This window comes from Falco punctatus (genome assembly GCF_963210335.1).
Source record: "Falco punctatus genome assembly, chromosome: 12".
Classification (NCBI taxonomy): domain Eukaryota; kingdom Metazoa; phylum Chordata; class Aves; order Falconiformes; family Falconidae; genus Falco; species Falco punctatus.
Genome location: NC_137592.1, coordinates 8,168,853 through 8,285,237, shown reverse-complemented (window position 1 = coordinate 8,285,237; position 116,385 = coordinate 8,168,853). Strand labels below are relative to the sequence as shown.

General features: G+C 39.0%; 1 protein-coding gene across 1 annotated transcript; it reads right to left on the bottom strand.

The window, feature by feature from the left end:
* Nucleotides 1-7,501: 7,501 nt before the first annotated feature.
* On the bottom strand, nucleotides 7,502-96,995 carry SPTLC3 (serine palmitoyltransferase long chain base subunit 3). The gene is made up of 12 exons (XM_080408511.1): nucleotides 93,403-96,995; nucleotides 59,666-59,857; nucleotides 57,910-58,064; nucleotides 56,828-56,976; nucleotides 45,980-46,104; nucleotides 43,725-43,818; nucleotides 33,730-33,835; nucleotides 26,225-26,444; nucleotides 23,949-24,075; nucleotides 11,129-11,264; nucleotides 10,001-10,130; nucleotides 7,502-7,622 (listed from the first exon to the last, which is right to left on the bottom strand). Exons 1-12 carry the CDS (start codon nucleotides 93,511-93,513, stop codon nucleotides 7,509-7,511), a joined length of 1,659 nt encoding a protein of 552 aa, XP_080264637.1. The 5' UTR covers nucleotides 93,514-96,995; the 3' UTR covers nucleotides 7,502-7,508.
* Between the last annotated feature and the right edge of the window lie 19,390 nt (nucleotides 96,996-116,385).

Genomic DNA, 116,385 nt, shown 5'->3' with positions numbered 1-116,385 from the left:
GTTTCCATCAGCTTTCCTTATTTCTTTGCCACTGATCCACATCTAGTTATGGAAGAACAAGGCATCTCTCTACTCTTTGGCTCCACATTGTTCCTCTCTTGTTCTAAACAATCAAGGGACCTGTCTGGTGTCATGGACACCCGTCTCATACTGGTGTGGTGGGATCTCCTCTTCTCTCCAGCTTGTCTGAAAATCAGCCTGTCTTTTCATTCCCCTTCATTCTACCCTGTGGAGTCTTAGTCCTGGCGGTCTCCACTGTCTTGTCATTTTGTCTCTGGGGGGTAGTTTCCCTTCCTTTCTTCTTTGCCTCTGAATTGTTTTCCTTCTCCAGTTGAACAAATTCATTGCTCAGCTTCATCTCTCCTGCACTAGCTAATTTCATCCTTTCTTTTGCACTTGGGTAGGGTTCTCCCATGGACATCCCTTCTCACCTTTCTGTCCTCCAGGCCTTCTTCTTCTGAAGGTGTTGTGCTCTAGTGTTGCTTCGGCTGTCTCCTCAGGATATTCATCAATCACGTATTTGAATTCCTGTCTGAATTTCAAATTACCTCCACTTGTCTCTTCAGCCACTTGCATTGTTTCCTCCATGACTGTGGTCAAATTACATTTCATACTTGTGTACCTTCCATCATGTGCCACACCACACTGATGTGCAGCTGGGAGATTCTGTAACCATCCATCATCTTTGTGAACCCTTTCTTCTTTTGTCCATTCAAAATTATTCTTAAAAAAAGCCTAGCAGAGTTAGGTACCAAAATTCCACTGACACTTACTAGGTGCTAGGTGTGTTGGTTTATGTTAGAGAAATAAGAGACTATCATAAGCTGTTAAGCAATAAAAATCCCTGCAACATGATCTGTTGTGGTTGGACATTTTATTGAAATCCTGGATAGTCATTTGCAAAAAAGCTGACACGCAGGGTTTGGATTTAATCTTCACATTTCCACTCAAACTGTGGCATTGTTTGAATGCAACAGCTTTGGGATCCTGGCAAAAGAGTAAAACTGTCCGAGCTGTTCCACTCTGGTTTGAATTATCTCTTTTTATTTATTTATTTTTAGCTTTGAAGTCTGTGTACTTTAAAAATCAATGAACATCATATTAACAAGCAGACACTAATTACATTTTAACAAACTGGAAAGGCTTGGCTACAAATCTTTGAAAAGATAAATTCACATTTTAAAAAGCTTCCTAACCCAACTGGCATCATTGTAGTAAGACACTGACAAAGTCTGCACAGAATGGAAATGTTAAAAGAATCTGTTAAAAATTTCCAGAAGTTTTTTCTATGATTTGTAATTAGTCTTCATCATCATACTGTCTCATACATTAGGTCTGGTGAACAGGGTACTCGTGACTTGTACAGGATTAATGGAGAAGTTTTGAGATGTAGAAATTAAAAGATCACTCGGATAATAACAACACTTAGCTCTTTTGTATCTCTTCTCATCAGTTCAACTTAGTGTTTTACAAATAAATCAGGATCACTATCACAGTTTGACAGAGGGATAAAAATAAGGCAAGGAATGCTAATGTGTCTCATCTGCAATTACTTAGCAGAGCACAGACAGATCAGAACTGGGTCTCTTGCTTCCAATTTAGAGCTCTCGTCCATAGGTTACAGTGGTTTGCTGAGCAATTTTTAAAATATGGGTATTGGAGTGTGCGGTGAGAGTCAGAGAGTTTGTATCAGGATGTTCTGCACACTGGGAAATGCCAAAAGTGTAATAGATGGTCCAGAAACTATGAAAAATATCATGCCTCTTCTGACCACTCTGGCTGAGAGAAGCTGCATCCTTGGTGTTAGGGTTTTTGGAAAAGCATCTCCCACATGAAAGTAGGATCCCCAGCAATGCACAAAACTGTTTCTGTACAGTGCAGAGAGCCAAGTCATCACGAGGTTTGTGTGGTAACAACAAGGGGAGAGAGTAGGACACACACAGGATACTTGTGTCAGAGCAAGCTCCAGGAAACACACAGGGGAAGCTATGCTTTTGAAATGTCCCCACTGATTTCATCACTTCTGTGCTATTCCAAAACAGCTGCTGGAGAGGTTAACAGATGAGGAACCTGCTTCAGACAAGAGGCTATCTGCTGCACAGCAAGAAGACAGGCACTATCTGCAGATTGTGTCAAGAAATACTTGCTGCAGTGTCATGGACCGTATAAGTTTTGCACTCCTATTGCACTCCAACAGGCTTAGCTGTCCAGTTTATGCTGTGCTCTGAAACAGTAAGATAGACCTGCTGCTTGCTGTGCTGGGGGTGAAAATGGAGCTACTGAAGATAAGGGCAACAAATATAATGGTACTTCGTACTTTATGGCATGAGAGATCAGTTCTGTGCTCCAGGAACTGGAGGGTACATAAACCTTGGCCCATTCACAGGGTACTAGACAGCTCATGTTCATAGCAAATTCTCTGAGACAATTTTAACAAAGGTGATAGAAAAACAAGCTTCACCCATAACATCTGGCACTCACTTCATGTCACACACATCAAAATTTCTCTGTCTATTACTGCAAGTACTTGACTTGAGAATCGATTTCTGATTCTCTAGACTTCCTAGTGTCCTGCTTTCATGGCTACACCTTATGGTTGAGCTGATTTACCAGAAACAAACTTATCTGCTGGAATGACCTACAGGCCATGTCCTTCTGCAAAAAAGGTGACAGGCTGTCATGCCTCTCCTGGAGCCACATCATTTATACCTGGCAGAGCAGCACAGGTAATTGTCACCATAGCACAGCCACTTCCAGCAGTGGCATCCCACCAACAATGCCCAGCAAGGGCATCGCAATCATCAGTGATGCTGTGCATGGTTGTCACTAGAATGACCTCTGAACAATTTTCAGCATCACCACTGTTTACAGATGGTGACTCAAGCATTACTGCAAACCTGGTTACCCCTGCATCACAAGCTGTTGAACTCGGGTATATTGATAATGATTGATACATGTTGGCCTTGGCACAGCACCTGGCAAAAGTGACTCTCCAAAAAGTATCTATGAAATGTCATCTCAGAGTACTAAGTATCAGGAACATCTGCTATGGCACCCTACCTACCTTGTCTTCTCTTTGTAAACAAACTGGAGTAACACACGGGGTGCAGTATCTCTGCCCGCCTGCTTTGCAGTCACTATTTTGGTATTAAAGACCAAGTTTTCCACCTAGCTGGTTAAAAAGATTTAACAACTCCTTTAACAGTTACACAAAAAAATTCTTCGCACACAACTGCATCTAGTCTAAGACTCCAGGTCCACGGTGTCTCTCCAGATACTGTGCCTCTACATTACCTTTTTCATTTGATTAGCATGTGATATAAATGGATTTATCATTGCTCCCTTATGTCACTTGCCAGTGACATACTACATTCACCTCTTAGGTTACTGCTGAGCAACCAGTCTGATTCAGACCCCAGACTCCTATTCTGATGGTGCTGAATTATTACTTTGTGTGGTCTCTTGGGTGGTGGTTTTGGAACCAGCTTGACAGGTCTGAAACTCTGTCTCACTAATGGATAGAGCAAGAGTCTCATTATCTTGTGACTGGTCTGCAGTGAGCACGAACAACACTGAATGTGTGAGTAAATGAGGGAAATACCTAGATACTTTTTCTCAAGGCATCTGGAGGCTCGAATGTTCAGCTGCCAATATTGGAATGACATCTGCCATTTCTCAGCTGGTGGTGTGGTTTCTTTAAAATTTGCTCTCGATCTGTGTTTTAATTTGAAGAACAATTAAACTTTATGCACAAATAAAAAGCAGATCATATATCAGAGATTCTCTATTGGATTCTAAGCAGGCTAGAAAGTACATAAACACCTGTGTAGATTGCTTTTCGTACATCATTATTTTGTTCCCTGTCTCACAGGGAAACATGTGATTTACCTTCAACCAAACACATTTTTGGACAAAAAGAAAGAAAAAAAAAAAAAAAAAAGAAAGATTGCAATCCTACCTTTAAATAAATCCACTCCCATATCTTGGTCCCCTGTGAAGAGCGGTGGCTGTGAAATAGTCCAGAGATGTCAGTATTCAAACTCCTCTGAAATAAACACAGGCAGCTTACCTTACACTGACAGGTTGCTTTCATGGTTGCACTAGTTTTAAACCAACAATACTGACTTCAAAGCACGGTTTAACCTGATCTCCACTTGCATGAGTGACAGATCAAGCCCATTCTTGGTTCAACAGCTTGGGCAGTTCAGATTCAGTTCAGCTTACAAATTTAGCACCATCAGAGGGAAACTTATATTTGAAAAGGAAAGATTAAAGTCTGCAGGAGCTGATGAGGATACCAGGAAAAGCAAGCAGAGTGAGGCAATGCCCAAAAAGACAACTATAACGCTTCAGGCCCTCTGCAGCTGCCAGCGTGCTTTCCCCTAGACCCAGAGGACAGAAACCAGCAGCACAGAGAGAACAGTATGAAGAGGCAGGAGAAGTGGATGGGGCAACAACCTTGACAAGTTCGGTAAGCTCAGGAAACGGAGGCTTTCTAAAAGGTGAGGTAAAGGAAGGGCTAAACAATTCAGATAACTCTGTCAAACAGACAAGTCTTGAGTCTTCCCATAGCATGAAGGTCAATCAAGATTTTATGTAAGACAACAAGACGCTGGAATTGCAGCTTGCCCAAAAAAAAAGTTAGTATATACATACGTAGATTTCCATTGGATTAAAATATGACAACTTGAACAGTTTTTGTTTATTGAAGGCAGTTCTTTTTCAAAACCTTCGAAAACAATTACAGAGAACTATATCTCCTGAGAACACGCATGCCTGAAGATGGAGTATATTCTAGGAAATATGTGATCCCTAAGCTAGATGTGCTAATTCCCTAATAAGTACTCCATCGGTTTTTTTCTTATGCCAGTTAAAATAGAGTCTCCAAGTGCTGATCAACTCTAAAACTGTTAAGATTGATGTAAATCTGGAAAAAATCCACTGAAATTACACCAGCGGAAAAGCCAGTGCCAGACCATAACCAAGCCTCATGGGGAAAATCTAAAAGTCTGAGGTTCCTAGGAGTTTTATTATTGCACCAATGGAGCAGGGATTGCTCCCTAACTGCTCCCCAAGCCCAGGGATAGTCACCCTGTGCTTTCTCTAATGTGTAAGGGATGGAAGAAATCAGAAGAGAGCATATAATAAATCAGCTGACAGTCTCTGAAAAATAGCTGTCCTGTCTCCTTAATATGAGAGAGAGTAATGTTCTGAGGGCAGGAAGAATTCGGCTTTAGACAGAAAACATTCCCCTATAGGGGGACAAAAAGCGATCATTCTGTAGTTTAATCAATCTCAGGCCTCTCTTTGAGGGAAATAGTGTGTTGCCTGCAACAGCACGTGTAAGAACGTTTGCTGAAATATAAACTATGGCTGTATACCCCAAGATAGAAGGTCAGAAGTCAACCGAGGATCTGGCCACAGAAGTTCAGCAACAGATCAAAACACGATGTATCAAACTCAGTACTTTTCCTTGAGGAACAGGTTGCAGTAATTTCTCAACCCATCCCCTTCACAGTAAGTGCACTCACCCGACACAGAAGGAAACTGTACATCCCAAATTGCCAGGTTACTCAAAGACAAAGTTCAAGTTTCTTAATTTCTCCTCATCCCGTGCTTGAGTATTTTAATATTTATACAGTGAGTTTGCTTTTATCCACAAACACAGCTTCCTTGAACCTCTGCAGTGTTTTTCAGGTCCGCCTACCAAAGTGAAGGATCATACGGCACCATTTAGTCCTCCCCCAGCCCTTGATATATGTTTCCTAAAGCCGACATTTGATATTATGGAATGTGTTGTAATCAATTCTTAAAGTTATAGCACCACTGGATTTTTATTAACTTGCACAACAACAACAAAAATCCAACAAAAAATGGGCCCTCATAACCAATCAGCCTTGTTATATCCTGAAAGCTGCTTTAACAAGCAGGGAGTAATATAGTGTAATTGGTACTCCACAATTTAATTGTTCTGTTCTTAAATCTAATATTGCAGCTGCGGGTTAAGTTTACACCACAGCTTTCAAGAGAACATGAAAGTGTGGTACATCTGTGCAACAGAAAGCTAAACATCTCTCATCTGATGTGTTTACAATGACATTTGATAGCGTGGAATTGTTTGGAGTTCATTCTTAAAGCTGCAGAACCACTTTTCAACACCGAAAAAAAGGGAAAAAGCCTCCAAATCTCCTTCAAGCAGCTCAGCCCACATAAGCCTGACAATAATGCTGCTGCAGGCGTTGCGGGGAAACTGCCAGCTGTAACAATTCTTCCAAGTATCTTTGAGCATTTGTCACCCTGACAGTGGAAAAGGGGAGAAGGACATCTTCCTCCTCAGATGACATAATCAGTTATTTGAAAAACAAACCCCTCAAAAAAACCTGCAACTAGACAAGTAAACCAACCCCTGACATTCATAAAACAGACAAACATATTTCAAGAAATGTTATTAGGTGGATGACTTTAGCACATTTAGAAATGGCAGAGTTTTCAATTTAACAGGTGGCAGAACTGCTTATGGTATCCTGAACTTCACATTCTGTATAACTAACAACTTCAGCATTATGTACTTGTTAGTGAATTTATTAAGCCCATAAGGAGTTCAAGAAACTTAGGAATGGGCCCATAAATGTCATCTGTAGTTTGTGAACTGCAAGTATCTGACTGTTTTGATCAAGATTTTTACGGGAATGTTAAATGGTTATTAAAATTATTTACTACTGCTGCACAAAAAGGGAGCAAGCCTGCTGAAGAACTTACGTTGTGGTAAGATGTGCTAGGCTGTAGGTCAAACGCATTAGCAGAAAAGCATTTCTGTTTATGTCTAAGCCCAAATTTTTGTACATTACAAAGCTTATAGTGTATTTAAGTAGCAGAGAAAGAGCCTGTGGGTTGGAGGAGGCATTTTCCCTTTCCATAATCTACTGTCAGAAATACATGATCTGGTCAGCCTACTTTTCTTGTTCTCAGCATTAGCCAATTTTTAACATTTTCTGTCCTTGGAGAAATGCGTGGTAGGGCAACTCAGAGAAGCTACTTTCTGCTCATTCCTCTGTAGCAGTCCACGCCGATGTCTTGATGTATGCTTTTCAACAGATAAAAGTCCATCTCACTGATGAAGCTCAGCTATATCACCATACTGCACTGGAATCCATTCCATTTTTAAACTTTATTATTTCAGTCACAATTAAGACTATCTGTAGCCTTTTCATAAAAAGGGGCCATAACAAAAGCTGTATGTTAGCAACTTGATCAATGGATGCATTCATTCTGCATCAAAAATACCCTAAGAAGGACAGATCTCCTGGGAGGCAAATCTGTATCAATATTTCAGTCTCTTGAATACAGAAATCTGATACAATAAAATGCAACACCCGAGCTTCCCCTCCTTTCAATTAACCAAGAAACAAAAATTGTCCTTAGAAGGAAAGAAATGCATTCATATTTTTTAGTTTTCAGGTTTTCCCCCCTTTCATAGCATCATAATGTTCTCTTCATGGGTGGAAAACTTAATCTTCAAGTTCAAGCCTAGTTTCTTCATACAGTTCGGGATGAGATGACTTGGAATACCGTGAATATTTCAGCTGTAGAAAATCACCCAATTCATCCAGAGCATTCAAAACCTGTAAGACCATCATACTGTGTCAGTTCTCTGGGAAGAGAAATGAAGTTCTAGTAAACTCTACTTTACAGCAGAACAGGAAGATTATAAAAGCATCGATTAAAGAAAATGTAAAGGGCAAATGGGCAAATTTTGTTTTCATTCTCCTGTAGTGAATGTTAATGGAGTCATAGATGTACAAAGCATCTACAAGAATAGAGTTCACTCTTTCAGTAGGTTAGAGCTTATTAGTAAGTATATTAAATGAGCACAGATGAAAAAGAAATGACCTTTTTCTAAAAGCACAGGGAGATAGTAGTCCAGATAAAGTCATCTTTGCTTGTACAAAAAGGATGTGTAAGGCAACACTTCAATATTTCCCTGTAGAACCCAAAGGTTGGAGTTGCCACTGCATATTCTTAGATGAACTCAGCCCACAGTGCTGATCCAAGTCATCATAGTCTGAATAATGTAAGATATTTTTAGTGCATTCAATTATCTTCCTGTATTAATATCACAAGCATAATTAATAATGCATTAATATTGTAATGCAATTTGCTGAGCTGTGTCCCCATCTTTCAGTAGATTCAAAAAGTAGCCAGGGAACTCTATACCGTAAAGAAGCAGCTCGGTGTTTTGCATCAACTGATCCACATTCAAGAGCAGCCAACCTTTTGGCATCAAAGAAGGAAACAGCAATTTTGATTTTGAGCCTGTTTCTGTTAAGCCAATAAAACAAGCTCAAAACCAAAAAGAAGTAATTTAGTAATGGTTTATGCAGAGAGATAGCTTCAAGGTCATTAAGGAAGTTATTCTTGGGAGCTTGCCCTTTCATGGATCTTTCCTCTTTTTAGTTCCAGGCTGAGATTCAAATCAAGTTTTGCCAAAGGGAAAAGTTTTCGTTGTGCTTGTTACCTGTTGTTACCATGGGTTTAGGCATAGTCACAAAGTGTTTGTCCTAAAACACTTTCCACCTGCAAGTAATTAAACTCAGGGCATTTCCATTCCCCCATACTGTAAGGACACATAAAGAATGCCACAAGTGCCACAGCAATGATCCCACTTTCAAAGGCACGTTCAAGAATGATGCCTGGGGAGTGTTTCAGACCTTCACTGCTACCAGGAAGCAGCACTGAGGAGGTAGCAGGGAGTGAATATGCAATGATAGCCCAAAACTGTGATGGGCTTGATATTTGGGGGTGGGGGAAGAGGAAGAAAATTAAAGCAGCAACCTCAAGAGATTAGTCATCAGATCAACTTCACCACCTATTGCTAGTTACATAAGCCAAAATCTACACAGTCAAACCGCAGAAGCTGACAATGACCAACACAAGTACGTAGCTATGCCGTCTTCTATGCAATATATCATCATGGTATTATACTTTGTTAATAAGTATTGCATCTTTAAGAGCAGCAGGAATTTTACAGTGCACACATGCAAGGCAGATTTTTTGATGTTTGGAGAGTGTCTACACAGGCATGGGAGCTGGTCAGCTGGGCACAGCTCTGGCCTCAAGCTTCACATGAATCTCAGAATGCAAAGAGCGAGCCAGGGGCTCTCTGCAAGCACAGGTGCCTGCCCGCATGAAGGAGTGGCATCTTTAACTCAAATGCCTTCCATATTCATGATGCTTTGCTTTGCCCATCATACGTGTGCAAAGAGGAAAAAGAAAGCCTGAAATTTACTGTTAAGCCTCTGTGTTTCATGCCTCTAAGTCAGCTTATTCTGAGAATGAAAGAACGTATATCAAGCCAGGCCAAAACCACCTTTGGCAAGAAAGGGAGATGGAAAATTTCAAAGAATTTATTTTAAACACATTTCTGACTGCATTGGAATGGAGGTTTATGATGGAAGTCTCAACATACTCTGAACAGTATTTCTGATATCAGAGAAAGATACGGAACTTGAGACAGGCCAGACAGCACCAATTAAACTTCATTAGGTTCAAACAGTTCCAAATACTGTTTGCAATTTCCACCTGTACCCCCAAGGCTGTCCCATATACTTCTGCAGTTCAAGAAACACGTGGAAATATGGAATGAAAATAAGGGTAAGGGAATCTTGATTTTCAATTATTTTCATATCGTTTCAGGTTTCCTACTCTGATAGTTTTGACCTAGCATTTAACTTTTGTCTTGCTGTGCTCTTCATGTAGGTCTTTATTAGTGATGACGGATTTGTTCACTATTAGAAATAGAAGAACATAACAAGTTAACTGTCCTGTAATCTATTTTAAAAAATAAAATATATAAGGCTAAATTGCCTTTAAAGATCAAGTGACAAGGCCAGAAAAACAAATGTAAAAATGAATTATTGAGATTCAAAGTAACACACAGAGAGCTTCTCCTAACCTCCTTTGCATCTGAAGTTAATTTCAGCGGGACATCTGCTGTGCTTACCGTGTTTAACATCTCCCGTGTATGTGCAGCTGATACACAAAACCGAGCCCTGGATTCTGTGATAGGAGTAGCTGGAAACCCAACCACAACCACCCCGATATTTTTTTCTAACATGCGTCTTGCAAAAGCCCTAAGGAGAGAAGAAGAAGAAAAAAAACAAAAGCAAATTATCTTCAATAAACTGACCACAGAGAGAAAACATTCAAGTATAATAAAACAATGGGTAAAATCCTGTCTTCAATTGAAGTGGATAGTAATATTCCCATTGAATTCAATAACAGCCAGAATTTTACCAGTAGGACTGAGATTCTTTGCTGCTTAACAGCTCGTGAAGCCAAGTGTGTGTCAAATACTAGAAGTGTGATGGCAGAGAGCACTGTAGAACAGACAGGATTCATTGATGTCAGTGAAAGGCTCTGTGTGCAAATCAAATCGTGTGGGCATTCGCAGTCCCTAAGCATGAAGAGGTTGGGCTTTTGGAAGGTGTAAGAGCTGAGTTCCTGCACAACAACAGGAATAAAACAATCTACGTGATGGTGTCTTTGTGCTCACAATTACTCTGCCAGTTTAAGAACCTTTTGTGTGGTATGTACTAGACCTAGAGCACATCGACAGCCTAAGCCACTTGCAAATATTCCCTTACAGCACAACCCTTACATTATGCTGTTACCGACTTTTGGTCTGCATGTCCGAGTCAGTGCACAAGTGCTGCTTGATAGGTACCGAATGGTAGAAAATGCAAAGACTGTTCAAAGGTCAGATGGGGGAAAATAACATCCATCCAAAAAAATTCATACATCAAAGGCAATATATCTCTTGTAATGATTACAAATTAAAAAAAAACCCAAACAATCCAACAAATTCAAAATGGTGTCAAAAAAGTATTATTCCAGAGCAAATTAAAAAGGATAAGAGAAATTTTAAAACTTCTGAATACTGAAACAGCTCAAAATCAATCCTAGGGCCAAATCTAAAACAGAACATAATTAAGTAATGAATTCACCTAACAGCATATGTTTCTCCCAAGAAGCATCTAACACACATAACTAGATTTTTCACAGTGTATACCAAACAACCTATGAACTTGACCAGTGTTTGTTTTGACAACAAGTTTTTTTTGGTACTTACCCTATCTTACCAGGCATATAAAGGAGTAAAGGAACAACAGGAGAATCATCATTGCCATAAATGATGAAACCCATTTCATGCAGTCTTCGTCTGAAGTATCTTGTGTTTTTCCCCAGCTGGCGCACTCTTTGGAGTCCTGAAATGAGTCAGTCAGGAGAACAGTCAGTGCAAAGATCATAACTGGAATCTAGTAACAGGCAAGAAACAGCTGTGGGTAACAGTTAAAAAGTTTAGCTGAAACGTGTATGTTGCTGTCTGAATCAGAAAAAAACCATGGAAAGAGCTAAATGCAACAGCATTGATTATTATGGCATTGTAGGAGACGTAACTGCTATTGCTGTACTTGTGAGGTGCTTCCCCACCGGCAGAAACAGTATGCCTGCAGGGGATAGGCAGGTGACCAATTCCCTTTGCTGTATTGCATTGAATAAAGCCTACTGAATGACACACACTATAGAGAAGTAGTTATATGCTTCTGTGGATACAATACATGTAGCGTGTGTTCTTTCTCAACATAATTCACTATAAAGGGAAACAATCAATGTCTACAGATGTTGATACAGATGTCAGTATATGCATATCTTTTCTAATTTACAGTATTACATAGGGGTCCTCATATTTTAGTTGGTTCTGTGCATACACTTTTTTTTTTTTTTAATTCTGTGACTGTAATAAAGCTTAAAGGAGAAAATACTGAATTTTGGGTCAGCTCATACTGATGCTTTTGCTGCAACTTTTTAGACAGAGGAAAAGCATCCAATGGTTACCAACATTCAGCATAACTCCAGTTACTCTAATACGTATCTACAGATGTAATCCCTTGCTGAGTTCTGCTCAGTTTCTCTGTACTCTTATCTTGCTATTATTATCTCAATATCATCATCTGACAAGAGACTAGACATTCAAGACTTTCAGACACAAGTTTTGTTCTCTGCATTGTCCCTGGCCTCATTCAGTCATGAATCCACTGATGTGTCCCCCAGCAAAACTGACAGGAGGGTTGAAAACAATTATATTTAATGAAGGAAAAAGGCAAAAACCAGCAGAGAAAAGATGTGCTTGAAAAGTCATCTCAGTCTTTTCTTTTGCAGTGTCACCAAGGAGGTGGTTTCTGACAAGTGCAGATTCTTCCCCACCCATTGCATACAAAAGGGAAGAGCCATACTCAGCATTACTGTAGGCAGGAGATAGAGTATGTCCTTTCCCTACTCCACCTGCATTGTATTTCATCAGAGAGCTGATATATGCACTGCTCTTCCAATGCTGGAAGGTGCTGACAGGGATGGTGCCACCTACCCCATACCCACATGCTGCTCTTTCCCACCAGTACCAGTCCTAGGTTCACCTAGCCACACAATGAATCAAGTCAGGTCTGTCATCTGCCTGACCCCGCCAGAAAGAAAACTGCCAAACCAATGTCAAACAGATGGATTCTCTAAACCTAATCGCTGTGCAGCTGCTTGTGCCTGCCCAGCAGAGGTGGTGGGAACATGTGGTAAAGCTGGGATTTAGCAGGACACATCTCAGCTACGCTCTTAACTTTCATTTTCCTGCCGTTCATCAGCCCATACTTTCAATATCACTTACATTATGTCACCAGACATGAACACTGAAGCCTTCAGTACAACTCATTTCCTCTTTTTCCCTTTGCTTTTAAGGTGCCTTTGCACAGATGTATTACGTTTTCACTCTCCATTTATTTTTTCATTTTACTTTACTTTTCGTTCGCTTCATTCTTCATTTACTGCTTTCTGCTGTCACCCTCCTCTGACTGGATGCCTGTTTCCTAATTTCCCATCTTCCTCCTTGTAACCACAGTGGTCAGTTAGGCAGTTGTAGCTGCTACCTACCACCTTCAGCAGATTTGTCCTCAAACCGCATTCTGCCCCACCACCTGCTGTGGCTTTTCTTCCTATTCCCTCTTGACTAAGATGGGGATTACCACACCTACACAAACCTCTTTTCCATTAATCATTTCTGAGTCCACGTAGGTTTGAACAAGATCTACGGCTTCATCTGTTCTGTATCTTCCCAAATCAAGGTTCTGTCAATGTTCTGACTGGGAAATTTATAGGGAAACTGGGACTTGCTTCACAGTGATCAGTGTTTTGCTGAACAAATTAAAAGATCTCATAAAACCAGTGTATTTGTAACTTCATGCACAAAACTGCCCACACAGACAACCTGTTAGTTACAGTTTCGGTCATTCAGTTTAAAGCATTCAGTGGAAGAGATCTGCTGGGTTAGAAAGGGCCACAAATAGTTTAACCATCTCTCCAATGCTGCTAAAACAAAAACAGCTGTGCCAGAGCAAGGAAAACAAATGAAACACAAAAGCATCCTACTACAAAGCTTTCCAGTCACTAATAAAAACAATAGTCTGTGGTATTTCCAAAAATATTTTTGGTGTAGTAGATCTCAAAGAACCAGGAGGAAATACTGAGGAGGAGGAGAAATGGGGGCAGGGGACATGGCAAGGAAAGGGAGTTAGAGAAGAACTGCAGGATAATGTGTCTGAAGTCTAAGAGAGTTTTTCCCTTGTTAGAATTTGTCAAGATGTTATTAGCACCTCCTGAATGCCCAATTACAAGGAGGGTGGAGGAATAACCTGAACTGGGGTCTCAAAACCACTGCTGCTTCTTGCTATCTCAGCAGCCTCTGAACTACTTTCCGAACTCTCAGTCTACAGCATTTGAAACTACTAGATTTTCAATTAGGGAAAGTTTTCACAAATGCAGATGTTCTTGGCGAGTGCAGTCTAAGACTCACTGCCTTCTCCTTTCTATTCAGCAGTTTACCACAAAGCTGGAAACAAAGTGTCAGCCATGCAGGATTCCAGGCCCTTTGCTGTTTATCAAACCATATGCGCATGGCCCCGGTTGATCAGTTTGTCCCTACTTATTTTAGGTACTGGAAATTTAGACTTCAAAGCAAGAGGGGAATCCAGTGAAGGAAACATCAGAGCTGAAAGGGAGTTTCAGGCAACCCCCGAAAAGTCAAACACCTCTTCCTTTTCCAATTTTCCCTCACTAAATCTATATCCTCAACCAGTTTGTGATGGGATGGATCCCCTTTGGAGACTCCTTATGGGGCTCATTTCAAGCCAGCCAGTGCTGATGCAAAAGAGCCACTTTAATGTTTTAGCAACAACCCAGAATAGTAATTTCATTTGCAGGGTTGTATTAAAGAGCCAAATAAAAGATCAGAGCTCTCACATATATCTGGAGGGAAAAAAAGCACATTAGGAGACAATTGCTACACACACTGCATTTGTGGGTGGGTGCCTGGGAGGAACCTTTTTCTTTACCAAATGTCAACACTTTCCTTTCTCATGTTAAGTTTTGTGGTCAAAGACTACTTGCACACATCATATACACACCCATCTTATATGCTGTCCTGATAAAAGCAATAAAAAAACCTTGAAGTTTGTAACTGTATTTCAATGCTTTTTTGTTCCTTTATGGGACCCTCCAATGTCAGATAAGGAGGCAGTTCTGAGCAAAATGTTTATTTTGGTCTTATTGGCCCAGTTTTCCCCCCATGCTGTAGATTAAATCAGTATAAGAGTGATGAGTTCAATTTAGAATTAGGTCTTAGTCTAAATTCACTAGGGTATGTTTAACTAAAGGCACTGCATTTAAAACTATTTTCTTTGATTCTTGAAGCTGTGATCTTGCATCCTTTATTTTTATGGGGTCAAAATCTGCCGAGTCAGACCCTTGAGCTAAAATGATATAGCTGCTTATATTTGACTGTAAGAATTTACCTGTAGGCAGTAATTAGAGAATCAGGTCCTTAAACATTAAATATATTTGTTCAAAAATTCTTAATTTGCAAAACTTTTGAGGATTTACAGTCTATGCAAATAGCTTACAGCACACATGCAGGATATCCAGTTATATTCTATAAAACATGTGAACCACAACATAGCATATGTTCAGAGAAAACAGCCTGGACAGGGAAAACTGACCTTTAGCTAATTAAAACTAAGCCCACTAATGCTCCGGAGTTTTCAGCTAAGGTTAAGCATGACCTCATATTAAGAGCTGTACATGTTTTTATGAGCTGAATTAAGAAGGAATAGAAAGAGGCAAGACCAAATGAATGATCAAGGATTCTAAATTTTGCAAGTTATTTTCACACTGCTTGGAGCATAGCCCATGATTATTCCAGCCTATACCCAAATTTTGTTGAAATACAGTATTAATTACCTGAATGGTACAACAAAAACAGATTTACTGCATCTGCAGTCCACCTACTGCTGGCAAATTTAGCATTTACATTCATTGCACTGCTTTAAAAGTATTCGGTTTAATGCAAAGTTCTAAGGTGTTTGCAAGTCTGGGGAAAATGCTGATTATATTTTTATTTCACATGCATTATTGCATATTGCCGTTTTTAGCTCCTTAATTTCTGCAGCCTTTTAGAAGGCTTTATAGCTCTAAATTAGTATGGTTTAGTGTAAGGAAAAATACAAAGAGAAGGCAAGAGAGGGAGAAATGATAAAAGATAGTGGCTTGCTCATAATTTCTTTGAAGCAACAAGCTTTTTAAGGGAGCCACTTGGAGTAAAATTTGGTAGATACTTTGTCACGTGCCAGACTGTGGCTTGAGACCTGCTTTCAGAGAGGAGCTGCTCTGGAGTTGGACAGCAGGAAGGCATCCTGACTACACATCTGAGGGCCTGATCTCAGGGCGGTGCTACCTGGCACAGCTCCACGCACTTCAATAGAGCTCTGCTATTTATGCCAGCTGGGGACCTTATCCTGGCAGTGAAAGAGGTAGTAAACCTATCAGCTCTCTGAAACAAAAGTTTGTTTTCCTCTTCCAGAGATGTCTGCTTTTCACTCCTGCAAGATTTTAATAAGCAGAGAAGCTGGCCGTGTTCAATTCCTGCACAAACATTCTACCTTTGAACTCTTCCTGTAGGCTTGTACCCTTGGAAATTCTGACTCAGTATATTGAAAACAGGAATAAGCAACCTGTAGCCTTTCATAATCAAGATCTCAGGTGTATTTTAATTGAAGGAGAGCTATTTTTCCTGAACCCATTCCAGGAAAGATAATTCCACGCCATACTTTTTTTTGGCATGCTGTGGACTCTTCAAGGCACAAATCCACCTGCTTTAATCTTCTCCAGCTGTTGTTTCATGGGGTCTTTCTAGATAACTAGTTACACAATCAAACTTTTACATACTGGTGTCAGTGTGTCTCTTCAATCTGTGTCCCTTGGATGGAGAACTCCCTGCCCTGCCCTGCTCTACTAACTAGATAGTAAAAAGCAAACTTTCATAGGCTGAAAAAAATTTGGAAAACAATAGCTCTTCCCCTCTAAACTGTTGCAGATGGACAGATTTTCTTTTTTTTCTCTGGTTCCATTGTAAGAGTAACACACATGTACCTCCATGTGCATTAAATCACAAATAGAATGCTATAAAACTGGGGTGCCTAAAGGAAATATGTTCTCAGATAAAAAATCTTTATAGAAAAATAACTTTGCTATGAATTGGGGAGAAGTGAAGACATTTTCTTCTACAATCTAATGCCAACTAGAAACCTAGTAATTTCAACTTAATTCGGCTGCTAAATAAGCCCTTAAGGACTTCTTTAGTCAGTCCAATTTTAACTGTGAACTGCTGAAACGCTTTCCAGAGCAGATTAAGGGAAGAAAAAGTCACAATTTCAGCTGAAGCAGAAAGGAGAAAGATTGTACAGCTTCTGTCATTTTTACCTTATTTCTCAAATGAGTCAGCTGTGCCTACCCAGCACCTTATCTATATTCAGATATATAATGTAAGCATTCAGTGTCCTGCACAAAAGTGGGGACAGGGCAGCCAGCCTTGGCTGAGCCTTATTTACTCCCAGCACAGGTGATTAATCACAAAGCACGTCAGTCCCCCTGCTGAAAGCCAGCCAGTGCACAACATGCTCCATCTGTATCACATTAGGTGTTTCTGAAATGCCAGTGATCTAAACACTGTTAGAAAAGGCACTTCTCTCCTTTGTGCTTCTCAGGCTGATAACAGTGCTGGATTCCTTGGGCATGGGCAAGCAGCATCTGGAGCAGAGGAGGGATCCTCACGCTCTGTCCCAGCAACAAAGGCACCCTTAAAAGGCCACTGTGCCATGGAGCTGTGTGTTGCTGTCCCTGGGGCTACGAGTCACATCCAAGTATGATCACATCCCTCCTCTGCCTGCAGTTAATACTGATTTGAGAATACAGGGGACACCTATCCATGGGTGGAGTCTGCTGGAGGACTGCAGCACTGATTTAAATTTGAATATGGAGAAAGTGACTTCAAACGAGGTAGAATTTGCTCAAGCCTCAGAGCTCTTGCAAATCACTGTGAACACTACTACTCCAAAGCCCCTGCTCGTTCAGATCAACTGACCCTTCATGGGTACATTTGGCTTCTTTTAGGAGGTGGACCATGTAGCAGGTGGCTCCACTGGACAGTGCTGCTCACTCATTTTGGGTAAAGATAGCAGAATTTAGCTCTGTTTCATCATCCACTGCTAAGAGAGCATCTGCGGTGTTCAGCTTAGACAAGTAATAATCACAAGGACATAGTGTCATCATTAGCATCTTCACTGTCATAGTGACTCGGAGCCCTGGTCATGGAGCCAATGCTTGCAAAGAGGAATAAATTTGCTTATGTGCTTTAAATGTAAGTGCACGGTTATAGGGAATATTAACTTAAAATTAAGCCAGGGTTCAAGCATTCTACTTGATGAGGACCCAAGAGAAGCAAACATCTCAGAATGAAGCAGCAAACTGAGAATTTGAGAGGTAACAGTAAAAAGATATATTTTAGTATTACTGATTCTGCAAGCTGTTTTGAGCAGGTTCAAGGGCTTTGTCACCAAGTAGCTTGAGGTATTAAAGCTTACAGCTGCACTTTCATGATCAGTTCAGTGTGGCACAGATTTTCTTTGCTGCAAAAGGGATTGTTCCTTTCAGCTCCAGCTGCGCAAGTGCTGGCACTGTAGCCATATGGTAGATTGGCTCAGCAAACCGGTTTGGCTGTAGGCTAACCATTTGTGGGAGGGCTGGTTATTTTTCAGCTGGATCAGTTCTCTGATTCAGTTCATTGCATGACTGCACGAACACTAATGCTGGTGTTAGGAAAAGGGGCATGAATAAGGGGATAGGCATGGGGGAAAGGAAAAAAGGACAGCAAGACTGCCCTTCCTTGCGCCAGCACTGGTTTATGGCAGGTTGTAGTGATGTTAAACTAAGGTTTTTGAACTTACAGAGGACCCTGACAGGCAAAGCTAATATTTTCAAAGGATTGCTGAGCACAGATAACAGTGGAAAATGCTGGAAACTGAGCATTTTAAGAAGCTGGTCGTCCAGTTATACAAAAATCTAAGGCAGACAGAAATGTTTTTAAAAGGAACCTTTAAAAACAGATCTTTTTAATGCCAAGCCCAAACAGAAAGTGTTCTGTCGCTTCTCACAATCTGAATGAGCTCAAACGCAAGAACTCAGTCTGCCTAAAACAAAGATGAAAACTAGTAGTTGCAAAAAGACAATCAGTAAAAATGACAGCATAAATTAACATTTTAAAGAAACATTTTCTATCTAAACAGCCTTAGGAATTATCTTTTAACATAACAATGGCAGTAGATTCCTGAGGATAGGGTTTTAAATTTTTCAGCATCCCATAAAAACTTATGAAAAATACCTATTGCTGTTGGTGAATTATTGTTTGCCATGCATTAAACAGAAAAAAATTATGCCTTTGCAATGCTGTGATTTGTTTTTTACACCACTATATTATTAGTTATCAAGAAAATTACTTTAGATTTTTTAGCAGTCTTAACTCTGTCTGCCTAGTAGTTCTATTTTTTACCTGTCGTATTTAAGTGTAAAAATATGCTTTTAGCATTGTCAGGCAGAAAAGGAAAAAGAAAGGTCCGAGGTCACAGCTGGAGGGGCTGTGTTGCATGCAAGTATGTGTACTTGAAAATCTGTGCAGGGTCCAAACACTGAGTCAACTACAGTCTTATCATGGGGATAAAACCACTAAGGCAGCTGCTGAGTTTCCTGAGGTATCTCCAGTGGTGTAATGAGAAGCTATGAGGAGAACATATAAAGAATATCTATATTATGAATTATAAAGAGTAAAGGCCATGGGAACTTCTGCTTCTCCTATCTCCTAATAAATGAGGAAAGACACATTTGAGATGAAAAGGCCACAAAGGCTTAAGAGGGATAAAATGATATATTTTTTTAATAGAGTCTATGAACCGAACCGTGGAACTTGCTGCCTTATGACATTACTAAAGGAAATACAGCTGCCAGAAGTTCATACACTTTTGAACAACTCTATTATAGGCACTATGATAGTATCTATGACATTATGGTACCAAGAATGAATGTGCCTTGTTCTACAAGCCATCAATTTTCAGAGTTGTGTGAAACATGGCATTGAAAAACATCAAGCCTTGAACTCAACTAAAAACCTGATTTCACATAAAAATGGAAATACATTTGCAATTTTGGTTGTCAATTTCTGACTCTTCCGTCAGTCCCTCAAGAAACAAAGGACTCTGTCACAGTGACCCCAACGTACTCCTCCTTCCCAGGCAGGAACAACTGTGCATATCAGTTTTGAGGGAACTACTACTATCTTCTCCTAATTCAGCATTTCTTGTGCTTCATTTTATCAAGTCACTGTGGGCTGAGGGTTGGCTGCAGGCTCTGCAGTATCCTCCCAGTCACATTGTCATGACATTAGTGTCTCACAGCTATCACAAATATTAATATGGGACATACCCATCCATTTATAGATGGTTTCTCTGGGAGTTACTATGTCTTCTCTGTATCTTTTCACTTATGTCGGTGCAAGGCTTTTAAAATGAGAACTTGCCCATCCAAACTGGAGTCTCCTACTGCAAAGGAAGGTAAACAGACATCTTGCTAGCCTACCTCCACAACAGTTTGTTGGCCAGACAAGGCAAAGGAGTGTTTGAGGTACCAGCACCAGTTTGGAGGGTTCTGTGTTTGCTATAGTTTTGTGCAGACACATTTGTCCCTCCTCCTCTCCTTTCCCATACTAGGCCCTTTTTGTTCACTGCCTTTCCAGCCCATCTCCTCAGCACCTCATTTTATCCTGGTCTCCATCCTTATCCCTACGTGCTATCTGTTCCATGTTGTGCCTCCTTTGCTTGTCAGTCTCTCCTCTCTTTAATCTTCCTGCTTCACCTCCCTAAGTGCCTCACAGTGCAGGATGGATGCAGGTGCTCAGGCCCATCCCAGTCTTCTGTTCAGGCTTCAGATGAGGCAAATTCTTTTCAAGCCCCCCCAGCTGAGCTGGAAGTTGCTTCCTCACTCAGTGGATCTTGGCATTTGTCTGTGTTCTAAGTAGAGATTTTTTAGAGATTTGCAACATCCCAAAATTCAGATGGTATTCCACAGACATGGCAAAATTTATAAACTTGGCTATCAAAATCAAAATCTTCATCCCAAAGCCTGGAGAAACTGAAGTTCTTCAGGACAAAAAGGATTTTCTAAAATTTGGGGTTTTCCCCCTTTTTTGTTTTTCCTAGATTATCAAATCCCCATATGTATGTCTAGCCTTCTCCTGAGGAAGGACTGAACCTTTTTGTTGATATGAAAAAATTGTGGCCTGAAACAGACACCTGCTGTAGAATATTTCCAGCTAAACAGTTTACGTTTCATAGAATTATTTTTAAAGTGCTAACCTGTTCCTTCCTTGTAATGAAGCTGCTGTGCCCCCTATGTCCATAAACATCTATTCATATCCTGCAGTCATGTGTCCGGTATACCAACCCTGTCCTGGAAATGCACACACTGACTTCCTTTCCAAACGATCATATTCTTACTAATTGAAAAGAAGGGAAGAAAATGTGGGAGATCAATCGGCTGGATACACACCAGGATAAATGCAAGCAGTATTGCTGCCTTTTGGGCCTCTGGCAGCACCACTATATAATTCCACCTACGTTACTCTTTTCTAGATCAGCTGCTTAACAAATTAGTGGAGAATAGCAAGAAATTGAAGGGAATGTAAAAGCTTGATAGCTGGGAAAAAACAGAAGATGGCTTGAAGTGCTAAAAAATATAAAGAGTTTTCAGAGCAGCAATTTAAATTATCAAATCAGCCTTCTTTCTCTTAGGTTTCTATTAATCTACCGAGGCATCAGTCATGAAGTTCAGATGTAAGAACATGCTGGATTAACACATTTGTCATCCCATTATTTCATACTCTTTTCAAGAAGTACCCTCCAGTTAACATGGAACTTTCTAGCAAACTCTAATTACACTCTTTCCCAAAACTTTCCCAGTATTTTTTGCAAGGCTCCCTCCCCCACAGAAATGCTCGCCAGAGGACAAACCATCAGTGGACGTCTCCTTATAAAGGATTCCCCAAATCATCCTGTGGGAAGAGAATGCCATTTGAAATAAATTACAAAATAAACTCCTTTTATAGATTCAACAGGTTTCCAGAGAACAAAGGTTCCATACCACCCTGTGGCAACTCTGGCTCACTTAAAACTTCTCTGCCAGGTATCTCTGCTACACAGTGGCTCATGCTCTCACAAGGACGGCTCACATGCAGGATTCACCATTTTCTATGATAGCAGACCAAAAAAAAAAAACCTCAACCAAAGCCGCTGTTGCACTTAGAAACAAAAATATCTAAGAAAAGACAGTGCTTTCTCCCTTCTGTTCCCCCCTCTTTTCTGAGCCACCACCTTCCTTTCTCTGATGCCAAAGCAGCATTGTAGTATAGTCCAGCATAACATTTTTTCCTGTGTTTTGGGTTGTGGGTTTTTTTGTAGTCCACAAGACAGCCTAATGAAGGGAGGCCCACATGAAAGAAAAACCAATAGACTAAAATAATGAGTCTGGCTCAGAAGGACAAGAAGCATTTTTACACATCATAGCCAGTTTGCTAGCCTTTGTGCAATACTTTAAGTTGAGATATATGATTTATTTATTTGTTTTTCTATTCTTTTGCATTTCAGATTACAAGACACATTTGAAAAAAAATGACACAATTTAATTTATTTCATAAAGGATTTACAGAAGACTTAATAAGCACTTATTTTGTGCAGAAGTACAAACATTGTGTCATTAAGCAACCACTGCTTCTGGAAGAGAAAATACTGCAAACTCTTAGCCCTAAGACAGTCAGACATACGCATCTTAAAAGACCGTCTTGAACCAAATTCTCCTATTAGCCGGCACTGAACTGCGTGCAGAATCACGCTAGCTGAAGAGCATTTTTAAAAGGCTTTGAAGGTTTGGAAACGCTCTGCATGTTTAATATTTTACACGCGGCATCTAGGGGAGCCTGGCAGGCAGCCCTGGGGACGCTCGGTGTAAGGCCGCCCTCTGACGGCAAGCGCTTCCCCCGGCCCGCGCAGGGAGCCCCGGCAGCGCGAGCGGCACCTGGTCCCCAACGTAGGGGAAACGTCACAGCTGGTCCCTTCCACGGAACAGCACACGTAGGCATCTGCACACGCAACCTCGACCTTTCGAATTTCAAGCTGGAAACAGTTGTTACGCTCTGACTTCTCTGCCAAAATGACAAAAGCATCGTTTCCTCACTGTCTACACGTCGCACTGGAGTTCTGCTGCGCGTTGTTACTGCACTCAGCAGTTTGGCGTTAGGACCGGATTCTCTGTCCCTCCTTTTGTACACTGGGGTCTTGTAAATTCTGGCCTCATTGGAGGGCTGCAATAAACGTCTTAACAGCCTCGTGCCTATCACGGTTTGAAACTGCCCTCTAGGGCACTGCAAAGAATAGTGCAGAGCACTATCTTACCTGCTCTCATACGTTCTTTTTCTTTTCCATTACCACCTAACCCTGGTCCTATCTATCAGGGAGGACTAGTAAAGAATTGCTCCATTAGTTCTACACAAGGTAAGAGAAAACAGCACAGCACAGTGCTGCTGGACCAGTATAAAAGAGATTGCAATTCAGAGCAGAGCCTGTATCTTTAGGTTCATGTTGCAAAATAATGTGATTCTCAGGCATTCCTGACAAAAAATATACAAATTCAAACCCCACCAGCTTTTCTCTGAGTTTAGATTTAAGACCTAGAACACTGAATACATATCAGTACTACTTTGAGACAGTAACAGATAGATAGGTCACATGATTGTTTTGTTGCTTGCTGCATAGAAAGCATGTTAAATGGAGGATTGGATGGTAGCTGCATCTGAAACTTGAGGAATTTATATTCCTAATATACATAAATAAACTTATTTTTTTCATACAGATACCCAGTAGTCAATTCTTTTGGCAAAAGTGTACTTCAAAACTAGCTTCAGGACAGCATAATCAATGCCTGAGAAAGATAGGAATTATCACAATCATCTTCTCACACCATTATTTAACATACAATATCTGTTTTGAAATTCTGCACCATGCTTGAGTTGCTTGCCATTTTGAAGGTTCACACTTACAAAGAAGTTAAACTGTCAGCATCTAGCCCATAAACAAAGGCATGTTATTACGAATCCCTCCTACAAAATCAGAAAATCTACTCAAGGGCAATTCACATACTCCTATTTGTTGCTGTAAATCAGATTGGGCTGGCAACTATAGATCCAGAATTCCAGAATGTTTCCATCCCCGCTGCACGGGAATGAGTGTGGAAAAATAAATAGAGTTGATAGGACTTATAAGCATGATTATTTTTGTATTAATTTTACAGTAAGAATTATTTCCTTTGCGTTACTTTACCATACTATTTTGCTGCTGGATGACATTTTGCATGTGCCTGTAAACAGTAGATGGTCTGGTAGTAATTGAAATAAGTGGTTAAAGAAGGTGGCTTACCTTGTGTTGTCCCGTCTAGTCCCATAAGACATTTCATTGCCCTGATGATTTGCTCTGCTACAGGTGGACACATAGATGTGGCGTACACAGCACTGTGAGAATGAGTTCGTAAAAAGTCCACAAGGTCCTTACACAAGCAAAACAAAGCATGAATGAGCTTTGAGCTTGCCAAACAGCAGATTTCCCTCTTAACTACTGCAGGAGTGAGAACACGCAAAAGGAAGATGATGTTGCACCAGTTATTGGTTTGCTTTCTTGGCTGCTACTGTTAATACATGGCCTGAAGAAACATCAGGCAGGTGCAAACACTTTACCTTTTAAGTGGGGCAATTACAGCTGAAACAGAAGTCTGGAACAGAATAATATTTAGTTCTGCGCTAAGATCTATTATAAAGGAGCCAAAATAATTTAAAGACCAATGAACAGCTGAACTTAAAATACTGTCAGTTCCTCTCTGTGAATGAAACAAAGCCTACATGACATCAGTGTAGTTTCTCTGCCACAAGACCTAATGCAGGAAAAGCAAGCTTATTGCAATCTGTTTTTGGCTATTTAGCGTATAAGTTTCTTCCATCTGATACTTTCCATCAGTGTGGCAGGGGCAGTCATGTTAGAGCTGGTATAGTTGCTTTAACATTTCCTTGTGTAACTAAGAGCACAATCTGCATTGATGCACTGTTGGCACGTGTAAAGCACCAGTAACTCTCCTGAATCCAAGGATACTGTTGGAATTTGGCCCTTGATTGAGAACATCATTGTTATGACAGCTGATACCTCCCACTGCAAAATATCAGAGTAACAGTTACCAACTAAAAGCTAAGCGCATGTTAGTGAGAAAGGGATGCGGCCTGCTTGAAAACTGGCTTTGATAAAAAATACCACCAGAAAAAAAAGCCAAAAAGAGTAACACAAATTATTGCCAAAAAAGCTGTATGAGTCTATGCTCCAGTGTTCTAGTCTAGTAACTTCAACGCTAACGATAAAGATTACCTAACCTTATACAGGTTATGCATTGCTATAATGCAATTGTAATCCTAAGGGTTTGATTGAATAGCTGAGAAGGCTTCTGTGCTCTAACTGACACAGAATAAAAATGCCATGGTGAACTTTTGGCTACAGAAATGAATGTAGGTATGCTAGGTGTGTTGGGTGGGCAGCTGCCACCAAGGCCCTGAGGCAAAAATTAGTGGTACATGCAGCAAGGAAAAGAGTGACCCACTTTCATTTCAGAAGACTTCCAAGGATTAGGTAATGAATTAGTTCAGAGTGCTTTTCACAGGTCTAGGCTTACTATAATTTCTAGTACATTAGCCACATTGTCTTTGATAAGAGTTAAACCTTCAGATACAAATTCAGGAAGCAAAGGAAACAAAAAAAAATGATTCTTGATGTATTATGATAGCCTGCTTTAAGATCTCCAGGGGCAAAACCAAAAAAGACAGTAAGAAATATACACTTTATACTTTCTTATAGCCCTTTTATTCTACTCAAGTGCTACCCTTATTAATGTTATCCTGACAGCAACCATATGGGCTGTCTAACCAGACTTCCTACTCATTCAACAAACTACTTCAGAAATACGTTCAGCAGGATATGAAAAGGGTAAATAAACAGCAACCACTTGATATCTCTGTCAAGCAGCAAAACGGATGACATTTCACAATGGAGCTGATTATGCTTTCTCTTCTTCTACACCCCCAGTTAAAGCAAGCTCAGCTCTACTTTTTGTTGACATCTGCTGTTGGCAAGAGGTTGTTTTGTTAATAGACATAGAGCAACCAAGGACATGGATTTTACTATTGCAAAAGGCCCTGAGTAACCCTCTTTCTTCATCCTCCTAAAAATGCAACTATGAAAATTCACAGCTGCTTAGGAATTTTATTATCAGTGGACGAAACTGTGGCTTTAATCTCTCAATATTGCTCCACACACTGATTACAAATGTGAAATAAAGTAATGAGCAATCTGCATGCAAATTAATGTAGTGAAGTATGTTTAGCCAACCACAATGTGTCTAAACATTTCCAAGACAAACAACAATCATCAGGGTGGCACAGAAATACCCCAAACAAGCAAATTACATAATATGAACATGAGACAAAAATAAGAAAGTCTGACTGTTTGATGTGCATTTGGGATCCAGACATAAATGGTACTAACTTTGGAATAGTACTCCTGTGAAGCAGTCAATGCAATAAGATAATTAAATATATAACATATTAACATAATAGGAAGGTACTCCCCACCATGTTAAAACATTTGTGTTTTTCTTTTACCTTTCTGCCAGCTATGTATCCTCCAGCTGCGCCAAAGCTCTTTGTGAATGTTCCCATTAACACATCAACATCATCAGGACTCATACCGAAGTACTCCACAACTCCTCGGCCCGTTGCTCCCACTGCACCAATGCTGTGAGCTTCATCCAAGTAGAGGTAGGCTTTGTATTTCTTTTTCAAGGAGACTATCTCTGGCAGACGCACAATGGATCCTTCCATGCTGCAGATAGAGAGAATCATGGATGAACAGCAAATCCTGTACTCTCTTTAAGATACTGCCAGAAAACATAGTCATTAATTGCTTTATTCCATGAAAGGTCTTCTGGAACCTCGATTTGTATTTACAGTTCAAAGAAAAATTGCAACCCTTTCCCACCTGTAGGTGAATATAAAACAGTCAAACCGTTCTAGCCTTCAAACAATCCAAACCAGTCAAAAGTCTTTGAACATTTACAAATTTTCAACGCGCCAGAAAAGGAAGGAAAGGTATAAAGCAAGACGGAGATACCCAAAGCAGCACATTACAATTTACTACAAAACGAATATTGTAATGAATTCTAAGGAATTTCTATAATTCAGTCTGGTCCCTGCTTACTTTGTTGTCAGCTACTGTGGCAACAATTGGAAGTAACAGCTCTACAGTTACGGGCGCAGAGGAGCTCGGTCTGACATGCACAGGAGATGGGCCCCATGAAACTCACAGATGGTGCTGTGCATAACTCTAAGCAGCCCCAGTCTTCAGAGTGGGCAGAATTGGTGATTAGAAAAGGGAGCTTAGATCCACTCTTGCCAATAGTTGCTCCTAACATGTACTTCTTGGGAAACGTAGCCTGCTACCTAGTACTCAAAAGGGGAAAAAAAATAAAAATCCACTTTTTCTTTTTAATTTCTTACAGCCATGCAGGAAAAAGAAATATTCTGAACTTGCACTAATGGTGTACTGAGATTTGTAGAAATGAGAAAAGATGATAAATCTTTTGTATTGTTGGTAATCACATCAGTATGTTAGAAGGCACAGAGGAGTTGTATAGCAAAATGAAAGCCCAGGGAGATGAATAAGAAATGCACTCTAATCCCATTAAGATGAAGTATCAATAATATTGCTGTGAAGACTATTATGTCTTGAAAGCCTTTGTGAGATGACTATAGCTATGCTTAGATGTGCTCTGATGCACTCAGTATCTGTTTCATAATGAGTTAAACCTATTCTTTTCCGCTAGCTGTAGTGAGCAGGACCTGAAATGCTAACCCACTTCCTATCAAACACAAAGGGAGTACGCTGTGTGCCAGGAAAACCAGCGCTCCCTGGCTAAGGTGTGCAGCTAAGGGGTATCCCCTTGCAAGTGCTACAAGAGTTTCAGGTAAGCAGAAACATTGTTCGCAAATAGCATGTACAAAAGGGCACTACAATCACCACAACTTCTTAGCAAGTTTTAGGTCCTGGATCACTGGCTTTCACAGAGTTTTTTATTGCCACTCTAGCTGCACTATGCAGCTGGCAGTTTGGTAACACAAAAGGAGCAGGATGTGCTTTTAGAACTTGGGAAATTTCTGACAATTTTAGTCCTTCTTCATCCTTTGGTCTCCTGACTAAGCTTGGAAACATCTTGGTCTCCAGCTTTGAAGGAGACCTGCCCATAGGCAAGTCTCCATTAGTTTGAATGAACAGCATGGGGGAGCAGCCCTGGACAAGGGTTGCCTGGGCTGTTTGTACTGGGAGGTTCAGAAAGCCTGACTGTATGTGCCTGGAGGCATATTTTTGGCTGTCAGGTGACTGCTGGCAAATCTTGCCCTTCTCTCTTGCTCAGACATAGAAGAGGCAGCTGTGGGTCTGTATATCGGCACCATGGCTGCAGCAGCAAAAAAGAGTGGGTTTGTACTGCAAGCTCCTGAAGACTGGGCTTTCTCACTTTTCCCAAATGTCACTTGGCAGCTTGGGGAGTTGCAACTTGAACTACCACAGCTATTTTCCTAAGGAATACAAGGGCAGAGCCCACAGTCCTCACATAGCCCAGAGTCAAAGCATTAGTCAGCTAAAAATTATACCGAGCCACTGTGTGCGCTTGGGCATGCAGCACCATACGTGCTGGGGGTGGCAGCTTTGGGCTGCACCTGGTCAGCCTCCAGGTTGGCTATATGGTCAGCCCGCTATATGGCTATATCAGGTCCCTCTGCAGAGGGAGGTAAATAGACACCCCACCCTCTACCTTCCAGCAATACGTGGGCAGACCAGCTAGGCAGAGAAGGACAATAATACTTTTTCCCACATTTACGTGGATGTCATTAGGTTTAGTGGCTCATGGCAATTCAGATGGGAGAGACAGCATTTATCTTCAAAAAGAGAAGAGTAAGAATGTTAAATTAAAAATACAGAGCTTGATTAGCTGCTTATTTATGGAATGGAAGCAAGTTGTTGCTGAACCCCAGAACACATAGAGCTGGTACACGGCTGTTGTCAGATTTAATCATTAAAAGCATTCATGAAAACTTTTCTTACTTGTATGAGTAGATTTCTCTCTGAACCCTAAGCTGTTTAGCAAAACGAGGCACTTGTATTCAGTTCCAGTGTTGATTTACTGCTCTTGAAAGATGCTGTCTGACATAAACATTACAATAGTTAACAGCGATCCTAACATGGCCTTGAAGTGTCCATGAAGTAGATAAAGTGCTGCTGGTTTCGTGTACATTTTCTGTGCTGCCTTTCAAACAGGCCTCAGCCCTCCTGATGGCAGAGATGAGAGTTGTTTTGCTGCCTACTCTGTTCTTGGTCTCTCTTTTGACCCTGGGAGATGGTTTGTGATATGAACACATAAGCTCTGTTTAGAATTGCTCCAAGATAAAGCTCACTTCACATAACCCCTTGGGTAGCCCAGATGGAAAGTTTACAGGATCCTTCAGTAAATATTGATGTCAACTGAGTTTAAGCCAGAGAGCCAGAAGTTCTGTCTCAGTCTGGTTGTGTCACTTTTACAAAGCTATTGATCTGTTTCCAGATCTGCTCAAGCGCGCAGGGCACATTGAAAAAGCTGTATGCAGATGAATATAAACCAACTCTGCCCAGGCCAGACGTTCTCATTACATGGTATTACATCCTGTCTTGTAGCAAAAATTATTAGCTTGGTGACAGGGATGTAAAGCTGCTAGATTTCAGCTGATCCTCATCTCCCTTGTTCAGTGGGCAGGCACAAAAGCTTGCCTCAGTACACGCTCAGTTTAAATCTGCTTCCAGATGTGAGGAAATAATCCAAAATTTTGGGATCACTGAATTCTGAAGCTTGATTTAATCCCTACCAAATCACCGATATTCCTCCTGATGCAGCTAATGAATTGTGGAGCCAGGTGCTTTGAGAGGCAGGAGGTGTGCAGTTGTGCTGGTCACTTCACTTGGAACACAGGCTTGCGCTTGGTAAGATACTGACAGTTTTTGTCCAGTTTATTTCAAAACTTCTCAGGAAAAGGGTTTTCTACATCCTACTATGGCACCACAGCTTCAATTTAATTTTTCTGTCAGGAAAGTTAATTTACCAATATTGAACCTGTTATCTTCTTCATAATTGTACCACTCAATGTCTTTAAACATGTCCTATAGTAGCACTATCCTTTCAATGTTTGCAAACTTTATCTGTTCCTCTTTCAGGCTAGTTTGTAATTGGGAATATCGCTCCTTTCCTGACCTGTTACTCCCAAGACTTATTCATTCCACTTTAATGTTTACTTTAGTTACTGTTTTCTTACATAAGCCTTGCACATTCATACAACAATCTGTTTTGCAGTTTAGAGCAATAGTTTTAAGGAAACTTTCTGACCCTGCTCTCAAACACAACCCCATACGCTGAAATGATAGAAATGTTAACCTTTAATGCTGGTCCCCAGCCAAAGACATTAAACGTTACCTGATTCTTTTCTGGAAGTCCAGTCACTTAATCCCAGGAAATAAAAAATAACCCTGATAAATTTCCTAAGGTATTGGCACTGAATCCCAAGGAACTTCTAATGCACATGAAAAGGCACTAGACAGTATCTAACTGATCAGAGAGCTATTTTCTTAGCTGGAAGGGAAAATACCCAAATTAAATTAGAAGCAGGGAAAAAACAAATGAAAAACAATCTGTTTTGAACAGTTTCTGGTGCCCCATAATTCCTGCCCTGGGCTTTGGCCTATCTGACTCCTAGGTAAGCATGTGTGCAAGACAGCAGAAGCCTACCACAAATCATGCAAGAACACAGTAACTGATTAATCCTGAACTGGAAATGGTAGAAGCCAAGGAAAACATTATCTGGAATTTAAATAATAGAAATATGATTTAGCAAGTCTGTTTAACCTGTGTCCTGGACACTGCCAAAACTTGTTCATGCTTTTTATACTGAAGATCAATGGTTAGATGGTCTCAGTTTGGAACACAAATGGAATATATTTGCTCCTAGGCTACCCAAGTTAAGAACCAGCTTTCACTGGTAGTTACATTTACTTCTGATTTTTTTTCTTTTAAAGATAATAGAGACATTAAAAAGCAAAGAAACATATACTTATTGCTATTTATTTGACATGTTGCTTGAGTGCTTCCCAAGTCGAGGGGCCAATTCTGCTTTCAGTTGTAACCAAGAAAAATCTGCGGCTTATGGTTTCAAACACAACTCTGATTTCCAGAAATGCTCATGTTGGCTAACAATGACCCTTTTTAAATTCTGCCAACTGGTAAGTCCGGGCTCATGCACAGTGTAAACACTTTAACATACTCCTAATGGAAACAGAAAGCACATTTTTTTCCATACCATCAACTTGACCATACTAAGACTATGGTGTCCCATATAACAAGTTTTTTTAAAGAAGGAAAGCTTAGTGTTTCTTTTGCATCTCTGGAAAAAGCATTTCTGCAAAAATTTGCCAAGCCAAACTTGCAATTCAAGATATTTTAACATGAAGAAAGGCTCTAAGTTATTTAAATTCTATATTAGTTGTCCCTGAAGCATAACTTAAGTCCTTTAAGGAGGAGTTAAAAAAAAAAAAAAAAAAAAAAAGGAAAAAAGGCAGTATTAACTATTGTAAGAAGAATACTCTAACAACACTCTACCTCCTCTTAAACCCTTTAGATGAATGTTAATTTGGCATCTGGCAAGTCTTCATAAAACCTAACATTAGCCAATATGGGGTCTGGAAAATTTTAGTCTCTCAAAAATCAAGGACCAAGAAAAGAACGAACATGCACACAAAAAAAAGTAAGAGTATTTCTAATATCTTTCTCCGGCTTTTCTTTTGCACATGAAATGTTATTAGCTACTTACTGGATTAGACTATATGGCCTGCAAATCTGTCCCCAGCTGTGCTGTTAAGGACAGATCAGCTGTGTGTGTCTCGGGCTGGCAGTGGTGGCAGGGATACAACACGGTGGGGCATGGTGGTATTTTGCCTCAAGTCAGAGACTTGCTTTGCAAGCAAACCGTAATCTTGTACTATCAAAAACAACTAATCAACCAAACTAGCTACTGCTAGGGCTAGTTTCCAGTGAGAGACTATTAGAGACCTGACTTTTGTTTTTCTTTAACATTATGCCTCGCACAACAATAGACACTGAGAGCACAAGTGGTGTCAGCGTTATTTAGCCCTTACGAGGCTGAAGGAACTTTACGGTTCCTTTTTTGTTGAAGTTCTCTGAGGTTTAACATGTTTTTAGTTTGCATTCCAACAGAAGGTTTTTTGAAGTTTTGAGAACAAAATCTCCTTTGACAATGAACTGCAAAACTAGAGGAAAACTATATCAAATACATATCTGGAAATATAAATTGCAAATATCTTACAATGGGTTTGTCCCACTGCTTGGACCAAGCTGTGCTTCTGTGTCACCAGTCTACCTTCTTGCTCCTCAGAGATCAATATCCAGGGTAAAGGATTTAAAAGTGAACAAAGCTCAGCAGCCAGAGCATTTTCTGCAGGCCATGTGACTCATGGGAATATTTGTCAGTAAAATGTTGGTGGTCTACTTAATTTCTGCATGATCAAAGTCCTTAAATCTGAACTTTCTTTTAGTAGTGCCAAGCTATGTTTATTTGCAGATTTGCTCTGTTTATTCTGGTTGAAAGGAGACATTCAGCCTGCTTTGGATCAGCTGATCTGCTGTCGACCCGTTTCAGCTCTGAGTAACAGGTGTTTAGATAAGGACTGATTCGTTCTCTATGCAGATGGAAAGTGTTAGGTAAAAAGAAAACACTGAAAGCTATGAAGTTGTGATGACATGAGACCGTAAAAGATTCCTTAGGAAAAAAGCTAATCAGCTCATCTGTGCTAGCATTTCTTGATAAAATGGCATAAATGACTGCCCATTCAGACTGTTTATATTTCAGCAACACATGATATGATCCCTACATATAAAGTTTAATGTTGCTTTCATAAACCATGTCACATCCTGTGAATGACTGGTTCTGGTTCCCTTCTCTCTGGTACAGGTGGTGCTACTCCCAAAACTATCCTTCTCTTACTCCCTTCCCTCTCTCATCATCACCACCGTAGCTTTGCCTAGATCCCTGCAAACCCTCTTACTGTCCAGATCCCTGCTTCTTCAGCCCTTCCCTCCTCCTCACGGTCTCAACCTCTCCCTGCTACAACTCCTTGCCCACCAGTGGCTCCCCCTTCCATGCCACCCACCAGCCCCATGGCTGCCTCCTCAGCAACCTTCTCCTGACTTGAGTGGTTGCCAGGATGATGCTTAGGACAGTGAGCGTGGCTGGTGCCTCTGCTTTGCTGCCAAATTCTAGTGAAGGTATGTCTTTCTGATTGGGTGTAAGATGTACCACACTAGTGAACTGTAGCTATCTGATTAGGATGCTGTATAATTACATGACATTATTGATGCTGAATTTGATGGATTATCAAAGGCACTTCTCTCATTCAGATTCCTACAGGGACTGGGGCTACATGAAAGACCACTATATAATTCTTTGAAAGCCAATCTTTTGGTGGTTTTTCCTGTTAAAATGTGAGTCCATTAGACCCACCACTGGTTACTAGAAAGGTGCTGATATCACTTGGCCTATATTTATATTTTTAGATTCCAACAGCCAGGTAAGAACTGGGTATGCAAAACTTAATTAGTTCTGCATAGTTAGTTGTCTTGTGATCTGTCCATGCACAGCAAACAACTCTAGAAAACTCAGCTTACTCCATAAGTAAAACTCCACCCCTACTATAGTTCCATGGATTTTATCACATCTGTGACAACATACAACAGCTGATAACCTGTCTTGCTCTTAAAGTACATTTCCCACTTCACTGTGATTTGCTACATCAACTTTCAGAACACCACAGAGGATCTAACTGGAGCAAGTTACACCAGGACTCAGATTGATGTAATGGAAATCAACACATTTATAAGATCACAGAATGTTAGTATAGCCTCCACTCTCATTAAGATTTCTCTCAGATACCTAGAGTCAATGTTCGCTTCACTCAATTTATAATTTTGTCCTCAGGAATGATAAAGGTTACTCACGTTTCTAGAACACAAACATACCTGTAAATGCCCTCCACAAGGATGATAATTTTCCTCCATGCTCTGCGGCTTCGAGGCTGCCCATATATTATTGCATCTCTCAGCAACTTCTCAAGGCTCTGCATATCTTTAGTTAAAAATAAGAAAAAGGAAGAATAAAAAACATTAACAATGATTTTTCTAAAGAACTTTCAATTTTCTCCTGACACTATTTTTCCTATACAGAAAAGAGAACATTAAAAAAAATGTGTCCTGAAGACAAACTCATTTTATTAGTAGGCAAGACCCAATGATTAATTTAATTTGCCTGCCTGCAATCTAGCGACAAGATGACTTACAAAACCCCTCCAGTTATGCACCTTATCTGGTAAACTTTTAGAAATTCTAAATGTAAATTTTTATTTAAAGACAAAAGGGAAGTGCTTTGCTTAAGTACTGAGGCTAAGTGCCAGCAGTTCTCTGTATGCGTTGCTGACATTCATAATGTCTCAGTGTTTCCGGATAATAAGTTTTTGGTTGCTTTCCAACATCACCATGGGCTCATGAATAACATCCATTCCTTCAGCAAAGGCTTAGATCAAGCTGCGTGAATCATGTCAGGATGGCAGCAAGAGAAATCTTGTCCTCAAGAAGGAAAATGAGTGAAAGATTGCTGATGAGAGAGGGAGAGACAACTGGATACAAGCACATGGCATAGATGCACTGATTTGGCACCAAAATGCTTGGCACTGGTGGGACTTTAATATAAGGAGGCCTGGAACAATGTTAGAAATTTAGCTTCTTTCTCAAGGGCTGAGTGTGGGTAACCTAACAAAATTCTAGAAGGAAAGTCACCAAAGTTTTGAAAAACATGGAAGAATAGAAGAAGCAAGAAAAAACATCACAGGAACAAGGGTCAGACTAAAGTGACTCTCAGGGCAGAGCTGAAATCTAACCAGCATTCTGGGTTTCTACGTGAGTGAACGCTCCAAATTGAATTATTCTGGTACTTTTCAGGAATCTAGATTGACATTTCAAAATGTTTCAAAGAACATCTTACAGAGACTTGTAATGCCCCAAGGAACCCTACAGATTAACTCAAACTGTGGGCTGGGAAAATCAGTGGCATTTTTTCACAATATAACCACACTGTTTCAGCAACACATTTTAATGTAGTTATTAGAACCTTTGAAAATAGTACAAAGCTAATCTGTAAAATCCAATTGTCCAAGTGAAGAAAATACACCTTAAATATATTTATACTGATGTATAGTTTGGTTTCTGCCTGACTGGAACCCATCCATTTGCATATGAATGTCCATCACGAATAACCCATGACCTGAGGGATGGCTGGGTTATGACCTGAACCCTTCCATCCTGATACCTCACCTCTTGCTCGTACCTTTTACTGATGTCGGTAAAAGATAAATTTCTCAGAAACACCTCTGCCACTCTGCACCTTAATGTGTAATCTCTTGACCTAACAAGACCTTGCTATAATTTCCAAAGCACAAAACATGCACGATAAGTTGCCCCTTATTTCAATGGTGCAATCATTTGCACAGCTCAAGGAACTCCGAGACGGAAATGCATTATGAATAATGCAATGCAGACAGCACAGTTTCCACTAGATGGCAATCAAAGAAATAAAAGTTCCTCGGTGCTTTAAAAGGGGAATTCATTAGCCAGCTGACCATTTACAGCATGTACATATTTCATGGAAAAGAGCTGCTCACCTTCTCTTTTGTTTTGAGTAGATAACGTTCAGAAATCCTTCTGAGTTCTGAGCAGTAAAGGACAGTCCAGGATGACAGAAAGCTCACTCAGACACTCAAAAGCAAAATTTTTGTGTCCCCCTTTTTTCCACTGATTTTTTTCTCTACCGATGTCATTGTCATCCACATTCTTTTGGGACCTTTGAAACCCTCTGTCTACACGTCAGTCCAGATCATATCCAGCCTTCAAGAAAGTCGGTTCGCCCAGCCCTCTGAACTAAAAGCATAGCTTTGAAGATTCGGGTGTTTCAACGTACTTCCACATGAAACAGAGAAAGAGGATAGGATAGAGAGAAGTGAAATGTATACAACTGTTTAATAGAGCTGCTGAAAAAATCCATGGATGTGAGGAGCTCCCCTGTCCAAACTAGTGTGGGACATGAGACCACAGATAGGGAAGAACTGCTCTGAGGGACGAGCTTGCCTGACTTTACACGTGACACAGCCCTGCTGGAGTACAGGCTAAGGACTTGTTTGTTTGCAGGATCAGGGTTATCTCACTTTGATTTTGCCGTCTCATTCTGAAAAATGTACGTGTGACCATTTCTTAGGCCTGTAACTGTCAATGCATGATTTGTTTAGGTGCAAATGAATTTTACTGACCTTTTTACTCTATGCTTGTAGTGCCTTATCTGGAAAGGGGAAACTGGGAGGAAGAGAAAATTTGTTACCTTTAATCTTCCCCCCAAAAGGCTGTTTCTGTTATTCCAAGTGAAGATGCAGTGCTCTCTCTGTGCTCGTGCTCAGACTTTCCAGAAAGTGGGATATACTGAACCTCAGGAAAAACAACAGTGCAACTCCAAGTGACTTTCAGATATCAAATTATTTTCCCATTAAATAGAGTTACACTGTGAAACACTGGAACACTGAGATGATGAGTTGCACAAGTCCATCTTGAATAACCAGTTATGGGGAAAATAACTGTCCTTCTTGTTTGACCATCACAAGCCCAGGCTTTTCAGCGGTAATGGCTAACAACTGTGCACCAGCCCAGGAGGTGGTAAGAATTTCACTTGATTAATTAGTCAAAGCACAACCAAATGTATCCTTGCCTTACTTCCCACCTTCTCCCTGTGGCATATTGTCTAGATGTGGAAGGTAAAGTTTCCTAAGCAGGGACAAGGAATCTCTTAGGGTTTTTAGAATTTAATACAGACTTGCATAATCCTTGTTTGGGATCCTTCAAAATTACTTCAACAGAAATACCAACAACACAAACTGCCAGTGGGTGTAAGCAAGCCTGGACCTGGGCAGGCAGCCGTGTGTCATGTTGCCTCCAGTGCAGGTGGGACTCCAGACTCCTGGAGGGGCACCTGCCCTCTCCCAGGCACACTTACTGCCTCCTCGCAGGGAGACACAGCGTCTCCACCCCTCATCCTTACACTGCAATGCTGGCGATGTCATCACCATTCCTCTGCATGGACTGGAAATCTCCTGTGTGATGTGAGCTAAAGCCTTTTTAATTAAAATAACAGGCTACTACTACCCTTATCACATTCTTCTTTCCTTTGCCTTGTGTTTGCCACTGTCGTTTTCAGTTTCTCCTCTTATGCAGACTCTGTGGCTACCTGGCCCTTCTCAGCCTCCCATGCAACCACCTCTCCCCTGCTACAGTGCATCTGCTGCAGCATCTGCCTCCTCCTCTCTTGCTTTCCCCCTGCTGGTACCTTTTCCTGGTCACTGTCCTTTCGCGAGTGACTTCAGTGGTTAGTTCCAATGCTGTCCCCTCTTGATCCCTAAAGCAACGAAGGGAAACCACCACAAGGGTTTTGTTGATGTAAACAGTAGCTATATGACAGTAGAAGGTGGTTTTCGTTCTAGTGAAAATTGGCCTTTGAAAAGTCCCTGAGTGCTGGCACAGCGCTGAACAGCAAAAACATTTTTAGGTCCATTTCCCTGAAATCACAGCTTTGAATATCTTTGTTTGGAATAGGGTGGTGGGAGTGGTGATTACTGCAGCCACAGTAACAGTCTGAGACTCCCCTCCCTGCCCCTCAGTGAATATATATCTCTGGGAAAGTAAAGGGCACTGGCTCAGGAAAGCTTCCTATTCACACTGGGCAATCAGACATGGCTTTCTCAAATCAGAGAGGGCAAATGCAGACACAGCATACTAGGAGCAGGATATACCAGTCTCCTCTCTGTGGCAGCGTCTGTATGTGTCACAGGGAAATACAAGCCAAACTGGATTAGGCTGTGGTCCACCTATCTGGTGCAGTAATCTTGTCTCTGAGAGTGGCCAGAGGCTTGAAGGAGGACAAAACCTAAGTGGGTAATGTGCCTCTCATCCTGCTCTGTAGTAGCTTAACACTGCCCTCCCTTCTGAAGTTCAAGGACCACATACACCTTTGGGGAAAAAAATAAATATTAAGAAACTGTTTTGTACCAAGCCACTGCAAGCTCTTTGGGTTTTTTTTGACTGACAAGGTTTTTCACTAGTTTTTACCTGCTTATTTATCTCTTTTGTTTCCCCCCTGTTTTATTTGCTTGTTCACTTAAAGGCATGCACTTATAGTTTTCCACTTATTTTTTCTCTCCTTTCCTTCTTTTTTGCTAGATAATATATTTGCACTGAAAGATGAGGACATTCTGCTGCCTAAAAGTTCTTTCACTGTTAATTACAACTCCTCCTGTGTTTTCCTCCTGTGTTGCTGTGTTTTCTCTTTAAGGCGTCCTCGTGGCACACATATCTGAACTCCAAAACATTAATCTGAGTGAGCAGACTCAGAAATGTCAGAGTTGGATTAACATAAATTCACAACTGTTGTCCAAGCAGGAAACTATATTTTGTATGGAAACCTGAACAGCTCACACCTGCATGACACACTTCTGTCATCAACCACCTGATTTGTGAGTACTTAAAAAAACCCGTACTACTTCCACGACACACTGGAAAGGTGCGTAAGGAGGAGCTAGGAATGTACTGCTGTGATTCCCATTTCAGATGTAGATTCAAGCGCCAGATTAGAGGCCAGGTTTTCACCTAACCAAGGTGCTTGGTTGTGCCTTGCAATTGCCCGCCTTCCTGGTAGCATTTGTTCTGATTCCATGTTGAAGTGTCCTTGCAATGAAGAGAATTAGATGATTTTTTTTTCCACATGGCCTGATTTCTGTGTGTAGTCAGGACATTCCCACACACTGCTCACACAATTGCAAATCTAAACCTGAAAATGTGACTGCAATTGATTTGCTTGATGTTATATGGGAGAAATATAGTAGAATTAGAAAGAATAAACAAATCCTAAGCCTTGTACAGCACCTTCTTATACAGGCTGATAGGAACAGAATTCACTTGGGTGTAGTTAGTCAGTGGCACACTCATCTGTCCACTGAATGAACAAAGACATTCTTTCACCTGACACCAGTACAAGACCCAGAACTGCTGCACCTGATACCAGTATAAAACCTGTAATTGCTGTGACACAAAATCCTTGATAAAATCACAAACCGATTAATGGCTAGCTATTTGGTTTTACTTTTTTAAGTTTTATTGGACAGGTCAAAGGATTTTGGCTAATATTTAACCAAGATCAAGATTAGAGGTTCTGAAAAAGAGCTTTAAAATATATGACATTAATGAAAGATTGTCTTAGAAATAGAAAAAGAACAGTTGATAAGTTAGTATCTCCTGGGACCAGGAAATAAAAAAATCCAAAAGTGTAGCACCCATATAGCTAAGGGACACCCATTCCAGTCCCTTGGGGAGGGTGGGAGAGGCTCCCTGGAGTCCAGGCCTGGTGAGGGTAATATCAGACGCCTTCTGACATAAAACTAACCAAGACCGGGCTACTACTGCCAAAGAGCCTCCCACCTTCCTCCCACTGCATACTAGTTGTTGGACGGTGCAAGTGTAGAAATGCAGCCTTTTTCTAGTGTCCTAAATGAAACACTGCCTGGGAAATGGCGACTTGAATGGTGCCCACACTACAGCAAGGGAGACAAAAGGCAGATGCTTTATGGGTGCAGGTCAGAACAATTCTAGCCCTAAAATCACTACTACATAAATTTAGGACTGCTCAGGTCTTAAAATAAAATGAAACCCCACCAATTAAAAATCCCCCTCCACCCATTCCTCAGAGCAGGGGCTCCAGGGAGCTGAGCTTTGCTGCTAACATCCACAAAAACTCACAATTACCTGAAACAGAAAAAGTCCAATACAGGCCAAATACCCTGTGGCATACTGGTGTGACCTTGGCAGGGGGGAGACTAGGAAATGAAAGCCCACAGGAAGGGAATTCCCTGTTCAGTAGTTTTTAGTTATAGGGCTGAAATATTCTCCTAAATTTCTCTCACATAGATCATCTGTAGGTGTGTGCCTGTGCATTCTCTCAGCCCAGACCTGTAAATTCCTATCTGATCACAAGGAATGAATTGTTCACTGGCAGGCAGGATGTAGGGCACATTCCTATGTTCAAATAAAAATGGACTTATAGGTCCACAGCACATTTTTGTTCTGTTACTCACCTTAAGGCTTGAAGACTTTCTCATACACCTGTGCAATATTTTTGTTAAAAAAGAGAAACACCCAGATGCCTTTTATTTTACTTAGGAGAAGCATAGAGGGCTAATAATTTTGTCTCTTCTAGAAAAACTGTTCAGATTTTGTGAAAACTGTAATGCCTAGAACAGCTACCCACTTATTGAATTAGAATTTTGTTAACTTTTGTAAGAATAAGTATTATACATAATTAAGGTAATAAGCAGAGATTACTTGTTAGCTTACTAATGAAATAAAAATAATAATTTGCTTTTGAGCAATGAGAAATAGATCCAGTATTACAGATTATATGCTTTGAAATGAAATGAGTTCTACAAAATTAGCTACAGCATAGCCTTTGAAAGATGAATGTGCTTCAGTAGCAAGTTTTAAATATCTGGGTTTAATTTGTTTTCTGTGAAATATTTTTCTCATAGGACAAAGTTTCCTGCATTTTTTTCTTGTAAAAATACTTTTTCCATAACAGGTGGGAAAAAGGGAGCGGGGAGAGATTTACAATGCCAAGCTTGTTAGAAAGAGAGGTTACTAGCACACACCTGTGTATGTTTTTAGTATAACATTCCGGAAGTAGCTGGTTGAGAAAATATATCACTACTTCACTAAATTGTTACTTGGTTATTCCTCCTCATTTTGATAGCCATTTATAGTAACTGCAAACATTCACACCTCACCTGTCTCCCAGTGTTTCTTCTACACATGTGCAACCAAGGAAGTTGGAGCTGAAGTAAATATGTTCTAGGCAGTTTTAACAGGGCATTTAACACAGCATTTTAAAAGAGGCTGATGTAAGCAACAAGGAACATGGAAAAAAGTCTGCTTTCTCAAGCTGCATTGTAATAGCAAGAAGCTAACTTTGAAATCTACTGCCTGATTTGAATTTATTTTGATTCTCCTGCACAAAAAGCCTGTCTCAGGCACTAGTGGTGATGCCGCCTGGCATCTCTTCCATTTTCTTTACTATAGGGCAATACTTGGTCAAACAGTATATGTGTGTAAGTTGGCAGAGCTCCAAAGGAGATAGGCCAACTCACGCCAGCACACAACTTGGCTTTGTACATACAAGTAAGAATGAAATGCACATTAAGCCCTAATCTGATTGGTGCCCAGGGCCAGGATCTTTAAAGGGTCATTGATTTCCTTCTATGAAATGACATACATCAATCCCCTGACCTTGGAAAGAAGAGGTGGAGGGTATTGCCTTTTTTGACTAGAATACAGAGGATTTTCAAAAGTAAGATGAAACACATTACTACCTGATGCTGAAATTAACGATCTTTAAAGATCTTCAAGTGGTAACTCAAGGTGCAAAGTTTTCTGTTCATCCACAGGGCCAATACAGCATAAGGAATCTTTCTTTTACATCAAGCAGTATGACATGGATAATGGCTTAATTCCCCTGTTCATAAGCATGACAATAACAGCACAAACATACTCTGACAATTCAGGCAAGAGTGTGCATGTCTGTATATATGTTATATATCCACATATTAGCAAGAAAGATAATCTGGAAGCATAAGCCACACAGCTCTGATCTAACAAAACAAACAAGCACCTGCCTTGCTGAAAAGAACCTTCCCAACACAAGTGGAAGTTTTGGTTATGTGCCCTTAATTAATTTGCTGTACTGTCTTTATCACACATCTCCCTGGCAAATCCATATAGAACAAGGCTGTCTAATTCATTTTGGGTGAAAGTATGCAAGTTACAAAGGCAGTTCTGCTGGATTATGCTTTTCACTGCTGTCCCCTCCCCATACACATCCTATTTTCTCCAAAGCAAAAAGCATATCCATACATTTCGGCACATGTGATTTTAAAAGCTGTTGGTGATGTGTAACTTACAGGTATGATGAAGGAAATATTTAAAAGAAATAACTTTCTAAACATGGAACAAAGGTACTGAGAGACAGTAGGCTAAGAGAGAGAACATGAACATGTGAAGTTTCTTCACATGAAATGCTCTCTAAATGCAACTTAGGTTAAAACTCAAGGCCTTTTTGTAATTTTATAAGATTGTGATGACAAAAGCTGGCATTTAGATTCCAAACAGCACTTGCATAAGCTCCCAGTTTCATTTTGAAAATAAGTTAGGATGATGTCTCAGAAACAGTATACAAGACTGACTTTGGCAAATCAGATCTCTAATCTAGAAGGCAATGAGTTTTTCAAAGCAATCTGAATAGGCTTCTACTGATGTTTGCTAAAGCCCTTGAAGGGACTGTCTAAGTTTTCAGGTGCTGCTTTAGTGCTTTTGGGACAGGCCACTATTATTTTTAGGTTCACACATTATTTGGAAGAACATCAGCTTTAATTTATCATGAGTGCAAGCAGAGGCTGGTTAGGTATCAGGTGCTTGGGAGCAGAATGAAATATTGGGAGGTGGTTAGAGACTGATTTCCTTAGAGAGAGAATGACAGCTCCCAGTGATGTCTTCACTGCTTCCCTAGCAGTTGAGACTAATACACTCCTCAAAGTGGAATGTTTGAAATGCTATGGGAAGCAACACAAGCCAGCTGGGCTGCACACAGCGTAGATGGGTGGAGAAGCTGAGAACACTTGAATTTGGGTAGCGAGAGGTCATCCTGCAAGATGTGATGCAAACCTAAGTTTGAATGGGATAAGGCACTGAACAAACTAAGGAAGAGTTGAGAAAAGCCTGGTGTAGCAACCATGATAAGCATATCCAGATTTGCGGAAGTGAATCAAACTGGGCTACACTACAGTCTAATCTATGAATAATTACTTCTGTAAAAACATTCAGGTTCAGATGAACTTTAATTCTTCTATGATCTTCAGAAATTGCTTCTTGCCCAAATTATGAATAGATATTAATTATAACAACACCTTATATTATAATTATAGTGTGCTTTTCATTCCAACAGATCCTTGGGCCTTTTACAGCATATGCATAAATCATTTTTGCTCACCTCAGGGCTGAACAGAACACTTAATAAAGAGAAGGGACTGTATTAGCTATTAACAGAAGTGATCAGACCTCTTTTCTCATTCCTTACCATTTCTCTAGCTTCATAACTTGTGTGGCAATCACTGCCTGGTGGCAGCAATGGGGATGGAAAAGGGAACTGCAATGGGGAATAAGGGAAAAGAACAAGCTCTTGTCATCAAAGCCAGTCACAATGTCTCTGACAGTAACCACAGCAGCATTAGCTAAAGAGAAGCTAAAAAGCATTTTAGAAGTATTTTAGAAGATAGTTATATGATTGCAAAGTTAATGTGTGATTTCTACACTAAAATTATACTTCAAAAAATACTGGGGATGATGCTTTTGATATAACGATCTGCATCTTTGGTATAGTCCCCTAGGAATTTGAGGTAACTGTTTTAAAGTAATGCCACATTAATGTAACTCTGGTTGCATTGAACCTGCTAGAAACAGGCAGGAAATACGGAGTATGTTTCCATAAGTATGTTTGTACTATTTTGGCTATAGTGACAATAACAATAAAAACTTTATCACAGCACACAGTCATTCAGCCTGTCAAAAAGACAGCAATGAAATTAAGACTCTGGATTTGGAAATTAAGATCCAACCTGATGACCCAAATCATGTGCAATAGCAATTACAGTATTACACTATTAATTTTTCCCCAACAAAAATCACTCATAATGTTTAATAGTTAATCCTTCTATCTGGACAAAAGTATTATCTGGGAATTGACAGCAAAGCAAGCATTGAAAGGAAGCATTCTTGCCTTTGAGGTGTGAACAACTCTGTCTCTAAATATTTCCAACTTCAATACTCACTATTATGCTTGAAGATTCTAATAGTAGCACCTGAAAGCCTCGCACCAAGAACGAGAGAAGTGTGGTTCAACTCATCACTTAAAATGAGGCAGCCCTGTGGAGAAGGAGTACAATAAGCATCTGCATGAGTTGGGAGGCTGTTGACATGTGCATGTGTGTGCCAGCATACATGTGTGTCTATGATATAGCATTGCACCAATGAAGCTGTAGGTATTACGCATGAACTGGATTTTCTGCCACTTTTCTGAAGGTGCCAAGGACTCACTGCAAAGGCAGGCAGAAAGTGGTGTATCAGATTCTCAGACATTCCCAGGTGGTGCAAAAGAGCCAAATATTTCCTGTAACTGGAAAGTAGTGAATAACCCTAGTAAAGATTGACTGCTTTAAAGTAAAACCAAGTGATGTTGCTTCCTCTACCATCTTTCTACAGTCTATTTGTGTTGCAGGGAAAATGCAGTCACCACCCCATTTATAAAGACCGCATGACAATAGTGGAAGGAGGCTGGAATGACATCAGCACTTTGGGTTGCAGAAACAAGATCAGAACAGATCAGTGTCTCATAAATCCCACCTCTATTAAAATGTGAGGTGGGGTCTAGGCACCAGACAGAGTTGTTCTCTCGTAAATGCATATACAGTTCACCTGTAGTATATTTTTCATCAATTAACTCTGTTGAAAATTAATTTTGCTTTTGGAAACTAAAATAGAAGTGCAGAATAAATAAATTTGTATATTATATTAACAGGAGCCAGGTTTCATGGTAGAAATTCACACTGGAACCCTAATTTAGCTCTGCTTTCTATTACACAATTACACATCTTGGCTGTGGTTTCATTACTCAAAGGGCGACACAACATTAAGTAATTTTTTATTTTGGAAACACAGATTATACCTGTGAGAGATACACATACCTGCCTAAAATCTGGTATGCAGAACTAACATACTGCAAGAGTATGTGCATCTTGACAAGGAAATGTAGCTGCTAGGCTTAATTATAGAGGAAAATTTAGGAATAAATTAATCTCCTCAACATAGGGCAATTATATAATATCTTTAATATATATATAATATATACTAAATTGTTATAGTTACAATGTATATAGTAATATCTTTATCTGTGCCACTTATACCTAAATATCCCACCTCTGACAGAGGCCTAAGTCTCCACATAAGGCCAGCTAAGTGGGGGGAAATTATTTTATAGGTAAGCAAGGGACAAGCATTTTATGCTGTTATGTATGTCTGCAATTTCATAAATTTATCTTTATTAATTCTCTGTATCTATTCCTTATGAAATTGTTGGACAACTTCTCCAGCACCATTGCAGACTGAAGTTCATGTTCTGGGCAGCTGAAGCAATTGTCCCTGCCCAACCCTTGTACACATGTAGTATTTTAGAAATTTCTTGCAAAAGCTGGATTCATCCTCAATAGTGAGTAAAGAAGTAGCTGCACCCCTATGCCGGTACTTCAGAAGAAATCTTAATTACACACCACACAGTGAGCTCTTTCTGTTTCCATCAAGAAGAAAATACTGTCTCCCACTTGCATGACACACTTCTGTTTCACACTTGCATGCACTAAAGAGGAGCTACGCACTTTCCCAGCTAACGGCACAGTTTATCTGCTTGTTATGTCAGGAGCTGTGACTGACAGGATGACGAATTTTTAGGCCTTTGTGTTAGGTACCTCAAATTGGAGATGAAGTCCCTTCAACACTAAATAAAACCCCAACTTTTGGTCACACGGTCACAACTTTAGACTTGCATTTGCTGCCTGCTTTCTTTGCAGGGCTGGCTGGAGATCTGTTCATCAGGAATGCTAAACACTGTGCTTTCTTTATTCTGAAAGTGTTGTAAAAAAATATTTTAATCATCACCTTTCATCACAGGCAACTGGACAATATCTCTGCAAGTAGCCTGAATACTTCATCCCACAACACCTGAGACATGGGATGCAACATTTGCTTGCTTTTTAAGGAGAAGCAACTTTGTTAAGAGAAGCTAAACAACCACATTGCTGATCCTTAAACAGACGTTAGGTATGTGTGAAAGCAACACCCAGAGCTAGAAAAAATGATGAAGGAGCATATAGTGAAGGTCATAACATCATCAGCCTTATGACTCATGCATTCCTGGTATCTAGCTTTGTTCCTTAATCAAGCCTTCGCACTTAACACATGCCCAGAATACTGGAAGAGTTCTTAAAACAGTTAACAAATGATTGTTCTGTATATTCCTTAAGGAAGTACTCACCTTTCCAACAAGGGCTGGAATATTCATCGAGTTAGTTGCAAAGCCCATACCAAACACCATAGCATCTTCCACACCAAGGAAATTGGCCACAAGTTTCTCTAGTTCTATATGTTTGTCTAGGGTGCCTGCAGAAATAAGCACAGGGAATCTTAAATCTCATTAAACTGTGGAAGTTATTTATTCTAAGGACATAAAACATACAAAAGGAACAGGCCAGAAATGTGTCATTAAGCTATATGACGTTAAGTTCTAATGAAGGTTTTCCATTTATATCTTCTGCATGTGGGATAAAGCAAGAAAAAGCAAGGATGCAAACCAACTATAACTAATGCTAACAAATACAAGTGCTGTTAAGGCAGCAAAACAGTTGCTTTGGGAAGAACTTTCCTTTTCCCATAACAACAACTTTGACATAGTTTATTCTGAAGAGTAATTTTTTGCCATTTCCTCCCCCTGCAACACCTCCTTTTCATAGGAAATGTGGGACAAACAATCTTGGGCATTCTTTGAGTTCTCTCTGGATGTGAAAATAAAAACCAATGACAACAAAATTCTTCCATTTTTTTCTTGAGTGCCTAGGTATGTGTATAAAATCCTTAATTATGATTTTGTATGGACAGAAAACCAAAAGTGTTCTTCATCTTTTTCTGTTTTAGAAGGTGAAAGCCACACCACTCTCCATAAGTGATGATAATTCTCCTTTTTCCTCCCTCTCAACAGTCAAACATAAATGATAAGGCAACACTGGAGAGCCTTCTTTATCACATGTTACTGATCCAATATTAGTGCCTGCAGACTCCAAACAAATGAGGTGTTCCCGCTATCCAACAAAAACTGTATCTTTCCCACCCAACTCACAATGAAGGGTGACAAAATAAAAAAGGCAACAAATGAAAGAGTGGTGTTAAGAGATTCAGATAACAAGTAACTTTGAACAGTAATGAATCATCTCAACTTGCCAGCTCTCTAGTCTTTGATTGCCTGGCTGTGCATTGCAGGTACCAAGGCAGAAGGAACTCTTACAGGACGATCTGTAGGGAAAAAAAGAAAGTGGCCTGTGGATTCTGACAGAGCATTTCCCCTATGAATAAGGCTGTAAGCAGGGAACAGAAGAAAAAATTAGGGAAGTGAATATCTCACCTCACTTGCGCTGCCTAAATTGATATCACGATAATATAAGGAAAGTGAATTACAACTGATGGAAATAAGAAATCTGTGTTCACTGTGATGGACCACGGGCAGAAGAATGGAGGAAAGCAGAAGTTTGGCTAGAGTGTCTTGACAAGAATGGTGAGTCACAAAGATAATCTTACCTTCACCATAGAGGAAAGCTCATAAAAAAACACCAACCAAATAAGAATGGCAGCACTACAGTTTCAGCAACAGCACTAACTCAGCTTGTTACAGTGAGGTAGTGTTTTTGTTATTTTTTCTTGTTAAATATCCAAAGTAAGACTGGCATTCACTTGGAAACAGAATGTGAAAAATATCATGCAGGCAGGTAACTCTCCCATACCCAGGGAGATAAGGAGCAAGGATCACGTGGCTTCTGGAAAAACCTGTATTACATGGACAACAAAGAACAGTGGCGCCATGATTTTGCACAGAGCCTGCCTGGGCTCTGCTAGACCTGAGCCAACTCTGGCAGAGCTTCAAGAGCACCTCTGCACTAGTATCACATTGGGTGTACATTGAGCTGGGTTGTCTCTGGCTTTGTGCTCTAATAAGTTAGGTAACATGACGCGGAAAATTTGGCTCTGCAGAACCTCCTTTAGATGTGAGCTGACTCAGCATAAAGTTTTTTGAGGATTTCTACTTTTTGAATTTGTAGATCCTAAGATATACAAGGATACGTGCTGGCTTTGCACACAGCCACTGCTTAGTAGCCAAACTCCTTTAGCCATACAAAACCACACAGTGTTTCATAGTTGAGCTGCTCACTAGAGACGTGTGTGAGAATCTACATCTTAACTTGTAAGCCCAGTAAGTCCCAGGGTGTATTTCCATGGTTAGTTCTGTATTTTTTGCATTTTGGGCCCAGTTAGGTTTCAACCTGGTTGCAGCACTCATTGACAACTGGAGGTTCCAGCATGATCACCTGCCCTAGTCTTCCCTGCAGATGTTATTTTGTCACTTGAGGGTTATTGGCACACAAAGAGAAGATGAAGTCTGAAATGGAAGCTTGAAGTCAACCACACTATGGTCACAGCTTGAATTAGGAGGAGGTTTGTGCAAGCATGAGAAACAAGTAGTATGTGCTTTGCAAGACAGGCATCTTAAGGCATGACAGAATTGTCGCTGACTCTTCCAGGGATAAATCCAACACTACCGGGGTGGAGTTAAATTGCTTTTTGGGGTTACATCATATGTTTTCTGTTTTTACAAACAAGAAAAGCCTGACTCACTACAGACTATTCTGGTCAAGCATATATTAGATGAACCAGAAAGGAACAGCCATTTTTGACCTATTTTTATTGATTTTGTGACGGTGAAGAATGAGACATTCTGAAATTGACTGATTCCTACTTATTACTTACTAATCCTAGCAGAGAATGCAGATGATATTGTGTATTGTTATTGCCTACAAATCCTGGAATACAAATTGGAATCAATGAGGGTTTGGTTTGCAAAACTAAAACCTGAATGACAACTATTTGCAAAATAAGTCCTTCTTTTGAATTACTTTAATTATAATGGCAATAATGTATGTGGTAGGTGAGGTGTGGTAGAAGCAATACAATACACATCAGTACTGACAGTGGGAGGTTTGTGACAGCAATATACATTGATAAAGCACACCAGCTTGCATTTTCCCAGGTTTAAAGTAAAAGGGGAATTTATTGAATAAATTATGCAATTATTTAACCATATCATAAGATTTCTCCAGTATTGGTCAGTCGCTGGACACCATGTAAACTGCACCAGTTATATCACTTCTCTCCAGTGGACCAATGGAGGAAACAAGGGGTCAAATATGCTCTGCTGGAACGAAGGTTATCTACTAGCATTCTCAGCTGGTTACAGCAACCACCCCAACAAGTAAAAACAGCACTACCAGACACCTGCAAATTTGATCCAAAGGAACTTCCACTGGCACAGGCTGCCAACATCTCAAGCTACATAAGAAAGGCAGGAATTACACTGGTCTTCATTGAATACAACCTTAGCAGCCTCAAGTCAGGTTATCATCGCCCTTAAAATATCTTGTTATTTCTCCCTGCTGAACAGCAGGTGTTACTGTGTTCTGAGATTGTACAGGTGTTATGGAGAGTAAAATTGAAGATCTTATAAAAAATGGACTTTTGCGATGTTAACCACCTCCACAAATTTCCACACTTTTCAAAGCAAATGGCCTCCTTTTCAAAATCTGGTGACCCAGTTCCCTCCATTAACTTGCCACTGCACTCTGGGGACAGGGAACATGAAATACACTGTGCTTTGGCAGGCTTTCATAGGCTTAACCATGCTTTTGGGTTGAAAGTCACTGTCATTCTACTAGACAGATAAAGCCTGAAAATGCACTTCCCATGATCTGTACAGTTCATTATTTAGATTTGACACTTTCAGCTTGGACAAGGTGGTTTATGCCACTGGTTAGTCTGCCCAATACAGTCTTTCAGGTTCTTATGTGCTAATGACATGTACTAGTTAAACGGCCAACACTGGCAACAGTATGTAATAGAATTTCTTGTTTGGAATTCTAAGACCCAAAGAAGACAGGAAAATACCTTTAAGTTAAACAAAAGCTGGAGAAGTAAGCTGATATAAGCAACAAGTCAACGAAAGAAAAATAACAGATCCCCATAAAAGCTACTTCCACATAAGGACAGTGACTGGAAACCCTACGGATCACTGATGTGACTTACTAAGATGAGTAAGTACCATTACTGTATGAAAATTATGGTTTGTCAGAGGTATTCTTAGGAGGGTGGGGAACAGAACAAAATACCTAAACCTTCCTGCCACATTTGAAACTTAAGGTCACAAACTCACTCTGGTAAGATATTTGTCAGAGATGAAAAATAACATTACTGAAACACCTACATACTTTTAAAAAAGCAAGATTGAGTGAGGTTTTATTAGAAGGATGAAGAAACAGAGATGCAGAAAATGTTTTATTTACACCATTCTACAAGAGTGGATGATGCCGATAGTACCACTACCATACAGAGCCCACTCCAAGAGCAAAGCCTAAACTTGTAGAATGATATATATTGGCAAGACAGAGGGAGGGAAGGACACAGGAATGTTATGTAGTTGCTCATTTAACACTGCATGTGCATAAAAGAGCCCCAAAAGAAATGGGTTTTGAGGAAGCATTTGAAAGAAATTAAGTGCTCAAGCTTTCTTAATGTTCTTACTAGTCAACAGGGCTTTCATACCACAAAGATGCTGCAGGTGCCATAGATATAATAATGTACCTGTGTAATTTACTGATTCTCAGAAAAGAAAAGGTTCATTTTAACAAAACTTATAATTTAATTTATATCTTCCTGTTTTGTTTCCTTTTTTTCCTTTATAAAAACCCAAGCTAAAAGTTACAATTTAAGTCCAGCCTCTTCATGACAAAGCCTGGATGGCAGTATCTTAAGTATCTAAATATTTGTATGTACATAAATAACATCATATATTGGAGACATTTGAACAGGTTTACACAACCCTTAGGTACTCCTGATGCCTTCAATTCCACCTGCCAGAAGACGGACTATCCAGAGCTTAATCATGTTTTGTAAGGCATACTTTTGCAATGGTGAAATACCAGGAACAAACTTGACTCTTTGATTATAAGTTGGACCAGTTATTTATGCAAGGGTAGGCGCAAAAAAGAGAATTATGTTAGCAGGAGATGACAAAGAAGGAAAATTCCTCTTGTGAACTGTCTCCTAATTTATACCATACCTTATCAGAAAGTAGCCAAGATGACAAAATACAGATATATATACACACACACACACACAAATTCTCATTAACATGTTTCTATTTCTCCTTAAGCTCCTCTTTGGAAACTGTAAATTATGGGAAGTTTAGTTCTTTATGTTTTTCTCCTAACTGGAAAATGGACCATTTATTTCTGTGCTTGTACAGAACTGAGTTTAAAATGAGCCCTGGTCCTAATTAATGCATTGAAGTGGTATAAAAAACCCAATGACTGAATAACTATTTTTACCATCTTGAAATGCTGCTAGAAATTCATATTAGGCCTTAAAACCTAATAGAAGGAAGTAGATGGAGCTACTTTTGTAGTTTTAATGTTGGCACAGGTTTTCAGATCCGCTTTTTAGAAATCAGATCACAATCAAGTATTAAAAAGTCTTCAAACAAAAAGCCCTACAGCTGAGTGCAAGCCAGGCGCTCAAAGGTGATCTCCTAACCATGCCCTCCACAATGAATCACCCCTGCAAGCCTTCTGTGCAGGCTCCGTCTTGTCTTTCGGTCCAAGGCATAATCACTGGAGAAGGATTTCAAAAGGCAGGAATCCTGCTGGGCTGCTTAAGCAGTGCTAATGATACATTTGCTCCTGTTACTCACGTATATAATCTCCATAAGGAATAATAGTGAGTTAGATAAACAGAGCATTTGAACTACCAGCTGCTCACGTGACCAGCCCCACCACCACCCTGGTGCTAAGCCTAGAAGTGTGTTCAGAGCATGATAATCTGCTTTATTTAAAAAATGTGTAAAGTTACTGATTTTATTATCACCTGCAATCAGCAAGCAGGAAACAGTGTTAAATAATAATTTGCATGTTTCTCCCTTAATAATTTTAGGTTACGTTGCTTAGGAAAGGCTCACTGTAAACATAAGAATGATACGATGGGCTCAGACAAAAGGCTCGTGAGCTTGCCTCCAATAGTAGCCAACTCTCACTCCATCCATTAAAATAAATTGATTTGCATGTGAAAGAAGGACTTCACATTCAAGTTGTCATTCTTTTCACTATATAGAAGGAATACATACTATTTCAAATTTATTTAGATACCCATTAATCAGCATTTTCATTAAGCTAAAAACAATACTTCTGATAGGAAGATTAAAATACATAAAATACCACCAAAACATAAATAAAACATAATATAGAGAATTTTTGGAAGTAGTTTACATGAAATACCCTAAAGTTCCAAATGCTCCCGTTACTTTAATAGCTGGTTTCCAGTTACATAAATCCTTTAATATTTAAGAACTATTGACAGACCCAGTATTTATCCCTGGAAAATGAAATTGCCTGCATTGTGATGCCCTGATTGGTTTCTTGGCTTATAATAAACTAGCCAAAGAAACAAAAAAAATTACTTTTTCTTCACCTGCAGGAGAGACTGCTGTTGGACAAAAGCTGTTTTAATTTAAATTACAGCCACGGTCAGTTTTGTTAGATATGGTAGGTGCAGATCTCTATCCTCTCTTGACATCTCACATTGTTTATGCAGCATCTTTTCCCCTGGCTTTGGTAAGTTTACCCTTGGTGTTCTCAGATGTGCTCAAAATACTCTTACCGTTCTAGGTGAACAGCTCTATCATTCCTCCCAGCCTGTCCCTCTGACCAAGAGGATCCTCATTCTACATATCCAGCTACTCTGAGATTTTCTGAAGGGTCTTACTTATGCCTACATTTTTGCTGCCAAGATCCTCTGGGGACTACTTCCATCCCATGTACCACACAGAACTGAAAAGTCTTTCCTCTCTAAGAGACCATGATATCAGCATTTTTTGCCTTTTGTCTACCATCTGCAAACAACCACTTTCCCACATTCATCCAAGCTACTGCTCTTAGAAGACATGCCCCAAGCATATGTGCATCTCTCTTGTTGCTCTTTGTGTTGATCTCTTACAAGTGTCTTCCCTTAATGTCTTTTTGATCTTAGTGTCCTCAGAAATACTGAAAACATCCATGTTACTGCTTTATTAGTTCCTTATATGCTACCTCTATAGTAAATACTGCTCAGCTTTACAGAAAATATGAGTATGTGCACGTTCCTGATTCAAGCCAAATTTGGACAATGATTTGCTAGTCCACAGGTCTGGTATTAATGATTGCACAGTAATGGCCATAGGCACATAAGTAATAATATAAATTAATACTAAACAACTAATTACAGAAAATAATGCTAAACAACTAGTATTAGATGCACTGTGCCACACAAAAGGTCCCTTTTGCCCATAATACTTCATCTGACAGTGGTCTTGTATTGATGAGTGGGGAATAATGAAAGCAGGACAAACATGTATATATAGTAGCATCAAAGCTTCTAACTAATTTCAGCATAATGATATCCTGAATCAGAAAACAGTTTTTTGGTATTTCTAGTAACTGTCAATGATCTGTCCTCTGTATGTGACCGGTGTCCCCTGGAATGCAATGGACTGTAAAGTTTTAGGATCTGCAGACTTCTTTGCAATGAGTTTCTTGGGTCTGCCAGCCTCCAGTGTGAAGAGCTGCCTCCTGTATTTAGATGGAAACCTTCTACCAACTTCATATGATGGCCTGTAGAATATTGTAGTGGAAGAGACAATGAACAGCCAACCCTGACCACTCTTCCAAGCCACACATAATTTTGAAGATTTCTGTGATGTCCTCCTTTGGGCTCTGATAGGCATTTCTGACAGCTGAAGACAGCTAGCTCAATAGCTTTTTACCCAAAGCTGTTTGAGGCCTTTGATGATCCTTGTTGCCCTTCTCTGACACTTCCCAGTTGTGCTAAATGTTTTTGACCAGAACTGCACAGAGTACTTGAGACGACAGCAAACCACAGCTTTATGCAGTAGCATACTGAGGTTCTGTGGTTGGCTTCTGTTCACTTCCTAATGATTTCTAGTATTTGATTTGCTTTCTGACCACTGAACAATAAGCTAATGCTTTCATGGAACTACCACTTATAACCCAAAGATCTTGCTCCTAAGGGACAGTAGTTAGCTTGGTCTTAAAAAAAAGGAAAATATCTTTTTTTCAGACTAAAAGTCCCACAAAAGCCCCAGGAATGTGTCTTAAATGTAACTGTGATGCTAAGAAAGTTGTTTATTATTATTTTAAAAGAGCATGGAATTAAAAATGGAGTGAAAAGCCTTATATCTTTTTACGGAGGACAAATCTCAGAAGAGCAGCCACTGTTTTTATCAGTTTCCTAGGCATCCCTGTTCAACCACAAAAGCATGTTCAAGTGGTGTGTGCATTATTATTTTACAGAAAGCATGAGCCAGGGCATCACGGTTCTCACTGAAGTTAGTTTCCAAACTGTGTTTACACACAGTCTTAAGTTACTGTTCTGGGAATGTAGAATAACTATTTTACATTTAGCAAGATTTAGCTTCACTAAGTTTCCTTACTGAAACACAGTTTTGCCAAAATATAAACTACCATGTTAAAATGTCCGTACTAACTTATTTTGAGAGCAGCAGCGTTCTCATATGACAGTATTTCATAGACACTCGATAGCCTGCATAGTTTTAAAAAGAGAAGTTTAGGCAGGAGACCACAAAAGACAGTTTACTATCATTTAGTCTTTCAAACATCACTTGCATTACTTTTATTTGTTTCTTCTTTGTCTTCCCCTCTCTGAAATCTTCCTAAAGTAGTGGAATGATCCTTCTCAAGAGAGACCTATCACAGCTTTGAGAGAGATCTTGGTAAGCCCCCAAACATGCCAGACACTTAAATGCACGTAAGCAGAACAGTACTTTCAAAATCAATTAGCTTGAAATTATAAATACATACAAGTGCTCTCTTGGATTGAGACTTCACAGGCAATTTATAGCCTTGCCTCCTACAGCTCACTTCATTTTTACTTCAAATCGCTTTAGCTCAGCCACACAATAATGACAGAAGTTTTGAAATGTTATCTGCCCAGGAACAAAACCATTCGGTTCTATTTTTCTAAGATGAAGATAGCAAATGATAATTACAAAACATAAGACATTTCATATAGATCCTTCCTTACCTATCTTTTGAAAGTATATATGTATATATAGATTTAACTCCGATAGGATTTCTCAAATCTGCTCAACTGTGAACCAGAATAGAGCTGAAGCAGCACAAGAGGGTAAAGCAAAAAGAAAAGAGGGTACCCACACTACTAATAAGAAGGTAATTTCCTTAGGTTGTTTATACAGCTTTTGGTGGTAGACAGGCTCCAACACAGCCAGGGCCAGTGAAGTAAGAATTGCTCGGAATTGCTCTGTGGAGCAACCTCTCTCCACTGACTACACAAGCACAGGGTCTCTGCTAGCTGCCTAGGACAAAATGCTATGATTGCGCATCTACACCATCTAACCCAGGTCTTAACACCCTGCTTCCCTATTTTAATGTCTTGTTGTCCAAGCTGCTCTCTGAAATTCACTCCCTAAAAGACTGATACTGACAAGACTTATACAGTGTTCTTTATCTGTAGCGCATTCTTGCATTGTGAATAGCCTGAGTGGGATTATTTGTTGTGAAAGCAATTAGAATTAATCTAAAGCTTTGCTCAATCTATCAAGATAACTTTAAGTACTGCACAGGAGTTCAGATGAAGAGAAGGTCCTAGAAATCCATATACATTGGCTGTCAACAGACCAAATGAAGTTAACTAATAAGATTTTTAACATTTGAAGACAGAATCAAATCTTTGCATAAGGTTTTTGAGAACAAGTCACACCAGGCATATTCTTTGACATACTGAAAACAACTTGCAATGTTCTCAGACAAAACAGAATCCAAGAGAAAAAGACAGAGAAAAATGTTCCTTTAATACCTTAGATGACTAGTAATGGTTACCACTGTCAAGCATATAATCAGGTTAAACAATATATTGCAGTCCCCAGATAGGTTGCCTACAAAAGGAAAGTAGGGTCAACCTGTAAACCCTCTCTGAATGGAATGGTGACACTGACATATTTGTTACTGGAAATCAAACCATGATGACGAGAAGCAGATGACAAGGTTTGCATTATGGTTTTGTCTGGAAATGAGACTTTAAATAAAAACCTAAATGAAATACAATACTTTTTCCATGAGATATCTGGAGGAAAATAGTTTGCTTTGAGAGATACAAAGTGACATTTTTTCAGGTTCCTAGATTGGGGTGGCATGAAGTATATAAAAGACTTCTCCATGCTGAGAAGCCTACCTTTTTCTTTTACTTTTTTTTTTTCCTTTTCTTTTTTTTTTCTCTTTTGATAGCTCCCAAGAAAGACAAAGACTAAAGAATAATCTCCCCTTGCATTTCTACAGCTCAAAACAGTTTTCTCTGAAATGCAGGCTGATTGCATCATTAGGAATGCACAGCTTTGTGTAAAAATATACAACTGTAGATAATACTACACACAGCCTACAAACCAAAAAAACAAATCATAAAGGATATATAAACCTAAAACATCAGATGGAGCCTTCCTGAATTTATTCATTGGAGGCACACTAGAAATGTCTACATTGTGTCCATTAATGTCACACAAAACTTTACAATATGGTCTTAGAACATTAAAAAAAAAATATGTAAAAGCTCATTTTAGTAATCAAAACACTCTGTATGTGTTAACTGATATAAATCTGTGATGCAATTAAATTTGCCCTAGGATAATTCTTGAAGTCTCAATCTTTATTTTACTTTTTTTAAAAAGCAAGCCTGCTATTTCTATCATTAAAAGTCCCAGGCCATTAGATGACAAATTTGCTTTTGCTTTTCTAAAACCCAGTAACATTTTTTTCTTTTTAAAAAAATCCTCATGTGATAACAAATAAAACACAGCATCATCTTTAATAGTGAAATAAGTAATTGTTGAAGTGACTAAAACTCTCTAAGTATCCAATTTCTTCAAGATATCTGTAATAAAAAGCATGTAGTTACAGAAACATTGGTAGCCATCTAGCTGTTTACTCACCCATTTCCTGTCTGGTACTGCAGATTCCTGTCCCATACTTTTGTAACTCTATGGTCACAGTTTTCAAAGCGTTAACATCCGTTTCTGCAAAGCCGAGGTAGTTATAAGAACCCATATTGATTACATTCTTGATAGTCCTTCCTGTAAACCTATAATTAAAGAAAATCTTAAATAGTGCAACTTTCCCTCCAACCCCAAACTAAAAGAAAAAAACCCAAAATTTTCCCACCAAATTTTATTCCACTGCCTAATTCCTATTTGGGAATTCACAATCTTCATACTTTAATGTTCCAAATGTTTTTCTAGCCTTTCTGTTTTCCTGACTAAATACCGCTTCTTGATCAGAATGTTTTCCAGATTCCAAGCTGTAAATGGCAATATACTGGTATTAGGTGAAAGGGTGCTTCTATGGATTTAAATAAATAAATGAACCTAGGACTGTATTTCAGGAACAACTTACAGACCTATTTTTTCAAGCAAATTGTCAACAGCTTCCACAAAGTCATCAGTGTTCATGTACACACAGAAATTAAACATGAGGAAAATATTGCAGGAAACACTATGATACATTCTCAATAAGCTGAAATATAGTCAACCTACACATTGTCTATGTGGTGAATTTCCATATTTATTTAATTCAGTAACAGTTGCGATACACTGCAATCAATCTTCAAAGCTGTGAACTGCTTAAAACTCACTGCCAAACCCTCACTACGTAAGTAGGAAGCCACATTTATGCAATGCAAGAAATTATGATTTAAATCGTAATCAATGGATACAATTTTGTGTTGTAATATTGACTAAATGTCTGCTGTTCTAAATGAAGCGTACATAGTCTTACTTGTGCTGACACACCAAATATCCATATTGATAGCATTCAGTCCCTTCCATACTGCATTTCCAAACAATATTCAGAAGAAAGGGAGAGATTACCAGCACAGTACTGATTTCAGAAAAGCATATGCTGATGTATATTAGTTGGGCATCTAGGTATGAGGGGCTAGGTGCAACTTTCTGTGCTTTGCAGATGTATTGGAAGTACTCTTACGAAGCTGACAGCTGGAGAGTGTAAGCTGACTCACCTAAATGTCCAGTTGTAATCATCTGTAACTCGTTCCATGAGGTCAAACTGTGGCCCTGGGACACTGCAAATTGGACGATTCCAGTTATCCCGTATTCTCATATAGAGGTTTCTGGTGTAAAAGTTCTCAAAATCTTGATAAAGTGGCACAAAGTCCTGGTTTGAAAACATGCACAGGGTTATGTTGCTAGGGAAATGTCTGCTTTGTACCCAAGTCAGTCCCATTAAAAAGGAAAAACTGATTCATTAGCAACCAGAGAGCTCTAACAGCCACGTGTTCCTATGTTACAAACAACTCCAACAAATATCTTACTTCAATTCCCTGGAAGTACAGTGTTGGCTTTTTTAGGAGGTGGAGTTTTGTTGTTGTGAGTTTTTTGTTTCTCTTTAACAAACAACAAGTTGGCCTAATTCTCCAGTCTAATATTTGGAAAGTTGGAAACGACTCATGATTCTTTCACTCGGAGAAACAAAATATTTCAGCTTGGGCATTTTGCTATGTGTGAAGCAGATTGCAGAACTAGGATAAACAACTCGTTAGATTTCATGAAATGCTGGATACATAAGATTAAACATAGTCCAATGTATCTGATCTGGGCATTATTCACCTAGACTGGACATGCAAACAGCCAGTGAAGACAACTAGTTTGGTTGACAACTGATTTCTATCTATGGATTTTGCTTGGAAATTAAATTAAAAGAATGGTGTAGAATCTCAACAAAGTTTTATGTGAAAAACCAATATAGCCATATTAGACATTGGTTACAATAAAATGAAAAAAATAACATGGCATGTAGTTACATATGTGGGAGACCGGAGAATTAAATGAGCTTGTAACCCATGGTGGATGGCAAAAAGATTTAACTGGCATGTCTGCAATCAAAATAGCTCAACAAATGGCCAAATCATGAAGCAAATTGAAAAGGGTATTCCATGAGAACACTTATAGAAAGACTATACTATGATATTTCACTAAGTTGTGCCTGCACCTTTGAAAAGCAAAAACAAGAAAAAAATTGGGGAATTTTATTTGTAAGTGGAACAGTAACACTATTGGCATTTTCCCTCCATTATGTCAGGTGCTACTTACTGTAAATGATGGCTCAGACTGCACAGAGAAAGAGGAGCAAAAAAAAAAATAAATTAAAAAAAATATTCTAAACAAAGTTGGAAGGCAATTGAGCTTGCCGAGGTGCAAGTTTCACTTAGAAGAATGCGGGATGAAAAAATTTCCAAGTTAGGACTCAAAAGAATTCAGGCTACATTAACTTTGTGCTGGTACAATGATTCCTGAATACTCTGTGTCCAGTAGTTCAGCAACTTAAGTCAGCAGTTACAAAGATGTTAGCTTTGCCTTTAGCTATGGACAAAGCAAGACTGCCGGATGGGACAAAGAAAAATTTGAGTTTAAGAGATCTGGAGAGATAATATGTTTAACAATAAGGCATTTCTGAGTTTTCTTTTTCTGTGGATTGACCTAGTACACTGAGATTCTATTTTGCTTAGGGTATTCTGACACACTTAGAACAAGGTGAACATCTCTTTGGCTGAAAATTACGATTTTACATATGTATAGGTACATATTCACACACACAAGTTTAACTATACTGCAGTGTGTGTCATTCCTCTCATCCCTATGGAATGTTCTTCGCTAAGGTGAAAGTTGTCTGCCTTGTTACTTTGGCAGGTTATTCTACACAACTTGAAAGGAGGGGAAAACTCAGCTGTGGATACATAATGTCTTTTTCATACATACTTTTTGTTGTTCTCTCTCTGTAGCAACGTTACGTTTTTCTAGTCCCCAGGCTCTCATAAAATCTCGCAGGTAGCCAAATACTGTTCCCACTCCAAAACCCAGGAAAGTAAGAACAGCAACATACATTGGTGCCTGTTCAAAGTGCTCAATAAATGTTTTTTTGTAGAGAGTTCCATTTGATATGCCATTCTTCTGAAAATATAGAATAGAAACTTGTGATTAATACATTTAATCTCATCAAAGATTACATCTTAGATCTTGAGGCAAATATTTTTCTGCAATATGCTACAGATTAGGAGAGACATTTAGAACTGACACTGTATCAGGTGGTTCAACCTATACCTTAAGAGCATAAATTGAACATATATATATATACACACCTTCAAGTTTCAATGCTGCGGTTGTTACTGACCACTACAAGTATCTTCCATTTTCTTTCCTCTCCACCAATGTTCTCAATTGCATCTGTCTTCAACACCACTCCCTTGTCTATTTTGAAATGTGAAACTTATAAAAGATTGGCAACATATTATTGTGTAATTGGACAATTATTTCAGAGGTGATTAAATAGAAACCACAATACTCTGTTCTTGCAAGACAGAGCTATAAAAAGGGAAGGGCAGCATTAAAAACTCACCTACACTGCACCTGACTCTGCTTCTGGAAGTCTTGTGTAATACATTGCAGCAACTAACCGATACACAACAAATCCCATCTGAAATAGTGCAGCTTTACCACGGTACTCCTCAGATCTGAGGAAGTATCCAAAACACCTATGATCTTGGCCTTCTATTTCTGTTCTGCTTTTACAAATGCTTTTAATCATATTTTCTGTGACCTTTTCCATACTTCTAAGGGAACTTAAAAAAAAAGGGGGGGGGGGAAGGGAGTGGGGGTAAGGAAAAAACAAAGAACATAAGAGAGACACAGACATCCTGCTTGGTGGAATTAGTGAACCTGTTGTGAGGAGCTTCTAGAAATTTACAACCATGTGGGGACAAAATGTTTTGTCTTGAAGATAGTCTAAAATTTCCATTTTAAAATTAAAGTTTTTTAGTTTCAATCTTCTCAAACCAACTTTTATTCAGTAGGCTTATCAGATTATTCTTTGGAAGAGAGGTAATTCCTTTATTTCTGCAAAATATGATGGCATTTAGAGATACTGTCTAGTAATAACCAACCTGCCAATTCAAATATAACAAAATTTAATCCAGAAAAAAAGTGTCCTTTGTTAAAAAAAAAAAAAAAAAGACACACAAGACATTTTTGCACACATTATAAAGCAAGACTTCCAACATATAAATCCCATTAATACATTGCTGCCTATGGGATGGATGAACTACAAAAAGTAGATTATCTATTTATATAATGCAGCAAGCTGAAATAGAATAATTATATTAAGAACAACTGCAAGTTCATGGTACTTGTCAGACCTAAAGTATTACTGATCTTCATACTGCATTAAAACACCTTTATCCTTAAAACATTTTGAGTTCAGTAGCAACTGGCTGTTCAATCCTGGATTCACAAAGTTTTCTGTGTGTGTGTGTGTGTGTGTGTGATGTGAAGACAAAAAGGTTTTGCCCACAAGACAGAATATAAAGATTTTGAAGGAAACCAAAAAAAAAAAAAGGAGAAAATTGTTAGCAGGGTTGAACAGAAACCATTTAAGCTTTAGAAAGACTTATTGCCCTGTGAGGGAGAAGGAATGCAGGGCTGGCTCTCAACATGTGAGTGTAGGCAGGCCTTGGGAAAAATGCTATACATGCACTCCTACCTCAAGCTAATTGCTCTTTTAGGGTAAACTATTTACCATGAAAAACATTTTATGAGCATGAGTTAAATACATGGTCAAGTCATATTTCACATGAGTCACAACAGCTGTGTGCATACAGCGTGAAGATAAATTCAAGGATTAAGCTCAGTCATATTACCTTACATGTGCCATGGGCTAAGAGCATACTTATGGTCGTCTGTGGCAATTCAATTGACATTGTAGCTTGTCAAGCTGTGATGATGTGGTAATGCACCTGAGCCCGGAGGAGAAAATTAGCATGGTGATTCTGTTTATAAATTTTATTAAGAAACACTTTGTTGTCACTTCTCTTATGGATGAGGGAACAGTGAAGTTCATATTCTGCACTGAAAAATCCTTCCAAAATAAAACTCTTCTGTGTGGAACTGTCATTTCAGCTGCTGCTGTTTTATGCAGTATGACATGCATTTAAACAGGTAACCACTGTCACCTGCTACCCTTAATACAAACAACTAGTAGTAAAAGGCATCAATAGTAGCAAAGCACTAAAGAATGAGGAATCAGAATGCAACCCATATTCTCCAGTTTATGAATGACTAAAATGAGGAGTCTTCAAATAGCTCAAGGTTAGTATAAGGCTGGGAGAATAAATTCAAAAGAACACAGTGACGTCTCATCTAAAAACTAAAATGAGGAGAGTAAAGAACATTTGATCCAACCCTAGAGTCCCACAAAGTAGAGAAAGGGTCTCAGCATTGAAATAACTAAAACAAGTGGATGTGCTGTCTCTGGAGAGCAGTAATAATGATGCTTTTGTGCAGCACTTCAAATCCAGGCTTTGGGATATAGGTCATTGACTGAACATCATGAGGAAGTTCAATTTCAGCCAACTAAATGGTCAGTGGATGAATGGTTAATTGCCATTGTGCATTACTTTACTGTTGATTTTTTACATGTTATCATAAAGTTTAATCTGAGAAGAAAGAGGTGGAATTGGAGACCGTGCATTTAAAACACCTAGACAGTGAAGGTCGATGTAACTAAGCTGTTGCTGGCACCAAAATTAAATACGGCAAATCTCCTACAAATGCCTGAAATGATTCAGAGATCACTAGTTACACTAGTTACATACTGGGTGCTCTGCTGAATTGTACACTCACAAGTATATTATTATCTGTAATAACACCTGTAGTAGACAGTAAATTTTCTAGCTCCATACCTCAACTCTAGCAATCCTAAGTAGCAGACTATTAAGCAAAGATTCTAAAAACTAAAATGATACTTTCTTCAGCATATTCTCCCAGCTTCCAGTAATGGTGGCTTTGAGACTGCATGAGTCTGATTGTGTTACCACATTTAATAGTAATCAGAGGACAACTATGAATTTGTTCATAATCCCTGAACCCATAGACTGCGGAAAGGAATTATGAACTCTGATGATTGATTTAAACTGTAAAAACAGTATTTATTTTGTTCTACTATAAAATTGCCTAATAATTTCATTTGAAAATTTACTTTGCCATTGTTGTCTGTTAAGCTTTTCTACTCAATTACACAACTCATAATTTTCTGTTCTTCAATGACGCCTGCCTCTCCACTTGTCTCTTCCCAAGCTGAAGAATCTTGATCTATTTAATTCTAATCTAGTCTAGTGTTGTTGTACTTGCACAGATTTAAAAGGTAAAAAAATTGATAAAATCTATATTTTAATGCTCAACTTTCTCTTCACTATACCAAGTTCAGTAATACTTTTTTGAGATGCAGAGGAAGGGAATTAAAATTGCATACAACTTGAGGGCACAGTATGGATTTATAAATCCGTAAATGACACTTTGTCTTGTTTTCTGTTGCTTTTCTAAAGTTTGTTAACATTTTATTTGCCTTTCTGCCACAGTTCACCATTTCAGAAATATCTCTTATGATTACAATATATCCTTCCTTAGACCACACTGTTACTTGTGCATTTTTAGGATCATTTCCCCCTCCAATTAATTAATTGGTTTTTACTTAGTGACCTGCAGTTCTGTCTGTTTTTTTTTTTTTTTTTTAACAGCAATACACACTACCAAAGAGCATTTTCTGCAATGTTTGCTGCCCAGAGCTAATATTTCACTACCCTGAAGAATTTGGTCTTGTCAAATCATATTGTCACCTATTTCTCTCTCCCCCTTTTCCAGACCATTGGTAAAAATGTGAGAGTACAGGCTGAATTAGAGATTCCTGCGGGACTCCATTCCCTCTATCTCCCTTGTTGCCTTTTCAAAAGTTGTCTCTTATATGTAATCTCCCATTTCTCTGGCAAAAATGTCAACTTAATCAGCAGCCCAGAGTTACTCAGCAATTTTATGTTTGTCTTCCTCTAAAAACCTTGAATAAACACCCTTTGTCATATCGTAATCTGCATTTTATTGGCTTGTTTTAAAAATTCTGCTGGCATTCCAAATCAGAATGGTTTCTCAGTAGTCTGACAGAGTTAAGCACACTGTCCAGGCACAAATGCAAGGAATCTGCTGATACAATGTAAAAGACACCCAATCCAAAAAGGTTACAGATGAAATTCAAAACCAATAGATGTTTTGCCATGGATTCTGAAAAATCTAGGATTTCATTGACTTCTTGGAAACCAAAAACACAATCAGGATATGCAATTTCTGTGTGTTGAATATTTGCTTAGCTTATTAGATCATTCTGTCTTTAACTTTTTGATACCAAAGGCCACACTGGCATATCAGCCTTATAACTCTGAGCGCATTATAACTCTGTAGCACATAGTTATAGAGAACACGTCAGCAGATTTGGCAGCTGCCTTAAACCACAGCTGCAAATTGGTTTCCAGTAAGACACATAAAGAAAAAGAATTCCTAGGGAAGATTATGATGACAAGGAAGTCAACAAGAGTGATGCCAGTGCAGTAAAGTCGGCTTTAAGAGCAGTACCTCTTAGATCCTCATATCCTGCAGTTACCCAAAGTATTCTGAAACTCTTCCCTAATGAAGAATTCCCTTCTAAATCCCTTCAGTTTTAAAATGGAGAAATTAACGCTAACAAAAAATCTGAGTGCTATTAGAATGGATATCAGTATAAAACACTGAATATAACAGACACATAATCTTAATCAAAATATCTTGCTCCAATAATAACATAAACTTATCTCTAAGTCTATTAAACACACTCCTGGCAACACCTTTATAAGGAATAACTATAAAACATGATATTTGTATTAGCAAAGAAAATTAAAAGATAGCTACGCAATAGCATGAATAATACTTGAATATACTACCCTTAAAGTTAGAAAATTTTTCATTGCATTTAGGTCCTGCAGCCTCTGGGATAGTGCTAGTTGGCATGAGCCAGATTTTGTATCAAGGGGAAACCTAAAAACTGAACAGCATAGACAGTGTCGCAGTACTAAATCTGTGTGTTGGCCCTGATTAATTTACTGGCAAAAAGGTAACCACCTATGCTGGCATAAGTTAGGAGTAAATCTGTGTGAGTGGAGCTGCGTCAAGGGAACTGAGACCCAAGAATTCATGTATTCATGCAAGTCTGTTCTGTAGAGACAACATAAACTCTAAAGAAATCCGGAAATCCCAATCTGCTTTTGAAACTCTCCTTGAGTAAATATTTTTTGAGCTCTTATGGCCACTTCCAATACAGCAGCAGTAGGTGCAGAAAGCTATATCCTTGAAATAAAACTACTGCGAGAATAATAAAGCATTTATCTTTAAATATATGTTCTCCTCTAGGAATAAAATCTGATCCAGAAATGGATGAAATTTTATAATTTACTCTCACTCAGTTTCAGAAGAATGTTTCTTCTGTTTCTTGATTACAACCTATTAAAAAAGCAATGCAAGGTGACTGATTTACATAAAGCTTCCGAGACAGATATGTATATTAAGAGATAGGTGTTGAGAACTATGAACCGACTGATAGCCATATTTGCTCAATATCTGCACATTTCAAGATGAAATTGAAATCTTGAGCAAATTAGGACAGCGTGTTGCTTCAGCTAAATACTGATGGGAGAACAGACTGATAATCACTGATGCAAGATCTGGTTGCTTGCAGATGGTTTGGTTCAAAACAGATGTTTCCTCCCCAACATTAGAAGAAAAGCATATGGGACAAGATCCTAAATGTGGGTGATTTTAGATGTCCTAGGATGTGTGAGACAGCCACATGGGTGTGACAGGACTTGTAGAGGCCCATACCCTTCTGGTGCAGAAGCTGAAGACAGGGTACTGCAGTTCCATTTTATCAGTGAGAAGAGTATGGACTAGCTGAATGTCACTGAGAGCTTGCCACTGGATAGTCATAATTTGAAGTGGCTGATGTGCAGTTCTGTTCCCTATGGATCATTGTCACCAGAATGCTGGATCTCAAAAAATAAAACTGTCAGGTTCTATGCAAATCCACCAGTGGACTGCAATAATTAAAAAGTTTTCATAAAACCACCATACATAGGCATCCATAAGACATTGGGGGATTCTTAATGATTGTATGCAGTTCCCCAGGAACAGAAAAAAGGAAACCGAAACTATGAAAATCAAAAGTTTCCTATAATGAATGTACTATTGACACAAATTGAGATTACTTCACAAATCTCTTCAGTTACTGGCAATGATATCTTTTACTTTAAGTATGTGGTTTCTTTTCTGTTACAACACATTTCAGATCTTACAGGCTCAAGTTTCTAAAACACAAACCAAAAATCAATACATGGGGAACTCATAGCCTGCTGAGCTATACAGACAAAACTTAAATTACAAATAGTTGTGAAACTTCTATGTCTAGAGGGTGCTAAAATGAAGGTCACAGCCTCTTGCAATGTGACAAAGCCACAGGAAAATATAATCTTCACACAACACAAACCATAAATAGGAACCAAGCCAAAAAACCTTTAGTTCTTATTACTGCATGTCTGCAGAATCCTTGTTCAGACTGATTATTGATTTCTGCTGAACCTTCAAGAAAAAAAATATATGTGTGATAATAAGTCAATCAATAAGGACTAAGAGTAAAATTTCCAAAACTGTCCAGAAGGTTTAGGAAATATAGAACACCTTTAGAATAACTTGGGAATCCATGTGCAATTGAACTCATCAGAGGTTTAGAATTTAACAACTCAGGAACTCTGAAAAGTTTGTTCACTGTAACGGTATTAGCTGCTGCTTGTTCTGTTCTGCTGCTTGAGTTTTGTATGAAGATTGGGTCCTTTCACCATACTTTTCACAAGCACCAGTAAAAAGGTTTTCATTTTTTAATCAACTGTCATCTAATTACTGTCTAGAAACTTGCAGCCTCTCTACAAATTCATGACAGCATACTATAGGCCAATACCCAAAAAGGTATGCAAAGACAGCACCTTCACCTTCCAGACTTGCATAATTTTTTCAGTTGAGCACAAGTGAAACTCCAACATATTCACCTTGTAATAAATTCTTTCAGCACCAAATAGTCAAGTCTTGCAATGCTATGACAATAATGCTATAAAAATACAGATCTGAATGATAAGCACATTAGAAATATACAGTTAAAAAGAAAACATTATATAATAATTAGGAAAACAATACCCTTACTATATAATTTTCAGACTGACAGTGTACTCTGATGCTAAAATGATACTTTTGAGTGCAACATGGGAGGTTGAAAGGATGCAGAAGACATTATAAATAACATTCAGGAAGAAAAGAAGTTGGTAAAAGGCTAGAGACAGAAGTGGCAAGAGGTCCAAAGAAGAACAAAGATGATCTTGGAAGGTACATATTTCGTTATCTTAATTTTGTAAGTTTTAATGCAGATATTTATATTCATTCATGAAGTCTCTTAGCCCGATACATCAGGATATGAATTTCTAGCCCTGCACAAAGCACAAGCAACATGCATTCCAGCATCAGTGAATGATTATTTGCAACTATTAAGTTAACTGTCTACTGTGTGCAATTTTTGTAAAACCTATAGATCAGCGCTTTTCATCTGGTATGAATTTGGTCCAGCAAGTAGAACTGCATGTTGCAGAATGGTCATACTACAGTGTTTGTCAAAAGAAAGGTTGCACACATCTCTCTACAGTACCAAAGCTTAAAGTCATACACACTGACTTTAGAAAAAATACCACTAAGAAACCATAAAAATGTAATGTGATGATGGAGACAAAAATCTAAGGAAGCACTACTTTGAACTGTAGGTTTCAGAAATTGCAATATAAACCATGACAGATACTATCCAATACCAACCAAGGCACTTACATGAGACAGTACATGGGAGATAAAAAAATCCTGCATAGTAAACTCTTCTCCCAATGGCTTTACATCTGTACATTGCAAGTAATAGCAAGAAACTGCTCTGCTTGCCATTACCCCCTGAAATTCAATACAGACTCAACTCCATATAACTAGGGATGCATGAAGGCAAAGATGGAGTTTAGTAATTTCAGATTACTAGAGACAAAACAGTGAAGTTCACTACTCGGAGAGATACTTACGAACAGCAGAAGGTATTTCCTAACCTTACAGCAATCATGGAGTAGAAAGCCAGGCATGTTGAATCAGACAAAAGAACTGGATGAAACACCTAGGTTACAGCAATCCTGACATAGTTCGGGGCGTCAAGTTGCAACAAGTGTTCGCTATTATTGCCAAAGCTTATAGTAAGCTACAAGATTTGCACTGCCTGGCCACATCAGAATATCTCCTGATCACTCAAATCCCATAGCTTTGGCTTTAAGAATAAACAAACAAACTAACAAGATGATAATTAAGTGGTATCACTTCAAAGGCTGTTGGTTTCTGCACATCACTGGCGATGATCTGCTAATACAGGAAATTTCTCCCAGAAATGATATAGCATTTAGAAATTAATTCTGTGCACCTCATATACCTTTTTGGTAAGAAACTTATATTTGTTGGGATCAAGACTAGCTGAATGGAAGGATACTTGAGATGATCCAACCAGAGTGTTAATGATTCTGCCCAGTGTGGATTCTGAACTAAAATCTCCTTGAAACAATCCACCAACTCATTTGCCCCTCTAGTGACTTTGCAAAGAACACCAGAAAACGTTTTAGCTAGCATCACATTGCCCTCCCAGCAAAATTATTTTGTGAAGAAAATGCTGTAGGTGAACAGACAGATCTTATGCATGAACTTGCATAACTGAATCATCATTGGATCCCAGAGCTTTTCTCATTATATAGTACAACAGCTTCAAACAGGGCCAGGCATTTGCACGGGTGACAAATGGAAACAGTTTAATAATGAGACACACATCCCTGATCAGAATGGATGTGTCTCTGGACTTTCCTGGATCACACCAAATACAAGCTTCAGTCTTAATTGTGTTAAAACTTCAGAAACAGATGACAGCACCAACTTTGATGAGGATTTCTGGAAGGTATAAATACATCCGGTCCTTTGTTAAAGGACCACAAATGTAATTTACAGCATTCACACTTCCTACCTGAAAGTTGCACCTCATTAGAATAATTTGCACATTATTCTAATTATTCTGAGAGTTATGCAGAGGTTAAGTTGAAACACAGCACATTCCTATTATCGCAAGGAGTAACATATCCTATTTCAGAACTGTGACAACAGAGAAAATCATTGCCTATTTTGTTAATGCAATCAGTGTCTTAGCTGGATTTATGCTATATCTTCCAAGGTAATTAACTCATTTTAAATGCTATTTAAAAGCAGATCTCTTGGGATACCATGGATGGAGAGAATGTGAAATACTGTAATCAAAAAAATACCGATTTAATGATGGGGAAAGCAGAATTCCTCAAGAACAGTTGAGAAAGAGGCAATCAGGATTTGCATTGCTAGTTTTACAGGTAGGGGAATTAAAATCTCAGTAGGAAGACCACTACCAGGGTAGACAAGGTCCTTTTCTGAGCCCTAGTGAAAAAAAAGCATTCAGAATAAACCCACTTATTGTATAGCACATGAGTTTTTAGGACAGAAGTATTCAAGGAAGATGAAGGAGAAAGCCATCTTATAAATGTGCCAGCAGTCTCACAGCACATCACAGTGGGAATAAAGTTGAGAAAATGGATAGCTTGACAACTTCAAACACAGGAGAAGCTGTCTTAAGCAAGAAGACAGGAATCCATTTAAGCAATAGTTAGGCAACTTGGCAGCAGTGACCATGGCATAATTAACGTCAAACAGACTATACCAAAGCCAGCATCAGAACTAGGATACGTGATCAAATCAGTGCACAATTTAGTTTCACAACATGGCAAGAACTGCAACCGACCTATTGTCAAATTATCTTAGAAGAACCCCAGAAAGTTTACAGAGTAACCTGGATCCACCAATTTCTGCCTTAATGCAGAAAAGCTATATGTTTTAACAGATGACAACCAATTACTTTATATTTTTGCTTTTCCACCTGAAACTCTACAAAAACAGTAATATCTCTCTCTAGCTATTTTTTGTTTGGAAAATATAAGGAAAGGGTACTTTCGATCTGCTATGATTAAGTCATGCCCACCTCTACACCTATGAGGATCTCACAGGTGGGCTCTTCCAGGATCCCAGAGGTGGTACAACAGTTCTGCAAGAGGCTATGTCTTCCCATGGATCTCAATTTCTGCCTTGTACAATTGGAAAAGATGATCTGGGCCTTGATGACTTCTTAATGTCTATTTAATTGTAATGATATTCATTGATCATTATTAAAGCGGCTAATTCAATCTCAGAGCTCAAAACAAAATAACTATATGCTACCTCAATTATTTAAAGATTAACAAATAAGAATCTAGAAATAAATTGTTACATGATTTTTTCTGTTAGTACATCATACATTACAATAGTCTTTACAAGCTGTTCCAGTAATTATGTAAGTCATAACACTGAAGATGAGAATGGCTGGCTGGCTTTCATCTGAACCTTCTGGAACTATCAGGTTTGCAGAAATCACCCTTAAGTAAATGCTTTCCTCAGGTTTTATATCAGTCTAGATATAGACAAAAAGGAAAGTCCTCACCCACCATGTACTAACTTTCATCAGTAAATCCACGTGTACCTAGAGGCAAACACCTAGAGGCTGTGGTTCTTGGCTGAAAAGACAAGGATTAGGAAAAAAAACCCCCACACCAGAAATTCAATAGACAGAAAGCAGGTTCAAGAATTCTGAGGGAAAAGGGCAACTGAAGCATGTTTTGTTGGTTCAGCAAAGGAAGACAACTTTCAAATACATAGTAAGAAGCAAAATGTTAGTTGAATTAGCCTTTGGATTTGAAAAATTGTAACCTGTATTTTAAGCAAGCAATGGCTTATGTCTTTATGTATATTCCTCAGTCTGCAAGTACCCCTCTAGTAGATTTTGAGGTCATAGATCAATTTCAGTCAAATCTGATGGAAGTCTTCAGGATATGAACTTTCCTGAAAGCTTCAGGAAAATCTGAACCTGATAGTGCAAAGAGATCCAAATCCATGTGCTGAAGGAGAGACAGCAATAACTTGGCTCTTTAGCCATTCTTGGAGCAAATTACAGAAGCCCAAGTGTAATGATCCACGAGCCAGCACCTACGTATCTCTAAACAAGGTTCAGCACACTCTACCTCTTGTGCATCTGGAAAGAGAGGACATGGTAGGTAAGCTGGGATGTTCTGGGGTGGTAGAAGATGCTGGACAAAACCCAAGATGCAATCAAGCTTCATTAGAAAAAAAATGAAAAAAACCCAGTTGTGGACATTTCACAAGCCTTTGTCTTACCTCCAATATTATTTCTTCCCATACTGATGTAGGGCAAATTAAAAAACAATGCTCAAAACATTACTGCACCTTGGAATTAGTTTAAGCAGACATTAGGGTATCTTAACTCAAATTTTTCATTTATACTGATCGTAAAAAGGTAGAAATCAAGGGACTTAGGAAAAGCAGGAAATGGAACAGCAGAATAACAGATTTCTACTCAGAAATAGCAGGCAACTCTACAGGAAGCAATATTAAAGGTAAAAAGAGTTAGGAAAAAAAACCCCACAACAGCCGTCTTTTAAGAAAATAAAGTTTAGGGCAAAAGGACAAACCACTCTAGTGCTACTAAGCAGTAAGCAGGTCTCAGGTGAAGTACTCCATCCAGCTTTGGGCAATGGTTTTTGAGAAACAAGAAGTGAACCAAATGGAGAGAGCTAGGAAGAGAAGCATAAAGCCTGGTCAAGTAATTTGTGAGGAAAGAATGAAAGAATTTGAATTGTCTGTCTAAAAAGAAGAGAAAACACTAATGGCTGGCATGCCAGGAGGCCTAATATGTAAATGCAAGAGGAAGAGAATAATCTATGCATCGACATCCGTAATTCACAGCCAAGGTGATTTAAATCAGACATTAGAAATAACTTTCTACTGATAAAAGCAGTTAAACATGAAGTTATAGCAATGGAGGTGTTTAAGATTGGTACAAACAAACCTCTGTCAGAGGTTAATTAAAATTGAAGTTTGGACCAGATGATCTTTCAAGATCTTTCCAGGTCTCCCAACCTGGGCTGTTCTTTGGTCCTATGTTTTTATGAAAATAAAGTAAAAAAAAGAAAATTATTCTTTTAAATGATACTGGTCAGGAAAAAAAAGGGGAGGAGGGAAGATCAAACTACTTATTGTGTTCTTGTGCTTATTATGTAAAGTCAAAGCTAATATTGTCTAGCAAAAGATATTAGAAAGCCATGCTGTCAGTCTCTTAACAATCCCAGAACAGAATGGCACAGATTATAGGCTAAGAGGCTCCAGAACAGCCTTAAAGATATTCTAGCATGAAACTAGCCCTGGATAAAACTGAATCTATCTGGTATAAAAATGGTCTACATGATACCTCAAAATACTTTTAAGCCCTATTACCTGTTTTTCCCCATTTACCTTATGCTCAGAAACCTCACCATGACACGGAATGTGGAACAGGAAAGACCAACACTCTGAAAACAGCTGATATATGTTTTGCACAAAGTGAAATGCAAGCAGATAGAGAGAACCTCTAAACCATGGCTGCTGGAAGAAAGAAGTAGTTTGTTTAGAATTAAAATAAGCTTACCTTGACTCTGGCTTTTGTCTGGATTTGGAGAACTTAAATCTGTTCAGCACACTACAACTCAGTGAAAAATGTTCTGACTAACAAAGACTGTATAGACTTCTTTTTTTTTTCTTTTGTGGCCATACAAAAACCTCTGTTATCTCTACCTCATTAACATATTTGTGTAGCACCATCATAGTATACCAGTCCTCTGAAAGATATGATGTTTCTCTGACGTTTCCATTAAAATAACTTCTCTTCACACATCTGTGCCTGTTTTCTTAAATTTGAGAAGTACCAAGATAGACCAACAGTAGTCAGCAAAGCAAAGACTAGACAGGACCATCTAGAAGTGCTGAAGTTCTGAGCAACCACTCTCCTGAGCCACTCAACACATTTCAAGAGTGACAGAAGATGGCCATACACCAATCTTATTTCTAAAATATGACCATCATCAACTAAACTCAAAAGGAAGGTGCGTGCTCTCTCAGAAAGGAACGTAGTTTTAAACCCTATTAAAATGCAAAGGTTTTAAAGTACTAGTAAAAGAAGCAGTCTCATATTTCTGAAAAAAACCCCACAGATATTGCTTGAAGTTATACATGATAAGCAAGTCACAGTAAAACTTCACATAGAAGATAAATAAACCTTTTTCAGAAGACCTCATGTTTCACCTCTACACTTCCACAAAAATAAATAAATAAATGAATAAATAAATATATAAATACATACATACAAACATAAGATTAATGTTGTGCCCTTCCAATGCTACAAATACATTTGTGCAGCGGGGCAAATAATAAGCAATGACAAAAGGTGCAGGTGCCTCTCTCAACTGCAGCAGAGAGGTGTTAAATTTGACAACTTTAAATTTGTGATAACTTTAGTTCATCTAGTAACTACTCTGAGAGGATGAACTACATACCTACATCCTACCATCTAGCAGAGACAAATATAATTTACTTTTGAGGAGTGCCCATGTGTGCAAAGTAATATGATCTCACTAGCACATCCCACAATACAAATCGGTTGATGAAGAATTAATGAAGTTTAGTTACAGTGGGGAAAAAAAAAATGAACTACCTGAGGTCTCATAAACATCATCAGGCACATAAACACCTCACAAAATCTGTCTAAGGAGACACTTCTTTAGGTAAGATGTTTCAGACATAATGCTTCACAGGGAATGCTGAAACAATACTAGTATACTTTGGCAACTCCTTATTTTACATTCTTTCCCATTCCACAGGGAAGGAAGCTGTGCACTCCACTCATTCTCATATAGGAAATTAATCATCCTAAACTGAATTAAGAAATTTTATGTGTCCATTCTGACAGCTCCCTTAAAGACTAATGGAATAACTTAAGCCTGTGTAAAAAATCAGTTGATACAAAACCAAGAGTGACAAGAGGGACATGCAGAATAACTACCATAATTCAAGAATATCCCCTTTTGGGGACAAATTAATACCAGAAAGTATGGTTGTCTCTTCCCCCACTTTTTTTCTTCATTTTCATGGATGAAATTAATCTCTTAGAGCATAGCAGTGCTGGATGATAAAAGGGTTTCTGCATGTTAGTATTTTTTCTGCATTCTGCTCATGAGGAAGAAAGTGGAACTCCTAGAATAAAACTCAGGTAGAGCTGCCCAACAGCAGGGACTCATAAGGCAGAATCCAGGGTATCAGTGTGGGAATATGGTTAAGGCACTGTGAGCTCCAAAGAAAGCACAACTCGGGAAACACAGCTATGAGTGCTAGCACAAGGCCCTAGAGAAACTTCTAAAAAAGATAAATCTTGTTCATCAGAAATGTAACTGTCAGCTGCAAAGGCTAAACTATGTAATTAGCTTGAGTTACCTGTTTAAATAATTGCTTGAACTATGGGAGGAGCTGATGTTTCCAAAGATGTCTCTTCCTCTTCTCTTTAACCAGTGGTGCTTCCACGCCAGGCTGGCAGATCACACAGCATGTCCTTCACTGCCAAGCTACACTCCTTATTTTGCAGTAAGTCAGTCCATGTGGCAGGTGGTTTCTGCAATGCCTGAAGGCATGGTCTTGCCTTGGTGACATGCAGGGGCTCCTGGCTCACAGCTTGTACAGGAGCTGGCAGGCTTGCCAACTGCTTTCTGAAGCTGAGTTTTACAAAAGCAAGATACCTTGGCAGTACCTTCCCTCTGCAAAAGGTAGTGGCTCTGGAATTGGACTCAGCTCAGAGCAGTGGTCTGGTTTGAGTCTTGCCTACATCCACACAGAAAGAGATGGCAGTTCACATCCCTATCCAGTTCTAGAGGCTAATCCCAGAAGTGTACTATGTGCTCTAGCTTTAAGTCAAATTAAAATAGAAATAAATGAGAGGTTTCTCCTTTTGGATGAAAGGAGGGTTAAGGCAGTTCAGACTAAGCTAAGTGCTCAGTATTGCCATACCCTTTGGAGCTGTTGTGTGGAAATGATCTAGAAATGCACAGTGAACGACATTGGCTTCCCTGAGGTACCAACCAAAAGTTATGACCATTTCAGAAGACCTGGAGAAAAGCATGTAGAGAGATGATATCACTTCATGTCAAATACTCCAAAACATAAAAATCTATGTTCAGATAGTTTATTTGCAGGTTTGCTTTACCAAATGCATTGCTGCTTCATTTTCACAGAATCACTGTAAGCCAAGGCATAGGGGTAAAATCCAGTATCTTCTGGTATTTGTTAAAGAAAAAAAACAGATTAGAAGTTCTTCTGGAAAGAAAAAAACCTTGAACAATGGAAAAATGTCCAAACTGGGATTCTACTATAGACACATTACCCCAAAAGGTAGGCTTGGCCAGATCTATCCACTATATGCCAAAAATGCTTGAGGACTGCCAAACAGCAAGATTGGGTCCTACACCATGCCTAGAAAACTGAAAATGCAACTGTCAGAGAGTGTAGTGGTAAGTGAAGATATACAGGAAGGTTTAGAAACAAAAAATGTAATTATGCTTAAGGTTCAGGTTATTGCTTATGTTTTTGACTGGAATAAAATGTCACATCTTTAAAGTACACTCATTCAAGTGTGTCACACCATGTAGATTATTTGCATTAAAACGGAACCCTATCTCTGGGGGAGTAAATTCATGTCCAGAATGGAAAATATTTAACAATGGCATTCCTGTGCTACCAGGAGAAAGGATCACAGACCACAGAATTTTGAAAGATTTTTATTTTCTGTGGGAGCTCTTCCAAAAATCTGACCACTTAGTTTGCAAAGCTGAGCTGAATTATTTTGAAATTCCATGTATGTCCATGTCTTTAGTGAACAAGAGCTAAGTGTTACCAACTTTTTCTTGTGTTACAAATCTCAATAGAATAATGTGGAAGGCTTGCATTCCTACACAGTAAACTGCGTTTCTATCCTTGTTTCCCAAGATCCATCTCAGCCCTACACAACCCTCAGATCTGCTTCTGGTATCTTAAGAGACATACTGCAGAGGAAACCACATTTCCCCAGAAATACTACAGCCCAATTTTGGATTTAGAAATAAAATTGTAAAATTTAAGTATATTCTTGAAGAATGTAGGACAAAAGAGATTAAAGCATGCTTACTAGCCCAGATGAACAGAACACGGGTGTCGTAAACAATTATAAAAAATATTATGCTAGAATTCTCCTAATAGGACTATGGTAAAAAGCTGGCAGTAACAGCCATGGCCAGCACTGCTGCTTTTGTTTTAACAAAACGTTCAGTCAACACCGAAGTATTTAATTTCAGAGTGCTATGTGTTAGTCAATACACTGTGAAATAATTCATGTTTCTGTGGCTACCCACCTGCCAGTCCTACTTCTTTGCTATTTCCAAAAAATAGGAAAGAAAAAACCACACCCCAGCAACTCCCTTTCAGCTTGCAGCTGCTTACAGATCTGCATCTTCCTCTCCTTGTGCCATTCCTTCCCCTCAGTTCCTTGCCTTCACCCTGGCTGAGATCACCTGCCACACACTCAACCCATCCACCTTTCACCTCCTCTTGGCTTTCCCTCTCTAGCCTCTGGCTACGCTGGCAGCCCCAGCGAGCTGGGCACTCCCCTGACCTAGTTCTCACAGCGCATTTTGCTCCCTCGGGCAGCTCCACCTCGCTCCACCCGAGCACTACCACACTGCTGAACACAGCTTGCTCCTTGGGACAACCAAGCAAGCCAGACTCTCCAGTTCAACCACTGCTTTATCTCACTCCCACATTTCCACCCTGCCTGGCCAATTGTCACTTGTGAGAGAGGTCTGTGTCCCTTCCATTGACTAATACGGATTTTACTGACCTTGACTTGAAAGTGAGAAGTTACAAAGTTCAACAGTGATTTCTTGTCCCTGGTATTGCCACTTGAATAATTAGAAGTTGTTCCAGGTAGATATGTCTTTTTTCTCATTACAGATGTGAAAGTGGGGCCTAAATGAAACTATTTATAATTGTAACCTGCTTGGCTTATAACATACATGGCTTTGTATCTACCTAATGAGTAATCTGAATATGAGAAACTAACCAATATTAGATAAATTAGATATTATGCATCTCAAGAATTAATTTTCCTATTCCAAAAGTGATCAGTATCCATACATAAGGACCTATTTCTGACAGCTTTAGGGATATCCTTCTCTTCCAATGTCTCACATGTGTGTGCAGATTTGATTGTGGGTTTTTTTTTTTCCAATACAATTCTCTTTTCTAATTACAGAATGTCTCAAAGTCCTGGCAATGTCCCTACCTACTCAACTGTTAAAACAGTGTTATTTATGAGCTCTGCTAAATCTTACATGGTAAAAATATGGGTTGAAAGAAACCCCCAAAATCACACACTCCTGTTTAGTTTTTCAGTCATCTGTCAGAACATGTGACTAGATAAAACACAGGTGTGTCTGCTTGTTTTAACCAGGGCTAAAGGAGGCTAATTAAGAAACAAGACTCTAGCAATTGTTTCAAGTTAAGAAAAAAGTTCTTTGTCCAATAGCATAGAAAATAATATTGGTTCATTTGCCTCTACCATGAGTTTCAAGAAATTGTGCCAGAAGATTTCTCATCAGACTTGGTAACTCTGTCTGTTGTCATGATCTCATAGTAAAGCTGTTTCTTATTCCAAGAAGGTATAGTTGGCAAATCTGATTGCCAACATGTTTGATTACAAACATGATTGATGCCCATCTTTCCTGAAATACTATGTTTCAAACCCTGCACGAGTCCTGTGGAAAATGGCTGTTTTTTAGGGCCACACACCAAGTGAGCATGTAGCACAGCCACTAATGGAACACACTGTGCAACAGTGGCTAAATGCGCCTTGAAATGTTAGCCATAAGCCAGGAACATGCGGGGGGTTGGAAGAAAAGAAGATAAGAATAAGCAGCAAACAGTGAAATCTATAAACAAATTCTTGTCTGTGAAGCACAGTGCTTACTTACTGAGAAGCGTAAGGGTGTGGAGATATTTTGATTAGCTTTCCCAGCAAAACATTACTCAAAATAATAAGAAAAATAACCCCCCCTCAAATCGTCCTCTGCCAGTATTTTAGACTACATGTTTAAAGCAGAAGCTTCCCTTGGATATGTGGTTATAAGCTCTTTAACAGGCTTTCCACACTATTCAAGTTATTCTATGGGTAGCCCTGAAAAACAAAATATTCTAATTGTGATCACCTAAATCTCAAGGAAGAAGTAGTGAAAGCTCTCTAAAATGCCTACCCACTAATGTTCAGCCCAAGCTTACAGAAACTACCTGTCATTGAGAGGTTTGCATCCGTTCCATTTCTGTCTTTATGCTGGTGCTCCAAAATACAGCTCCCACTGGAATACCATTGCTGTGAGTATGGAATACCAATACAATGGAATACCATTGTGAGGAATACCACTGGAATACCATTGGGAGATACTTGATCAAAAGTAGGTGAACTGAAATCATGCAGCCTTTGTGGAACAGGTAAACACCAGCCAGATGACAACAATGAGTTTGAATCTGCTCACCTTTGAATCAGTGTTGTCTAAAGATGAAGAACTGATGCATGACTGAATTAGAATTGAATTACTGCAAACCCACAAGTATAACAATTAACTTGAATTCAGGCTTAATCTGTAGATAGACTGGTAGAAATGTCCCATGAGAAATGAGACCAAGATACACTTTTCTATCTTGACTTACTATCTGCAACTAGAACAAGAGACAGGTCAACTGCTTTACACAATACTGATAAAAAAATCACTGATATTTGACAAAGTGGGAAGACATTGATGAAAACCCCTGTGAATGAAGGTACACTTAATAGATCAATACCTCTCCTACGTGTACCAAGTATTTTACAAGAGGAGGACAGAAAATAAAATCTTTATCTCAGGAAGTTTACAGACTAAATAAATTCCAGAGAAATGCAATTGCAGGATATGCACCGTGCAGAAATGAGTTAGAGCAGAAGTAAACAGAGTACTGTGAACTCTGGGAATAATAAATTATGGGCTTCTACATGTGTTTCATGTTGACTGCCTTTGGTGTCAAAGCAACACACTGACAAAAACTTCCTTCCTATTTGGAATGCAGATCAAACCTTTCTACTGCAGATTCTCCAGCATACTGGAGGAATGGGTTCCTGCACACTGCAGGAACACACACTGCAGCTTCTCTTTCAACAGTGAATGTGCAGAACCTGTTTCCTGTTCCCAGCTGCTTACTTTAAGGAAAGAGTGGATGATATGCCTTTGTCAAGTCTGACTGAAAATGGCTCACTAGCTCACAAGCTGTTAAGGATCTGACAGAGAGTATCACTAAATAAGTCTTGTTGTTATAGGAAATGAGGCCAAAACCAACCAAGATTGCAGAATGCTACTATGCTGAAAGAACAAACTATGTAAGTGGTTTTTGTTTTCCCCTCATACAGCAATCCCCGAACTACACACATTTTTGACATCTGTAAAATTTTCAGCAGGGAATAAAAATAAGCATGCCTACCTGATGTTTTAAGAATCTGCATAACTTGTCATTGAATTAATTTTTATTTCCTGTAAATGTTAACATCTTTATAACAAAATCACAGGATTACAATGCTTTGTTTCTCATCAAGTACATACTTAAACAGTCAAAAAAGCCTAAGTCTCTGATAATAATACTGACAAAATTGAATAAAGATATGCTTCGCTTCACTTATGTGAACCCATGTAATTCTCAGCCCACATACGAGACAAGTTTTCTAAAGTTCTCCAGATACCTCCACTGAATCACAGGTATAAAAAACTACTGATAGTACCTTATCTCCGCTAGTTTTAAAATATTTTCCATCTATTGATGGAAAAATCTGATTCTTATCTTCTGATTTGCTTGATTTGATTATGCCATGCTGAAAGCATAAAGAAGTTCATATTAACATTTTCAAAAGCATCAATTAATTGATACTTTGGGTTAGGGGTAAGACGGAAGCAGACAGAGCTCCATTTCTGATCTGTTATGCTTGTTAATGCTGTCTTGTTCATTATTAGCAGAGAGTCTGTTGACTTTCACTCTTGCATAACCTCCAGAGGTGGATCTCTAACGCAAAAGCCACAGTGATTTCTTTACCAAATCAAAGAGGTGATGACAGGACTTCCTTTATGTAGTAAGACAATAAAGGCAAGAGATTTCTCATTACAACAGAAACTGAGGAAGAACCAAGACATTAATGAATTGCAGAGAAAAGCTTGTTGGAAATGGACAGGTGAACCTGTGTACTTGGGAAGACATTGTACATGGAGGAAGATGGAAGGCTCTTGTAGACATCACATTAGGCTGAGAACTGCTGCTGTAACAAGTCCTCTGCTAGGCTTCTATACTGAGCACCAGTGCCCAAGGGCCAGGATTTTGGGGCCAGCTTGCTCAGCTATCCATCCTTACAACAGACATACAAAAAAAGCAGTTTCCTTGCAGCCCTTCTTGATCCTATATATCTCTGGTTAACAAGTCACCTTTTTGATTTCTTTACCTTTCACTGATGAGCAAGAGGTGTGAAGGGGCCAATTAATTCCTTTTCAGGGATGCAATAAATTACACCTTTCCTGTGACAAAAGGTTTAAGCAAAGATGAAACTGGATTTTATTAAAGCTATTCTACAGTTCCCCAAGTACATCTGTCTCAGGACACAAAATTACTCATAATTTTTTTGCAAGCACATAGCATATCCAACATTTCACACAACTGCATGTCAATATACCAATTCTAATAATATACATCTGAAAATAAAGATGGAATACAAAATTAATAAGCTTTCTATCCCTTGAAAATGTGTAGATTTTATGAACAAGCAATTAGCATATTCAACAGCATACTTGTCACAGAATGAAAACCAAAAATACTACCGTTTTTCTTTAAAAGGTGTAGATTTTGGCAAACACTCATTTTTGTCTTGGAATCTATATTTGTTGCTGCTTAGTTATGGGTAAGAATTAGATTTTGGAAACAAAGGTTCTGAGTTCAACTTGAACAGACACTGTTAAGAAATGTATTGAAAGCCAAAAATTCCATAGACAAGTTCAACCCACTTGGGTTTCTTCCTAGATTATTCGATAAAGCACTTTTGTATTTCTCAACCTGGGATGAAACTGGAATACACACACACAGCAGAATCTACTTTGTAACACCCCTTATATATTCACCCACGGATACACCAATCCTATACTTAAAGGCTTATAAAAATCTCACTATTGGTTCTCTTATAACCTAAAGCAAGTGAAAAGAAACAGAGGATGATGGCCTATGGGTAAAGAACGATTGTGATTAGAAGAAAAGGGGTGGAGAGTGCATCAAAACAGCTTGAACAGGGTTTGTTTCCTTTGTGATCAAAACAAAACCACAAAAAATGAAGAAGATTTCTGCCTTCAGGATTAACACACCCTGGTACCTGCTAGAACCTCCCAAACAATCTTACCGCCCACATATGCAAACAAAAAAGCTGTTTATGTAACAATGATGCAAGGAAAAAATTGTACAGGAAAGCAATGCCTTACATAAAGAAAACAGGACTGCAAGAGACATGCAGACACACATTTTTGTGCCCAAGACAAAGCAAAATGTTGCCTTTGAGCATGCCTGATATCAAGATTTGCTGGAAGTTCAAAAGCTCAAACTCATGAACTTACATGACTATGATCTCAAAAAGATGGGAAAATATATTGATTTTTCAAATGCTTTCTTAGACCATGAATTACCTTCAACAAAGGTCGATTTGCTTTGAATTGTTTCATTGTTTGGTGTTGGTATCTGTGTAAATACCTGAAACTTTGAGGCTGATCAGCAGGTGACCTGAATAGGAGATATATTTGATCAGATCACAGGGCTGGGATTCTTTCAGCTGACAATGAGGTATGATGTGACAAGCACGGGTGATTTTAAATTGATTTCTCAAGTTATATTCCCTGGCCTCCAAGCTTCCCATATAAATCACTACAGTCACTGACCCATGGCTGCTAGGACTGGGTGGAAACATCTGTAACCTGCCCTCTTCAGGCAGTGGCTTGAGTGATATTTACAGATGTCCTCTACAACAGTGTGCACAAATGCCTGATAGCAGCTACCTTTACCTTCAAGAAGTGCAACCTGGGGAGCACAGTGGAAGAAACGGTCCTTTCAGAATATGAACACAAAGTTTTGTGGAGACACAAGGAATGGACAGGAACCTGAAGTACAAGGACAGGCTGAGGCACTCTCCTGAAGAACAGCCGCAAGAAGATTAGCCAAGCTGAAGTCTCAGATAGCTGCAAGTGAGTCACAGAGAGGGATGTATGGCAGCCCTTCAGACCATATGAATCATCATCAGCATCAGGGAAGAAGAAACTCAAATGGAAGTTCATGGAGGAAGCAGAGTGCAGCATGATGTCAGCTGAAATGGTTACGAGTCTCAGCTCCTTGACACAAATATGACACTCCATATTCCTGTCGCTAAGTGAATAAATCCTCACTTCTTGGTAGGTTGAGTAGGAAAACCACATTTTTTGGAAGAGAGGGAAATGACAGAGCACATGCCAAAGCCTGTGCTTGGCCAAGTAAATGAAGGAAAGGATACAGCTGAATAATTTCCAAAAAGACTGAGATGATCAGAAGAACAGACAAGGCTTTGCTGTGTTACACCTACACTGGAGGTTCTCAGAGAAATTCAGAATACTCCAGGATGGAGAAAGTCACTTGGCCACAACAGGATAAATGTTACTTTGTGCTGAAGACATGGGTGTGCATAGATGGTATCTGCCCTGGAAATTCAGGTCTTCACCTCACAGTTTTATACCAAAGGTATCTCATCGAAGGCTCTAGCTATCTGATTGAATCAATACACCCTAAACCATGAAATGCTCCAGATCCTCCTCAGTTTGGCTCACAATACTGCTGGTTCCTGCTGCCTGCTCTTCTTCTAAATGGCACTTTTCTTCCCAATTCAGCATCCATCCCATAATGACAACTGTCTCAGACCATAGTCTCACAAAACCTCTGGCTTGGTTGCTTTCTGAAAGTGTTTTCTGTGGAAAAATTAGCTGCCAGGAAGGGCAGAAGTTCTCTGGCTGAGCCACTGGTTGTTGTAGGGAAATTTAATTTCCTGTTTTCCTGGTTAATCCCACAGTCCTAGCCGTAACAAGAGTTAATGTTCTTTAAAAAGAAATTAAAAATAATAATCCATGAGAGAGTTCATACATCTGTTGGCAGCAGAAACAGACCTGCATATTGTGATAAATTAAGGGATCTTTATGGTTGTCTAGTAGCCTGTAAAACAGTATTTGAATTGCCACTGCACATTTGCAAACAGCAGACTGTGAGAGGCAGCATGATGTTAACCATTATTCTGGCAAAAAGTCACGTTTTATGGAGACTGTGGGAAAATAACGGACGTTTGGTAAAGAGAATTATAAACATCCTCAAGCGACCTGCAGCTGAGGTGTAGAAAAACACCTATATCTTACTAATTGTTGTTTAGCTTTGTGTGTTGGACAAGTAGAACATCTGTGCTTCAATAGCACAGGCCTGCGATAGACTTAGAGGCATCCTATCAAACATGCTTGAGATTCCTGCCCTGCTGTGGGAAAGATTAAAGCACAGTGGCAAACTACGCCTGCACGAATCCCTGAAATACCAGTGAAAACAGCAGGTCTGGTGATCATCTAACATGGACCAAGCCCCATGGTGCCTGTGTCCCCACTTGTGTGCGCCTCTGCCCGGGTGCTGCTTTGGGGATGCCCCAGTGAGGTAATGAAAATAAAATTACTCTCTGCCCCTCATCCATGTTTTTTTGGTTGTTCTTGTATCAGCTCACATGTCTGGCAGGATCCAGGAACAGCCATGACATAGCTGGCAAAAAAGCTGGGGACTGGGGAGGCCACAACAGTGACCCCCTGTATTCCGAGATGGCCCAGTACTGAGCGCTGGACCCCTGTGGCTCCTTCTCTAGCTACATGGGTTCTTCTGGAAGCATGGCCTGAAATAGATAACAGGGCAGTGATCACCTCCCAGACAACTGAAATGGCCAAAGTTAGCACCTATGCAAAAATGCCAGCTGACCCTGGCCCCACTGCCAACTCTGCACCCACCGTCCACCCCCACCTACCTGGGGTGTAGGCTAGACAAGGTACTACCTGGCAAATACCAAAACAGCAGAAATGAAGGTTTGGCAGGTCCCCCAAAATTGCTACCACTGTAGCCTCTTACTGTGAGGGGGATCTACGTCCCTGTGTTCCTTTAACTCTAAAGTAGTGGTCTGGGGAGATTTAATATGTTTTACCTCTGGTGGGTACTGAAGCTGAGGTTACTGTATTGCACAGTAATATTAAGAATCCACATTACAGATCTGTGGATTGGGGGAAAATCTGACATCTGCCCTCTGAACACTAAGGTTATCTTAACAATAGGAAATGCCACTCCATTTACTGTGACAGTGTTAATTGTCCCAATTAAAGAATATATCTTGGGTATTTATATGTTGGCAGGAGAAGCAGTAGAAACTTTAAATGGTTGATTCTGCTTCAGACTTCACAAGTGGGATTTGCTATTCCATCTATAACCATTTTGTGTGGATTCCCAAAGTGGGATCCTGTTGTGCTGCCTCTGCCTGCCAAGGTGATAACTGTAAAACAATACCGTAGTCCAGGAGGTGAGGGGGAAGGAAATTACTCAAACCATTCAGGCACTTCAGCAAATGGGAATCATTAAGGAAACCATGACTGCTTTTAATAATCCTATTTGGCCTGTTCAAAGACCAGATGGCACATGGAGAACAACTATAGATTATATGTTGAATAAAGTTACTCCCCCACTTGCAGTTATGGTTCCAGACATAGTTACTCTTATAGAAAAAAAAAAAAAAATCAGCAAAAAATTACAGCCCTGGAAGGTGGTGATAGATCTTGCTAATGTTTTCTTTTTGATAGTCATTATATATTTATAAAGCATGTGCACCTAATTGTATTATTTGTACACAGCTTTATTTAAGGGCATTGCATAGGCCATGGGAAAAGATAAAACAGTGCCAGTGGGCCTTGAATACCTGGCATGTTGATTACATCGTCCCCCGGCCCCTGTTGAGGGGGTGGCAATATATATTCACTGCTTTGAATATACTGTCAGGACTGTTTATTGCTAACCTCACCAAATATGCTAATTAACATAACACTATTGAAGCATTAGAACAACTCATTCATCAGTACAGACCTCCTCACCAAGTACAGTGACCAAGGAACACATTTTATTGGACATAATGTTGAAGATTGCGCTCACGGGCTAGGAATAGGTTAGATATTCCACACTGACTGCCATCTCCAACCTAATAGCTTGATTAAAAGCATGAATGGGATGTTGAAGGAACAATTTAAAAAGTTAACCAGTACTAAAACTTTATAACACGAGTTCACATCTTACTGAAACAGGTTTTTTGTTAAATAGCTGGAATAATCAAACACCCTATGATCATATTACAACACTTCCCTTACAAAACATGGTGAGGGCTGAAATTCTTCCAGATGGTCTCTCTCCCAAAATATTAACTAAAGGGGAAATGGAATTATTTACACCAACAGATTACATGGTGGGACCATGACCTATTAGTCTAGATGTGAAGATTCATATAATAAGCCCTGAGAATGCTGTATGTTCTGTACCTCAGTTTCTTTTATTTTACATCCTCTATCGATATCAGATGCTCAGGAGGGATTTCATGTATCTTCAATGCATACCTATGCCTATATATCTAGAGGGGATAGCACTGGAACGGTGTTACTGGTGTCACAAACCCTACATCAAATTGAAGTTTAATCTAAAAAAGTGCAAGCCATAACTCTTCAATATGTGTGGGCAATTACCCCACATCAGGTTATCAAATCCAGAGTGATATTAGCTGAAGGAGTATTACTGAGCTGAAATACGTATTATTGGAAGAAGATGACATTCCTGTTTTCCTCCCTTATCACAGATTGGCTCATCATGCTTTGTAGTCTTACACTACAGGCACATGCTCTGGAAGCATTTCTGTGAGATCAACATCTAAATGGTTGTGGTTGGCCTCTACTGTAACTAAGTCATCCACCTTTAGTATTGAGAGGATTTACAGCTGCAGATCTTTTGACAATATGTTTCATTGGCATGCCAATCCCAGTAGCTGTATTACAGAATTATGCTATGCTAAGTGCTTTTCATATTGATGTTCCTTGTTGTTATTTTTTCTGAGTAGGTAATGGCTGTACACCAAGAAACATTACAAAATTGGTTGGTGGTGAACTATCTCCTTCTTTGACATCACTGCCCCAATTTTAAAGGCACATGTTGTTTCAACACAACTGATGAATCAGTCAGTGTAGAGGATGACATTCAACATCTCCAGGACTTAATGCATCAAATGAAACAATCTACTGGTGGTGCCTGGCTGGCTGGGTGGGTTAATTCCCTGACAGGACAAGTGGAACACCTGATTCAAAGCATTATTGTACAGATATGTTCCTTCCTTTTTCTACATGTATTTATTACTTGCCTCTAAATTACTCTGCCTTGTACCCCAGAGGAACAAACGAACACCTCCAACTTTGCCAGCATCAGCAGAAGTGGTCCGTTGAGTGACGGGGTGGAATGTGGGAAAGTAACAGAAGTTTGATAAGGAGGATTATAAACATCCTCAAGTGACCTGCAGCTGAGGTGTAGAAAAACACCTATATCTTACTAATTGTTGTTTAGCCTTGTGTGTTGGACAAGTAGAACATCTGTGCTTCAATAACACAGGCCTGCGATAGACTTAGAGGCATCCTATCAAACATGCTTGAGATTCCTGCCCTGCTGTGGGAAAGATCAAAGCACAGTGGCAAACTACGCCTGCACGAATCCCTGAAATACCAGTGAAAACAGCAGGTCTGGTGATCATCTAACATGGACCAAGCCCCATGGTGCCTGTGTCCCCACTTGTGTGCGCCTTTGCCTGGGTGCTGCTTTGGGGATGCCCCAGTGAGGTAATGAAAATAAAATTACTCTCTGCCCCTCATCCATGGTTTTGTGGTTGTAACTGCATTCTGCCTGTACTAGCTCACACGGGGACCCAGACAGTCCCTAAACAGCCATTATCTTACCATTCTGCCCATTATATTAATGAACTTGCTTCTGCAATGGAACACAGCCAGCTATGTCCTTCGCTGACAGAGCAGGCAGAAAATACATATTACCTTATTTGTTTCTGAAAGCTAGACTTCCACTTACATCTTACAAAGGTAGTTAATTCTCATGCTGTAGGGACATAAGTAAACAGACAATGGAACTAGTCACTTCATTGGCTTTCTTTTACTGGTTACTTCTGTTGAGCAAGAATAAGCTGCTTGCCAGGTACTTGCCCACAGAAGCCCTTCTGCAGTTCTGCATCCATTCTGTCCATTTTTAGATCACTGCAGCGGACTCTTGCCAGAGAAATGCTGCCTCCTTACACTAAAGGGTCACAGACTCACTTCAATGTCTGAGTTTACACAATGACCGGATGGACCCTCAGCTGGCCTCAGGTTCATCTTCACATTCAAAGGCAAGTCAACACCAAATTCCCAGCAGGGTGCTTGGGGTTTTGTCCTGAAAGCCTGCATGATGGAGACTCCAGAGCAACATGTCCCAGTGCTGTTATCTGCATCTTCCTTTTCTGCTCCCCCCATACATGAAACCTCTCCAGCCTCCAGGAAAAGTATGAACCATTAACCACTACCTTTTGAGCCCAATGATCTAGCCAGTTATTAGCCCATATAGTAGTCTACCCATTGAGAGAGACCGTAATGTCCCAAGTAGCATATGAGAATAGTATGGCTAAAGCTGAGGTAGATGACATCGATCACTCTCCCCTCCTTCACAAATCTAGTCACTTCATCATAGAAGACAATCAGTCAGTCAAACATTGTTTATCTTTGGTACATCCCTGTTTGCTATTCCAAATCACTTTCCTCTCTGTGCCCCTAGAAACAACCTTTGCTAGAAATGATCTGTCTTTTAAAAACAGGCGGAACGTTTGCCTATCTTAAGTTATCAGGGATCTTTGAATATCCATGACCTTTCAAAGATGATAGTGTGTGATGTCACTGTGACATCAGCCAGCACACTTGGGTGCCTCCCTTGTCATCCCATGCATTTGTATGGGCTGAGATTTCTCAAGAGCTCCACGACTCAGTCCTCTTCCCCTACTGGCAGCCTGATGACACAGAGGCTTGAAAGATACTGTTGGTGAAAACAGAGGCAAAGAAAGTACGGAATACTCAGCTTTACCCATGTCTGCAGTCACTAAGTCACCTATTCCCTTCAGCAATGGGCCGCATTTTCCATGTTTATTAGTTTACTGCTAATGCAGCAGTAAAAGCTCTTTTTGCTTCTCTTGATGTCCCTTGCAAATGACTATTGCAAATGAGCTTTGGCTTTCCTAATACCATCCATACATGCCCCTGCAATGTTTCAAAACTCCTCTTTCTTAGCCCATTCCTGCTTCTACCTCTTGTATACTGCTTTTTTTGCACTAGAGTTCAACTGTGGGTTATCTGGTTAGCTAAGCCAGTCTCCTGATACATCTACTTGTTTTCACATGTACAGGAAGGAGCTGTTCTTGTGCTAAGAGGACCTGACATGCTAGGTTTTTCAAACCAAACCAAATTAATACATGCCATTTTTGTCATGGCTTAAACTCCCAAAATTTAATTATATGAATTCAAGGATTTCCAGTTGTTAACAGGGTAGTGACTCCAGCCTTGCTGGAAACTTTTTGTGCTACGTGAAAAATCTCTAACCTTGCATGTAAAGTCTCGTGCAACACACTTAAAGAATTGCTACGAGAGTCATTGACTGTTAACATGTGCCTACACACTGGTCACATCTCAGTTTGCAGAAAGAAGTCTTCAACATTTCCTGCTTCCAATGCATTGAGCTCATCACATAGCAGGGTAGATGACAGAAACAAGGGTGTGGATCTAAGACCTGTGATTATTAGCTGAGACTGCTGGTGTAAAGCAATGAATTTCTGGGGCTCGAAACCAAGGAGAAGAGAAGGCAGGAACCGAGGATGAGGAGGTCATGTTTGTGGTACAACTGAAACAACAGGTGCAGTAATTGGTAAAGAACTCTAACTGGAAACCAATTCTCAGTATCTTCCTTTTGTCACTACAGCTATGAAACCCAGAGGGCTTAGGGGGATTGCACCTTCCACTGCACAATAGAACAGGTCCAAAAGGCTTAGTGCTGCAGGTGAAAAAGGCTGGGCCAACAAAACCTCCTTTCAGTTTGTTTTTACCCAAAGCAACATCAAAAAAGGAAGATAATTCAGAAAAAAAGACCCTATTACGTTGATAGATCATTATGGTTGCACAGCTGAGGCTGCAAGCATTTGGAAAGGTAGTAGTCTGATCAGCGTTAACAGTCACTCCTTGCTCTTCTCTTATCAATAAACCTTATCGCACAACTCTAATTGTAGGAATTAGCTTACTATATTTCCCCACAGGACTCATTAACATTTATATTGAGTTAGTATAAATAGGACATTTTGGATGCAAACTACTGTAAAAGCACATGAAGAAGTGCTGTGTATATATATATGTATGTGAGAGGACAGAGCACAAAGAAATTCCAGGGGGCGTTTACAACATAGAAGATTCCTACAAGAACAGTTGCATGGCAAACTCCTTTCATGACTCTTTTTAAACAGTCAATGTTTTCGTTAAGATCTTCACTGAGGAGTAAGTGACATTGTAGTGCAGAACGGAGAGGAAGAAAAGCAGGGGAGCCAAAAGCATGGAAGGGACTGAAACTGACTGCTGGAGTATTGAATAAATAGTGCAGTAGAACAGTTAGGATAAGGTTCAGATGTCCCAGGACAAAGGGTAAATATAATCAGCTTCTGAATGTAGAGACCCCAAATGCTGGAGGCTATCATATTTTTGGGCTATCAAATAAGAGGGACAGGTGTTACTGGGTTTGATCTCATTCTGGGCTCTTTTTTGCTTTCTGAAAGGAGCTTGAAAGCCCTGGAAAAGGCTGAAGTCTTGTTCACTGCAAGTTTCTTCCAAGCTACTGCCATTCTTAGTGCAGGATAGAAAAAAAAAAAAAAAAGAAAGAAATTGCAGGTAGCTTTATACTGCCTTGCAGGCTCACTAACGCACTCAAAGAAATGATCTAAGAAATAAAACTGTTACATGTGTACTGTAGGAAAAACATATTTCCACTGGAGAGACATATTTATTGTTTTAAAACTTAAACGTACCCTACAATTAACACACAATCAACAGCAGTATAACAGCAAAAGTAACCATCACTAGGAAAAAACCTTCTCCTGGCTACTACTGTCACATAAATAAATAGGTTAGCTCATGAATTGTGCTTTGGATAAAGGCAAGTCCAGGCTACAGGTTCAGGAGGAACACCCAGCATGTGCCTGTGTTATAAGCACTAACGAAGTGGAAGACATGGCCCACAACACACCTTCCAAAGCTTAGGTCTTACTTTGGCCCAACTTCCAATGAATGCAAGGATGCAGCATGGTTGTGGAGACATGGTTAGGCCTGGTGTTCATTATTACATGGGAGTCTGTGCTATCAGCTAGAGTTAAGTCAGACTTAAAATAATCACAGAAGCTATTCAAACATGTAGTCCCACTCAAAAGTAATATAACTTTTTCCCCAAAGCAACAGCTTCTTTTCTAGTAGGATGCTTCACTGCTTCTTTATCACTTAACTATCCCCTTTCCTGTCCTTGGTATACCACAGATTGCTAGAAGTAAAGAAGACCTCACTACTCCCCCACATTTGATCATCCAACCCATTAAAGAAAATCCTTTCTTCAGAAACCTGGATTTTTTGCTATATCAGAATCACTTCTCTATTTCTGCCATGCACATACAGACACACAAAATGTTCTTACATCATTAAGATGCAAAACACATTATTCCTGAGCCCGTGTTTTCAAAAGCACTGTTTCCAAAGCCAGCATTTCCTGAAGCTAGTGCTTCCTGTGGGCTCTCAAGAAAAAAAAAAAAAAAAAAAAAAGTTTATAAAGCAGATTTCTGCAAAGCCTGATGTTCCAGTCAGTCGTGTGCAACTATTGCTACATATTCCTGGCTTAGAAGCCTTCACTGTGCCATGCCCTCGCTGTAACCTCTGCACCACCAGTTGCCTTTCTCAAATCAGAACACATCTCCCTCCTTGCAAAGTAACACAGTTGTAACTAACCCCAAGAGTTTCAGAACTGCCACAAGTCTCAGGTGCTAGAACCAGCCTCATCAGGCACATCCCCTGAATATTCAAGCACTATATTTCCCCTCCTACTTAAGGTCTTTAATGGCGATTTACTAAATAGGCAGTGAAATACATGCATGTGTGTCCATGTCCCAGTGTCCTTGTGTGTGTGTCAGAGTGTTAGGGGAAACCAGGGCAACATGGAGAATGTGCAGAAGAGGAGGAAGGGAGGAAGATTACTAGAATCGTGACAAACATGGGTATCGTTTCTGCACAAGCTTCCTTGAGCACCCAGCTGCCATATTCCCTGCTCCTCACATCCCTGCTATAAAGTGAGAAGCACACATCAGTGAGGTGTTGCAAATATAAACACACTGGAAGACTGTGGGAGTTTGCACACCTACAAGCAGTAAGCCGTGTAAACAGAGCAGGTAGGAAGGAACAGTATCTGTTCGTGTAAAATAGGATAAAGCATAAGTACTGAACAGGGTGAGGCAGCTGAGGCGGGGAAACAGACCAGACAGGATTGGGAAGATTCCTACCAGGGATGAGATTCCTGGTTCATACAGGACTCTAGTCTGTTATTGTTTCCTTCTTTTCCAATCTGTGTTTGAAACAGGAAGACAGGGGAACTGGTATGTAATTCGGAACACAGTACTAGACCCAGATTTACCAAATCTGCCTTTGATAAGCTTCATGAACTTTCTAAGGCTTTACTTCCTCAGCCATGGATGATATTTACCAGTGGTTCAGTGCCTCTTTCACACATCATATGGCAGGGTAAAACTCCCTCTCCAGCCATACAGTGCTTGTAAGACTTTACTAATCTAGCAGGTATATCTACTAACATTTCCTTCATTTCTTTCTCACCCTTTTCAGGTTAATATTTATTTCCTCTTTGCTCACCCCTCAGCAGTATTCTACTTTATGTTTCTAGCCATGTCTTTCCTATTAAGGAAGAAAACCTAATTAATCCCCTCCTGGGAGTCTACTGCTTTCAAAACTGCTCATTTGCAGCAGCTTAACAATAACTGAATGGCAAGGTTTAGCCCTTGAAATTTGCCACTCAAGCTGAAAGCAAAGATTTCAGACATCATTGTGGCAAATAGCTAATATATAAAATGGTGAGAAGACATATGTGATACGTAAAAGGATGCTAGATTAGGTTCCTGGAAGCAAATACCAGGAAAGGCCTTTTCAATCATTGCACAAGCTTTTTTGCTTTCCTCATTCTACACAAGCCAATGATTGGGAAACACCATACCAAGGGAGACACCTAAAGCCAGACAATCATCAAGCATGACACTGGGCGTGCCTTCATTAGAGTGTTAGGTGTGTAAGAGCTCCATTTAGAGAAAGATATAAGATAGCAGTTTATTTGTAAAACAGTGGAGCTCTCTCCATCTAAAGCTTTTAACAAGGATGGTCAGGTGAGTGCTCAGGCTCCAAAAGCAACTTTCTCCACTCCCCTCTCACCATCACACTGTGCTGTAAAGCCAGCCTTTTTCTAGTCACTACAAGATTGTTATTAGTGATCACATCAACATCTAGAATTAGGACACTTCAAGACAGACAGTGTGTTCCCAGTCAGGACAGGTATCGCAGACAGACCACATTTAAGATTTGGGCTTTCTTTGGCAAAAGCGTACCTTCGGTTTTGTGGTTCATTCTTTAGGATGCTACTTGCCAACTGTTCCACAAAACATTCACATAAATGAGAAGTGCTGGTTTCAAAGAGAACAGCTTGAGAAAATAGTAAGTAAACTGACTTGTATTTTCAGAATTACAAAGCTGGAGAGTAGACATCAGTAAAGTGCAGGCATCAGTTAAACCAACCTTGCAGTAATGTAAACGTCAAGAAAAGACAGCTTCCCTGCCTAAATGTTTTTTGGGTTATACTTGTACAGCAATAAATCACACTTTAAAAACCACTCCACACATGCTTTAAGTTGATAAAACAGCTTTCCACTAGTGATTAATACATCACAAAGTTGACTTCACCATCAGTTAATCTTTAGAAGGAAACAATTACATTTCAGTGTGCATGTGTTTGTTGTGTTTGATATGAACTAGAAGCCAGTTAGTCCACAGGACCGACATTCACAACTCTCACAACAGTTCAGGATGATAGAGAAAAAGCAGCGACAGGTCCTAAGACCACAAAATCTGACACACAAGCCTAATCCATACAACCTATTCAATGGAGACTAAGACCGCCATAAAACTAGCTTAATAAGTAATGTTGCAACTACCTATTTGTTTTCAATATTGAGGCAATTAGGGTAAACTATTACACCTTACCTTCATTCCTTTTGTAATTCCATTTTTCTTATAGATTCCACTTTTTAAGAGGTTATTCTGTTTCTGATGATGATGTAGATGTCCATTGCAGACTGCACTGGGATTAGCCATCTGTTTAAATTAGTCAGATTCTCAGTTCTTAAGGGCGTCTTGGGTCTTTCAACTGTAAAAAAGACAGTGGGACGAGCAGATAAAGTTCTTGGTTAAGGCCTGAAAGGTATCCAACTGGTCTGTCAGGATTTTCCAGGATGAGAGGAGGAACTATCTTTTGCAATATCTTAGAAACTTAAAACTTTTTCTTTCATACACCTTCAGCCCCAGCAAGCTAGAACGTGAAATACATAGCAGGAGGTGTGCTATTAAGATCTCTGAAAAATACTGCTCGTTGCCGGCTATTGTATGAATGCAGCTTCTATGAGTCAACAAGGCTGCTGCAGCTATCAAGAAGTGGGTGGATTCAGAGGCGGGGACACTTAAAGACATATTACCTCTTAAACATCTCCCAGTGAGGAACATCACTTTTTTTTTCTCCTTATTACACTCAACATAGAGCTACGTTACTCCATTTAGAGTAAAATAATAAAATGTTTTGAAAATTTAAACAGAGTAATCTTTTAAATTACATGGTTCATCTTGCTAAGAGTATACTGGTTGAAAAAAGTAGTATTTTGCTGAGTAGAACAGAACTTTTTTTTTTCTTCTTTTTTTTAAGAAATATTTTCTTATATAGGTAACGGACATGACAGACATGATATTAACCAGGAAATGGAAAGCATTTTAGTATTAGAATGAAATTTTATCTAGAGGTAGAAATAATATATTTGTCCCTATCCTGCAGGTGTGTGCACAGGTGTTTACTAGTGTGAACTGTCCTTTAAACTCAGTTTAGCCAGTAATAGGATAAATGGCATGCTATTACAATTAATGAGAAACAGATTTTTATAAAGTTGATTAATTTAGTTTTAAAACAAAACAGGTTTTAGTCACATGTGAAAGTATTAGGCAGGACTAACATACAACCTTGCCTTTAAGACAAGAGTTTTTTGACTGTGGAAGTACTCATATATATTGTCTTTCCTGAACCAAATTCTCATGTTTCAGATTTCAGTGGCAAAACATAAAAGTATAAGTATCTCTGGCAGCATTTCATAGAATCTCTTCCTCCCAAAAAAATTAAAATTAATGTGGAGACAGATTAAAGGAAAACTGAATTATAATATCCATTTTGGAAAACTGTAAGGATGAAAGGCAGGGAGAAAAAAGATACTCGGACTGTTTTAATTGAAAAAAAATCTGTGTCATCCTGGCAAGGAAATGCAAGTGATACAGAAAAAGCAGCCTAGAATTTGAATATGTGGAATGCAGGAGATGTTAAATGAACCACTGCAAAAATATACTGGAAAACACATTGCATTTGTTTTGAAAAATTGTTTTAGACATGTACGGAACTGCTAAAATGTATTTTGTCCTTTGAAGTGATTTGGAAAGTAGAATATCTTCAACATGTTGGAAAACTTTCAGTCTCTACCTAAGAGAGACCTGAACTGAACTGTGTTTAAAACAAACATCCGTGCCTCTCTCCTTTTGCATTTCACCTCATTTCATACCACCCAGTGGTCCGCAGACTCCCATTAAGATCTGTAAAAAACCACCATGATAGACTATAGAGTAGCACAACTGGAAAAGCAGTCCACCTCTAACTAGGTTTGAGTTCTATATCCTTGGAAAGAAGCCTTTTACTTGCATATTTCAATTAATAAGACAGTAGTCATTTTGGTCAAGAAAATATCTCCTTAAACAACTAAAATGACACAGAAACATTAAAACACCGCTTCACAGTTACACCAGATTCACTATCAGAACTCAGACTTCGTAGGTTTTTTCTTTGTTGTGTTTTTCCTAGGCAAGAATGCCTCATTTCTATATGACTTGGTCTTCTTTAGGTTTCATTAAGGCATCTGTGGGGATAACTCAATTACAGACTAATTGTGAATATGTAAGGATAAGACAAATTGTTGGTCATGATAAGTGGCTTGGAGTTCATATTCACAAGGAGAACACTGAGATGAGGACAAGCCATAAGCATGCAGTAAAAATGGTCAGTAATACTTCCCTGCATATCTACCACCTATGGTACCGTGATAAATAGAACAAGATAATGTAGAGCATGCTCTCTGCATCTAGCAACCCCCTCTCACCAAGAAGCATTCTTCATTTGGGAATTATTTCTTTGATTGTCACAGCATATCAAACATCCGTAAAATATATCATCTGCTCAGTCAGTTACTGATCACCTTGACCCTGTTGTGATAAAAGACAAGAAGACTTACCAGAGTAGTGTTCTTCCCCTTAACAGCTTCCAGTGTCTCAGCCAGCACTTCAGCCAGGTTCCCGTCAATAGACTCAGCACGTTCCAGGGCACAATATGATATAATTACCATCTCATGTGTGTCTTATTCTTTTATTTTCAATCATGTTTATGAAAGAGTGGAATCTCTGATTAGATAACATTTCAGATGATGAAACTTCTGTCTCTAGCCCCTGGCTGTAAGCCTAAACTTGTTATTGATTTCAAGGCCCATGAAACACTGGTGCCCTTACATCAGTAAAATAGTAAATTAAATAGGCTATATTAATTTTAGTTTTCAATGTCTCTAACATTTAAGATCAGAAACAAGCAGCACTTAAAAAAGAGACATTTAAACATGAATTTAAATCAGCAATTTTAAAAACCTTAGAGAACAGCTGTCCTTTTGGATTGCTTTTAACCATGGTCTAAAAGCCATAGCCCACAAAACAAATACCACTAGGAGCTGAGTAAAATCCCTGCTCCGATTCCATTCAGAGCAAATGATTCATAGAACGGCTAAGTCTGGCCAAATACACACAGATGATCTGTAAACAGGATGTGGTATTTCTCCTGCAGAAGAAAAAGAAGGTTGAATTGTGCCTTTCAGAACTCCATCTTACTCAAAGCCATCTGTTATTCAGGCTTCGATATCCATTATCTATCATGCTACCAATTAGCTGCACCTAAATCTATTACTCAAAAATAAGAGAATCTATGCTGCCTGGACACGGGAGGAAGGCCTCAATAACTGTGTCCTTTGCAACACCAAAACTGCAAACAGCAATACCCTGTCTCTTTTTACCATTCTGGGAAATGGGAGAAGAAATTTTACTATGCTAACTGTACAAGAACTGTGTGTATTTAACTGCAGGGGACTCCAATCCTACAAAGGTCATATGTGTTTCACTTTTAGTGGCTTGAGTACTGGTCAGAAGTAACACTGTTAACCATCATACACTGGCAAGAAGTCAGTGAATTTCTAAGTTTACTAGCAGACCACACATTGTGTTCTACATAGATGCTAGTAAAGTTTTTAAGACTTGGCTGCAATTACTATAAATTTGTAAGAAAACAACCAATGAATTCTTAGGAACTAGGTTTTATTCCTTGCTTTGTTATTATCATGTTAACACCATTGGGTGTTTGCTGACTCACCCCTTCAAATCAGGATAAAGTGTTTAAATCCTTTGTAAATGCTCTGAGACAAATCGCTGAGGAGCGTGGTACAGAAATGAAGTAAAATATATACTTTATATATTTTAAGTTAATTAAGTTAATTAGATGAAGTTTAACAACACCGTGAAGACAATAGGAAGGGGTAGGGTTCTGACTAAGCAGTCTCTCAGTATTTGAAGAAAATTTTCTGCTGTGCACTACCATTCTTACACAGGATAGGTTAAAAGCTTGACCTCTTCAGATGCACTCAAGAAACGGGGACAAAACCATCTAACCTACCATTAGAATTTTGGCTCATTCACACCATATAGTGTCATTATAGTGGCCACAGGGTTCCCATTTATAATAGCACTACTGGATTACCTATCAATAAAAAAAGTATGTGTTGCAAGAAGGTGTGAGAGTTGACCCCCAGAAAACCGTAATGTCATTAGCCAGAAGGATTTTTCACAGGATTCCTGCTAATCCCAAAGAACGGTTAGTTATGGCATCATTGTGAAATGGTCTTGCAATCCGGTTGCAAGATCTTGATAATTACAGTTCACAACAGATGCAAATTTACATGCCACATGAAACAATAAGGATCTACACAAAGACACCTGCTAGTTTTATGCTTATTTTTGCTGGACAGACACCAATGTCAAATAGGAACTGAAAAAAACTGGGAGCCTATTACTTCATTAAAAGTCAGGGTTCTACTAATATTTAAATCAGCTGCAGAGCATGTCCCAGTAGTGGAGTACACAGTTAAAAAGCCTTCTCGCTCTCCCAATCACTTCTCTTACAACGTAAGTCCACCTTTATAAATTCTATGTACTACTGATGACCTATTCTCTGATTAGGATCCCAGTATTATGTTTGGTACCTGTGGACACATGGATATTGGAGAGAATTCCTACTTCATATCTGTAAATGACTTACAATATATAGCAACACCAATGAGGCTAAAATAAATAAAAAAATAGGGAGACACCATAACAACAAAGCAACATAAGCAACAGCAAGTATCAGGTATCAGCTGGCCAGTCATCTCCCTGGGTAACTTTCCGGATTCCTCCAGACTTCACCAGCACTGGCTGTAGGCTAAACTTCCCAAACACTCACATGGAAGAAACCCTAATACACGTTTGCTGCTTTAAAACCTATCTAGCCATACTATATGTGAGAATGAGTAGGGATAACAGCCTACACCTGGGCGTAAACCTGCACACCAATGTTGATGGATCCCCTCAAGTGCCCTTGCACAACTGCTCCTTGAAGATATACAAACTGCTTTGAAATTGGTCAGGAACTGATCCTAGAGCATCTCAGAACCAAGACCTATGGCACAGGCAGACACATGCAACCGGCATTGCAACAGAGAGACAAGGTACAACAGGCAGCGCTCCTCCAGCTCTGGCGGGTCCATGTGACATTTGCAAAGCCCTGGGTTGGCATGGCTACCTTTCTCCACCTCTGCATTTTGGGAGCTGGAGGGGAGAGAAGGGCACAAAAAAGCTCCCCAGGGGTGAGTTAGAGGGGACTATGTACTCTGAGTTACGTCTGATATTAATAGCTGGGAAGATCAGCCACAGCAAAAATTTGCACATTTTAGAGCTTTGCTGGATTGTATGAAATTCTAGAACAGAAGCTGTAAGACCTCCAGAACAGGAGGGTCCTGACAACAAGGTAATCTTGCCCCAGTTGTAAAAAATAAATTTCCTTGAATAGACTGCAAAATGCTCACACTCTGGCAGGAAAAGCACAGCCAGAGGTGTGGGCACAAGTGCAAGAAGACATGTCTAGCTGTGAAAGCTGAGCTAGCCCTAGGAACCAAGGGCCAGCGGAGCAGGCAAGGACTTGGAGGGTGCACTTTGACATGTTTAAAGCTGTTGCACCACAGCCTGTTGTTGGACCCAATTCTTGAACAGACAGATTAGACTTATACAGTCATTTCATCGCTTGCTATGAAAATCTTTCTGGGTGAAGCAAGAATAGCAGTTTGGCAATTTTATCCCGTCAGCATATACGAATGACTACTGTGTGCTAGAAAGCAACAGTATTTTTCCCCTACTTGAGAAAACTTATTTAACTTCTGCTCTACAAGTCATCATGAGCTTTCCTCAACATTGCTTCTGTTCTAAGGGACACGGAGGTTGCCATTCTGCTGGCAGAGATCCTTCCTTTACACCTCAGACTGTGACTAAATCTTAAAAGGGATGGAGGCCTCTTTAAGGGACAGTGGATGGAGAAGTGTTGCTTCATAGCTTGAAATGTGACTCCAGGCTTCTGAGCTGCATTGGTTTTCCCTAAGAGACTGTTTTAGACAATTCTCTCTGGCTTGTGAACTACCAGAGTGCAAGAACTTCTTAGGGATTATGGATGTAGGTACCTAAGGAAAAAAAGCCTATTGTGCATTTTTTCAGTCTTTACACATGGATTCACACATTTGAGGGGTCTATAAAATGAAAATTTCATTTGGTACACTATGTTGCATTCTATGCAACTGTCTTGCATCAAAAAAATGTCAACTGATTCTTTTTTTTCCAAATGAATGGGCCTTGAAAATTTGTTATTTAGTTTAGTGATAGCCCAGATGGATTTGTTGATTTTTAATCACAGAGGTGGGAGATCACTGACCTACTTTCAGGCTCATACCTCAGAGTGGCACAATAACATGATTCTGTGGGAAGTCACACATACACAGGTGCACAGAGAGCATGTCTACAAAAAAAAATACATAATTCCACATTTTTTCAAGCGGTTAGCACGTTTGTCATCCTGCTGCCGCCACTTCCCCCCCCTTGCCCTGATTACCTGTCTCTAAAAGGAAAAAAACCAACCTGTAAGCCAGCCCCCAGAATCCAGCAATCCAGCTCTGGGAAGTTCAGAACAGGTGTCACCTTTAAAACTTGAAGCACCTCATTAACACTCTCCAGCTCTTTCTTTGATGGGTGACCCAAGGGAAACTCTTGGGAAACAGCATGAAGCAGGCAGAGTCTTGATCTTTTACATTTTCCATCTGAATTTCATCTGTATTGCTTTATCATCACAATCTATTGTTTCTCTTTCCTTCCTTTCAACAGATTTTTGTGGATAGGCTCTTGGTAATGCACAAAGAGCTTTTGGCCTTCATCCATTCTGCTTTCCCACAAAATTGTCAGTGGGCTTAGAAAAAAACCTCACAAACAAACAAAGAGCAGCCACTGAAAATTTTGAGAATTCATATTGGATGGCACTAATAAAAAAGTGTTTCCATGGGTATAAGAAAATGAAAAGACTTTCATTTATGATCACACAGTAGCAGCAAAGCAGTGATGTATGTGAGTATTTATTGGGAATCAAAGTTTACTTTGATGTGAGTAAAGTTACGGTACTAGGCAGAGTGTGAAATCTACACAGCAGACAGCCATAAATTGATACACCCATTGAAAAGATGTGGATAACTAGACACCCTGCATGGACACTTGTTACACCACTCAGGCTGGCAGTTCCATATGCTGTCAAAAAATTTCCCTCAGGCTTATAACTCCTATGAAGACAGGGGTGAATTCAGTTTAACAACTTGATTACACTAACTATGTTCATGAAGGGATCAGAAAACATTTTAAAAACAAATGACTCTCTTATCTCAGAAACTGTTGGCTTAAGGGACAGAAAAGAATTGCCAGTGAAAGAAAAGAATTTTTGACAAAACTGTTACTTAGAGAGGGATGAAGTGCTAGTAATTTAAATGAAGATATGTTTCTAGTAATTGTTTTGAGGAGAAAGTAGAGAGTTTCCTCACACCTACATGACGGTATGTGTTTTCGAAGGGAAGCTTAAACGCTGCTGACTAGAGCAGATGGTCTATTTATACTAGTTGCACACCCCTGGCATAGAACACAGAATCATTTAGGTTGGAAAAGACCTTTGAGATCATCAAGTCCAACCGTTAACCCAGGACTTCCAAGCCCATCACTAAACCATGTCCCTAAGCACCATCCATATCCACGCATTTTTTTAAACACCTCCAGGGATGGTGATTGACCACCTCACTGGGCAGCCTGTTCCAATGCTTGACCACCCTTTCAGTGAAATTTTTTTTCCTAATATATTCCTACCAGCTTTATGTCTTTTGTTTCAGATTTCTTGTAGGTTTCTCAGAACATCTTTCTCATTTTACATATGAAACATAATGGAGCTCCAATTGTACCTCCAAGTGCTTTTAGAACACTGGAAATAAATTATATTTTCTTGAAAAGCAGAATAAACCACAGCAGAAAATTTTGCTCTTTGATATCAGTACACACAGTACTAGGTGTGTGCAGTAGTGGACAGCACTGCATGAATTGCCAGACCATCACTGATAACAAAGGCACCCTCAATCATAGTGGTTGCATCTAAAAACCCTATACTGAACATGGTATGCATAAAATGTCTCATTTTAATGTTGCATTCTATTAAACACTCCTTGGATGCACTTAGTGTTAATGTTCCAGTGCTACAGGGAGATTTATTGAAACCTTAATGTACATTTCTCTGAGCAAAAAAAATGGCTAAAAGGAGATGCATGAACTGAGTGCAGCTGTTTTACTCATTTGAGTTACGCATACTATTGTATGTCTGAATGCCAGATCATCCTATTGTTGGATAGGAAGATCTCTGCTTAGGTGTCAAATTCTTTCTGTCATTTTTGCTTTCACCGCTTTAATATGTAGTTAAAGACAAACACAACTTACTTCTTGCTACTCGCAGATGTTGTTCCCTCCTTGACTAGGGTTGAAGTCTTATTCTACTCTTGCACTATAATAATACATTATTTAAGTCAATACATGTCAGCGGAGTAATAGTAGTATGAATAAATTACCAGTTGGCAGACATCTTCAATTTCTAATGATTTTTTAATCCTAACTTGTGTTGTGTCAGCAACTAGCATAAGTTTTGGTGGTCTTTTGAAAAATACTTTAGATTATTAAATCCACAGATAATTTATTATAGGCTAGTAAAAGATAACAGACTGGCATATTATAACCAGACCTAAGCTTAATGTATCAGCATGCACATGACTTTGGATGTCATTCTTGAAGTATATAAGGAAGCCACACATTTCAAATCTTTGGTTTATATTCCAGAGTCATTCATCATGAAAACTGCTATTCAGGCTAAGGTTTAGATAAAATTAATAAACCATTATCTGCTTTTTTCCTGTTTATAATCAGTAGTACACATATTAAATAACCTAAATCTGCATTAGCTCAGCTATGTAAATAAAAGAGGCTATAAGCTTTGAGCTGAAAAAAACCCCACTAGGTTTTCAGGTAGCCAAGTTTCTACTAGTTAATCAGATGTATTATGTTATCAAGGAAAAGCATCATGGTTCAGGATAACTTGGTTACCATGATTAGTAGTTTGGGGTGTCTTGGCATGTGATCGTCATCGATATTTTTGGAGATCAATTAATATTGTAGGGCTGTGCTCCTTTTTAGATCTATTAAATCTTAGGCCAAGGTCTTCTGCTGTTTGGCTGTCACTACTGTTATTTTCATAGTCTTTTCTGTTTTTCTTTAGTGTCTATAAGCTGAAAATTAAATTGTAATACCCTTTGTATGGTCTAAAAAGTTTGCATATAACCGCTGATTTTGGATATCTCTATTGAGAAATGAGGCTTCTAAATTAGTTTCTATTTTCCTTTTGTTTATTCTGCCATAAAAAGAAAATCCTCAAACTACCTGTACTCTGTATTAACAGTCTACCATTATCATAATGTGATCTACTGGAAATTCAATCACAGTTGCACTTTCCTCTGAAAATACTTAATTAGCTTTACCATTTTCAATTGTTATGTAGATTACAAAATTATTTTATCATTGTTTTCATGATTTACTGGATACAGCCAATATCAGGTATTGAAACACCATGAAATAAATTTAAAATAATAATGGTTTAAGACCTTCTCCTTTCTAAAACTTTTGGATGCATTTGAGTCATATTTTCAAATACTAATGCAAAATATTTTGTTGTTATTGAAAGCTAGGAATCTCTCTTGACAGAAAGTTAAGTTTTAACAGCCCCAAATCACCATAGTTAGAAACACAGGCTTTGCTGCAATATTCTCAAAGGGTTTGCAGGGGAGAAGGAATTTTTCTAACTTCTTAATTTCAAAGAATTCTGCTAACTCCTGAGTGCAGAGAGTTGCTGGTACAAACATTTTTCTAAGAACTTTTTAGATGGACATATAGAACTCATGTCAGGTAATAAAAGGAAGCACAGAACAAGCTACTCTACTTGTAAGGAAAAAGCATCAGAAACTACCTTGGCTTCAAAACCCTAAACTTTCATATTTTGGGAACTATTCATACTCTTAGCACAAGAATCTCAGGTTTACCTTTTTCCACTCACTGTACAGAATAGTCTTCTAGCAAATAGCCTCAACACTGCTAGAGCAGTCAAGAGTAAAACAGCTAAACAGTTTACCATTTCTAAAGGGGGTGGAGTTTATCCACATATCACTTTCCAATCTGGATAAAACAGTTAATTTTACTCACTTTTACTTACCAAGCAAGTAATTTTGCTCATTTTATTTTTAAATATACCACTGTGAATATTCCTACTCCTTCCAAACTATAAATATACCCCTGACCAAAACTATGTGTTCACCAAGGCACAGAAGAAACCTCATAAAGATTCATACTAATAAATATCTTATACTGAAAACTTGTATTTGGTGTTCTATAAAAGCCTGTACTGCAGGCCTGAGAAGAAAAAGTCCAGCAGGTTTCTACTTTTGTGGAACAAACAACAAAATCTGTTTTTCTTTAGTTACAAATCCTGCATCTCCTTGTTCTTTAATGATGTACAATAAGACAACAGGAAAATGGTTGCAAGCCATGAGCATATAAATATACTGTCCCCCTGGTTTCCTGAGCAATATTACTGGAACTTGTTCTCTGACATCTCATCCAGATGTCAATCAGCTATGAGTACTCACAACATTAGGAATTTGTTGGGATTTTTGATACACAATACACGCATCATGTTAGGAATCTGTACCCAACCCCAGGACATCTGTGGTACCTGACCCTTCAATCTCCTTGCAAGGATTAAGACTATAAATTGCACAGCTGATATGGTTCTGTGTCTAATTTATGATACAAAGATAAAAAAAAAAAAATTCTGACTAGAATGTCATGGTCAAACAAAACCAACAGTAATACAGAAAATCAGATCTAGACAAAAAGAATAATGGTATAGTACCCAAGATCTCGGTGCAAAAACACAGCAGTAAGCATAAGTAAGCCTAGTATACCCTTTTACTCTAGTTTCTTCCACTTAAAAGTATCATGCCATTACCATATTCTTAACTAGGATGTGATCATAACGTCAAATCTACAATTCTTACTCCTTAAATGAAAACCTTCTTCATATAGCTAGACCCAGTGAAGTCAATAGAACTACTTACTCATCCAAGCCAAAGGCTGAAAGAACTTTGCAAACACCAGGTAGAGAGAAAACCTCATTCTTGGGACATTTTTCTACTGATCTCTTTCACCAGTGATGTGATCCATGATCACGTAACCTCTATAGCTGTCCAAGGCAGATTTCTGTGTACTTTTCAAGACCTCCTGCAAGTCAGGCTAATTTGTTTGCTGGGCTCCATAATTTGGAACAAGCCAGTGTGGTATTGTCACTGTTTCCAGTTGTTGACGTGATGAATGGAGCAGAGGCAGGTCTGTGCCATCTGTTGCTTCTCTGTGTCATCACCACATCAATTCAGACAAGTTTCTCTTAGCTACAAACATCTGGAACATTAAGACAACTGATATTTAACCAGGAAGACAAATCTCCTTAGTATTACTAATAAAAGGGAACTAAAACCCATAGGTTTAACCTATGTTTAATGATGAAATTTCAGTCTCTGAACAGGAAATTAAAGAAGTGATTTCACACAACACTTAAAGGTTATTGCTCATTCTTCTTAAAATGTAATTGTTCAGTGCTTAAAGAAGCATAAGATTTATACAGGCCCAGATGACAATTAGTAATGCTACCCTGTTTTTAAAAGAATAATAAAATAGTATATTGCAAAATACCCAAATTGCATTTTTTTAATCTAGGTACAAGTGGCTCAGTTTTGCAATTCTTACTCATTCAATGAAGCACTTCATGTGATTAGACCCAGTTAGGTCAATAGCCCTACTCATCCAAGTAGTAGTTATGCTTCAACACCTTTTTATTAGCATTACTAAACATAGTGACATGATACAGTAGATTCCCTGCCTTCCCCATTGCCAATAAACAAAATTAGAGTATTGTCTTAAATGTGACTCCATACATGGGCTATCTATAGTCTCATTTCCTGTTGTCATTACCTATAGTTTTGATATTCATCATTTCAGTTCTGTCCATACTATCTCTTAGGGAAATACAGGTTGAGAGAGAAAAAACAAATTAAAAAAACCCCTGTGTTTATTGCCAGTTATTATGGTAAAGATCTGGTAGCTAGGTTGCCTTATAAAAAATAAATTTTTTTCATTTGGTTGACTCATGATACTTTACTATGGTTGACATTAATTATTGCTACCCCCCACTGTCAAACAGATGGAAGAAACCAAATTATTGTTCACTTTACCTACCTACTGTAAATTTTCAAAAAGTTTTCCAGATCCAGTTTTTTCTATTTTCCCTTGTGAAGAAATTCTTTTGACTTTTGCTCCATCTATGGCTTTGAAGACTTAGTTGCAATTCTGTTTTAAGCAGACTTAGCTGCAATTCTTTCTAAATTTCATGCCTCGCTGAAGGTAATGAAGCTCTGAAGAGGTACCAAGGGTCAGATGGGAGGATGAAAGAGTAAGTGAGAATTTAAAAAATAATCCTAGAATTGGTCCCAAATGCCAGAAGGGCAACATTACAAGATCATCCCAAGAATTTTTAAAATCCCCAAAGTTCTGAGATAAACATTTTTTAAGTTGGTTTAAGCCTTATATTTAATGGCACTATGTAATTTTGTAAAAAAATTAAAAATTATATTGTTCTTTACTTGGGGTTATTCATATTTAAGATTTAGTGTACAAGTCTGAAACACCCTGCATTTGTACAGAAGCTTTAGGAACACACTCTGGTATTCCAAAAACGCTGCCATGTTTCAGGATCTAAACTACAAGAGTTCAGCTCAAAGCTGGTACATATACCAGAGAATAAAATAATCTTGAAGATTTTCCAGAGCAGCAGTTTCTATTTTGGTATATTAGTTTCAGACAAGAGTTTCATTAAACACACTTGTATTCTTAAAGGAGGCTAGCTTATGATTAGAGTCTTTTAACTGTCATGCCAAGACAATCGAAAACTAAAGCTTCTTTCCAATGGTGTTCAATTGTTTTTGTATTCTACATAATCTCTAATTTTAATGTTATGCAAGATAAGGTTGACAGACCTCAGTAAAGAAATAGAATCAAGGGTTTCTTTCTCCCGGTCTCTATAAGTTCTTTTCAAACAAACTCTTATGTCAAACAAAGCAGCATATTTTTTATCACCAGAGAATACCAGGCAAGTTGGGCCTTAGAGTAATTTAGGCAGGCTTCATTCCACTGTCCAGCTACATGTGTTATCCCCTAGTCTGGGAGGTGACTATTCCAGCTATATTTAGGAGGCTACTGCTTGCATGGATTTCAAAGTAACCTTTCCTATACATGAGACTGTAACCTAGGACAGAGGTCTTGTGCTGCTAAATTTCAATGCTAAAATTTCAAGCTGTTAAGTGATTGTCTACAACTTACTCTGAGACTAGTGCGTGCCCTTCAGTTCCAGTGCTTTCACTGTAGCTAACAGACATCTAAAACAGTCTTTTACCTTGAAAAATTCTTTTCCTCACCTGCTGGCAAACAGCAGCTGATGTCATAGATTTACTGCAACATTAATGCACTTTCTTTGCATAAGGTTTCATTCTCTTCCTTTTCTTTGCTGGAGGAAAGCATGCTAAAAATAGAACAGAGGTGACTCAAGACTTCTGACTGGGCTAGGCAAAAACTGAATACTCAGCAGGGAAGGAGAAAACTGAGGGCTGGGGAAAGCTTAATAGACTTTTCATTGAAAGCAGGTGTATAGAAGAAAGAGGTGGAGCAGGGACTGAGAACTGTCAGGAGAAAATCTGGAGATTGAGGTTTGCTATTGTACTTGTGTGAAAGAAATAGGAAGAAAAAGGCCTTACTAATTTTTTCCTTCCCACAGCAATTGCTATGCTTCAAACTCCAACCTTTCCCTTGTCAGCTTTAGCAGTCTGTTTAGCTCCTAAGATTTCTAGTCCTGGTAATGGAGACAGCTGAACCATGGCCGTTCTACTGCCCCAGCTCCCTGCTGCCGTAAACGACTGCTGCTTTTACATTATACTTAAGATTTGGCAGAAGCACTTAGTTTTGGAGGTCATTTTCTATAGCCCTATACACCAACTGACTTATATCAACAGTATTAGCAAAATATGTGCTACTCCTTGTCATAAGAATTTCAGAATTCTGATATTATTTTTAACCTTTCAAAATGGTGTGAAGATTACATCTTTATCACTAGATTTTTGAGGCCAGGAGATACCACTAATCTTGAATAATTAGATTCAAGATTAGTACAATTTTACTCAGACAGCCTGGTGCTCCATTAGTGATCTGGATTTGACTAAAAGAGCTCTCAAGAAAATTCTCTGATTTAACCAGAATTCCTCAACAATGGAAAATGTAATACTTTAGGAAAACATTCAGGATTACCCAGTCCAGACGTTGATGTCTAAGACAAAGACACAAATGCACACACAAAATCAGCAGTTCTGTGTAAAAACAAAATCTAGAAGGGGGGGGAAAAAAAGTAATTCTGTTATAACCCTGCGGTGAGTCATGGCCCTCTCCCTAAGAATACACATGTGCCTCTGCAGAGCTTTGTTGACTCTAGGCACTCTGTCCAGATTCAGATTTACTCCCAGACAGACCCAGACCAGTGCCTAGCTAGGCCTAGTTTAAGACTGCTTGTGTTCTTACTAGCATAATTCATCGTGTCTTACTGAAACTTGACAAGAAAGTTAGATATCCACCTTGACATTAAGCACAAAATGTTTCAGATCAAACCCACCTTCCACCTGATGCTTAGGACAATACTTTAATTAACTTCAGGTAGCAGTATAATTAAAGATAAATCCTAGATTTCATACAATATTGAACAGCAAACAAATCATCCATGTATTTCCTCTTTTCCATATATGCTTAATTAGAATTGCCAGTGGACTTTACAAGAACTGAAACCACTGTTCAATATCATGACCTTTTGATAACACAGAACACCTCTGAATTAAGTCTTTTTATCTAACTAGTCACTCCCAGAATACCAAAGCTTTTCTTGCAAACATCCCTGCCTTCTTACAGTTACATAGATCAAATATTTCTGGTTAAATTAATACAGCTGTTCACAGTGTAAAGTGTTTATAAGATACAGCAAAATTCCTGACCATTCTTGTAACATTTCTCAAATCATGATTATTAAATGTGGTTACAGTTTAGGTTCTAGTGAATCTTCTTTCCAGGGTTGTCACTGCCCTATAAAGACCTCATAGTGTACCTCTGTCCCTCAGCATCACCTTTGATAAAATCCAATATTTTTTTTCCTATTTTGTGATGGAACAAGATAGCTAATTATTACTGAGTTAACACCAGTAAAAAGCAAAGACTTTTGGCTTAACACTAGTTAACGTGGCAAGAACAGTCAGAATACTGCCTTGTTTAGTCTTTATTCAGACTTCAGGGGATATGTGATGATGTTTGGCCCTGATGGAGGTTTTATCAGATACTGGGATTTCCTCTATCATCCACCAGGACTATGAAGGTTTCCTAGTCAGTTCAATGTGAGTACTCTTAATATGTATTTACTGGACTCCTATTTGAGCTAGATACTATAAGAAGAATTTCTTTCCAAACTCAAAATTGCCAACTGTCACAGTTTTATCAATAGTCTAATGGCTTTTAATGTTTTCTTTTGCAGCCCTACCTTCTGGAGCAGTGGGACTCTGTGAGATTAGCTTTATATTTTTTTTTTCTTTCAATGACAGTAAAGGAACACTGGAGTTCATACTTTTTATATTTTCATATGTTCCTTTACAGGCAAAAAGGAAACAACACGGTGTCTAAATGAAAGCTGAGATTTTCACATGATAAATGACTGTGGGAACTAGTCTTCAAGATAAACAACAAATATAGTGAGATCCAAGTCGAACCTGAAGCCTTGGCAATTCTGATTATGCAGCATTTTGTAATATTGTCCCCTGAGTCTGTGTTTCAGTGTTTCTTCCAATGAAACCAAGTTAATAAATTGCATTCTTAATTTTCAACTGACCTTCTACACTTGAATTTTATTTTCATAGTTTAGTTACAGATAAGAAGCAGTTCACATTACTATTTCTGCTGTCTAGGGAGCTAAAATTATACTTCTTAGAATTTTTCTATGTTTCAATATTTCTTTTGTGTCAAAACCAAAATCGTTTAGAAAGGCTTTTCCTAAACAAACACTTAAACTCACGTTAGTTACCAATTTTTTGTTTACCTTTGACATTTGTCTGTAGAGGGAGAAGATTCCACAACAAAGACACGCTTTTAATAGTGGGAGAAGAAGGTCAAATTTGTTCTCTGCCAGCTTCCTAACAAAGGTTCTCAGACCTTTTCTGCAGCAGGGACTTAAACCACTAGATTCACTGTGTTTCTTTCACTGTCCCACACTACAGCCAAATAGTTTTATTCATGTTCCTCTAAGGAAAATTTTTCAGTGAAATGCAGGTGGATACAGAAGTAAGTATTGGTTTGGGAAAATTAAGTTCAGAATTTCCTGAACCTTCTGTTCCTCAGTTTGCTAGACTTTCCATTTTTAGCAGTTTATAGCATGCTTTTTTGAAATAAACATGGCATATTTTAAAATCAGTTATAAATCCTCAAAACGTAGCCTTTAAACCTTCATTCTTTTTAACAGAAGACTATTCAGATTTATTTTTTAGAGGGCACTTTGCTGTGGCCCATTAATACTGGGCTTAGATGAGCCACTGGAATAACACATTGCAAGGTGTAGGCTCTTTACTGCAGCTGTCCTGGTGCTCAGTATTAGCAGCTTAAGCTTCATAAATGGTAGGACTAATGTCGAACATAAACATTAATGCACAAGCATTAACCAAAGCCTGGAAGAACACTTGGTATAGCTATTCTGCTCATTCCAGTCCTTTGGCAATTGCTGAATTACACTCCCAAAACTAGAACAAACATGAAGTTGAACTTTTCCTGGCACACTATATAGCGTCAAGATATTAGCATAAGCATATATTTTGTGTTCATTAGCTTTTTACAGTTCCCAAGAATCTTCTTATGTAGTAAGATGTCACAGACATGAAGGCTTATTCTCTTACTTATGAAGAAGTTGTTATACAAAACTGGAAGAATAAAGGACCTTAAAACTGCTCAGATTAATGAACTTGTACTGACCTCTGATGGCTGTAAATGTGTATGAAACATGGTTCTGCAATTATTTGTGCTTCCTTAGGAGCTCCAGTGCTCTAATTAAAATAATGTTGACATGACAAGAAAAAACCTCTTTTGAGATGGAAATAAAATGATTTATAAGGGAGCCTTGGGATTATTTTTGCTTTGCATCATCATTTTCTTTTGAAAGCATATTTAAAATATATGCAAGCCAAGTATTTGCAGAAAAAATTATTACTAACAGATCATCTGTTTTTCTATCTTTCAGCTGTTTGGAAATTTCACAAGAAGGTTTTATTAAAACACCTGTCCACCTTATTCCTTCTTTATAAATGGATTTTTCTGATCATAGGGAGAAAACACATGAAGCTTGAAAAAAAACCCTACTGTCACAATTTTCATGGCTGCTAAGTTCACAATACATTACATAAGTCCCGATTCCTGGTACAGCTAAGTTGGGAGAAGCGCATGAACTTAAATCACTAAGTATGGTAGAAAATGTCTTTTGATCTTTGGAATGGGCCAACCAAAAAGGTTAATGAGGTGGGGCAGGGAGAAGCTGCCTCCGTTCTATCAAGATTTTCTCCCAAGGGTTTGTCCCTGAGGCAAACTCTAACGCTTTCTAGAGCTTTATCCAGGAGCCTTATTAGTAGCAACTTTCAGCCTTTAAAGTAGAAATATCACTCTTTATTAACACAAAACCCCCACAAACCAACACATGGCTCTTGTGAAGATAGCCTAAACAAGCCCAAAAAGCAGGCTGATAAAGAGCTTTGGGAATGAAAGAAACAAGTGCCCAGGCTCCCTATCTGGAGGAAAGTAATTTTTCAAGAAGGAAGTCTTCAAGGTGCAGGAGCAGACCATCCCCATGTACCCAAAGACAAGCTATTGGGAAAGAAGACTGGCCTGGCTGAAAAGAGAGCTTTGGCTGGGACTTGAGGGAAAAAAGGAGAGCTTGCCATCTTTGGAAGGAGGGACAGACAACTCTGGAAGACTATAAGGATGTCACAAGGTTATACAGAGCAAAGATTAGAGTGGGAAAGGCTGTGGATGTTGTCTACTTGGACCTTAGTAAAGCCTTTGACATGATCTCTCACAGCATTCTCCTGAACGGCTTGGATGGGTGAAACTGAGTTTCATGGAGAAACTGAGTTAGTCTATTTAAGTGCAGGAAAGTCAGAAAATTTCAGGCTGCCACTCTGGGGTGAAAAGACAAATTGTGCAGAGGTATCAAGTACTGTTCCTATGTTAATTACACCTGCTTCAGTGGAGAGCAGACGGCAGCAGCACAGGAAGCCCACAGCTGTCTAAGTACTTCAGAAGTAGCTAAATCTGAGCAGGAACATCTAGTAAGAAGAACAGCAGAATGCCACATGTGAGTGAATCAAATTGAAATATACAAATGAATAATGAACCAGGAGAAGGAGGAAGATTACTTGCCTATGGGAAAAGATAAATTACATCAGCAGTGTGATCTCCATACTAGCATAACCTAAGAGTACTGCAGTTAAAACATTTCATTCATTGCTCAAGATGCACTGTGTTTTAGCTGGGGTAATTAGCACACACAAGGTTGTCAGAGGTTTAAAAAAAATGCAAAAAAGACAAAAAAAGAAGACAACACTGTTAAAGTGTTGCAGTTTTACTGCAAGACAAATTTAGCTAAGTCAGCCTTAGGCAGATGTATAGCACTGATCTTGTAAAATGAAGTGTCTCCTCTTCGCTATGTTTTACCTCAGGAAAGCTAAGGTATATTCGTTACCCTGAGGTTAAAAGGAAGAAAAAAAAAAAAAAAGCTGCTTCAGCCATACCAAAGACAAGAAGTCAGTTTAATTTATTCTAAGGTAAGCAGAGAGGCTGAGCCTAGGTAAGAATATAGCACTAGCCTTACATACTTAGCCAGAGGCAAGCAGATGAAGTGTCACCTTCTGCTTCAATATTTGCAGTGACATAATCCACATATGTTATCTTGCTCTAAAAAACTCATCTGTCTTGAGCAATGAAGGCAAAAACTTCTATTTTGGTTTTGGGGTCAAAGGCAAAGCTTGGAGAAGGTTATTAGCAGAATCAAACTTATTCAGCATTGCTGGAAAACTGTTCTGTTCTATCAAAAAATTGGTTTGCTTTTGATCCCAAAGTTCTAAAGGCCTTTCTTTTGCTTTCAGTAAACATAATGTAGCTATTATCTTCTTCTATTGAAGCTGTTTTACCTTTCCCTTGTCTTAAACACAATCCCATATCCCAGCCCAGATTGCTTCTGAGAATGAAGTTATTTATGCAGGACAAAACTTCCTCTGAGGTTAGGGATCGGTCCCTCTTTCCCAGGAGCTTCTGGAAGTGAATACCCCCAAACAGCAGCAGTCAGCAATTTCAAAACTGGGTCATTTAAATTAAAGGGAAAAGTCCAGGCTTTATAGATTAAAATTTATGCAGAGTCATGAAATTTACATTAAATATAACATAAAATCAGAACCAGACTAGACCTTTTTTGTTATGATATGCTGACTAATCAAGAATAAAACCTTACACAGCAGAAAGGCCAGCTTCTCTTAAAAACAGCACACAATCTGTCAAACATCTCCCCAGAAACTGTATAACCTTTTTCTTCTATCCTTTCTGCTTACGTAATTTTAAAACTCCCAGAAAGTTACAACCTGAGCAGCAGGTATTCAGCTCATAGTAAGATCTGTAGGAATGTTAACAAGCTGGCCTACCACAGCTGGTACCCTCGTCCTTCCAGCTGTACCGGTCTGGTATCAGCTGAACTTTATTTAGAACATATATTAATCTGATGATGATAGCACATGGGATGAATACATCACAGTCAGAAGCAGTCAGAGTCTAAGTCAAATTACTGGGAAAAATAACCAGCGCAGGAATTCAGAGTATGAGAGTTATGATTATCACATTGAATGCAGTGGTCAAATCCTCAGTGTTTGCAAACAATTTGAGTATCTCTGCCAAAGCAATCACATCTGTCAAATATTCACAACGGATGCCTGCCACAAAATGCAGCAAACAAATCATCAGTGCAGATCAATGAGTATAAACTTCTGCTCCATTATATAGCGTAACTGATTATTTGGATACCTTTCTTATGCTTCAGACACCCTTGCTCCTCTCCCCTTTAGCTTTTACAGCTACTGGCTGTTATCCATTCTTGTGATTTCACTGACCTACAGAAAAGCATGTGACAGAACTTAAAGACAAAGAAAGAAACAAAATTAGTTTATGCCCATTTTGAATTACATTAGAATTAACAAGTGACCTTTTACTTAACTGTAATTTTTAATTGAAATCCAATCTGTTTGTACTCAGAGGAACATGTAGGGTGTGATTTTCAACACTGGTTCAATTTTTTCTAGCTTTACATTTAATTGGCCTCAGCAAGGACAAAAAAAGGCAAGCCAGGGAGCTCTGAAAAATTGCATGGTTTATGGTAATATTTCCATTCACTTCACTGTGGTTTGGAGCTTAGTCCTGAGTACTAGCATGCAGCTGTAATGCCTAGTGACAGCAGCAATATGCAAGAGGCTTACAAAATCCCTGCCCAAACACCCAGCACCATGGTACCTTATAAAGAGTTCCCCTTTGTGTCATTATCACCTAGAAGAGAGAGTATGTGCTCAAGCATTACACTGAAGACTGCAGTAAGAGAGGGAGGCGGTATATGCACTATTTTATTTCTGTCTACTAAAAAGATCTGGAGACAGAAAGCAGAATGAAGTTACTTTCTTTGTTTTGGGCACTAAGCCTATCTAAACAGCCCCAGATCTAAGAAAGGTACAAAATCAGTTCAGAATAGAAGTCTGGATGGGAAAGAAGATGGCTTAGATCCTCAGCATGAATGGCAATGACATGCTACTAGGCTAATTTATCAAACTGTAAATCTGGATCAGTAGATCTGGGACAGCCAAAGACCCAATTGTGGTCAATATGTTGGAAAGGCTTTTGATAAAAACTAATAATATACAAAATATAAGGATCCAAGATATCTAATCCAAATCTTACAGTAAACCCAACTTTTCAAAGATAAATATGATTATAATCTTCAGTAGTATATTCTTTACAATATATACCTGAAGGTGTCATACAAGTCCAGGGACAAACCAGCCTTCTGTTCTACGTTGATATGCATGTTGAGATCAGCTGCACATTTACTCTCCTTAAAAAGTGTATCAGTGTGAATCCATCATTTTTGATGGTAGCTGGCCACGTAGTGCTGCAGTATAGAATTGTGACTTGTGAAAAGACATGGAAAACCTCTGTACAACCAGTGACATGCTGATGACAAAGCCTTGCCTGAATGCCAGTTGTCTGCAGCACTCCTAGGACCCATTTTCACATACATACATTTTGGTTTTAGTGGACTTATGCTCGGTATGAATTTAAACTGTCCACAAACACCATCTGCCCTTGCAACAAGCACTGTACTTGTTCCTTTCTGGGCTACTGATAGCCCACACTGGGACCTGGAAACCAAGCATGTTGCTGTGCATTCCAACAGATGGCTGTCTTGCATTTCTTTCCATTAACAAATCTCATTTGCTATAGAGAAACAACTGTCACTGTTCTCTGGATTCTATTTCCCAACATGATTCTACATGATTTTGCAAAAAGAAGGAATAAGAAATTCCTTAAACCCTTCCACCTTGTATATGGAGGAAATTTTAACTATGACATGACTGCTGCACTGTTTAAATAAGAGATGGCTACACTAAACATTCCTTACCAGATTTTTTCTACTTTTATTTAAACCTTTTTGGTTTATCTACACTCAGCAGAATTAAAACAATAAATATGCATAGATATAATCTTCACCCAGCATAACTAGGTAAAAAGCACCTTGCCTATACTACCTAGTAAATCAGAAAAATGATCCAACAGTTCTACCTGGTCTTCAGAATCTGTAAGTCAGCAGTTATTTATAGATCCTGAGCAGACTTGGCTAAATATCAAAAAAATAGAGAATAATTTTGTTGTAAGCACTGTCGGCTCGTTCAGTTATTATTTGTGGCTTATTATTAACTGCATATGCGTATCTGCATGACAAATGTTTTTAGGCTTGAAGATGTTTATGAATCCTAAATACTTCACAAATAGTCAGTGAATAATTATCCATGCTGAAAAGTAATACTGCAACTCATTATAGATTAGATGTTTTTGGTTATTTTCTCATTCTAACAGACTAAATTATCTAACCATAGCATAGAAACAGAAGACTTGCCTAAGCAGACAAATCAAATGCCTGAAAAAATACCAGATTCTTAAAGAAACAGTAGCAGGGATAGTTCATAAAAAATCCTTTGTAATAACTTTTTTTTATTGGCAAGATTTAGAAGAATTTTTTTATGAATTAACACATTCATAGAAAACCTGATTAGTTCAGGAACATGACAAAAGGAAAAAAAGATTAATCAGTTCAATAGTTCATCAAGAATAATTTTGAACACTTCGAGTCCATAATGGACTTAAAAGATTTAAATTAATCACCGTTGTCAGAGTAAAATCGCCCCTATTCTTTAGGGTTTAAAATAAATTAGACTGCATTCTGGATAAGTTGTTCAACAGACATAATAAACACAGCTTGAAAGAGTATTTAGTTCAGATAGTGGACAGAAGAGCTAAAGACAAACTGAAACATACTGCTTACAGGTATTTGCACAGGTGCCAGTTTTAATTCAATATTGCCTGTATTCACATTCGTGGTTGTCATTCCACAGAGAAAATGCATATCAGACATACCACCAAATATTTCTGTAGCAGTCACTTGAAAACATATCAACATTTCTTCTTCCTCACCCTCTACCCACAGAAAACTTTGTGGAAGAATCCTCCCTGTTCCATTCTAAATGCTTTAGCCAAGAGCAATAATATTTTGGGGATTTGAAGCACAATCTGGGAGCTTCAGGGAATTTACACTCCTTTATATACTGGGGTAAAAAATTAGCATGCTTTCTCCTCTTAGGAAATACATATAATGCTATGTGTAGACATTAGGAAGAG

Coding starts and splice junctions, on each gene's coding strand:
- SPTLC3 (XM_080408511.1), bottom strand. CDS start 93,513: ATGGCTAATCCCAGTGCAGTCTGCAATGGACATCTACATCATCATCAG. Junction 58,065..59,665: donor CAGAGAGAGAACAACAAAAA/GTATGTATGAAA, acceptor TTTTCAAACCAG/GACTTTGTGCCACTTTATCA. Junction 24,076..26,224: donor GATACATAGCTGGCAGAAAG/GTAAAAGAAAAA, acceptor TGCTTGTGTAAG/GACCTTGTGGACTTTTTACG.